The 140,778-nt window shown below is 43.2% G+C and overlaps 12 protein-coding genes across 15 annotated transcripts in view; 4 read left to right on the top strand and 8 right to left on the bottom strand.

The window, feature by feature from the left end:
• The window catches only part of col27a1a (collagen, type XXVII, alpha 1a), a gene marked incomplete at its 5' end in the record, with an annotated part of 61,891 nt that extends 27,144 nt beyond the window's left edge, over positions 1-34,747 (bottom strand). Inside the window, 12 exons of the mRNA XM_080018203.1 lie at positions 3,862-3,906; positions 4,613-4,666; positions 5,690-5,734; positions 6,418-6,471; positions 8,249-8,293; positions 13,638-13,691; positions 13,837-13,890; positions 16,833-16,886; positions 22,725-22,778; positions 26,760-28,270; positions 31,138-31,208; positions 34,695-34,747. Coding sequence (XP_079874329.1) covers positions 3,862-3,906; positions 4,613-4,666; positions 5,690-5,734; positions 6,418-6,471; positions 8,249-8,293; positions 13,638-13,691; positions 13,837-13,890; positions 16,833-16,886; positions 22,725-22,778; positions 26,760-28,270; positions 31,138-31,208; positions 34,695-34,747 — 2,094 coding nt within the window. The remainder of the gene's footprint in view (positions 1-3,861; positions 3,907-4,612; positions 4,667-5,689; positions 5,735-6,417; positions 6,472-8,248; positions 8,294-13,637; positions 13,692-13,836; positions 13,891-16,832; positions 16,887-22,724; positions 22,779-26,759; positions 28,271-31,137; positions 31,209-34,694) is intronic.
• An 8,791-nt stretch (positions 34,748-43,538) lies between these two features.
• LOC307242916 (zinc finger and SCAN domain-containing protein 32-like) lies at positions 43,539-45,360 on the top strand. Its single transcript, XM_080017542.1, has 3 exons — positions 43,539-44,034; positions 44,820-45,156; positions 45,267-45,360. Coding segments are annotated over exons 1-3 (723 nt in total). The 5' UTR covers positions 43,539-43,650; the 3' UTR covers positions 45,269-45,360.
• Positions 45,361-64,230: 18,870 nt separating this feature from the next.
• Positions 64,231-65,566, bottom strand: b3galt9 (beta-1,3-galactosyltransferase 9; the record flags this gene model as incomplete). Its single annotated transcript, XM_080017604.1, has 2 exons — positions 64,231-65,343; positions 65,561-65,566. The coding sequence occupies 2 exons, from the start codon at positions 65,564-65,566 to the stop codon at positions 64,231-64,233; spliced, it is 1,119 nt and encodes a 372-aa protein (XP_079873730.1).
• An 8,982-nt stretch (positions 65,567-74,548) lies between these two features.
• On the bottom strand, positions 74,549-78,388 carry dolpp1 (dolichyldiphosphatase 1). Its single transcript, XM_080017987.1, has 8 exons — positions 78,307-78,388; positions 77,487-77,587; positions 77,208-77,292; positions 76,972-77,071; positions 76,373-76,471; positions 75,554-75,682; positions 75,330-75,419; positions 74,549-75,067 (listed from the first exon to the last, which is right to left on the bottom strand). Exons 1-8 carry the CDS (start codon positions 78,380-78,382, stop codon positions 75,031-75,033), a joined length of 717 nt encoding a protein of 238 aa, XP_079874113.1. The 5' UTR covers positions 78,383-78,388; the 3' UTR covers positions 74,549-75,030.
• Positions 78,389-83,321: 4,933 nt separating this feature from the next.
• On the bottom strand, positions 83,322-93,803 carry miga2 (mitoguardin 2). Its single transcript, XM_080018378.1, has 15 exons — positions 93,668-93,803; positions 92,827-93,037; positions 91,940-92,052; positions 91,713-91,833; positions 90,483-90,613; positions 87,714-87,831; positions 86,680-86,786; positions 86,457-86,569; positions 86,273-86,345; positions 85,192-85,278; positions 84,995-85,093; positions 84,306-84,440; positions 84,146-84,199; positions 83,915-84,031; positions 83,322-83,663 (listed from the first exon to the last, which is right to left on the bottom strand). The coding sequence occupies exons 1-15, from the start codon at positions 93,761-93,763 to the stop codon at positions 83,469-83,471; spliced, it is 1,770 nt and encodes a 589-aa protein (XP_079874504.1). The 5' UTR covers positions 93,764-93,803; the 3' UTR covers positions 83,322-83,468.
• A 3,728-nt stretch (positions 93,804-97,531) lies between these two features.
• On the top strand, positions 97,532-100,274 carry st6galnac4 (ST6 (alpha-N-acetyl-neuraminyl-2,3-beta-galactosyl-1,3)-N-acetylgalactosaminide alpha-2,6-sialyltransferase 4). 2 transcript variants are annotated; one of them, XM_080018501.1, is made up of 5 exons: positions 97,532-97,771; positions 97,956-98,026; positions 98,285-98,697; positions 98,853-98,960; positions 99,062-100,274. In XM_080018501.1, exons 2-5 carry the CDS (start codon positions 97,970-97,972, stop codon positions 99,246-99,248), a joined length of 765 nt encoding a protein of 254 aa, XP_079874627.1. In that variant the 5' UTR covers positions 97,532-97,771; positions 97,956-97,969; the 3' UTR covers positions 99,249-100,274. The 2 variants fall into 2 exon arrangements, with proteins under 2 accessions (XP_079874627.1, XP_079874626.1); XM_080018500.1 differs by having other exon boundaries at positions 97,883-98,026.
• Positions 100,275-100,772: 498 nt separating this feature from the next.
• Positions 100,773-105,234, top strand: st6galnac6 (ST6 (alpha-N-acetyl-neuraminyl-2,3-beta-galactosyl-1,3)-N-acetylgalactosaminide alpha-2,6-sialyltransferase 6). 2 transcript variants are annotated; one of them, XM_080018423.1, is made up of 6 exons: positions 100,773-100,810; positions 101,290-101,359; positions 101,472-101,672; positions 102,266-102,678; positions 102,801-102,908; positions 103,185-105,234. In XM_080018423.1, the coding sequence occupies exons 2-6, from the start codon at positions 101,336-101,338 to the stop codon at positions 103,369-103,371; spliced, it is 933 nt and encodes a 310-aa protein (XP_079874549.1). In that variant the 5' UTR covers positions 100,773-100,810; positions 101,290-101,335; the 3' UTR covers positions 103,372-105,234. The 2 variants fall into 2 exon arrangements, with proteins under 2 accessions (XP_079874549.1, XP_079874550.1); XM_080018424.1 differs by having other exon boundaries at positions 100,782-100,810; positions 101,475-101,672.
• A 6,106-nt stretch (positions 105,235-111,340) lies between these two features.
• On the bottom strand, positions 111,341-115,408 carry spout1 (SPOUT domain containing methyltransferase 1). Its single transcript, XM_080017795.1, has 12 exons — positions 115,348-115,408; positions 115,204-115,243; positions 114,487-114,606; positions 114,222-114,381; positions 114,013-114,102; positions 113,855-113,904; positions 113,579-113,709; positions 113,417-113,489; positions 113,217-113,315; positions 112,981-113,083; positions 112,741-112,888; positions 111,341-112,076 (listed from the first exon to the last, which is right to left on the bottom strand). The coding sequence occupies exons 1-12, from the start codon at positions 115,393-115,395 to the stop codon at positions 111,987-111,989; spliced, it is 1,152 nt and encodes a 383-aa protein (XP_079873921.1). The 5' UTR covers positions 115,396-115,408; the 3' UTR covers positions 111,341-111,986.
• A 695-nt stretch (positions 115,409-116,103) lies between these two features.
• On the bottom strand, positions 116,104-122,302 carry kyat1 (kynurenine aminotransferase 1). Its single transcript, XM_080017794.1, has 13 exons — positions 121,988-122,302; positions 121,825-121,883; positions 120,625-120,772; positions 120,306-120,455; positions 119,179-119,265; positions 118,950-119,075; positions 118,653-118,773; positions 118,497-118,573; positions 118,315-118,404; positions 117,278-117,464; positions 117,092-117,168; positions 116,829-116,915; positions 116,104-116,702 (listed from the first exon to the last, which is right to left on the bottom strand). Exons 1-13 carry the CDS (start codon positions 122,066-122,068, stop codon positions 116,643-116,645), a joined length of 1,350 nt encoding a protein of 449 aa, XP_079873920.1. The 5' UTR covers positions 122,069-122,302; the 3' UTR covers positions 116,104-116,642.
• Positions 122,303-125,023: 2,721 nt separating this feature from the next.
• Positions 125,024-129,844, bottom strand: surf6 (surfeit 6). Of its 2 annotated transcripts, none has more exons than XM_080018504.1 (4): positions 129,705-129,844; positions 128,594-128,812; positions 128,349-128,431; positions 125,024-126,498 (listed from the first exon to the last, which is right to left on the bottom strand). In XM_080018504.1, the coding sequence occupies exons 1-4, from the start codon at positions 129,796-129,798 to the stop codon at positions 125,803-125,805; spliced, it is 1,092 nt and encodes a 363-aa protein (XP_079874630.1). In that variant the 5' UTR covers positions 129,799-129,844; the 3' UTR covers positions 125,024-125,802. The 2 variants fall into 2 exon arrangements, with proteins under 2 accessions (XP_079874630.1, XP_079874631.1); XM_080018505.1 differs by having other exon boundaries at positions 128,349-128,428.
• Positions 129,845-129,921: 77 nt separating this feature from the next.
• surf1 (SURF1 cytochrome c oxidase assembly factor) lies at positions 129,922-132,791 on the top strand. Its single transcript, XM_080018025.1, has 9 exons — positions 129,922-130,031; positions 130,234-130,285; positions 130,415-130,542; positions 130,857-130,939; positions 131,027-131,218; positions 131,364-131,436; positions 131,789-131,951; positions 132,093-132,174; positions 132,279-132,791. The coding sequence occupies exons 1-9, from the start codon at positions 129,954-129,956 to the stop codon at positions 132,343-132,345; spliced, it is 918 nt and encodes a 305-aa protein (XP_079874151.1). The 5' UTR covers positions 129,922-129,953; the 3' UTR covers positions 132,346-132,791.
• Positions 132,792-133,972: 1,181 nt separating this feature from the next.
• Positions 133,973-138,691, bottom strand: rpl7a (ribosomal protein L7a). Its single transcript, XM_080017787.1, has 8 exons — positions 138,661-138,691; positions 137,675-137,795; positions 137,326-137,475; positions 136,900-137,040; positions 136,627-136,706; positions 136,280-136,410; positions 134,782-134,851; positions 133,973-134,139 (listed from the first exon to the last, which is right to left on the bottom strand). The coding sequence occupies exons 1-8, from the start codon at positions 138,661-138,663 to the stop codon at positions 134,035-134,037; spliced, it is 801 nt and encodes a 266-aa protein (XP_079873913.1). The 5' UTR covers positions 138,664-138,691; the 3' UTR covers positions 133,973-134,034.
• Between the last annotated feature and the right edge of the window lie 2,087 nt (positions 138,692-140,778).

Raw genomic sequence — 140,778 nt, 5'->3', positions numbered from 1 at the left:
TGCACATGGGCCCCGTGGCCGCTAGGGGCCCATCCCATTGGCGCGCCAGCGATGGGGCTTCCTCAATCGCCACGCCAGCGATGGGATGCCCGTGAATTGCGCTCCTCTGTGCGTCCTTTTGTCCCGTTCCTCCAAATAACACAGCAGTGTGTTTTAATTTGTTTTTAGACGTAGTCTATTTTATTTTACTCAATTCCTTATTCTTTATGAATGAAACAAAGGAAGCGCCATGCGCAATGGACCGTGCGTAGCGGACCCCACCCCTCGATAGATTTCAGGGCCGTGTGTGCTCAGGGAAGGGTAAGTATTGTGGCTAACTTTGGAAAATGCAGTTGTTTAAGATTGTGTGTATTTATTCCAAGTTTTATTTTCCTTCTGTTAGAGCGGGATGAAATCATTTTACTTTTCACATCTCACATTACACATTCTACGTTTCATTCTTAACTGGCAGTTTAGGATCGCTCACAAGGATTTACACAATCTACAAGCGACGCAAGCCATTCTGTTTGGTTAAATACCCCCTTATGTCAATGATATAACATTGGAAACCTACAGATTTAAAAAAAAAAATAAAATTCAACAAATATGGGAAAATAAAGTAAACTTCAAAAAAGACCTTTATTACTCATAAGTATGTCTCAGTAAGTCTATTTCTCCGGGAGTCATTTGATGATTTTCATAAATGATTTAATGATTTTTTATTTGCGGCATGCGACCTGCTGAGTCTGCACTCTTGGAATGGAAAACTGGGGAATTACACAGGGTCTTATTTCTGAAAGCTAATGAGGGTTTGGTAAACCCATAAACTCAGCAAAACAATAAGGGTTTGTTGTGGGTCCACTATTTTAATTTACTCAAATTATTTATATTTGTATGGGGATAGAGACAGGAGGAACCTGGAAGTGGTCAACGCTATTCCTAGCTGTGTACCCTTTACCACTTCCCTTTTCTAACTTCAATACATAAAGCAAATACTAAAGTTCCCAAATTATGATATTTAGTAAAACTCATGCATAAAATTGTGTATATTTTTCTGAATAATTCTATATCAGTACTTAAGGAGTCGCTAACACACCATCATCGGTTGGAATAAAAACCTGCATATTCTAGTCTCACATGGGAAAGGGCATTTGTTTCTGTCTTTATATTGGTTTTGGCAAAGTTTAATTTTGGAAACACACAACTGATGCCAGACAGAGAACGACACTGCTCCCGCTGACCGGCCAACTCTGCCCCGTACGGAAAACCGACAGTATATTCCAGCTTCATATTTCCGCATTCGCAGGGAAGGCTGCAGTGCAACAATGACAGGCTTTTTTTTTTTATGATTCAGAAGCATTTGTTATTCATTTCAAAGTCTTATTTGGCTGTTTCCTCATAGGGCACTTGGCCTCAGGCACACTCACCAACTTAAAAAAAAAAAAAAAAAAAAAAAGAATACACTTTCATTCACTTTGTTGTGATTTATTTTATCCCCTACTTTGAGCTGATGATTTTTACTCAGCATGCGTTTATGCCTAGGTACTGTTGCTTAAAAGAAGACTTTTTCTTATGTGCTTTAAAAAGTCTCTGGCCGGGGTTCATGTGTTTTTTCTTAGCTTTGTTGACTTCTAACACTCTTCTCGGCCATAGAAGAGGGGGAGGGCATTTTACTAAATCTCAATGTCATCCAGTCACCCTGGCTTGAAATGATTATAACGTTGTACTGTATGTTAGCAGCCAGTAAAGGCATTCATCAGTGATTAGTGATTGTGGTCAATGCCAAGACATGACTTATGCCAAGAATGTAGACTGGGAATAAGAAGGGGGGCACATAGAAAGGAGCTGTTCTGATGCTCCAGAAAACATGAGAAAATGTAGAAATATGTACCTGCCTGTGTAAGCTACTGTGTAAAAGAATGTCCTGACTGAATCATCGCTATAATTATAAAACACGCACACTGTGAAGACATCAGCTTACATGTGTTCAGCTGTTGTGGTCTATAAACGTCTTATTTACTGAAAATCCAACATACACCAGCTGCAGAATGATCTCAGATCTAGGGTTTGCGTAGTCTTTGTCACACTGTCTATTCAGGACATGCAACAGAACCTGTGGCAGCCTCCGAATGTTTTGGCTCAACAGTGGCATTCTCACAGTGTTCAAACAGCAGATACCCCTCCTGTTAGTAATGGAAATATTAAGGAGACAGCGACACTGATGCAATTCAAGACCATTTAAATTTGGTATGTAAATGCTTGTGTCTTTGCAATAACATCTCTCTCTCTCTCTCTCTTGCTCTCTCTCTCGCGCTCTCTCTCTCTTGCTCTCTCTCTTGCTCTCGCGCTCTCTCTCACTCTCTCTCTCTGTATGTATATATATATATATATATATATATACATATATATATATATATATATATATATATATATATATACATACATATATATATATATATATATATATATATATATACATATATATATAAGCGTCTGCGAAATGTAATATATATATATATACATACATATATATATATGTATACCAACTGCGATTAGCCACAACATTAAAACCACCTGCCTAATATTGTGTAGCTCCCCCTCGTGCCGCCAAAAGAGCTCTGACCCGCCTAGGCATGGACTCCACAAGACCTCTGAAGGTGTCCTGTGGTATCTGGCACCAAGACGTCAGCAGCAGATCCTTTAAGTCCTGGAAGTTGCGAGGCGGGGGCCCGTGGATCGGGCATGTTGTTCTAGCACATCCAGGAATTTGGAGGCCAATTCAACACCTTGAACTCTTTATCATGTTCCTCAAACCATTCCAGAACATTTTTTGCAGTGTGGCAGAGCTCATTATCCTGCTGAACGAGGCCACTGCCATCAGGGAATAGAGTTGCCATGAAGGGGTGTACTTGGTCTGGAACCATGTTTATGTAGGTGGTACGTATCAAAGTAACATCTACATGAATGCCAGGACTCAAGGTTTCCCAGCAGAAACATTGCCCAGAGCATCACACTGCCTCCGCCGGCTTCTTCCCATAGTGCAGTCTGGTGCCATCGCTTCCCCTGGTAAATGATGCATACGCACCCAGCCATCCACATGATGTAAAATCATCAGACCAGGCCACCTTCTTCCATTGCTCCAAGGTCCAGCTCTGCACTCACGTGCCTATTGTAGGTGCTTCAGGAGGTGGACAGGGGTCAGCATGGACACTCTGACCGGTCTGTAGCTGCACATACGTAGCAAGCTGTGATGCACTGTGTGTTCTGACACCTTTCTATCATAGCAGCATGAACTTTTTCAGCAATTTTTGCAACAGTAGCTCTTCTGTGGGATCGAACCAGACGGACGAGCCCTCACTCCCCCGTGCATCAATGAGTCTTGGGCGCCCATGACCCTGTCACTGGTTCACCGGTTGGCCTTCCTGTGACCACTTTTAGTAGGTACTAACCATTGCATACCGGAACACCCCATAAGACCTGCCGTTTTGGAGATGCTCTGACCCAGTTGTCTAGCCATCACTATTTGGCCCCTGCCAAAATCACTCAGATCCTTAAACTTGACCATTTTTCCTGCTTCCAACACATCAACATCAAGAACTGAATGTTCACTTGCTGCCTAATATATCCCGCCCCTTGACAGGTGCCATTGGAACGGGTGATCAATGTTACAGTATTCACTTCACCTGTCAGTGGTTTTAATGTTGTGGCTGATCAGTGTATATATATATATATATATACACATATATATATATATATATATATATATATATATACACATATATATATATAGAGCCATTACTAACAGACAATGAATTTATGTACAAATAATTCAACATCCTGTCGCAATTAGGAAGTATTGAGTATGTTGAGACAAAACTTTACCGGCCTACCCATCTCGCCCCTCTTCCCTGGTTCACCAGGAGCGCCCTGAAAAACAGAAAAAGGGGGAGAAAAGAGAAGACAAAAAATGATTACAAAACCAGGGGAAAGAAGGAGAAGGAGCACATGGTGCTGTCATGTAAAAAAACCCAAAACCCTACTAAAACAAAAACACTCAAACATCACTGAGTGGGTTCCAAAAATCACAAATATAAAGTCGTAGCTTTAAACCTCGGTCGGATCAAGCTGCAGAAGATGCGAGAGACAGCTGACCGCAGCCTCTTAAACATTCTCTCTAACTCATTATGTAGTATCAATCTCTTTTTCCTCATATATGCGTTCAATAAACAACCACTTCTCCCAGAGGAGGATGGGGCAGATACCGCCTGTTGTGTGACCCTCATAGCCTCCTTGCTGACTGGCTTTGGATAGGGTCCCGGCAACAGCCCGTCTGGAGCTGACGCAACCCCCTGGAGTATGTCATAAGTAGGCTAATCGCTGCAAGTTTCGGCGCATGGAGTTCAGCCAGTTCAAAGGCACTAAGTAGGTGCTTTCATTGGATGAGTCACCCACGCACAGCCCACACAGCCTTAAACAGCAGCATCACAGACAGCTGGAGTGTGTTCCCACGTTCAAACAAGACAACTGAGTGAAACAACAGAGGCAGCACCGATGGTGTCCGATGGAGCCAACGGGTGAGTTGTAGCCTAGAGTGCTTGAGGCCGGTGTGAGAATACAGGGGGAAAGTACTCACTCTTTCACCGTCAGGCCCGGGAAGGCCAAAAAGCCCTGGGATTCCAATGAAACCCTGGAGACAGCGGGAGGAGAGGGAGGATTATAGGACGTGAAGTATTCGAGCAACCGGGCACAGTGGCGGCTTGACGGCATTAGGTGTCCGGCGTGGACAAGGGGTGGTCCTCCGTGAAGAACCAAGCCATGAGGCAAGTGTATATGCCCATGGACTGCATGGTGCTGGCTTCCACGATGTAGTCCAAGGGCACATACCCTCACGCCAGGGATCTCTGAAGATAACCAGGGGCATCACACTGGGCTGCTGGGCGATTGGAAAACAAGAAGAAACAAGAACAAGCACGGCAAAAACGGAGCAGGCCAAAGGTGGCGGTACACTTGACAAGGACATTTTTGCTTAACAAGCGACGGTGACAGCACGCGCACTGTTTTCATAACACACACTAAAGCCGAGACACAAAAGAGAGACACACAGAGGGAGCGAGAGACAGAAAGACTCCTTAAGACAGCGGGGCTTCATACGCAGCTTAAACAGGAAATTCCAGCCAGTGGGGGCAGGGAGGCTCGGAGCAGTCAAGAGAGCTGATAAAGACCCGTTAGCACAACCCAATGTAAAAATGTATCTGTGAGTATTATGGTGTGTGCCGCAAATGTCTTTATCTGATATTGTGTCGCAATGCATCTGAAGACCACAATTTTCAAGTGTTTAGTTTGGCATTCTAAAGAAGACGCACATGTTGAAAGCATCTGTTTATGTGTGTTTGTCTGTGTATGTGTATGACAAATTCAAGTTGGACAGAAGGAATTATCTATGTAAATGCATTGTAATTTGAGAGATATGTGTGTGTGTGTGTGTGTGTGTGTGTGTGTGTGTGTGTGTGTGTGTGTGTGTGTGTGTGTGTGTGAGTTTGTTTGTCTGTTTCTAAGTGGTCTGCATTACATCATGAGCATGGATGTCTTTTGAACGCAACACAAAAAAACAGGTGGACGGCATGTATTAACCAACAATTTCGGGATCTTTGGCTGAGCAATTTCAGAATTGTTTACGAAGATTCCTAATATTCAATGTGAGTCAACCTACCCGAGTGCCTTTGGGCCCCATCGGTCCTACAGGTCCTGGTAAACCCTGGGAAACAAATTGAGGAACTGTCATTCAGGGGTCCGAGTACCTTGTTGGTCTAGCTCATGAACAACATAAAACGGGGTTTGGTCTCTAGGTCTGCATTGGTTGCTTTGGTATATACTATATATAGAGAGATATATATAAATAAATATATAAATATAAATAAATAAATATATATATATATATATATATACTGTATATGTACAGTGTATAAATATACACACACTCATATATATATACAGGTACTCCTCACTTAACAACCGAGTTCCATTCCTAGGACCAGGTCGCTAAGCGAATTGGTCGATAAGCGAGGACCCGTGCTATTTCATGGTAAGGGGGGCGTGGCCATTGCGAACGCTAGTGTAGTGAATACTGACAAACTGCGGGAACGAGACTGAGACTGAGAACAGTGATGCGCGATGAGATGCCGCGTACAGTACAGACTGGTCAGAGAGCTGTTCACAAATCCGACCGGTCGTTAAACAGGTAGGTTGTTAAGTGAGGAATACCTGAGGATATATATATATATATATATATATATATATATATATATATGTGTGTGTGTGTGTGTGTGTGTGTGTGTGTGTGTTTCCCACTGAGCTATTTAGGCCCAATCCCACTTAGCCTCCTCTACTATGGCCCTGTCTCTGCCTTCAGTACCAGTCACAGCAGAGGATTTACTGCACCTGCCTGCCAGGATAACCTTTGGCACCTGGGCTTCCATCTGGACCTTGCTGTCCCTGTGCAGAAGAAAGAGGGAGACGGAGAAGGGATGCAGAGGGGCGGGGGTCACCATTACTGTGACACAGACAAGGCATTGTGTGTAGAGCCACAGGTAGTTTTAGGCGGAGGACGAACAGAGTTACACTATAATAAGCAAAATACTGTGGTGAAGAGGCAGGTAAAGTTAGATGGTACACTGCTGCTCTCATACCAACGATTTCCCTTCAGTGTCTGTGCGTGCGTGCATGTGTGCGTGCGTGTGTGTGTCTTGGTCATAAACGTTCAAATAGTTTTTAAAATAGCTCGGTGTATAAAAGTGAACATTTAAAGAAAATAATCAGATGTTGTGGACGGAGGAGTGTGTGTTTGTGTGTGTGTGTGTGTGTGTGCGCACGCGGGGGCGCGTGTGCGCGTGCGTGTGTGGTGTTTTGTTACAGACGTAATGAAACGTTTAAAACCAGAGTTCTGCGAGTGCTAATGTTTACAAATGAACTCCACTTGACACACTCCAACAGTTTGGCCATCCCAGTCATTCCCGGTCCCCGGTGAATAGATTAAAAAACTGCAGGCTTTTCAAACAAGGGAGTCCGAGGGCGACAGCAGTTTCCCATCGCACGGTTGATCCATGAATCTAATCCTCACTCTACGCATACCAGTTGCCCTTTGCTCTGGACCGCGCTGGATAATTCCCATCGCCAAACAGTTGTGGATGTTACTCAATCACCCGGCGCTGTGAGAGAAGGGGGGGGGGGGGGACCTCGGCAGCAGCCGCGGCGGCGTTTCCGTGGGAAAGAATGGGGTGTTCTTCAGGGCGGACAGTGCAGGGGAACATCTGAGGAGTATCTGCTTCTGTTCCGCAGCGGCGAGGCGAGGGGAAATCCCTGCGTGCGCGTGACGTCACCCTGGGAACAGGGGCCTCGCAGTGAGGAGAACTTTCCGCCCTGCTCCTTCTGACTAAGGCCTTTCCCCGGGACGCAGCGTAGTATGACCCAGCACGACCCAAAATAGCTCGGACACGGGGCTGGATGCTCCAGAGCCCGAAATAGTCCAGTTTGTTCTGGGCCAAGAGGCGAGCGTCGGGTCTCCTCCTACTTGTTCCAGAGAGGAAAGCGCTTCGCTTGAAAACCGTGTTCCTCCGGTTTAATCGATCGACAAGGTGCATTGAGACCGAGACCGGGGGAGAGAGAGAGAGAGCGAGAGAGAGAGAGAATGAGATATTTCAGGGAAAAAGAGTGTCATTTATCTCAACGCATCAAATTGAAGATAGCCCGGGGATTGATGGAACTCGGGTGGGAAGAGGATTGGATCACACCGGTCATGTTATAAAAGTCACGCCATACAGACCCAACAACAGAAAAGAGCAAATCAAGTGAATCGACACCAAAGCGGCGGCGTGGTGAATGTCAGTGTGTCCATAAAGGCCCTTTGGCTGCGTCCTAATCTGCCTCCTCCCTCTCTGCTTCCTCCTTCTCTCTTTCCCTCTCTCTCTCTCCCTCTCTCTCTCTCTCTCTCTCTCTCCTGGAGAGCATCTCTGCATCACACTGCTCTGGCCGGATTTCTCTCTTCACCGCTGCTCCATAATAGGAGCCGGTATACCCATACCGACGACATGCACACACCCTTGCATATATCTACGCAGTTCTACATTTATACACAACCAAGGGAAAAGTATTTCAGGACTACAGAAAAAAAAAAAAAAGTTCTGAAGTTCTGAAGACTTTTTTTTTCTCGGTTGTATCTTATCATACCACATCGAAATAGCATGTGATAGAAAGGACAGTGGTGGTTACTTACAGGCTCTCCAGGGAGTCCAGGGGGACCAGGGTGACCTTTCTGTCCCTGTGAAAACAAACACAACACACACACACACACACACACGACAGATGAGAAATAGCACGACGTGTACGTGAATACAGGTAAAGACACATGGATATGGGAGTAGCAATGCCGGGAAGTCACGGGAATCTCATGGCTGTCATGTTAAGAGAGTTCCCGTTTAAGGGGTTATTTAAGATGATCTGATTCTTGTTTGCGTTCAGTCGCAGGTTCCTCACAAAAAAAAAAAACAACCAGACTAGACCGGACAAAACAACCTCGATTGTTCTCGCCTGAACATCCTGCTGACCCCAGCCTGTGCCTGCCTGTGTGGCTTCCAACAAAGCAGAAGAACACTAAATCAAAGGCTCTCCATGTCCCGCGCAAGAGTGCACATGAGAGGGTGGGAAGCGAAAGAAGGAAAAAAATAAAATAAACAGGGCTAAAAAAGGAAGGAGTCTTGTTGTCCTGTTTTCCTAAACCGCAGAACCAGCGTCGCGAGCCAAGACTCCTCCAGTTCCTGTAAACGGTGTTTCAGGCCTGTCATCTGACTACGGCAGGGGAGGAGGACACAGCATCACTATGTTGCGATAACTATACACACTGGTGGACATATTATTCAGCAATCCAAGCCGTCGCCCCATCGGCAGCATTATGCCTTCACGATACATTGTTATATGTTTTAATATGCATATTCACGGATGCATTTGCTGCACTTCACGTTTTAGCACTGCAGATCTTGATCCTGAATCTCGGCGGCTGCGTCCTGCAACTTTTACAGCCTTCCTCATACGTTGTAAGGAAACTCTACCCGAAGAGACCACTAGGGGGAGACTGTCGGAGCCTCCGAGGGATCATAATGTATAATATGTTCAGGTTCAAGTTCAAGAGATAATTTGTCACATACATATACATACGGTCATACATATATGCAGTGAAAGGTCACGACACCCGGTGATTACGCACAATAAGCTCGATAAGCTCTAAAAATACAAAAAAATACCAAAATGTGCGTAATCGACACAAGGTGCTCGCGCAGGCAGCCGCAAGAGGCGGCGCCACAAATATGTACGTATATATGTGGGAGTATGGTTGTGATGAAAATGCAATCCTTTTTGGGTTTCCATCATCTCAATGACCTTAAACCTCTATTGTGGCGGGGTTATGACCTCTTGTCATTATGTGGCCTTCTACCGTGCGGACACATACGTGCACGCATGCACACACACACATACACGCGCACACACCCACACACACACGCAATGCAGACGCACATCGGAACCGTATACATTGTTTGTGCAGGACCCTATGCTCCTTGACGCTGATTTAGGATGTCTGTAATTCAGACAGTGCACAAAAGACACAGACGTGCACACACACACACACACACACACACACACACACACACACACACACACACACACACAGACTCACACACAAGGGCAGGTCATAACGCATCCTGAGTATTAACCGTGGCCCCAGAGCCCCGGCCAGACCATCTCAGATCCTTATCTTCCTCATTATGAGCTTGCTAATGAGAGCGGCCTTTCCCAGTGGCACGCCTGTGTTTACAATGCCACTCGCTTAACAAGCATGTGTGTTCCATCAGATAAAGCCACCAGAATGCCCCGCCGTTCACAACGGCTCTCCCGGTAGCACCCTGTAAGCACTTTTTTCGCCCTGTTGTAACCCCCCCCCCAAGCCGAGGGCCGCTCTGAGGCACACTAAGCCCTTTCGTCAAAAAAATGAAATGAAAGACACATTGTGTCCGCCAACAACACACGCTCCCTCCGGGGAAGCGGCGATGGGAGCCAGCTTCGGTGAACCGTTACCGCAGGCAGGATGTTTTTCTACATGTAACCATTATTATGTTACCATGTTAAACGGCCAAACACAAGGAACACCAAGTGCCACTTTTATGATGCCCAATCTGTAAAGGGAACAATTTTACGAGATCAAACAATAATGAAAGCGCACAACAGTCTAGACGAAGCGGCGAACCTATAAAACTAATTAGGAGATATCCTCTGAGGCATAATGTCAGAGAAAAGATCCGATTATTTTCAGCCGCTTCGCACTCGTTAGCAGCACAGGTCGTCTGCTCTAGAGATGCGTCACGCGAGTTGCGACTGCCATGGACACTCACGGCAACAATTTGCGAAAAAATTCTGAATGTTACGCCGTCTTTTCACAACAAAAGTCTGTACCTCTCCCTGCTTTCATTTTCCCACCTCTCATCCCCGAATTTTTCGACCGGGCGTGGGGCGCCGCGTTGAGGGATGAGGCTGAGGATGTTTTTCGTACGATGTCGGGCCAGCGCCGAGCACCGTACAGTCCGGCAGGCCGGTGCAATCAATTTCTTTCAGGGCCTCGGGACTCAACAGTTCCGCCAACGCGAAACGCCGTCCCGGCGGCGTTTGGACGCGGGGCGGCATTGTGATGGAGCTGTGCGGGACGTATGAAATCATCGGGCGTAGCAGAAGATTGGGCTGCTTGCTGTATAGTTATCTTCCTTTTACTATGTGGAACACTCGCCTGAAACGGATCCACGGACATCGAGCACCGCCAGACAGATGACTGTGAGGCGTAAGGTGTAAGGATCGACTGAGACGGGGGGTGAGGGGGTGGGGGCTGCATCAGAGGCCGAGACAGAGGAAGGAAACAAAATGAGGTAAGACGAAGCATGTAATGTGGCCCAGAGTTCCGAATTTCAGCCCGGTCTGGATCCCCCCCCCCCCCCCCTTTTTTTTTAACTTTTTTTATTTTTTTTAATTTTTTTTTATTTTTTTTCAAAACGGCCAGACCGAAAAGCCATTGGAACCCGGCTGGGCAGAGAACATCTCGTACAGGATGGAACAGGCTTGGCTTGTCGGACACGGTAAAATCACACTCTCTAATCACGCTCTCAAAACCGCTGCTGTTCTCCCCGTTATAGTTTTCCATGGAAAAACGGCAGCCAAATTCCAGAATTCCCAGCTGGAGTGTCAGACCGGGTCTGATTTAGAGGACACATGGCTACGAACATGCGTGTGTGCGCGTGTGTGTGTGTGTGTGTGTGCGTGCGTGCATGCGTGTGTGCGTGCGTGCGTGTGTGTGCATGTGAATGTGTGTGTGTGTGTGTGTGTGTGTGTGTGTGTGTGTGTGTGTGTGTGTTTCCGTGTGCGTGTGCGTGTGCGTGTGCGTGTGCATGCGATTGTTTATGTTTGTATTTGTGCCTATGTGTGTATGTTACCGACCAATAAAAAGAGCGAAAGAGAGAGATGATGATGAGACAGAATAAAAACAAGGGGGGAAGAGAAAGGAAAAGCTCCCGGTGTCCCATTTTCCGAAACCTCGGCTCCTCAGCTCCGCAATGGCAAGCCAAGAAAGTAAGATGAAGAGAGAGAGAGAGAGAGAGAGAGAGAGAGAGAGAAAGAGCGTTTGGGTGCTGAGGTTTGTTTGGCCCCTGTGAAACAACTGAATTAAAAAGTCAGCAGTTTTTTTTTTGCAAGACATGGGTCAAAATACTGGGTGGGTGTCTCAGTACAGGCTGGCTCATTTGCTTTCTCTCTCTCTCTCTCTCTCTCTCTCTCTCTCTCTCCCTCTGTCTCTCTCTCCCTCTCTTCCTCCCTCTCTCATTGTCATTTGAGCAACATCAAGCATATCAAGACTAAAGCATTCCGGCCAAACAGTCTGCTCTGCGGAAGTTTGGCCTCAGGATCTATCACGCTGTCAGCGGTGCGAGGTGTTAAGTCAAACGAAATCAAGTCAAACGAACGTCAGAGTCGTGGAGACTCGGGGAAAAAGGGAGAAATCAAACTGGAAATGAAGGCTTTACACACGCTGCAACGACGCAATATCAAAACAAATTCTCATGTGTGCGATACAAGCTGCAAAAGGGTTAATTGGCGCCTACGCATGAGTCTATGGAAAAACAAGCTGACTTTTTGCGGTTTAAAGTTTTACAAGTTTCCTTTAGAGTCATCACGTCTGTGGTCTGTTGACCAATACCTGCGGCATGCTCTGATGACGTCACCGCTTGTCTGTTGGGGAGGTCGCCATGGCGACCACCCATCTAGAGCAGAAGTGGTAGGGTGTCACTCTGATAGACTTCTTGGGACCAGTTCATGTGTTGTTGAAAGAATGCGGTAGATGATGTGATGCAACATAATAAACATTGACGGTCCACTGTAGGGAAAATATATATTTGAAGTCTGCACATGAATTTTGCTGAGCTTGCAAAGGGATTTTTACTTTATCGTTGGTTAGATCTGTGGATCATCCACCTGGATCACTAACAGACATGTCACGTTAGAACTCCCTCAGCACTGCCAGGACTCATTTAGACCGTGAATACTTTTTCCACCAGCTTTACAATTTCCACTGTATGTGTGTGTGTGTGTGTGTGTGTGTGTGTGTGTGTGTGTGTGTGTGTGTGTGTGTGTGTGTGTGTGGGATGGGGAAGACAAGTGAGGGAGAGATAGAGAGAGAGAGAGAGAGAAAGAGAGAGAGAGATGCTTAACAGAAGCCACATGTTTGGCTCAGAGGCGGCTCTCCAGCTTGGGACACAGAGCACTATGGAGGAACATGCAGAAGCACTTTACACCACATCCTACCTACACATGTTACATTCACACACCGAGCCAATTTCGTCAACATGGTCTTCCCGGTGTTGTGATCTCCACTGTGCATGACTGTTTTCCCTGATGTGATGATGAGAACGGGTGAATTGCAGCATAATGTTTAGGTGATCTGACTCAAGGAGAGAGTGGGCTGTGGTGTCGTCCGTGTATAAGAGCCTTTCAGGTAGAGCAAAGCTTAAATGATCATGCAAGGTTTCCCTCTCTTCATTCAAGGCAAAACCGATCACTCCCCCCAAAATAATTCTTCTAAAGCTTTTAAGACAGGTCTAAGAGATGTTCATAACTGTGTAATGTTGTACTTCCTCACTCACCCTTCTTCCCCTAAACCCCTTCCTGTTCTCTATCACCTGATCCCCGTCTTTCTCCTCCACAACTTCTCCAACCATCCTAAACGTACCCCAAATATGGGAGCCCTTCTACTTGTTCCCCGCCGACATAGATGAGAGGAGATGATGAGCAACATACAAAAACCAGGGGATAAAGGAAGCGGGGACAAAAAGAGAGAGAGAGAGAGAGAGAGAGAGAGAGAGAGAGAGAGAGAGAGAGAGAGATAAATAAAGAAGAGAGTGAAGAGTGTAAGAACGATTGCTTCATTACATAGAGAAGCCCACACCCAAAAACTCACATAGATTCAGAAAAATGCATAAGGCGTTAGAAATACTGCACACATTGTTCCCAATCAATTAAAAAAAAAATCTTGGGAGTGGTTGGGATGGTCAAACACATCTTGCCTTGTTTATTCTTACCTTTCGACCTGTTGGGCCAAGTAATCCAACCGGGCCAATGACCCCCGAGTCCCCCTGAAATTGAATTCAGCAAAGTCACTTGCGGTTGGACAAACGCAGAACTAACACAACCACCACGATGCAAAATTCTTGGACTGTGTCAAAACGTAAAATGCGCTGGTTCTTGCCAAAGTGTAAGAGCGGCGGGTAAACTTTGTACCTTTTTTCCTTTAGGTGCCGGTCCAGGCGACATGGCCGGGTCTCCTTTCCTCCCCTGACGGAAGCACAAAGGAAATGGGATTTTGAAAAAAGGCCTAAATAGACTTATACACATTGCAGAGCGACTTTTTGTCCAACTTCCCTGGTGTAAGCTGTGGTTGCGTTTGGGGGACTCCAAATCAAACTTGATATACACTGGGTTCTCGGCAATGGCATTTTGAGATACACTGAAGACACTGCCGGAGAGGAGTCGTGTTGAGAGCTCGGACAGGTCGTTTTTGTCCGGTAAACTGTTACAAAGTCGGTAGGAGGAACATTTTATTATCCCAGGAGGGAAACATCTGACCCTCGCCGATTATCTGAGTAATGTTTAATGAAGGATCATGAGAATGAAGTCACTGAATCAAGTAATGAAATTCGGTTTATTTGTTTGTTTTTTTCCGACATGTTGCAACGTTCATAAATGGTGAAAACGTCCATAAATATTATATCATCATGACACCATCCAGATGGTCCAGGTGTGATGGTCCAGGTGGTCCCAGAGCTGCAGCAAATGTCTATAACATCTGATAAGATTGAACAATTGCTTTTTGGTAAATAGATATGATACTGTATAGGTATATAGATATAATAATATAGGTATTTGATATAATCAGTCATACAGATATTTCTGATTGTATCAAGATATTCCTGTTGCCAACAACATGATGAATTGTAATGTTTTTATGTTTTAATGGGGCCTTGGTCAAAAAACAAAAATGGCAAGACTTTAAGAACATTATAGTTAAACAGAAACTCATGGTTAACTATATCAAATGACTAAAGAAATCTAAAATATATCATCATTTAACATGATAGATATAGAAATAAAATTAAAATATAAGCTGAGTGACTTTTGCGGTGGTTATATAAGATGTTGTGTATAAGTGTTATATAAGTGTATATAAGTCATGTTTCCATCATTTCGGAAAAGAAAACAAGGTAGTCCAGAAATGACACTCCCTTTGTGGAAAATAACCTGCTTTATATTGCTTTAAATATTTTCCCACCTTATTGATAAAAAATGAATTCACAGAAAATAGCACAAAAATAATTTTGTTAATTTGAATGAAATAGTGCGGGTGACTTTCTTTGCCTTAAAGTAGCCGATTAATGAAGGGGATTTGGATTTATGCAAACTGGGGGAAATTCAATTCCAATGGCCAACATCTTGAGAATGAAGAAGGTTAAAAAAAAACCCAAAAAAAACCTATAGCGTGTCTCTCGTCCTATAATGGGATAAAGCTTCAGATGTTTCTCATTGGCAGAGTGTGGCATGTGGTGAAGGTGGTCCTCCAGCCCTGCCCTCCAAGGCTCAATGTCAGGGGGGGGAAACAAATAATTAGGCTTTGGCACTTCAAAGCTGTGGGTCAGAAATTTAACTCAGCATGCCGACTCCGTCTCCCAATAAAAACCGAGCGCTTTGCAATTTTTCTTTAGTCATCCAAAAAAATGAGCAAACAGGAATGGAGGAGCACGCCCCCGACTTCAAACACTTCTCTCTGCACACCTGCCCCTCAAAGGGAGCTGGCTCCGCTCCCTGCTTCGCCGCTCCAATTTAATGTCATTACAAGCCGCACATGTGACTGCTTATGTTTTTATTCGGATAAATAATCTGCGTGGGAAATCCATTTCTTCATGTTAAACATGATCATCACATCATATTATGATGGGGCCCTGGCTGGGCCACATTATTACTTCACTTCCAATGGAGATGCATTATGTTGTTAATAATTGAAAGCTTATATTTTTAAGAAGATATATTGACAAAATCAGGTAAGTCCCAGTTGAAGAGTGACTGCGAACTGATAGGTATCTATTGATGCCTTGAAGGCAATGCTATGCTTCTTTGCATTTTATTATGTATTATATGTTATATAATGCACTATAAATTTCACTTGTGCATGAAATGTACTATACAAATTTACTTGTATTGCCTTGCCTCGGGGTCTTTTGGACGCACTATTTGCTTGTGGATCCTGCTCCATCAAGTCTATAAGAGGCAGAAAAAAAAAAGGATCCTTCCACTATCACAAATCTCTGCAGCATTTGGAAGCCCAAATGGAGATGGAACGCCTCAAAATCACAGCGGCAGTGCTGTCTTATTGGATGAGCGTCGGGGAGAGACATCCGAATTCTGTCTCGCTGAATTCAACGGAGTGGGACTCGCGAACCAGAGGTCTAAGAGGGTACGGCCAAGGAGAGGTTAAAAAGAGCTCAAAAACATATGCGAAATCCGAACGATAAACGGAACACAAAAGACGAGTGCGACGCCTTTCTTCAGTGATCTGGAAAGAATGCAGCACGGGTGAGATGGAAAACACAGGAATGAGCAGCAATGGCAGCAGAAGTAAAGATAAGCACGGCAGACGTCCTTAATGCAGCTTAAATAGAGCCCAGGCGGTTCAATTAGAGCCGTCCGTGAGAAGACAGAGCTGTATTGTATGAAAAGGTCGGATTTGGTGTTTGCGAAGCCACACGGCCCCTGCCCCCCGTACCAGACTGGCACATCAGAGGAACGGAGGGTCTGTCTGGAGCAGGGTCATTCCCTGTTCACACAGTAAAACACGACAGTTTTATTTGGGATCCTCACTTTGCGCCCCCTGATGTCTTTCCCTGGAGCTCTGACAAATCGCCCGGGAGACTCTCCTGGGGATGTGCAGCCACTCTCTCTCTCTCTCTCTCTCTCTCTCTCTCTCTCTCTCTCTCTCTCTCTCTCTCTCTCTCTCTCTGTTTCCACCTCCCCATGGTGGAGGTGGAAACAGTGCACTGAACCTCCAGTATTACATTCGATGACGATGATGAAGACCCACTATTTGGCTGAGGCGTGCGCGACAAAGTGATTCTCTCCAGGATTTCCAGGTGAGAACGGTCTGTTATGAATTTAGATAAAGCTGATTCTACAACTATAAAACTCTATTACCCACCCGTCAGACTGTGCGTGTGTGTGGAGCATACCTTGAGCCCGGGAGGACCGGATCGGCCGGGGTTCCCATGGGGGCCAGGCGGACCCTGTGGAAAGGCGAGACAGGAGGGAAAACATAACCAAAGGGTGACAAAAATCGTAATCAATCTCGATATTGGCGTTGGCCGAGTGGGCTGCTGCTGGTGAGATCTGGGGGTTTGGGGGTGGGGGCTTTCTGGAAACCTCAGCCTTCATGCTGAGGCTCCAAACGCATTTTGCCAAACATCAGCAATGGTGTAGGTTAGGAGTGTGGGAAGGTATGCGAGCTGGTGTTGTAGGGGGTAAACCCTGATGGAAAATGAGGCTCTGTGCAGGAGGAGAAGAGCTCAACCATATGGATGTGGTTTCCCTGCATGCACATACACACACACACACACACACACACACACACACACACACACACACACACACACACACACACACACACACACACACACACACACACACACACACACACACACACACACCCCCCACACACACACAACCACAGAGGCACACACTCACTCACACACACGCGCACACACACAAGCTATTTGCTGAACATCGTAATGAGTATGCAGATCATCTCATAGCATAACATTCTGAATTCCTCAACCGGTGTGTGTTTCATCCACACAGCCAAAGGCAGAGGAAATTAACACAGGTGTGTGTGTGTTAGCGTGTGTGCATGTGTGTGTGTGTGTGTGTGTGTGTGTGTGTGTGTGTGTGTGTGTGTGTGTGTGTGTGTGTGTGTGTGTGTGTGTGTGTGTGTGTGTGTGTGTGTGTGTGAAAGCAAACACGCCTAAGCTACAGTAGCAGCATATTGGTAATGTGAGACCATGGAATTGGTCAGCAGAAACCCTTGAGGGGAAACAGGGGACATTATAAGGCTAAATTAACCTACACCACCAATTCCACTGGAGTATCTATCTATCTATCTATCTATCTATCTATCTATCTATCTATCTATCTATCCATCTTACAGTTTGTTATCTTCATAGTAGGCTCAACCTCAAACCCGCCTGCTACATGGAGTGACACCGCCCTCGCTGTTCACCTTCCCCCTCACCGGGTCACGGGGTCGGGAAACTCCGAGAGTGTCAGTTAAAAAGGTTCAGAGTGGTTCTGGAAGTCGTGGGCTTTTTACTGAGACATTTGTTCCACGGCATCAAAAAAAAACACAGACTACATCATTCCATACGCTCACCCCAACACTCTCAAATCCAGGCTCTGGAAGGTTGGAGTCCGGCCATGTGTGTAGGTCTGTTGTAATCGTCACTCGAACCTGTTTTCGCTTTGATTTTAGTCTTTAATCTGTATTTAGACTTTTATTTTCATGCTTTTATGCTTCTTTGCATTTATATTATGTATTATATGTTATATAATGCACTATAAATTTTACTTGTGCATGAAATGTACTATACAAATTTACTTGTATTGCCTTGCCTCGGGGTAAACAACAAATTAAAAACGCAATCCACAATCTAAAAACAGCATTTCTTGTCCAAATCAGAAATATCAGTGTGCATGCATTATTTCCTGCCAGTCCATTAACTGTTTCGATCACAGCCACGACTGATTCATATGGTGGTACTCCGCCATACTCCGCTTTTGCTGTTCCTAACGTTTCATAACATAACGTTTCATGCAAGAGCATATGTTGAGTTTCTTCACTGGCTTTCTAATAGTAATTACCCAGGCACCTGAAAAAATGTTACATTTAAAAAAAAGTTCACATCTATATTGCATTGTTATTGTATTTATGATTATACATTATTATAGTATATATAGATATTTCCATTCTCTCTGGTTTCCACTTATTTCGATTTTTAATATCCCGCCGCTCCCTCTGAGCCTTTCATTCGGAGACTGACATCAATCCGCCATTCCCTGGAGATTTAGTGTGTCCAGACGGTGTTTGAGGGAGTTTCTCTGCTGTAAATAAAGTTTAACAAACTAGACCCTTTTTGAATTACATGCTTCCAAATTAAACCCGTGGTTTACCGCGCTTGCGGCAGTACGCTGCGAGGCCACGGTGGTACCGTCATTTGGTACTGTACTCTGGGTGGCAGTGGCCAGTGTGTCATGGTCGACGGTCACATCCCCTTCTCACACAACAGGTGTCTAATTGGGGAATCCCAGGGCGGGGCGCACGCTCGCAGACGTCGTAAGGAGGAAAATTAAAGCGAAAGCCACCAACCTCTCAGCAGCGGTGCAGGGCGTTACCGCGGCTACTGTGGTAATAAGGCATCGTACCAAATATAAATTTAGACCAAATAGTCTAAATGTACAGAATCCCTGTATACTAAAGCTTCATGCTGTGGCTCTTGGAACACGCCGAGGTTTATAAATGTCTGTTATGGGATCTGCTGGACTCGCACACCAATACCATATGTTCAACATAAACTCTAAAACAAAACTATATATATACTGCAATGTTATTTATATACTGTATATATACACAAACACACACATGGTTAGTCTGGTCCTTGAAATGTGCTTATGGCATCACTCCCATACTTAGATTCCCACAAAGAGTATCTCATTTAATGGCCAATGTTGTAAACATGCCTTAACTGTAAGCGCCGACTCATAAAAGAGTCTGAACCTATTGAAAGGCCTCATAACTGATGTCAAATGAGGGACCAAGGGCCGATGACTGATTACTTAACAGTGCATCAAGTGAGCATGGGAAGTTCCCAGATATTTTCCTTAATCAAAGGCAGCGGAGGAACCCTGAAAGAAAAATAATCAATAGGGAATAACATCTTAGTGAATACGAGCTTTGTCGCTCGAACAAATTGCGACAGCTGCCCAGAAAAACAGACCTATCCGAAACGATTGCGAGGCCTGCCACGTGAAATAAAAAAGCCCAAATACCTGGAGGAAACTCGGTCAAAAGTGAAGTTAATTCACTTAAATTAAACACCCAAAGTAGAAGCTTGCTATGATAAGTACAACATACTTAATATGCAGACCCATGGAAAATAGATAGGTATTTTTCACATATATTACTTTCATATAGTATTATACAATTAATATAATATTGATATAATATGAATTATATATTCATATATAATAGAAATTATGATAATGGCAGGTATCACTCTTTTGGAAACCGTTGTTCTAATGTGACTCTAGTTTCAGAAATTATATCATGGAGGGCTGCAAGACCAGTGCCTTTAGAGTGGAGTCCATGTTTTTTTAATGTCCTGGAACATATTACTCGTGTGTTCCTCACAGGAGTGATCCCTACGCACCACTTGGATTGGGGATTACCGAAACCCTAATAAAGCTGACGTGACTCTGACCTCCGTACAATGGAGTGGAACCAGTGCCTTTTACTTTACATGTACGCCCTCAATCTGGCGTTTCCAAGCGACAATTTCCCCCCCGGTGAACCGTTGACTAATGTTTAAAGTATGAGCTATTAATAGCGGCCATCTGATTTGAATTAGTCGCAAGGCTAGGTGATGTGGAGTGGAGTGGGGCTGGTGGTGGTGATGGTGGGGGGGGGGGGAGGAGCGGTGAGGTGGGAAGCACGAAGAGTGATGGATGACAGCCCTCTCAACCCAGACAAAGGCTCTATTGACCCAACCGGCTTAAGACACACACACATCCAGTCAGAGAGGGGGGCGGGGGGAGGTCTAGCCAGGCCCCTCAGATAGGTAGCGCCCACGTCAAAACTCCCTTCCGCCCCGACGGCAGCATCCATATGCGCAAGGAAGGAGGACTCCAAACGGACCCAGACAACCTCAAAGCAGCCACGGACGCCGGCCCCAGCCGACCTACGCGCAGGCCGCCGTTGCTCCGGCGACGGTGTCTCACACTCACGTGTGTGGGATCAGAGGTCGGAGTTCGCGGGTGGGGCTCGGGGAGTTCAATGGTGCTCTGTGTGTCATCATACAGCCTTCCAGCCTTCCGGGGGGGTCACGGGAGACACGGATCACAGGCTGAAATGCAACTGCCGCTGCTCTCTGAGTCAGGCCAACAGCTGGGATTGGATCCTTATATATCATACGGCGCAAAGCCAATGCTGATAATCAACCCAACAATGACTAACTAAGCTAAATGTCTTCAGAAGTTGATAAGTCACCGCTGTTCGGAGTTTGCCGTTTGAGGCAAACTTCTGCCCGTGAATGTGGACGTCGTTGCAAGTTTGAACCTATGTCTCAGCGTTTTCTCACATAGGCAACAGTGATAGCAGCTGGTAAATGCCTTTGTTTACAGGAATGCTCCATATCTGTTCCCCTCTTTATGTACACAGGTCATAAACAGAGCCACGAATGTCTGCTCCATGGTGAGGGAGTGGTGCTATAGGATGTGTGTGTGTGTGTGTGTGTGTGTGTGTGTATGTGTGTGTGTGTGTGTGTGTGTGTGTGTGTGTGTGTGTGTGTGTGTGTGTGTGTGTGTGTGTGTGCACGTGTTTGTCTTCTGCGTGTCGCCAAAATGGCTGTGAGGTCAAAGTCAAACACTGGTATGTTTAAGGAGGGCCTCTCTAAATCAGAACTACAACATCTTGGACATTATCGCCTTTTCCAAGTGTTTTTATCCTTTTTATTTGGGGAGTTCTGTTTGATTGTTGTCCCTTTGCAAACCTGCCTCTTCCAGCGACAATGCCGCAAGCCGCTCGCCCTGCCTGTTTGACGCGGCTCACAAAGGGGCGTGGATGTAAATCAGCGGGGTTGGTCGATCCATGCTGCCAGTGAATGGGGTTAGAGGTCTGGTTTTACAGCGTGGAGCAAGCATCCACGCATATAAACATACACACGTAAACACACACGCACACACCAACAAAACTCAACCCCGGAATGACACTGAGGCTTATCTCACCCTGATGAAGTTGGTATCTATTTGTTTATGAACCTATTTCCCAGCCATTTCAAAGTAGTGCAGAAATGAGCTCAGGCTGGATCAATTAGGATGAGCAGCATTGGCTTGGATTCTTTCAGTCCGATCAAAGCTTCATGTGGCCCATTAAAAATGCATCTGAGAGGAGTTGACGTGCTTGAACGGCTATTAGGGACCAAAGTTTATCTACGGCTTAAAACAGACTTATTTATTGTTCTGCGGTGAAGTCGTTCAGTTTCTCTGGGATCTCTTCAGCTTCGGCAGACAGATGCGTGCACAAGGAATGCAACAAAAAGTAAAGAGTAAAAAAAAAAACGGATATTTGCACATCCGCACTATTTGACAGTTATTTACAGGTGAAGAATTCATCTTGTCCTCTTGTCCAGTAGGTATGGAATATGCAAGCAGGTAGAGGGTGTACCTCACAGTCTTCTGCACTATGGTGGACATGATTGTTCTCTGGTTGAGCTGAACATCTGACTATATAACTGTTACTACAGCTTCTCTCCTCTTCTTCTTGAATATCATGAAAGAATACGAAAGAGTTACTATAGAGAGAAACATACTGTACCATGTCTGTTTAAACTGCCATTGAGAAAAATACTTTTCATAATTCCAGAATGTGAGTCCACGAGGCGTGCAGCCTGCTGCACCAACTCAGCGAGATGAAGCATGAGCTCTCCGTCTGTTTACAGCACTTTATTAGGCAGCCTTTTCAAAGGCCCCGTTTAAAGGAGCTTTCCTGTTTATGATTATAGGTGGGAGGTCAGCACTTGCAGCTCTGAGCCGAAATGCGGTCAATCCGACTGCGTTGTATGTTGGTCAGTGTGTCAGCGTGCCACAGACTGCGACGGCGTGAAACGCCACTGACTAACACAAACCAATACGCAAGTATCTGCAGAGCAAACATTTGACAGACTCATCGGGAGTTATGGTGAAGTACCTAGATGTTAGAGAGCGGAGTGTGGTAGAAGGCTTCCAGGTGCTTAGCACTGAACAGCTCAGGAGAAAGGTCAATCAAATAACCCCCTAGGGAGATAGGCACACAAACTTACCCGCGGACCCCTTTTGCCCAGTTGGCCTGGCTTCCCTGGAGGTCCTGGAGGTCCCTGTAAAGAGGAACACAGTGAGCCATAGAGACACACCCAGTAAAAGGGAAACACAGTGAGATGACAGAAGGGCCAGGACCTGCAGTCTTTGAATGCTTCATCTTGAATGCAATTAGCTATAAATATAAACTGAGGAATAACAATGTACCATACTGAAACACAAGATCTAAGACTATCATAGTCTATGAAAACTATGAGGTCAAGGTCTTGAGGTCAAGACCTCAAGAACTCTTGTCCAGATTCTTTGTGGCATTTCTATCACCAAACTACTAAAGGCTCCATGGAAGTAAGGTAAAAGTGTAACATTCTTTCATAACACATTTCCGTCCCCAGGTGACAAGGTGTCAGCCTACCAATCCAGAGGTTGTGAGCCTGTGGCAGGAAACCACGGTAACACTAGAACAAACAGGTTGTTTCCTGCCCCCACTCAAAGTCCCTGTATGGTTAATCAGGCTTCTGCTTATTCATTTTCCTTTCATCAAAAAAAAAAGGGGGAAAGCGACAAGTGAGGAAAAACAGTGAGGCTGTGGCTACTGCGGGCACCTCGGTCCGGCCAAGAATATCCGAAATCTGCTCCGATCGCTAGACCCTGCGGTGAATGTGGCGCAAAACCCCAGTCCATAATAGTGCAATGATGTCCCACACAGAAAAGCTGTTCACTTCACTGCTGGCTTTGTTGACAATACATTCATGAGAGTGACAGCGTGTTTTTTCGTTGCTCAAACAAAAATCTCACGCATTTACAACACGACTCTGATCTGTTTGTGATCCCCCTCCATCTGACACAGATCGGATGTATTTGCTCAGAATCTGAACAGCAAAGGAACGCAAGGTATCAAATGTTATAGTTCCCCATTAAAAACATAAATTCCAATCGTCAAAATACAGCCTGAATTCAAATGCTCAGGTAGGATGTTGGCCCACGCATGTGACAATGTAAAGGTAAACGCCGCGCCGAAAATGTGTTTTCTGTCGGCTAAGACAATGGGAAAGAGGAGGACAAAGGAGGTCACAATGCCGTCCCACCTCTCTTGACTCCTGCTACGCCTCCAAACCTCATTTTGACGAAGGGGGGTGGAAAAAGTATGCAAATATCAAAGCGCAGAACCTGAAAGCCGTTCTCCGTCTCAATTAGCAAACCTGTCAGATGGGAGCCCTGCCTTTGAAGTACAGGATATTGATCAAGAAATGGTTTTGCTTTTTCTATTTTGGCAACTGCCATTGGCCTGCACTGCCATGTCAACCTCCCAGACCACAAGTTGCATGATTGTGTAAACACACACACACATGCACACACCACATCCAGCTTATGCCATGTAAACACAGCGGACAAAAACTCATCCAAATTCAACAAAAAAAAATCGAGTAATGCGTCATGTACTGAAGTGTAATTATAGGAATTGAGACATGAGCAGCTCATTGGCCTCTAACATCTGATTGGGGTCTGGTTTATGTCTCACATGAGATTACCCCCCTTTGTTGGGGACCACCTCAATGCTGGCCCCTATTGTTACAGGTGGTGTGCTCTGTGGTGGCCCAAGGAACTGTCAATATCAAAACAGTCCTGTCTATTACTACACCTCCAGCCTTCCATTCCTCACTGTGTTCATTAACACCATCTAGTTGATTTTTTTTTTTCCTCCCTTTGCGTGCGTCTTTATTGTGTTTCCTCTTTTATTCTTCATTTTCGTAATTGATATGCTTGACTCCAACGTAGAATTCTTGCACTGGTAAACATTTTGTTTCCAGGAGGCCTGCATTTCAAATTGTGTGTACAGGCACAGAAAGGTTGTTTAAAGTCTGCCATTCTTGGCTTCAGGGTCTCTGCACTGCCATGTGTCTCGGTGAGGGAGTGGTGCAGAGAGTGTATTTTTATTAGCAGCATTAAGGAGTCAAATGTGTTGGATACAATGTGGCCGTTCCACCTCAGAGCCTGTGTTAAACCCTTCCAAGACAGAGAAAGTGTAGCGCTTTCATGTTAGAAATAAGCCAGGATATAAGGCCAGAAGGGTTTGAAATCATTATTTCACTGTGGAACTCAACGAACAAATTACTTCCAGCAACAGGTGGACTAATGGCAAGTTGGACCGGAATAAAACGTATTATTTTTTATCTACAAATTGCTCTAACGCATATCAAAATGTGTATGTATGTCTGACTTATACTGACAAAAAGATGACACATTTTGATTGTGATATCTTCTGAATTACATAAACTCTGTTAGAACGCACATGCACGCACGCACGCAAGCACGCGCGCACACACCAATGTTGCTGTGTTTAGTTCCACACACAAGTTCCACATCTATAGTCTTGTCACTAAAGATAATTCTTATTACTACAGATTTACAGACCACTGTAAGATTGTAAGACTGTAAGACTACTACTACTACAGACTACGGGCTTTGCAGATTATGCTTTCTGTCTATAGTTTCCTTCGGTAAGCAAAGCATTCAAGAGGCATCTTAAAGGTGAGGATGAGTGTTGGATGGATAAAATTTGCATCTAGATATCGTCTGGTCTCGATATGTATGCAGATAGTTACTCTCAATGTAACTCAGTTCATAGCACCACTTTTGTTTTGTCTTGTGGCTTTTATGGCAGTAGGATGTATTATAAAAACAATAATGGTACTTAACAACAGACAGACGGACAGACATACAGACAGACAGACAGACAGCAGACAGACAGACAGAACTACCATAAAAACTGACTGTTATAGTTTGCGGTCCTTAGCCTATGAGTTTGAGTAAAATCCAGATCTGAATGATCTATGAAACTGGTGACTATCCTCTCGCCTGCCTCCATAGCTGTTCCCTCCGCCACTGGAATACCACTTGCCACTTGGCACTTGCCTATGGCTGCAGCTATGGCTGCAGTGGGAAGCTGAACGCTAGTGTTTACTGCTCTGACCCTTGAGCCTGCTTTGAAAGTGGGCTGTGCGACCCCCACTTGCCCTCTGTGCGACAGAGGAATCTGGTGCAGAGACGGCAAGGCGTCAGACCTGACACGTCAGGTCCAGCCTGGAGGGTTTGGTTAGAGAGGAAGGACAGGAGGGAGAAGTGTATGGGTAGAAATATGTGTCACTCGATTGCTCGTCCTCACCTACCCAGGGTGTGTGAGGCACACTGAACTGAAACTGAATTTCAAGAACTGAATATGAATCGTGGGAACTGAAGGATTTTTCAGTGAGGATCAAATTACAGTTTCAGAGCAAATTAATTCAATTTCATAATATTGCATTCAAGTTCATTGGAATTCAGTTCCAAACTCATAAATTAATTTCAAATGATGATGTTCAGATTCTGTTTTACAATGCAATTATTCAAGTTAAACGATGCAATTTCAAATTAAGTGATTCAAATTCAGTTTTCCTTAACGCAATTATTCACAGTGAGCAATTCAAATTGATATAAATGATTCAAATTGAGTTTCTAGTGACACATATTTCTACCCATAGAAGTGACACATGAGCCTAAATTGCTTTACTTTGTCTGGTTCTCCGGAATAAAACCCTAACCTCTTTGTTTGTAACAGGAGCCATGATGCAACATGTCGCCCGAAGTACATTATGTTAGCACTACGACAGTGTCCTGGTTGTTCCCAGTTAATAGCGGATGTGAAGAGGAGGGCAAGGAATCAGAGATGGAAAGAAATGCAATCAGACTGGAGTCTGGGATTTGTTTGAGATTCCACAAGAGAATTAGGAAAAGAACAGTGATGACAGCAATAGTGGTGGGAAAAGGGGCTTGGGTGGGGTGAGAAGTATTCAATTTCAGTTACACAATTGGACAAAAAATGTGCATCCAAAACAAATGCATACAAACGCACACAAAGACACGCACAAACACACACACACACACACACACACACACACACACACACCCACACGTAAAACACATCCACAAAGCATATTAACCAACACTAACTAAACATATCTGACACAACCCTACGAAACCAAACAAATAGTAGAGTGTCTTACCGATGCTCCAGGTTCTCCCTTCAGCCCTGGAGATCCAGCTAGTAAGGAGAACTGGGTGGGTGCCACCTCCCAGCTCTGGAAGCCATCGGTAGCGGGCATGGTCACTGAGTTGTAGGTAGGTCTGGTGGGCCGCTTGGTGACAGGAGCAATGTTGGTCTTGGTCTGTTTTGGTGGTTTGGTGATTTGCTTGGAGATAGGCTTGACGGGTTTAGAAGGAATAGTTTTTGAAATGGTCGGCTTTGTCAGATTTAATTTGATGATGGTTGGTTTAGAAGGAGCAACTTTGGACACATTTACTTTTGACATTGCAGGTTTGGATGGGTTGGCTTTGGAAGTGGTAACTTTAGGCTTGGGGGGAGGCTTTTTGGTGGTGATTGTATGGGGCTTCTTTGGGTGTGAGCCTTGGTCTGACAGAGCAGTGCCAGGCTTCCTTTTAGGAGGTTTGGTGCTAGGAGTGACTGAAACAGTAGGCCTATTTTTGCTGTCCCGCGCCACCATTGTTTTTGTAGAATTGCTGTGACGGGTGGGCTTTGGTGGTGTGGGTTTAGAGAGTTTCGGAGAAGAGGCCTTGGGGTTGGAAGGTTTGGTTGGGAGTACTCTAGTCCTGAGTGGTGCTGTGACAGTTTCAGTCTGAATATTAGGTGGTGGGGTGGCTAGTCTTGCCCCGGCTGTGGCTGGTTGGATGGTTCCACGTATGGTTGTAAAAACTGTTGTTGGGTTGGGCTTAATTGAAAGAGTGGTGGCCACATATCTGACGGCAGAAGCAGCAGCTGCTGCACTCCGGGCCAGACTCAACCCCGTGGGCTTCCTGGCCAGAGCCACACGCCCAAGTCCAGGGGCAGTAGGGGTGCTTGTTATGTTGCGATCTCGGGGAAGGATGGGCAGAAGGGGTAGAAGGTTGGGCCTGTAGGTGTCAGCCTCCCTGCATTGTTTCTTAATGTACTTGCAGTAGTTGTGAGCTGCCTGTGCAGAGGGAATCAGGTCAAATTGGCAGATGGCTCCTTCAAACTGTGCTGACGCCTGTTGATGGTTCATCTTCCCCAGCAGGAAGGAGCCTTGGAGTTCCTGAGCCAGCCCCTCCTCACTTTCCCATCTAAAGTCTGCATGAACACTCTGCTCTCCGCAGGAGGCATATAGAGTCACCCTATCTTCGCTTACTCCCACTGCCAGTTGATGCCACTGGCCATCATGAGGATCATAGGGCAGCGCCACTGAGGTGTTTGGCCCTGTGTGAAGGACCAGCTGGCCAGGGGCGAGCTGAAGGCCAAGGAGAAGCTTTTTGCGACCTGAGAGCAGTGTGAAGACAAAGGCACTGTTGACACGGTGTGAGCGTAGGCTCAGGACCAGCACCAGGTTAGGCCAGATGGTCGCTGGGAAGATTGAGCGCAATGGAGCCTCCACACGCGCCCGTTGGTTGAGGATGATCCCTGATCTGAACGGAATGACTCCTGCTGGAACCGAGCGCGACGTCTTCTCTCCATTGAGCCCCAACTTTTGAAGGATGTCCACATCTACGCAAGAAGAGGAAGGAAGTTAGAGCCCAAGATGAACACAATTGAGAGAGTTCATGGAATAACCATCATAGTAATTAGGTCTTTTAGTTGTTTAATCAAAGATGTAACATAGAAATTATGCTACTGTTTACCAGCCAAATACCTAGTCTACACCACAATGGAAAACACGTATAGTCCTCCACAAGCCTGTACACCTGGTATCAGCAATGACATGTATTTACAAATGCAAAAAACAGTTCCAATATATAAATAATATTTAACTTAAATGACAAACAGACCACTGTGCTGCTTCGGAGCAGAACACTTCTTCAACTGAATAATAGAGTAAGACAGACACAGAAAGGGCAAAGTACTTATCACTGTGTCTGTCCACAGAGTGAACACATGCACTCATACAGCTGAGTACACTTCACCTAAATCACCTAAATCACCTCTGTATGAAAAGCAAAAAAGTGTACATGCATAAAAGCAAATTAAGTGCAAACAGTTTTAAGCATACACATGCACAGCGGCCTTGATACTCCGCAGCATTAAAAACTACTGTATAAGTTCTGTTAGAGTTCTGTAAGAACTGTGCCCAGATACTGTCAAACTGAGGAGGACTGCTTAATATCTTCAAGATTTAATTGGGCATGCTGGACTTGTTTTCTGTAGATTCCACTTTTTTTTTGAATGAATAGAGGCAAGGAGGAGACTTTTTAGCCTTCGCCTCAGAAAACATTGACTGCTCAAATGTACGAGCCAACTTTCCTATAAGTTCCCATTTATAATGCGCAAAATGTTTCACATGGAAGAAGTAATTTGACTTGACAAGAAGGTGTTTCGTATTGAAAACTTTGTGCTTGCAAGTTGTTTATATAGGGCCCCACAGCTGACAAAAGCAGCTGACCAGAGGACAACAAGATACCCCCATACCCAATCTACCCCCCTTTGCAGATGTTAGGGTGTGCGGCATCAGAGCAAGACCAGTGACTCATTTCAGAAGAACAGTAAGAAAACCGGTGGATAACTCAACTCCAGAGAACACAAAATAACAGATTAGGGCCGGACAAAGAAAATGGTGAGAAATAAAATAGTGACCGCGTCCTTATCTCTGGGATGCTTCGGGGTCTGTATAGCAAAAGCTCCATTGACTGTATTCTTATTCACGTGATATGGCAAAGCATGGACTCTTATAGCTATTTATAGGCGTAGGGTAAAATAAAGCCCGGTTTCGCCCACTGTCCAAATGGCAAAGAGAAGAATACCAAAAATATATCTAAACTTCCATTAATGACTAATTACTAATTTCGTATACGAAAAATAATTAGCCAGTTTGCACACATTATGGGAAATGAACTGCGCTCGTGCAATCGTCACGTAGCAAACACTTTATCAGCAGACTCTTTACCATAACTCCGCACCACATTTTGCCCTCATCCCCATGATCATGTGAGGCTTTGAATTAAGTCTAGGTCACGTAGCAGTTAGTTCAGTCTGCACGGAGACGGAGGGGTCTGAGATGGGTGGAGTATATTTTACAGAGGTCAGATGACGCAGTCAGTCTCGGTGAACTAATTTTTCAGCCGGCGACCAGTGGGAAGCAGAAGCAGGATGGGGTGTTGCAGAAAACGAACAATTTTTGTTCACATCTGATTAAATGCTGTTGGCACTGGACACATTTATTGTGAAAATTTGAAGGCAGTAAATCCATGACCGGTGCACAGGCACACCAGAAAATTGCAGGAGATATTTAAGTTGAAGTTTGACAGCGTAAGAAATTCACCCCGAGGCATATTTACCTCATCAGAAAACTATCCATCTCATCAAAGTTGATTACATTTTTGACTTCCGGAAACAGGAACATGAGAAACCACAAAGGAGCACATTATCCATTTGACTGTGACCGGCGCCCAGCCATCAGCTCTCTATTTATCCTCTACTGGGAGTGAGGGTCTGATTCCCGGGATGTTTTTCGGGGGGAAGAATTGCTCATCCTCTAGTCTAGGAGGAGATTTGTAGCTGAGGAAGACAACATGAGGGAAGTGATTATCCTGGTTCCCCAAGCAACACCCTCCGTATGTCTGGGCCAACTTTTTACCTTTCATCAGGAGGTCTTGTCTGGCAAGACCACCGGTCGTTAGCGTTCGTTAAATCACCGTGATGTTTATTTTACCAATACCTAATCTTAAATTTCCCAGCAGTGGTAAGTAAAACAGTGGGAAGGGAATGGCAAGGTGAAAAAAATAACCCCCCCCCCCCCGTTTCAAAAGTTTTTGTTTTTTTTCATTTTGTCATACAGGCAGTTATTTATGGTCTCAGCATTTAATGTCCACGATTGTAAGACTTTCCACTTTCCGAAAACATTTGGGATTTATAAAATACGTTAATGGAGGAAACCAAAGCTTCTTGACATATAGAACTAGACCTCATTTATACGCTGCTTTTGCCTTGCTTTTTTTTTTTTTATAGTAAACGGCATCACAAATTGGCAGTGACTCAGATGGCTTAATACATTTATATGTTCAGTACCTACAGCCTCAGCTTCATTATGGGGCACAAACAGACCATCCAGCTTGAGAGATGTTATGGTCAGATTCACCTCAAGGTTTTTTCGAGCCGGTTTGTTGTTTTGCGTCCACGGCCGTAAATCCTCTGACTCGACTCGCTCCTTTGCTCAACCTATTATCTGACTCACCATCAGTCGCGGAAAAGGCAGGTGATGCAGATCCCGTAACACCGTTTTAACATGCCTGTGCTATGACCAACAGGCACATTTAACCCCAAAGAGGCCCCCAACGACATCCCCATCTTTTACAACGGCGGAGCCTTAGTGGTGAAGTGGGTGAAGAGATGGTGGAAAGGCAGAATGACTTGTGTCTTACCTCCATTATGTACTTGTGCAAGTCCTAGGAAGCAAGTACAATATAAAACGGTACAGAGCAATAGGGCTCTCCTGTGGGGAAAAGAAAAGAGGAAAAGAATTAGTCAAAAGAAGTAGTCTGCAAATGCTATCAAGCCCAAAATGAGGACAGATTGAATTTAACTGACATCAGACGTTGGTTTCAATGTTCTCAATATGCGGAAATGAAAGGGGAGATATTTCGGATAATGATTGGGCGAATTGGTTTCGGATTCATTTCCCTAATGTTGAAAACATATATCAGCTCGGCGCAGTCACACACGCAAGTACCCTTTCCTCACGCACGCACGCACGCGCGCACGCACAAACACACACACACACACACACACACACACACACACACACACACACACAAACAAAAATACACAGCCTCCAGCTTATGGCTTGTAAGAATTAATTATGATTACTACTTTGTCTCAACCCCACTCCCACCACGAAAGAACATCTGTGCCCGCAAAGATACACACACCCCCACCCACACACAGACACACACAAACACACACACTCCACACTCAAATGGCCTCTCTCACTAGTCTCACTGCTGCCAGGTGTGAGAAAGAGCCAACCACTTGATTGGCAACTGAACCTGAGCTCAGTGGGGGACCTAGATGTGGTGACAGGCGGGTGTGCCATGGTGTATCATTGGACATCATCCAGACACACACATACTGTATATAGTGCACACTGGGGGAGGAAATGTATTTAACAGCTGTGAGTGGAGGAAACACAGGCAGACAGGTGGGGGTGGGAAATATATTGCCAAATTCTACACATACAATCACACATGGACGGGCACAAACACACACAGAATACACATTCCCAAGCTAAAACAGACTATAAATATATTTTTCTCGACAATTCTGTCGGAGCAGGACATATTTGAGATATTTTTATGTGTGTATGTGTTTCTGTTTGTGTGTGTGTGTGTGTGTGTGTCAGCCAGCTGCTCTGTATCTTATCAGTTGGGCAGAGTTCCACTGTCATGAAAGCAGAGAATTTTTGTGTTGGAGAGCAACCAGTCTGTCACTCTGTCTGTTTGCCTTCTGTGTGAATTCTTTGCAAATTCGACCGAGACTGGGAGACGAGCATGTTTTTCTTGGCACGTCACGCTTTTGAAAAGCGCTCCGTCGCCGTTTTACGCGTTTTCCAGGTACCTCGGAAGGTATTTGTGACAGGTTATGGTTCTGATCTCAGATGCGGTCGGAGGGATGTGTGTGAAGTACAGACGAGGTGGCCGGGAGCCAGTGTCTGCTGCGGAGAGCGGTACTGACACAGACACAGCGTCCCTGTCTGTTGTGGGTTTTCACATTAAAACACCAGACGGTGACACGACTCCCCAGCTGAGCTGAGTGGACAAAAACACAGGCCCCAGGAAACCCCCTCATAACTCATCAATTAAGAGTAATGTGACGGGAACTACATTGTGTTCTGTGTTTACATGAGGCATCTCAGTCCTGCATAGGCTGCGGTGATGCACTCGTGTTTTAAGTCACATCTCTACCTCCATCCTTTCTAAATGAATTCCTGCATGGACGCAGATGGTCGCTGACAACACCTCAGAGAAGATTGGACTCTTACACATTATACAAATGAAAAATGTTTTGGGGTTTTTTTGTTTGTTTTTTTTGTTTCTCTTGTTAGGTACTCTCCTGAACTAACGTGCCATCTGCCTCAATTTGCAATGGTGTCAATCAAACTTTATTTAGTCTGGAACTCCTTCCCACTCTATACTGTCAATGAGGTATTTTCCTGTATTGTTTTACTATGATTATTGTATTGGAATTTCTTGATTCGAAAATAGTTGGAGGTCTGTCTCTGAGCGCTAGTGTGCAAACAATTAGGGGCACAGGCATTAAACACAGGAATTGAGAACTATGATTAATAGCCTGTACTGTATATATGATTTTCTTTTTTTATTAACTGACTAGGCCAAATGATGTTATCCAAAACTATTTCCCAAAACGCAATGACGTTTGAATACGCACGCACACGCAAGCACACTCACAGACACACGCATGCACGCGCGCACACAAATATTAATTCGAATGATCATGGAAACATATAGTATGGAAACATATAGAGAACGAATGAAGCCAAAATGAGAGAGTAGAGTAGGGGCTGCGTGATGTTGACAAAAATATAATATCACAAAATTGGGTTGTTTTTTTTACGAATTAATTTGGGGATGGCTGTAATGTGGATATGATGACCAAGCATCGATTCGCACGGATAGAACAGTCTACAAACGCGAGAAAAACGACATCATTGTACTATAACGCAGCCTTAAAGACAGGCGAAATCACAAATCGGGTCTCATATCACGACACTGATATCGTATCGATAATCGGCCAGCCCCCAGGGTGCGCGCGTGATCAGCAGATTTTTGAGAGACATGGTGGGCGACACCGTGTGGTTTTAAAGTGAAGCATGGTTTATTCCATGGTGCATCTACATAATATCACCAGTGTTGTGCTTTCTTGGGCACCTCATGTGTTTTGTAAGAGTGTAGGCCACACACGGTGTTGTTAAACTCAGGTGTTCGTGTAATGATTGCAGCCCGAACACTTTCCATAACTGTATATTTAAAAAAAAACCAACCCGTACATAACAAACATAAGGACTGGGCAAAGTAAATAATCGGTGCTCTTGAGGTCACACTGTATCTCCGGAAATTCTTTGGACTTCTTCCTTTTTTTTTCTTTTTCTCTCCCCTCCTCCTCCTCCTTGACTGGTCCATTCATTCATTGAGACGTTGGCTAAACACGGGGAACAGAAGCCCACTGAGGCGTGTAGTGAGCGCGTAGTAATCCTAATAGAATATCATCTGGGGGTGAGAATAGGCTTGCACACGCCCCGACTCAAACTTAATTCCTGTTATTGTAGAGTGGATTTAATTTCTTTCTTTTTTTAATCTGGTAGAAACTAAAAAAGGTCTAAAGCGCGCACGGGAGCCCGTGTAGCCCTGCGGTCGCTGTAAATCTCTACAACAAAGAGATTAGTTGTCGAGATTTGACTTGTGAAAAGGTGCATTGTTAACGTATTAAAGCTATTTCAAGTCGTTGATAAGATCATTTACACAACAACAAAGCTGTCACATGCAGTGGGCTCCAGTGCGCACAGATGGGTACGTTGCGACTCTCACGGAGCAGCAGATCCATCGCCATGCATTAAAACCAAACAAGGCATGGCAATCCTCGGACATGGATATACTGTATGTATTTATGCACAGCTTTATTATTTTAAAATGTCCAATATTTGCAGTGTTGCTGGGCTGCCGAACCATCGCAGCCACTCTAACCGCTTGCGCTCCGTGCGTAATGGCAAATCGGTGGCGCACAGGTGAGCGCACGGGGGGCTAAGACCAACACAAAGGGTAATAACAATAACAACGAGGCTCCTACAACTGTTTTTTTTTACCTCCACTGAATGATAAAATGTGTCAAGCTCATCCTTAATGTCGGTGACCTGGCCATCCGACAGAAAGCACCAAAGCGGAGGAGAGCAGCCTGGCGGACTTACTTTGTGTCGAGACGAGAGGTTCTGCAATCTCTCCTTCGGGTCGCTAAATTCATTTGTATTCATTTGTCCTGGCAGTCAAAAACCTGGTCCGTTAATCACAGCGTGACTCCTTGGAAAGAGGGGAAGCGGGGGGGGAGAGAGAGAGAAGGCGCCGTCCGCCGCCTTTACACACCCGAGGAGCTGGAGATGGACTTCCAATGGAATCTCATATTGATCTGCCTATCGATCCCGTCGTCAACCCCCGGGTCGCTCCGCAGGACGGCTTGACAGAACGTTTTTCCCGAGTGGCTGTCTTGTGATATTCCCCTGCGTTCCATTCATTGATGCCGATCCGGAGTGAGGGACGTTGCAGTCGGGAAGGGGAGGGAAAAGTCGGGTTTCTTTTACGGAGTCAGGGGCGCGCAACTCATCCCTTTCCTTTTTAAATAGCCTTTTCTGCGGGTAAGCGACGGCAGACGCGCCGCAGAGCCAGGTGTCGGGTTACAGACCCAGCGGTTACGCCGAGCAACTGCACGCCTCCTCCGGGGGGGTGAGGCCACACGGAGCCGCTGACCACAGCACCGGCCCACACTGGGAATGGCATGGCATATGGTGGGCATCTTCTGCACAGCGATTGTCTGACAAGGGATGCGTTTCGACTACAGGCTTTTCATCGTGGGGTTCCTCTGGAGGATGCCTTTGCTGGGATCCCCAGGGGGGCCCATCAAGAGGTTCCAGGGGGGTCCCCAGCGAAATGGTTGAAAGTTGAACGTCACCGTGATTTCATTTGCAAGACATGAGAGAGTGTACAATCAACTTGATCACAGGTTCACAGGTCTCTGTGACTACAGCGTGGACAGGCGTGGAGGTTTGGACAAAATCATATCAAGCGATAAAAAAATATATATATCTCAGATCGGAGCTCCCAGAGAGACTTCATCTTATCAAAATATCAAAAGGTCTGTGGTCCAATGTGTATCAAATTGAGGACTCTTGACATGGAAAATGTTGGGAAATCACTGGGAGAGTGGAAGTAATGAAAAACACTTGCAGCCATTTGTTTGAGGGGACGTCCTAGAGGTCTGAACTGCATGGCGTTACCGTAAAGGTTGTCGGGTGTTTCAAGGAGTTTGGTGTGAATACAGTAAGAGATCCGAGTGCAGTCTTTATGGAGACCAGCCCATCATACCCATACACATGTCATTTGTGGGATTTTCAGAGAGGGGCGCCAGATTATCTGGATATATGCATGTCCTCTCTTAAAACACATTGAAACACAGTAGTATTCCTAAACAGGGACCATAAAATGTATATATTGTAAAATGTTTGGATTATTTATGAGTCAAAGCTTCACATCAAAGATTTAAAGATACCTGTCTCTCTCACCCGCTCTCTCACTCTCTCCCACTTTCCTTCATGCAGATCAATTACATTCTCTAATGTGGACCATCAATGTCAACATTAGTATGAGCAATTTCCGTCAATAAGTGTTAATGGGGGCAGTCCCTCGTGTGCAGAGAGAGCCACACCTGGACCGAGGGCCGTTAACCTCAACAGGGGTCGCGGCTCTGTTGTGGACCGGCCCTACCAAAGGCCTCCACACGGACGCTGGTGCCAATAAGTTAAATCGGACATCTGTTTGAGCTTCCATTAATCGTGTACACTGGGCAGGTGATGGGTTTGAAGTTAGATTTTTCTTTAGAAACTCTTAGAAACTGGAGTTACCCGTACGCTTTAAAACTTTCTTTAAGTCATATACTACCATGCAAATTGAAATTGGTTCATGAATAAAGAATTGCATGGTTTCCTAATTTAGGCGACTAATAGTTTTGCAAGAGGGCAGGTATGAAAAACTTCTGTTTATACAGTGGTCTTTATTTAATTAAACATACAGGTACACAGTGATTGTTATTAATAAACTTTTTACTATAATTTAGGGAAATTACTATCCGACATCGCGACTTGAATCTTTACAACTAAATTACCTGCGATGAATGCACGACATTTAAAGTCAATGATAAAATAAACACCTAGTTCAGGCACAGGCTTTATAGCTGCCTCTATATTTACCAACGTGAAAATGCTGTAAGTGGACAAATGACTGGCTGAGATGTTTAGAGGATATAAAGAGAATGTTAATAACTTGGACTATTAGCCCACTTTTGGGAGGGACTGACCAGTGGCCTAGGGCTTCAGCACAGAGAGGAGGGTGGGGCATCCTGTGCCTGTGTGACCTCTCCACTCTGGGCCTAAGGCTGTTGGTCAGTCTGACCCTTAGGTGGGTGCTAATGGATCTAAGTCATTAACATCCTCTTTACAGTCTCTTTCACACACTCTGTCCCCTGTGTTTCAATGCTGGGTGCCACCCGACCCTCCCACGTACTTCCAATGAGCCGCAGTGTCTCTGCCCCTTGCTTCCAAATTACAAACCCTAAGCTTGCTAGCGCGCTCACTGCCACCCCTTAAAGCTGCTTAATTATGGTCATTGGCACCAGGACTGAAAGCTCCCTTTATCCCCTCCACGCTCCAGAAATAGGCCCCGCCAAGGCACAGAGGCAGCCCAGATCAAACGTTCCCCATAGGGAAGGGGTCATTACGGGTGCGCAGGGCGGACGCAGCCCAACGGGTGCCGGACCACGCCTCGAGCCCAAATTGCAGCCTGGGCCTAGTGAGGACACAAGACTGTTCTTTGATGCACGGCACTATAGTAACAGCAACACAAGTGGCTTAGCTATCAATGTTTACGGTAAGCTCGGTATGCTGTACCTACATAAATGCCACTAATAGAGGCAATTGCACTTGAATGGCAAATGTTCAAGCAAACAAATATACAAATAAACAAATCGCCAAACTAAATAATAAAATAAATGTTGGTATGGTTCACACGCACACACACACGCGCGCACACGCGCACACATATACACGCGCGCACACCCACACACACCCACACACACACACACGTATGCACACACCCACACACACACAGACACACAAACACACACAAACACACACACACACACACACACACACACACACACACACCGGAAAAAGGGACAGTGTGGCACACACACACACACACACACACACACACACACACACACCGGAAAAAGTGACCTTTTCAGCACGTTTTGAAATCAAGTAATCCAAAGTCATACAACAAATAAATAGCTTGTAAAACACAGACACGTCTGTGCTGGTGTGTTTCCATGTTGGGTGAAGGTTGAGGAGGTGGCTGCGCTGAAGCAGACAGTACTGTCTCTCAACTGGAAACAAGTGAACTCTTCATGCAAGGAGAGTTACTCCCTTACTAAGTGTGGGTATGTATTTGTGTGCATGTGTTTTTGTATTTGTGTGTGTGTGTGTGTGTGTGTGTGTGTGTGTGTGTGTGTGTGTGTGTGTGTGTGTGTGTGCGCGTTTGTGCGTGCGTGTGTGTGCACGTGCGTGCGTGTGCGCGTGCGTGGGCGTGGGCGCACGTTTTTTTTTTTCCTCTGCAGGTGCCTCAAAACCAGCTATTTACGTTCCTGTTTGCTGGTTCTGTCTTTTTCCTGTTGGGGTCTGGTTTGGTGATGCACCAGGATGCAACAGCGTTCTCAAACAAGATCCTGTTTTCCATCTCCATCCTACTTTCGGTGTCACTCTCCAGTCCTCATATTGAATGTGTCTTTCTGTCTCTTGTGTATTCACGCGTTCTCCAGCGGAACTCTCTTCTCTCCATATTTAGTTCTGTTCTTAACTGCCTTATGCTGCTCACCTTTGTCGTTATAATCCTCTCCGTCTGTCAGCACCCCTCTTTTTCCTTATCATCCCCTAACTCTCCCTTTTCTCTCACTCTCTGTCATTCCTCGACCACAAGTATGTTTAGTACTGCCATACTAGAGCAGACAGCCACTATAAATCCAGTGCCATGACCATAATTACCATGTTGTGTTTTTATAATAACACCAGAATAACTAGTTGGAGGAGGCATGCTCTTTTAGTACAGACCGTCTGAGCTGACTATTGTAGATTACATTTGTCAACAACCAACAGCATAGCAGTCGTTATGTGTGAAATGTATGCCTTGTTTAGCATTTATATTGAGTTTATGACATATAAATATATGTTTAGATTTTTACTGCGACAGCATTTTTTCCCCCGTTGAACGGGTGGATTTGATCACGTCCTCAATTTGAAGATTGAGATCAAATGTTGGTGAAACAGAACAGGGATATGCTATCGAACTTGATTCGCAATCTCTATAAAATACACAACGTCTAAAAAAAATGCACACAGTCACGTGTGCGAAGGATTATGTTGACATATGCATCTTGGAGGAATGCCATTCTTTCCACAGATTGCTCGATTAGCCAGCATGAAAAAGGAAAATATCTGACCGTGGCAAAGGGGGTGTAAAAGTGGAGCACAGTGGCCCTGGGTGAAATATTTCTCCACTGTACATTTCCCCCCTTTTTATTTTCTCCACGGGTTTTGCCAGCCAGGGGCAGCATTGACACAGACTGAACTTGGCACCACAAGAGATAGCCGACAAAGTGAAGTGAGTTGACACCTGTATGAGAATAGACGTAGAGGACGTACTGTATATATCTCAGTGTGTAGGCATGCAGCACATACTGTAGGTGAGTGTGTGTGTGTGTGTGTGTGTGTGTGTGTGTGTGTGTGTGTGTGTGTGTGTGTTTCTAAGAGAGTGAAAGACAGATTGAGGAGGAGAGAGAGAGAGAGAGAGAGAGAGAGAGAGAGAGAGAGAGAGAGAGAGAGAGAGGGAGAGAGAGAGAGGACTAGCTGGGGTATTTGCTGAGAATTTGTGCCAAGCAAGCCCTGCCCTCTATAAACATGGGGCTGGAGATATATATTCTGTAATACAGAAGCCTCCAAAAAAAATCGAAACCAATTAAAATGAACAATTTAAATGGCGGCATGATTCACTTTTATCTTAGTGTGATTCATCGCTTGAATTAAAACCTAATTTAATTTCTAAGGCGCTGTCACCTGCTAAACAAAGCCATAATTCATTTTCATCTGGGACACAAGAATGTGTATTGAATTTGGATGAGGCCACCAGAGACCATGTTAGCCTAAGTGGAAGCAGCAGGGCCCAGAGAAACCTGCCTTCTCTCTGGCATAAAATGACTGTCCAGATTCCCATGATGCCTTTTATAAAAGGAATTCATTATGCTCCCAGAATATGGACTACACAAATATTTGGCTTGGTCATTATAATGTTGTATCCACTCCCCCCATGGAACCGGCTCCTACACCAGGGTTTTGAACACCAGGGGATCCTACACCAGGAGTTCCAACACCAGTTTCCTACACCAGGAGCTACTGCACCAGAGGTTCCATCACCAGGAGCTCCTAAACCAAAGGTTCCGTCACCAGAGGTTCCTACACCAGGAGCTCATGCAGCAGAGGTTCCTACACCAGAGGTTCCTACATCAGGAGTTCGAACACAAGTTTCCTACACTAGGAGCTCCTGCACAAGAGGTTCCTACACCAGGAGCTCCTTGCACAAGAGGTTCCTACACCAGAGGTTCCTACACCAGAGGTTCCTACACCAGGAGCTCCTGCACAAGAGGTTCCTACACCAGAGGTTCCTACACCAGAGGTTCCCACACCAGGAGCTCATGCACTATAGGATCCTACACGAGGACTACAACAGCAGGGAATACTAACACCAGGAGTTCCAGCACCAGAAGTTCCAACACCAGGAGCTCCTACACCAGGGCTACAACACAAGGGGCTTCTAGGCCAGGAGTTACAACACCGTGAGTTCCAATACCAGGGGCTTCTACATGATGAGTTCCAACACCAGGGGTTCCAACACAAGAGACTCTCACACCAGAGGTTCCTACATCAGGAGTTCAACACCAGATGTTCCTACACCAGAGGGTCCTACACCAGGGCTCCAACACCAGGGGCTTCTAGGTCAGGAGTTCCAACACCAGGAATTCCAACAGCAGAGGCTTCTTGGCCAGGTGTTCCAATATTGGGCTCCAACCCCAGCGGCTCCCACACCAGGGGCTTCTAGGCCAAGAGTTCCAACACCAGGGGCTCCAACATAAGGAGTTCCAACCTGGGGGGGCTCCCACACCAGGGGACCCTACACCAGGAATTCCACCTCACCACCAATGGCCATGAAACAAGGCAAATTGAACGAAAATACAAACATTTTTTTAACAAAAAGGAAATGTTACCCTCCTCTATCATAAACAAAGTGATGAAATTACACGAGACACATAGCATTAATGTTTGGAGGGGTTTATGGCCATGTCATTTTTGTCTCGGATGTCAGCAGTGGTGTGGGCGATAGGTGGCTCAGTGCTTGGCAGGGACATAGAAAGGCAACGGAAAGATCATTTTTACACATTTAAGCCGTCAGAGTTCCACAGGAGTTACACCACACCCCTTCAAACCGACGCTCACACATACCTTTTCACTAATGGTTACTGATTTACTCCTCTGACCTCACTTCTACTTCACATTTACTTCATGCAACACAACTACACACACGTACCTCTCCACATACTGCCCCCACCTCCCACATACATACAAACTCCACTGCACCCGCTTCAGGCCGTGCTCACATGGGATCATCATTTCTCTTCTCCACCTGGGCTGTTTTTGAGCCTTTGAAGGTGTCTTTAAGTACGACAGGTGCAAGAGGATCAACATTAGCGGCATAGGGAACCCGGAGTTAACTCTATATTATATTACTGTATGTCATTTCTGCGTATAGGGTCGTGGAAATTGCTGGGTTTTACTTACTTTGCTTACTTAATTGGCGTACGCAGTGAGGATTTACGCACATGGATACACATTGTACACAACAAAAGTCTGATGTGCTTGTCCCACTGTTTTGTAAACCAAAACCATTCCAAGCCGGTGGCTCTGCATGGGAATCAGCCTCAGCTGGTTCTGATAATGGGATATTATCCTACTGATTATGGCCATAGTGACTGCAGGAAATTGGAGGATTTTCCTACAGAAAGGAGCCATGAAGCCATATGACCCTGGGGTAGATCCACACCAATCAGATAACTTTTGCTACTGCCACCGCCACCGGTAGGGCCATACCTTTTTTTTTTTTCCTTGATAACATTATAATGGGAGTTTTAAATCAGGCTTAAAATCCATCTCATGGATGAGTCTGTTTAACTGCTTTTAAGCTCAAGTGGCAGCACTAATTTATGTCGAGACAGGAGGACTACAAGTCCTCTGATTCAAAAACCAAACCAACATTTGATTCCTTCTAAGCTGCATGAATGGGTGCGGCATTATATAAAAAAGTAGTTTCCAGTTTAGTCTAAAGTGCATACCTAAACTCTCTAAACCATCTCAATCTGCAACTTTATTTATGTCTTTCCTTATAAAAAAAAAACCGAGTGAACAGATTTTGTATCCATTAAATCTGAAGAAAAAATCCCAAAGGACAGGTTATGATAAGGCTTTTTATGTGCTGCACTCAGTGCTCCTGAGCTGCCCAAGGTCTGCGGAAGGTCTTAGTGAGGGCAGATGTACTTAAGGTAATCTCTGTCCTGTCCGGAGAAATGCATACACCAAAACCCACAAGATCGGCAGGGCTTTCTGAGTGTGCTGCCAAACTCCTGAACCCCCTCCGCTTCCCTGTCTCCCACCACCTTCATCACTCCTTCGCTGCTGCTGTGACCCTACCTGTGCCTCCTGCCTTCTCATACGGGGGGAAGTCAAATTCGGAGGGGAATGAGGAAAGACTTATCCTTTGCTTAAGTCCACCAGAACTCTCAATCAAAAGCCCCGAGGACTACATAATAAACATTTCATTTCCCCTGGCAAGCAACAGGAAGGCTTATATGATGTAAAAGAGCAAAATTAGGAACCGCAAATACTTGTCATTCTGTATATATGGCTGGACTGATTCCTGCAGTCAGATTGCTTCGTTTTGACGGCCATTGTGTTGTCTTAATGCTTATCTATTGATAAACCCTATCTTTAATTAAACAAATAAATGACAACTGTGTCAAAATGATTTGTTGAAAAGGATCACAAGTGCTTCCTAATGTAGTGACTATTTTGCTATTATTTACTTCCATTCAAATCAGGTGCTCATATGCTGGAAATCTTTGATCAATAAATCGATTGACATGATCAATTTCATCCAAAAATGAAGTTGGACAAGTAAAAGTTAACTTCAACGTATTTTTAGAATCAATAACAGTGTTCTAAATGCACACATCAAAATACAAATGAATTTATATACTTGCAAAAAAATAAATCCTACATTGAATACGATTTGAAAACACATTTGAACACAAAGAAATCATAAAATTCAATACGAATGTAAAAATGCATTGGAGTTTTAAACATTGAACATTACACTTTAAACATGACTGCGTATTAAACAGTTTGCTGGTGTATAATAATGCCTGGCTTATTTGTGAATAACACAATTTGGTAGTTGTGTGCCATATTTTGAAATAAAACATTTTTTTCATTATAACATTTCCTGCTTTGAACAAATCAAACGGCCAACGGTGTCATATGACGACCCCACCTGCACTGGAATTGCATACAGTCTGCACACACTACCTCCAGGAAGGAGACGCAAAAGCTAATGGAGTCGACGCACTACAAGCTCCCCGTCGTCCCCGTCTTTTATCCGCCACTTGGCCGCTTGGCGTTGGGATTCTACTCCACCGCCCACCGGGGGAATGCATCAAGCCAGAGGAATCGAACCCCGGGCACTGAAATGTGTCTTGGGTGGTGCGACCGCAAGCGGGCAGCGCTAAGTGCGGGTGCGAACGCACCCAGGACGCATTGAGATCCGATCGCCGACCACATTGCGGCGTCCACGCGAACCTGTCGCGGGCCACGTCGGAGGACCGCCCCCCCCCCTCTACTGACGTCACGGCGAGAGCGGAAGTGCGTGCTCATCGCGCGCCGACGGCGTCACATTGGGAGTAGGAAACAACAACAACAAGAAGAAGCCATAACAACGAGCGAAATGGATTCTCGTGGATGGAGTACACAGGAAACGCACTGTCTCATATCCATTTGGGCCGAAGAGTCGGTACAACGGAAACTGGAGGACTCGTACCGCAACCGGGCGATTTATGAGGAGATTTCAAAGCGGCTGGAGGGGACCGGGTACTGTCGGTCATGGCAGCAGTGCCAACGTAAAATAAAACACCTGAAAAACATTTTCAGAAAAGCCAAGGACTCGAACGGCAAGAACGGCAGGGACAAGATAAGCTTCCCCTTTTACGAGGAACTGGACAGGGTGCTCGGAGACCGGCCGTCGTTTTGTCCCGCCGAAGGGGACGTGTTGGACTCCGAGCCCGACTACAACCAAGAGGAGCCCTCCACGATGGACGCCATTGCGAATGATGTACGTGTATGTAGTGATATCCGAGTCACAAGCGGTTGCGAGCGACGCGTTCCAATGCCCAGTGCAAACAAACACAGATTGGTATAGATAGGCTTAAATGCAAGTAAATTACTCTTAAACTCACTCAATTAACTACTTTCTTCTGCATCAGAATGTGGCTACATACGCTTGTTATGGGTCAGATAAACGTATTATCTCAACCCGAGTCTTCAGATGGCGGATATGTCCAGTAACTACCAGCTCAATACAACCTTTGCTTTACTCAAACTCTCCTTATTACTTTATTAATGCCTTATTAATTATTATTGATTACTGGCATACAATGATACAGCAGGCGTTAGACATTTATTAGGTGACAAACACAAAAATATTTGGCCAAGTTCTCCATGACCATGATACACCAAAATACAGGAGGTTACTGCTGTATCTGTTGATGACTGACATATTTCCGTCAGTCATCATTAGTCCCGACTCTCTTCCACCTAAAGTTCGATACACACAAGACCTAACTCATAAACACATGTTTGTATCAAGTTTTGCACCATTTTATGGAAATGTAGTAAAAAAAAAAAGTGTTTTTTGTGATTTTCATTTGGAATCGGAATCGATTCCATCTGGAATCATCATGGAATCAGAGTAGGACTCAAAAAGAATCTGGAATCGACCACCCTTACGTACTTGTATCATGTGTTAAAACTGAAAGACTTGACGTTGATTCTGTTTGGTTCTGGAAAAAATCCTCGGCAAAGACTACCAACCACCTCCTGTCTCCTTGTCCTTCGCAGCTGTCCTCAGAGACGTGTCGCCAGATGAGGGGCACGGTGGACGGTCAACCGGGAGGACGCGGTGGATCACCACTGCGGCCGGCCCTTCGCCGCCTGGTTGAGGTGCAGGAGAGCCAGGCCGCCATCCACCAACAGCAGCTGCTGGCTATGCAGCAGCAGACCGAGGCCCTGGTGGAGCTGGTCAGCCAAGGCAGCCAAGTGGGCCCCGCTGCCTCACCTGATCCAGACTTGCTGTTCTTCCAAAGCCTGCTTCCAGCCCTCCAAAAGCTGGACGGACAGAAGAAGGCTCTAACGAAGCTTAAAATCCATCAGCTAATTTATGAGGCGGAGTTCAGCTGTAAGAATTGTCCGACTTTTGCTTTAATTGTTTTTCCTTACAGACCCCATGTACCTCAGCTTTTATCATCAAGGCTTTTAATATTTTTTAACCATCTCTGTTTCCCACAGAAAAAAACATCCGCGGAATTGGGTGCTTGCTTGTCTCCAATGACCACACACCGCCAGCCAGTTGTTGAAATAAATGTTTCTTTGATTATTGGAATTGTTGAAATTTGTGTGCTAATTTATTTTCACTGACCATGTGTAAATTCTGCTCCACACTCAGTGTAGAAATTTCTAAATGATTGGATTGTGTGGGTTTGTTCTATTTGCTCTCATTCTGTGAGGTGAATTTACTGCAATAATCACAGGTGCTTTCTAAAATTCACAAATATGATTTGTGAATGTTATACCGTGACTAAGTGAATACCATGTTAATTGCCTGCCCATTAATCAAATACTTTTAAATAATGGCAGTCAGCTGCAAATTTTAAGTCGTTGAAAACAATAAAATAATTCATTCATATCATTTGGACCAGCTTGGAGGGACACAATGTAAAGTAGGACTGCATTTAGTCCTCAGTTTATGCTCCATTTCAGTGCCACGCCAAAGGCTGAGCTGCCTCTTGGACGAGGGAAAGAAGGTTCAATGATGGATGTTTGGTGTGATTGGTCAGTCCAAAATACTGTAGGAAGGCATGGATGATACAAAAAGAAAATGTCTGTCAGATTATCAACCCACCTTATTAGGATGATCTTTATCTTCCCATTACCTGTCTAGAGATGAACAGATGTACTGTATGTAGATGTCATTGTCATCTATGTCCTTGCAAGGTCAAAACAATAAGGATCAGATCATGTCTCCGCTGGACAGAATATTAGATTACCTAACTAATTCTTATCTCTAGTAAATACAGTAGAGTGTAGGATTTAATAACAAAAAAATCAAAAGCAATTCATAAAATATCAATGGCACTAAGTCCAATCCTCTATTAAAAAAAAAGGGATGAAGGCTGATGTAATCCAATGTATCGTGTCATCTGCCAAATTATGTTGGCAGTATCAAATGCCTTAAATTGAGAAAATTGGCTGAAATGATGCCTTGATGGTTTTTTTTCGAGTGCTGGGCTCTAAAACTGAACTACATTATGTGAACACAGTGACAGGTATTTGGATGAGTAGTATGCTGATTTGCTGTGGTTTTGAGTCTCAGACAAGATTTTTCAAATCGTAAGCAGCGATGAAAAGGTGAAGCAGTGCACATTTAACAACTGACATTTTCTGGTTTTCTGTTTCTTTTGTTATACCTGACACATGACAACAGCTGTCTTTGAGGAGTCAGTAGACGAACAAAGTCTATTCTTTACTCTGCAATCCTGAAAATGTGACTTGGAGGATGTGAATGTTTTCTTTAGTTTATTGCTACTAATGGATCCCCTATGGAAATATACAATTTGAACTTGTATTTTGATCAGGACAACAGTTATACATCCGTGCTCCGACAGAAAAATAATATATTTTATTTACATTTTCATATTTACATCCTTGTGAATAATCCTCCCCAGGCTGGACTCAGCTGTTTGTAGGCAGCCTCCAAAAAGGCCTGAACATCCCCTTGTCCTCTCCTCCCAGCGCGAGGTATCCTGCTCCATCCCACTCATGCTTCCAGACCTGTTCTTTGCAGCCAGAACACCATAATAATTTCCTCAGCGCAGCCAAAATAAATACGAGGGATGATAATATTTAGAGTTCCTGTTTATACCTGTAGTGTGTTTGGCCTTGTAAGACATCTCGTCCTTGCTGCTGCTGCTGCTAAACCATTGTATGTGGGTTGGCAGCGGGATAAAGAGAACACATAAACATTTTCTGCACCGCCTGCTTATTTCCTGCTGGCAAATAAGCACCCTCTCTTTCTCTTCCCACACATATCTCTGTGTTGTGTAGTTCAGCCCATAGGTTTACTGCGCCTTTTCCTCAAGCTCCTATTCTTATCGCAGGATAGGGAGAGCGTCCTTTCTTGCGTCATTTCTTTCCCTTTTCAGTCATTTAAGTTCATCAATTAAGTTTCATTGTCTAAATTAACTCGGTTGTTGTTTTTCTTTAATCACAAAAATGCTTTTGGTGTTTTTCAGATTTGTTGTAAAAAGGCGGCAGGCTTTTCATGTTGCCAGTGAAATGCACAGCAGGCCGACTCTGTGAGCTCATATAAACTAATGATGCTGCAGAGCGACCTCGAAGACGTGCAGCCTCGACTGGGATGTAGAGGAGCACCACTGCTTTTAACTCCCACCTCCGCCCACCTCCTACATACATATAGAATGTCTTAACTGACTGCAAGAACGATAACTGTATGTACAAATATAACATTGTACTTGGGGCTTAAGAGTGCTTTTCAATACCACTTTTTTAGAAATGTTGATGTCTGTTTCAGACAGTAAATATCCTATATCCTTCATTCAACTATTATTATTATTATTATTATTATTATTATTATTATTATTATTATTATTATTATTATAACAATTCATTATGACTATGATTATGAATATTAACAACGGTTATTATAATTATTATTATGAATTATTATTTATGAATTGTTTTTTAGCATAAATAATAATTATAATAATAATTCCAATGAGTATTTATATGGTATCTTTCATCACACAGTTTCAGGGTGCCGAACAAGACAGAAGACTGGAATGGCACAGATATAGGGTTGTACTGTACAGTGCTGTACACATTTATGCAATACACTGAATGTAAATAGTGCATTATCATTGATATCATTGATAAGATAATAATTACAACACAGCATGAATAACCCTGTGTTTCAACATGTGTTTTTATCCACCTTTATATGAAATGACCGCGTTTTCTGAACCACAGTTGTCCCATCTCCTCCCCCATCGTCTTTATTCATTGAACTTAGTCGTCCAGTCAGCATAAGAAATTTGATGACTTCCTTACTGTTGATCAGAATGTCGACGCACTATGTCATTTTTTTTCATGTAACACTACCGCTCGATTTTATTTTCATGCCGGCAGCGTATATAATTCAAAACAGCAGTGCACGTACAGTATATTGGACTGGTGTCCTACTGTATCTGGCCTGAGCCCCTGGCAACACACGACCACTGACTAGCTTTATTGACAGCGCTCACATTAATGCCGCCTCTATGTGTTATTTCGGAGGGCGGGCAACACGCAGGCAGGGACAGGCCCGGTCCAGTCCAGGGCCATTCCCAGTGACAGTCAGGCTGATGTAGTCCTGGAGGAAACACTTGGGGCTCCCTCCGTGTTCAGGTCAACACTGAAAAACAAAAACAAACTCTCTTTTTTTTTTTTTGCTTCTGGGCCCCGCCAAGGGTCAATAGCCGTTACATCACAAAAGCCGAATTCATGGTCGGCTCCTCCGAGGTGTCGAGGAGGGGAGAGGGACGGCATTTCCTCTCTGGTGCTTTCTGTTTCCCCCCTCTAGAGGACTGTCGTCCACGGGTATCTCAAGCCCTCATTCTCTTTCGTCCTCCGTCGCTCCCTCTCTCTCATTTCCCTTTCCTCTCCTCCTTCTCGCGTTGCTCCTCTTCCGCCTTTTCTCGACGACCTTCGACTCATACCATTCATTCCTGCCGTTCCTCTCTTCCACGTGGGTCTTAGCACGGGGCGCAAATTTCTCCGTTTACGTTTATCTCTTGGCACAATGATAAATGAAGAGAGTTTTGGTGAATGAGTTAACCGGCCGTCCACAAAACCCCCAAAACCCTTGAAAAGAAAAGAAGATGGAACGAAAAGAAAAGGAAGGGAAGTCGCAATCGGAATCCTTTTTGAGGGATCCAAGTATCAGCGATGAAGTGCCAGGAGAAGACAAGATTGTGTGCTCATGTTTTTTGCGACAGATTTGCAGGAAGGTACAATTGTATCGCTGTTTGATCATATTAATCGCACAGCAGGGGGCTCTTGCTGGTATGATGGCTGTGGGCAACAGCTCTGAGCGGGAACAATGCAACCTCTGGTGGTGTTATTCTGACAATGCAGGCTGCGGTATTCAGGGTGACTGGGTCCGTGCACGTTCATCAGTGGAGGTTAAATGAGGATATTGTCACGCCTGTCATATAAGGATTCACTCGTATTGGGTAGAACGACCTGATGCAGAAAATCATTTTTTCGTTGAATCATGGGACTCTAGGTGGAGACGGATGACATTTGGACGACGACGAAACATCCATCTAACAATTTATTAATCCTCTTATTACACGGAGGGGGCTTGTTACTGAATGTCTGTTGGTCAAGAGACGGGGAAAATTAGTAGTTAGCAGGGGGCATGCTATATTTTTCTTTAAGCATATACAATAATTAAGTTTATATATATACGTTCCCCAACCTAATGCTTAGCCGTCCCCAGCTGTGTACTTTTGGTGCCAGCGAGCAGGCGGAGGCCACTGTCATTTCCCAACATGAATCCAGTCCCATGCTGCCTCGTCTCTGGGACGCAAGAAGCCTCCGGGCCCAAACCACCACACTTGTCCCAGTAAAACCCAAACCTTAATGACAGGCTTGCCTAAAGCCAGAGTCTGTAAAAATGCCGCGGGGCACTATGTTTAGTGTCTATTTCCTATTCGTACTGTTCTGAATGCATCTGTGTTGTTTCTTCTCTATTCATGGTCGTCGTTTCCGGTTACGGTAGAAAATCTTATTTCGACTATAAAAAAAAATAAAGTTGGCACCGGTGCCTTCGTCCCCGTTCCAATGTGTCTGGTCGCACATGAAATGAAAGATACGCGCTATAAAGTTTGATTTGATTCCTTCTCTTTAGGGCAGGGCAGAACGCAGGTCCGGCCGAATTCCGTCGGGCTCTGTTTCTGTTTCTGTTTCTCTCTCGCTCTCTCTCTCTCTCTCTCTCTCTCTCTCTCTCTCTCTCTCTCTCTCACTCGCTCTCGCTCTCTCTCTCTCCTTCCTCGGGCCCTATTTTGAATGGGCCCTTTCTACAAAACTCATTAATATCATAGTACAGTCACACCTATATTCGTTCGCTCAACTTCCTGCAGAAATCCAAACAGGTCGAGGGGGGAAAGAGACAGATGGACTTTTGAGAATTCCTGGTGTGTGCCTCCCGGTGGAACAGCGGGCCTGTGTGGGTCCCGGGCCCGGCCTTATGAAGGGCACGCACTAAGGCCCGACTGAGACTCGTTTCACCCAAAAACATCCATCAAAAGGCTTCATTTAACTAGAGATGAAAGGTGAGCCTTTTAACTCCTTCCTCTCCCCAAAGCCCGGGCTGTTGACTCTCTCATCTGTTTTCATTCCCGCGCATAAACATCAAAAGCGCTTCACGCGATCGCGGATTGCGTAAAATCTGCCCATTAAAAAAAAAAAAAAAAAAAAAAAACGATGGGAAAAGGTACACAGATACACGCCTTTACGCGGTATCGGGCTCTTCGTCGTCTTTTGTGACGCCTGACAAGAAAATACATAGACGCAGCGCTTAAAAATGTGTGTGTGTGTGTGTGTGTGTGTGTGTACATCAATGTTTTTATAATGAACAATGAAATAGTTGTTTTTGAATGTGTGTGTGTGTGTGTGTGTGTGTGTGTGTGTGAGAGAGAGAGGAAGATGGATGCATCATTAGGTGGTATAGATTTCACTCATCAACAGCATGCACATCAATGTCCAAAGGGACTTTAAAAACCTCTATCACGGGGGCAGACATGGTCACAGTAGAATTGCATGACAAGAATCATATCCAAGAGGAAACAGCTGAATGCTTTTCGTTATTCAAGTGAGATCCTGCAGCGTCGCCCGGCCGACCCGGCAGGTGCGTCTTGCCGTCTCTCTCTCTCTCTCTCTCTCTCTCTCTCTCTCTCTCTCTCTCTCTCTTGTAAAGTCCCGGACGGATTGTTTTCCGAGGCAGACGCGTGCGACGTCAAATTGAGGCTCTCCCGCCTAAATGACTACATCCCATATCCTACACTTTCATGAACGCGAGAAACTTTCTACTTTAACGGCGGTGGGTGGAGCTCTTTCTTTCGGTTAATTACTGTATTCAGACAGCCCGCAAGCTGGAAAAGGAATTTGCGTGTGGGCACGTCTGGCGCGTCGACGTTGGCCGCTCCGAACATCAACGGCAGATACATATTAACATCAAAGAGGCCAGACATCACACCCCTCGCTATAAGGTGACATAGCACTTACTATAATGCCGCTCACACACTGACGTCCAGCGGCAAACTGGCCGGGCTTGAGTTTGAAATTCCCTAAATACCGCCCGGACCGCAGGTATTTCTTACTTACTTTACATACTTTCTATACCTTTCTGAGGAGCTCGAGTGGGAGGCAGTGGGAAATCATGTTTGCGCCGGGAGTGGCAGTGACCGGGTTGGGCTTTCCACACTGAACTGAGCGTTATAAGGGCGTTTTCGCGGACACAGATTAGGCCTAATCTGAGACGGAATCACATCTTTAATCTGGACTAACTGAGATGGCCTTTCTCGGTCACGGTTTGAAATCGTCCCAGATTTGCCCTAGTCTTGGTTTAAAAAAATCGGATTTCCAGGATTAGAGCTTATCTAGGTCTAGGTGAAGGCTTAAATTAAACCTGTCCAGAGGAGGGTTTATCTTTGCATTAATGGGTGTGGCCTCCAGGTCGACCAGGTTGAGCTGGACTGACCAGCACCAAGACCAGACAGAAGGAGCTGACTAGTCCTTCATTACCTTGGTCTAGGACTTCCTGGTCCCAAACTGCAGCGAAAAAACCTCTTATAGTGATCAAATCTGTCCGGGTAAAATTGATCATTATAAGCAGGTGATTAATATAAGCAATTTATTTTTTTATTTTTTTATTTTGTCATGCAGATTACCATCTAATGGAGTCACTGGCTCTGAAACGGGACGCACAGGGCTTTTTTATTTTGTTCAATTAGGAAACGGTGGGAAAAAAAAAATACATCCAGAATAAAAACACTGTTTTTATTCGTGTTTTATGGAGAGACGGGAAATGGGCATGCGCCGCGGAGATCGCGCCCTCTCCTCCGCACATTCACCCCACTGCTCTGCGCCTGCCCGTTTTACGAATCATCCGTCTTAAATACATTTTAAACTTAAAATAACTGTCAGACAGCATATTAAGTGTTTAATGAAAATGTAAAATCCTGATATACAAAACTATCCTGGGAGTAAAGTAAAAAAAAATAGAATTACCTTACTTTACTTTTTTTTTGATTACTATAAGCAAATTATTTAAACATCATTTGTGTCGTAATGATTCTCTCCCAAGATTTTCGATCCATACAAGCGGTTTCCACTGCAATTCATCTTAATCTAAGCAACTTCTTCTTCCAATTCTGGACTCATTTAAGTAGGATTAATTTAGTCCTGATTTGGATTAAGCACCATCGGCGACAGCGCCCAATAGTGTGACACTCATCTTAAATTCAGAGCTTTCGTTCCTGTTTTCATTTTTCAAAAACACTAGTAAGCTGTGTCTGTAAGAAGTTAGTTCAAGGTTCTTCGTTGTCTTGGGCGTTCAATGAGTTTCCTGCTTATCAAAGATGTACATACTGAAACAAACACGTGTTACACACTAACAAACCATTATGAGGATTGAAATCACAACTACATTCAAATGACTTGATTGAACCTTGCAAATATTTATTGGAAATTAAAACCATAATTCGCCAATAATTTCATGAACAGATATACGATGTACCATCCAACAGCCGCACTGAGGTGTGACGTCATGAACCACGTGTAACCCAACGATCGTCTTCTTTTTCACAGCTTTCATTTCTGGGTACAGTAGGCCCGACTTGGCAACTTGGGAGGACCAGACGAATTAAACAGCGTCGTGGGATTTTCTATGGTGAAATGACACCAGATGATTGACTGCCACAGAAAAAGTGAAAACATGTTCCTCCATTTGTTTGTTTCTGTCTCGTGCACACAGACATACAAATAGAATCAGACGGCGGGATCTTTGAGGTGAAACTGCACTTCATCCTATCCCCATCACCGGTCCCTGAGGCGATTTGTCCGGTTTGGGGATGACACCACTCGCACCAAAAAGCTCTGAGCTCTGAAATTACCGTCGGGGTTTCAGCGGCTGCACAGGACACGCAAACAGGGAGATGCACGCAGATGCGAGGTGCAACCGTAGCGTGACGGTGTGGAACCTGAAAAAGTGCGCTGGGAAACACGGCTCCTTCCACGCCCCATGAGATCCAGAGCAAAAAGGGACGACCTGTGCCTCCTCCTGCCCCTCAGCGGTGGTGCCGCTTTTTAACCCAATACAATAATGTAAGAACATCAATGAGATCGTGTTACTTAAATTGGCTACAGCAGTGAACTTCTGATCCAAAGTTCAGATCTGCAGAAGAGAAAACAGGAGCCTGTGGTGTCTGATCAGAGGGTCAGAGCTCAATCTGACCTAAGTATACATCTTAAGGCAGGAAACGTTTGTGAAGCTCTGTCTGTTGTGTTTTCGACCCAGAGTCAGATAGACAGGAAGTGTTAATTGACCCTTCTCTCGGTTTAACGCCACAGCAGATCATGTTAAATGATGCATGACTGTACATAAACCAGTTTTAAAATACTTTTGGCTTCTTTCATGTTTTTAACTTCATATGCATAGGTCATCGTAGTGAATGTACTATTGTGATTACTTTTCACTGTGTGGCTATTTATAAATTAATTCACTATTATTCAGTTTTGTGACAACAATTATTACCATCATTAATCGCTGGGATTGGATGGATTTTTTATTTTTAATCTCCTTGGCGTCTTTTGGGCAAAAAGTATCTGGAACACGACAACCGCAGTACACACAGCCATGGTTGAGGTCCCATTCGAACTGGGACGTTTGAGACGTCTTGTCGTTCAAGTTTGATCAATAACGATGTACATTTGGAGCAGAAATTAGTGGAAAACCGTTTAATAATTTTTGTTTTAAGTAGAGGAATGTTGGCGCGATTTGATTAGTTTTAAGGAGCACGGCGCTTTGTGAGATCATCATCCCACGTTATATAAGTCCGAGCTTCGTCTCTTGGGAGTCATTCACATCCAGCCACTTGCACCCTGTAGTGTTTCCTGCACGTAGATAGACAACTTGCTGCGTTTAAAGGAAACTCGGAAAACTGTACATCATACCGCATTTTACAAAACCCCAAAAACTATAATCGGTCACAGAAGGCGTTTTCGCACTGCAGGAAGTTCTAAGAACCTTTGGATGAACCGTCCTGTACTTTTGAGGGACATTTAAACTAAACCATATGAGTGGAACATTCAGTGACGTAAGTCCACGGTGATTGGAGAAAACACATGTGAAAAATGTATTTATTTATTCATAATTTATTTCAAAAACAAAAAAAACAACGTCCCTCCTTCCCAACCTTGCAGTGGACACGGCATCGCTAGTCGGTAACAGGGAAGTGAAGTGGCAGGAAGTGGGCAGAACATCCATCCTGAGAGGTTAGTCACACGTGTTAAAGAAAAGACCAAACAAATCTCAGAAACTCTTGAGAAAAGCTAGAAAATGAGGGCAAAAAACTATGCAGCGTTCAATGTAAACTCTGAAAAGTGTAATTTGTGCTGCGTTTCACAGAACCCAGAAAACTGTAATATGTACCTAACATGACTAAATTGGAGTATATTGCTGCCTGGAGCTTTATTTATTATTATTATTATTATTATTATTATTATTATTATTGTTGTTATTATTTATTTTTTATTAGGGGTCCAGCCCAACCCTATTGTTATTGTTCGGATTTTTATTATTATTTTTCTGCTTCTCAGTTTTCATTTTGAGGTCTCGTTAGAACCGGGACGTCACAGACATCTCGTGGTTCAACTTTCATCCATATTTATCCACATTCAGAGCAGGAATTAGTGAAAAGCCGCTGAAATTTGACCGAAGTGGCATAACATGCCAAGGTTCTGAAACCTCCAGTCGGATGGTGAAGCAAGATGAGTTTGTGGAGCAAGACGCTTTGTGAAATCATCTTCCAATTTACTATATAAGTGCAGGTTGTGGCTATGAACACACATTCGCACCGTGCGAGCTGCGTGGTGAAGATTGCTATGTACTGGTTGCAAACTGTGTGTGTGTGTGTGTGTGTGTGTGTGTGTGTGTGTGTGTGTGTGTGTGTGTGTGTGTGTGTGTGTGTGTGTGTGTGTGTGTGTGTGTGTGCGTGTGTGTATCGTCTTACCTGCTTGACCTCGGCAGGGCTTTTCGTTTGATTTTCGATCTCTTTTAACCTTTTTGTAAATAAACGCATTGTGTTCGCATCTAAGCCGGTGCCATGTCCCTCCTTATTTTGGGCCATTTCAGACAGTCGTAACATACAAACTGTAGGAGTCCAAAACATATTCTGTGTTTGTATCCTCACACATGGAGTTTGCTTGCAGCTCCAGAGCCACGGGTCTGAATCGTGTCCGTTTTATTTTAGTCCCAAAAGTTTAAAACGTTGATGAAATGTCTCTGACAGACATACAGTGTTAAGTCCGTTCGAATAGAACCATGTTGTTGGGAACTTCCACATGGAGTGATTTCTTTCCAAAGAGACACAGGTCCACAGGTAGTGGACAGTCACCTTCAAACTTTTAGGATAAAGTAATAAAACGCAACAAGTGTTTCTGCTTGTAGTCGTAATTCTGTCACCAGGACTCTGAAAACTCGAGTCGCTGTGTCATTACGTCAGCCGATGTTGCATTCAGTGGAAACTCTGAAAATTGTAACTTGTTTTAGTTCTATAGTAATGCTGATGTAAAGAGGAGCAGCAGCACAAACTGATACTGTGTTCCATGGGAACTCAATTTTTTTTATTGTTGTTGCTGTTGTTTTTATTGTCGATACAGGACCCCGCGTATGTCCATCTGTAGCTATATTTATTATTTATTATTTTTATTTATTATTTATAATTTATTATTATTTTTTTTTATTTTATTTTTTTATTATTTTTTTTATTTTTATATATATATATTTTTTTAATTTTTATTACTGGCTTAAAAGTATTTCAGTTTCGTCAGTCAGTTTGTCTACAGAATACCTCAGAATGCTCCATCCACCCTGTTCCCGCCCTCCATGTTTCCTCGCTACCTTGTCTGTGTTGTGATGTGAGGGTCAGTCACGACTCCCAGCACAGTGAACCAGCGCACGGCAAATCCCCAGCGTGACCCACCAGCTCAGAGGGTCTTTCGGGATGGGATTTTCCAAACGAAAGTGGAAACAGATATGGGCGGTAGAGGGGAAACCCTCAGAAACCCCTAACCAGCACACACACACACACACACACACACACACACACACACACACACACACACACACACACACACACACACACACACACACAGGCTGGTGGGATTTTTAATGTGAGGTAGAAGGATCTGTAAACTGCATGTGGGTGGTGCAGCCTTCTAATGAATGCCTCCACTCATAGAGAGATGCTCCTCTCAAACCAGAGGAACACGGTTTTATTTAGATGCTGTTTGCACTGAGTGAAGGAGTCCGGGCCTCCACCTCCAGTGATTTGAGGGGAGGTTCAGCCTAAATCAATGGCTTGACTGATTAAAGCTCTGTTTGTTTGTCATTTAAATTTTCGTGAGGGATACACACACACACACACACACACACACAGACACATGCGCACACACGTGTGTGTGTGTGTGTGTGTGTGTGTGTGTGTGTGCGTGTGCGTGTGCATGTGCGTGTGCGTGTGCGTGTGCGTGTGCGTGTTTCACTCCAGAGTATCTCTTGTTTACGTGTGAGTGCACAATCCTCTGCGCGCTCCACAGTCAAACCTTGGTTTTCATGTGGTTCTCCGCCGCACTTTTACATACGCAGAGGCTCACCTCAAGGATAAAGCCCGCTTTTCTTTTGACGCCATCTGCGGTTTCCTCCTCCTTTCCCTCTTTACACACAACATTATCTGTCCCTGGCGGGTTCGGTCCCCATGGGAAACTTGTTTATAGTTGTGGAGGTGTAGTTTCTAGTTTGACATCATAACTCATGATCAAGCCTTCCCACATGTGTTCAAATTCCCCCTTCTATTTGCGTATTTACTGTACGTGCATTAATGGAGCATCGCGTCGGAAACTGGGTTGATCTGAGATGTTTGTGGCACCTTGATCTGCAGTACCGGGTCTGGGTCTTTCACCTGCGTAGAGTCACATTCAAATCGATCCAGGTCTCTCTGATACCTCAGGAGGTGGTCACCATTTACATGTGTGCAGGGTCGTCTGATAGGTGTGAACCAGGTTGCAGGCAACATGTCCTGGTGCGACCTTGGAATCCCATTGTTCAGTAAGTGACGTTGTGTTTATTAGAACAGGACTCTTGATGTATCTCAGACGGTACAAGAGACACGGTGATGTCCTGTACTCTCTCTCGCTGAGTACATGTTTCACTGAAATCGAATTCCACTTAAGCACAGCAGCGCCTCTTCGGCTTCTTCAGTGTATTTCGCTTCTAACAACTGATCAATTTGCAAGGCAGTGCATATTACTGTTTACTTTTTGTTTTTTACAAATATAAGGTAAAAAAAAAAGGGACAAAATCAACTAAATAAAGCATATTAACTTGTTTTGTCAAATTTTTTTGGCCTTATATTTAATGCTTATCATTGGGTTTATTGTACATTAACATTTTTTTCTTATTCTTATTCTTTCTTATTTTCTTTTTTCTTTACATTTTTCTTATCCAGAGGTTCACCTTTCTGGTTCACTATCTATATGACCATTTTTTCCGTTTTATCTTTTATGGATACATTTGTGGTTTATCATAAGGATTAATGTAGATTGCCATTTATTGTATACAGTTAACCATTTTATTGTATATTTTCTGATTTTTTTTCTATCTATCTATCTATCTATCTATCTATCTATCTATCTATCTATCTATCTATCTATCTATCTATCTATCTATCTATCTATCTATCTCTGGGGCTGTCTCTATTTTTCCATAACATAAACTCGGCCCTGCAACATCTACAAACAAAGACTTTTCTCAACTATTCACAAAGTTAGTTTACATATGCACTATAAAATGCATATGCCAGTATGTACCAATTCAGATCACTTCGGATCGATCACTGATCACGCTACGAATAACCTCACCTCTGGCCAAAGTGTCATCGATATATGAGCAACCTGTGTCTTTGTGTTCAATTATATCCCGATTCTAAGATAGATGTGCTGGCGAAATAATGCTAACCATATGCGTATGTCATTCTTTCTGTCTTCTGTTTTCTTCTTGCGTGGCTATTTCTCCCGGTAAAAGGTTTTGGACATGTCAAAGTTTATTCGCCATTCACCATTTCTTTTTTCACTCCTAGTTGTGCCTCCTAGAAGCGGGGGTCCCCACCCGTTGGTGCACCGAGCCGTTTCCTCTTCAAAGGGTTTATCACTCAGTGCTGTGAAGGGCATTGCTTGGTGGAGACTCGCTCTGTAATAGAGCATATGAGATCACATGTTATTAAAGGCTTGTATTCGCTGATGGGTTCTGCTACGGTTTCGTCCCCTCTACTTTGTCTTCTGTGTCTTATTCTCACCGCCTCATCAAGGAGACATCTGCACCGGCCGCACTCCCAGTGTCTTATTCCCTTGAGTCAGGGCTTTCTAAAGGGGCTTGCACTACATTATGGCCTTTTGTGGCTGTTTCTTCAACCAGAAATATAATTTAAGTTCATAAATAACACATTAATTAATGATTTTTACTTTTCAGTGTTTTCATTACACTGGTAGGAGTTGGAGTTACCCTTCCTTGATTGTGGCCATGCCATGGCCGAAGGGCTTGTGCGTTTCTGTGATCCCCCAGAGCCATGTCGTCAAGAGCTTCATGCTCCCGGTTGAGTCTCCCATGGCAAACAGGTTCGTGGTGAGAATCCAGACAAACATGATCCCAACACCCCTATGACACAGTGAACATGAAGACCAAGTTTACCCTGCCAGGGAGAGGGTCACCACTCATGAAGCAAGGCCTGGCCGGACGCAGCCCGAAAAGATTACCTGGGACCATTGTGTGGGCTCACCACCCGCAAGGTGAAGGGTAAGGGTTGGGGTGCAATGCCCGACGGGCAAAGGGAACCGGCGGAGCAGTTCCACACGTTCTGGACAGGCAACTGAAACTGGCTTTCGGTACATGGAATGTCACCTCTCTGGGGGGCAAAGAGCCTGAACTAGAGCGGTCGGTTGAATGATACCAGCTAGATATAGTTGAGCTACGCACAGTGTTGGCTCTGGAATCCAACTCCTTGAAAAGGGGTGAACTCTTGCCTAGTCAGGAGTTGTCCAGGGTGAGAGGCACCCGGCGGTTGTGGGAATACCCACAAGTCCCCAAGTGGCAGCCGCACAGTTGGGGTTTGTCCCTTCAACCAGAAGAAGGAGGCCTTTCAGGCTTGGTTAGCTCGAGGGACTCCTGACTCTGCAGAGAGATATCGGCAGGCGAAAAAGGCTGCAGCAACAGGAGTTGCAAAAGCAAAATCCAGGGTGTGGGAGAAGTTTGGAAAGGCAATGGAGAAGGACTCTCAGGCTGCCTCAAATAAGTTCTGGAACACCACTCGGTGACTCAGGAGGGGAAAGAGGCACATCACCCAGGTTGTTCTCAGCAAGGGTGGGGACACTGACTTTGACTGGGTATGTCGTCGAGAGGTGGAAGGAACACTTTGAGGAACTCCTGAACCCGATGTGCATGTCCTCTGAAGAGGCGGGGGTTGGAAGAGTCTGGGGCGTCAGAGTCTCTTTCATGGCAGAGGTTGTTGTTAGAAAGCTCCGCGGTGGAAAGTTGCCAGGAGTGGACGAGATCCATCCAGAAATGCTATTTGTCGTGTCCTGGTCGACACGGCTCTCCAATGTCCCATGGGCATCAGGAACAGCGCCTTTGGTCTTGCAGACTGGGCTGGTAGTCCCGATTTTAAAAAAATGGGACCGGAGGGTGGGTTCCAATTATCGGGGAATCCCATTACTCACCCTCCCGGGGAAAGTCTATGACAAGGTGCTGTAAAGGAGGCTCTGGCCAATTGTCGAACCCCATATTCAGGGGTGCCGTGAAAACAGCGGAGCATCTTTTCACCCTGTCGCAGATGATCGCGGGAGCATGGGAGTTTGTCCAACCTGCTACAACCTACCTAACCTACCCTCCATGTGTTTTTTGGATTTGGAGAAGGCTTACGAGCGTTGAGGTAGTCTGTGGGAGGTGCTGCTGGAGAATGGGGTGCCGGGGTCGCTTCTGCGAGCCCTTCAGTCCTAATATACTCAAAGCGGGAACTGTGTCCGTATTCTTGGCATGAAGTCAAGCTTGTTCAAGGTGAGCGTCGGACTCCGACAAGCTTGTGCCTTGTCTCCTCTCCTAATTGTATTGTTCATGGACAGGAGAGTGTCCAGTTTGGTGACATAAGGGTGGCATCGCTGATATTTGCAGATGATGTCATCCTTTGGGCACCATCGCACTGTGATCTTTGACTTCTTCAAGCGGTTTGCAGCCGAGTGTGATGCAGTGATGAGCATTAGCACCTCTAAATCTGAGGCCACTGTTCTCTAATGGAGGAAGATGGTTTGTCCCCTACAGATGAGGGGGAAGCAACTGCCCCAGGTGGAGAAGTTCAGATATTTCGGGGTCTTATTCACGAATGAAGGTAAAAGGGATCGGGAGATTGATCGCCGGTTAGGTGCAGCGGCTGCAGTAATGCGAGCACTGTACTGGACGGTGGTGGTGAAGGGGGAGCTGAGCCACAAGGTGAATCTCTCAATTTACTGGTTGATCTTTGTTCCCACCCTCATCTATGATCATGAGCTATGGGTAGTGACCGAAATAATGAGATTGCGGATACAAGCGGCTGAAATGGGGTTTCTCCTGTAGGGTGGTGGGACTCACTCTCCGTGATAGGGTGAGGAGCTCCGTGATCTGGGAGGACCTCAGAGTACAGCCGCTGCTCCTCCATACGGTGAGGAGTCCGTTGAGGTAGTTCGGTCATCTTGTAAGGTAGCCCCCTGGACACCTCCCTTTGGAGTTGTACCGGGCATGTCCAACTGGGGGGAGACCCAGGGGCAGACCCAGGACAATGTAAGTGTTTTCAGGATCTGTGTTATGAGAATTCTACAAGCCTCCCATAATTATATTCATGTTCAAAAATCACCATTAATGAAGAGATCAGCAACAGATGTTATATGCAACACGTAGTTGAATAAGTATTTTGCTAAAACTTACCACGTATACTACAATATTTACAATGTTTGAAAAATAGGTCACAGGGTGAAGTATTGAAATGTTCTTCAATGTATGTGTTTGTTACAGATGTACAGTGGTTCCAATGTTCAAACCCCTTCTTCCTGAAATTGAGGGAAAAGACTACAGCGAGGAACGCTGAATGTTTTAACCTCTTCCAAAATGTATTTCACCGCAAACATGCAAATTGTCACAATTGGGACAATTAAAGAAAAACAATAAAAAGTATATAAATTACAGAGTGCATTAGCCAAATAAAGAGCAGCAGTCGGGTCTAAAATTGACAGGGACTGAGCGTCCGATGGCTTTGAAAAGCAGACGTAACGAGCCCGTAATGACAGTTTTGACATTTTGATGATCGACAGCAGCACTTTCACGGCGCCACATCGTTGTGTCTGTTGGATGAGGTGCCAGTGAACTGCTTTTATCTTACTAAGCCTCTTATTTCGTTCCTATTTTCTCTCATGGTAATGCTGGACTATTCTCACACACATTGGCTAAGTGTCTTTTGTCATGCACAGTCTTTCACTTCCATAGACATATAATCAAGCTCACAGGCTTATATTGATGCCGGATAAAAAAGACGGAAATATGGATGCCGGCGCACGGAGGACGCTCGGCGACTGCGTGCGGCTCCAGGTGGGATGTGAGATGATGAGTCCCGGTACGCCTCTGGTTTGTCGGATCATATTTGAGGAATGTCGGGTGTGGACCTCCATTGTCTGGTCAACAGGCCCTAGCTGAATAACATCCGACCATTATCCATAATGACGCTGTTTTGGGATCAGCTCTGAAGCTTCCCACTCTGGTTAAATGCAGAGCAATGGGGCAGTGCTTTTTCTATAGTCTCGTCTGTATCATGTTCATAGCCTCATATTCTAAGCCGGCGTTGATTCAAGAGGTAGAGTGTGCTGTGAGGTGACAGGAGGGTTGCTGGACCGAAACCCTGGCTCCTCCTGGTAGCATGTTGAAGTGTCCTTGAGCAAGGCACCGCCCCCCTGCCCGCTACCAGGTTGCCACCTTGCATGGCTGCCTCTGTTATTGTAAATGTATGAATGTGTCCTGTGGACTAGAAAGGGCGCTATATCAAATGCAGTGTATTTGCCGCTGACCACCTTTAATTTAACCCCTGCAGGTCAACGGACAGAAACCAGGCCCTTCTTTGGACCCTGGTCTTTGAGATGTTGATATCCTCCCCTGGTGGCATTTTCTGGAAAGTGTGCAAGTCCATCGCTGTCTTAACAAGAGTCTGCAAAATATAGACTGAATCTCGGGAACGTGACATAATCCCCACTGAGTGATGTCCTGAGTGATGTCCTATACCAACTGTTTTGTTTTTGACTAGTCTGATATCTGAGGAACTGCACAGGCACTCAGTCCACTTGATCCTGATATACTCACCGAAATGTGTATTGTGCCCATTGTTTCGGATTAGAGACAAAGGCAAAGAGTGAAGCAAGAGGCCAAGGGTTATATACGTAGATTTGAGTCCACGGATGAAACGGATTGATCCTAATTTGACCAGAAGGTAGGTCAGGCATCCAGGTGCTGACACTCAGTGGTGGCATGTCGTGACAGCAATTGTTGTGATGACCAGTCGCAAACCAAAATGTACAGACGCGCCGCGGATTTGAGTAGAGAGGCAGGACAACTCCGCATCTGGGTGGAACCGGGGTGAAATATAATTTTACACTATGAATCACTGACAAAAAAACTGGACGCAATCTGCATTTCTGGAGTAACGCGAATCCTGAATCTCGTCACCATGGGATAACTGTCTGATAACTTTTTCTTTGTGAAAATGAGGGAGAAAATAAATTAATTTCGAAGTTGAAATTAATCTGATTATGAATTATTATCAATATTATTATTAATTGTAGAATCATTTTAATAATATGCAATAGTTTGGTTGAGTTTGGTTCATAGTTTTCATTTTCAACACTTGATGTAGACTTGCCCTCTATGGTTGTTGACGGTAGCGGCGCCCTTTGCTTTTAAACAAGCCAGGACGAAATGTAATAACTCACGAGCACCTTTTATAAAAAATGGTATAAAATATAACACTGCAAATCACGGAAATCTATGGGAAAAGGCGCACAATGCCCATATTCCTCTATCTCCTAACATTGATTTAGGCCAGATAGATATAAAATGATGTACTGCTATAACATCATGTGGCCACTAGATGTCCGCATTGAGCTGGTTTGTTAGTGTCATTGCTGGTTTATTTGGCCTTGGAGTCAATACATCATAATCCATACCATCCGTAATCCGACAATCCGGCGATCCTTAATCACATATTATGAGATTATGGATTGTCGCAGTAAATATGTGTTCTTTGCACAGTTATCCATTTCATTGGGTAAATAAACTTGGACTGTAATTTCACATGTTCAGTCCAATTCATCCTATTTCAATCATTCTTTTTGATTATAATCTATGATTACTTGATGGTGTTTATTCGACAACTTTGCAGCGTTCTCGTATTCGTCGCTTTGGAAGGTTTTGGTAAAAGGAAAGCATTGTCAGAGATATGAAATCAGAACTGGACCTCGTGGACATTGTTTTTTAATGCAGCGGCTAGGAAGATAGTCTGTGTGTAGGCAAGGTAGTCTGCAGAGAGAAACTGCTTTTTAAATTCCATTTAAATAAGAATAGTACTTATGAGTTTTTTACTATTGTTTTTTTTATTTTGATATTTTCTTTTGTTGTGTAGCTTGTTTAAATAGTATGGGATACATTTTTTACATAATGATCATACCACCTGTAGTGCTTCTTTTCACAGGACCAGACAAACCCAGGCATACACACACACACACACACACACACACACACACACAGACACACACAGACACACACACACACACACACACACACACACCATAGCTATTAACCACTTTTGACAGTGTGAGACTGACTCTGGGAATTGAAGAAGGACAGTTTGTCGAGGTAGGTGAGGGCCTTGCAGGCAACCAGCCCATAATAAGTCTCTATGAGTGAACATCCTCTGTCTGTGGGTCCCAGGTCGGCCCACACAGCACGTAGCTCCTCGCTCTCCATTTCCGCCGAGCTAAACAGATAGCGATAGCAGCAGGCGTTGTAGCGGATGTGCTTCTCCCCGGAAAACCTCCCACTGTGCGTTGGCACGACACCGGCCTTCTGAGCACAGAGGCCCACGAAAACGTCAGCCGGCATGGGGGCCCGAACTATTTCGGACGCCACGTACACCTTCCGGACCACGTCCTGCGACAGGACATAGGCCGCCCCGGCGCAGTAGTCTGGGAGGTATTTGTCCGGGTACAGAGCTTGGGGAAGGTAGCCAGGGCTGGTGGGGTCACGGTTGGGGGAGTCTCTCTGAATCACCCGCCCCAGGTAGAGGTCCTCGGGATGCCTGTGGAGGCCCAGCAGGTAGCCCCCCAAGGCGGGCAGGTTGGCGAACACAGAGTCCTCGGTCAGCAGGACGAACCGGGCGACGGGGCAGAAGGCGATGACCCAGCGCAGGGCCAGTACGGTCCTCTCCATCGGGCCGCGGAGGGACGAGTCGGCCGCGGCATGAGCCTGCACCAGGTCGCCGTGGCGACCGTACTCCCTCGCGAGGGCCTCCTGCGCTGCCGAGGTCTGGGTCGATCCCAGGAAGAATAGCGCGCGTACGGGGAAGCCCTGGACGTGCGTGCGGTTGGCCCACGAGCTCCTCACGGCGTCCCTCTGGGTGATGTTGCCCGGGGAGCTGAAGATCGCGGCGAGGAGGAAGAGGTCGGCGTGGAGGCAGGCGTCTGGGTTTGCGATGGGATAGGCCTGAGACACGTTCTCCCTGGCGCTGTTCAAGTCCAGTTTCCTGGCCTTCTCCCTGACGCCCAGCACCGTCCCGTCCGTGTAGACCCCTGGGGTCGGTTGCAGGAGGTACTCCTCAACAAAGTCGGCCCCGAACAGCAAGGCGTGGAAGAGTAAGACGTTGAAGAGCAGAAAACACCACTGATGGGTGCGCAGCCTGCACAGAGAGAACTGAGAGAGACAGCGACAGAGAAACAAACACGAAGAGGGAGAAATCAGTGTGAAAAAGAAACACTTCCATATACTTAGCTGCAATGCATAGTGCACCTGACCTAAATGAGAAGACAGCAAATAGGTATAAGCTGATATTTCCATGTGATCACAAATAGCCCAAATCTATTAAATCTAATTATAATCTTCAAAGTTTAGACCAAGTTGAACAATTTACCTGCATAATACCTGCCTTTTGGAAAAAAATCGTCTTGTAAATATCAACGGAGCTTTCACAGCTCTGCAGCAACAACAACTAACTGTGTTTCCAGTGCCAAGTAACTCGAGGAACAGGTAACACTGCACGCAAGCACGAGGTCCATTAGGGGAGCGTTGTCCATCAAACCTACATAATTAATGACGCCAACTCAAAAGACGAGGCCGGGGTAAAAAACGAGACATTCAAAACAACAACCGTTAGGACCGCAATTAAACCTGTCTCCCTAAATTGCTGAGACTTTTCATGATGATGTCGACTGTACTGTCTGTTATGGAATTTTCAGACATTTGTACGTTCCACTTTCTTGAAAAATCCTATGGTGTTTGGTCAAATTTGTTGATTTAAAAAACGGTCACAGTCCTCCAACGAATGCTGCAGCTGACAGCATGCCTGTTGGCGGCTCCTTGAGGTTTGGACATTTTTATTGATCGAGCCAAAGCCAAAAGGCGTCCATGGCATTTCCATCTGCAGCGTGGATGCGGCAACAGCCTCCTTAGCCCCAACTGCGACCCGTTTGTCTCTTTGTCATTTATCATGGACAGGTCGCCAGGCGCTAACCCTACACACCTGAGGTTCATAATGATGAACTTCAGGTCTCAAGTCTGCAGTTTTTATTCCCCGGCCTTCCATCCACTCATCGCCAGATCGTCAGCTTTTATAACTCAGTTAGTACAGCTCGTGGCTCCTCCTTAGTTCTGAGAATTTGTGCTTGCAATGCTTCCTGTGCGCCCGTCCGGAACCCTGGATTCCACGCCGTCCCTGTCCCGTCCGGTAGTCCCGCCTTCCCGGACCCGTCCACCCGATCCAGCCCGACCTCAATAAAACTCCGTTGTTAAACCCCGTCCGCCAGCGGTCTCTGTGTCGTGCGTTTGAGTCCCCCTAGCCAAAATCAAATCAAAATATCAGTGCTCGTTTCACCGTTTTGATGTCAGCACATTTTTCAGTTTCACATTTATTTTCCTTTAATTTACACTCTGCAATTATGCAGTACTCTTTAAGAGTGGTATAACTGATCCACAAATCAGCTGTAGATATGTATTTATCTATAAAGACTTCAACAATGATGGACTCAATGGAATTGCCCTATAAGTAGATCCTTTAAGAGGATGACAAAGTTAAGTTATTTTATTCAAAAGGTTGCCTCAGTTTCTGGAAGCGACTCCCCCCTCGTCTGGTTTCTTCCAGGTACTCCCCACATTTTTAGAGTTCACCCATCGAGAGAGATTGGGGGTGGGCGGGTGTTTTAGACAAACTTTTCCTAAAGCTGTACGACCCCAGTTATCTAGGGGACGAGACACTAGCAAACAGTGCAGCACGCCGCCGAGGACCCTCCTACTCTAACCGGACTACTCCGGGTCAGTGATCCAGGTGCAAAGCAGTGGCATCCCAGTCAAATTGCTGAGATGATTGCTGCTCGCAGGTGGACAGGAAACAGAACAACCCTCCAGACCCAGCGGAAAACGAGCCAGGCTGAAACGAAATCTAACACCGTGAATCGGGATCAGATGGGCAGGCTGCTGACGGGGCCAGATGCGCGTGTATTATTAAAGCCAATTTCACGTTCAGTTTTGGAATGTTTTCTTAAAAGGGGGGGATCCGAAAACGCGCATTCAGATAGAACACACGTTTTATATTGGGGAAAAAAGTGCAGATAAGTGAATTTGTCCCCTTCCCTTTCTGAATACATCCGCATAAAACAATGTATTGAAGATTTTATTTTTCTTCCCCCAAAAGATTACTTTTGTTTTCATACTTTGTGAATGCATAAAGATAGGGCCGTGTCACTCGCTTGGCACTTTCAGCTGTGAATGCTGTGAACGTTGAGGTCGCCCCACTAATGTTATTATTATTATTATTTTTTTGTGTTATTCTCTTATGCTTAATCATTTTTCTTTATGAAATTGAAATGTTTCATTGTAAGGCGTGGACCCTCCACAGAAATAATTGACGTGAAACAAATTTCACCTCATAAAACAAGTTTGGACACACATCATTTATGTTTGAAAGATAAAACGTTGGGGCTCAAGGTTTCAGTTTAATTACGCGAGACCACTCATAACATGCTATTGACTGACATTATTATTGAGCGTCTAATTTTCATTAAAGATTACACATTTTGGACCTGCATTAATACCTAACACTATACCCTGCACCATGCTTATGCTTTTGCTTCAAACAAACAGTTATTTTTCTTTTCTTTTTAGTAAACATAACACACACGCACACATAATAAACAGCACACACACAGAATATATATTTATATATATATATATATATATATATAAAATTTATTTTCTGAAAAAGGTTATGTGGCTTATCTAGATGTTATCAAGATGTAATGCAAAATATGTAATTCAAGAAAAAGGTTTGAAGCTTGTATTTTTTACATTATGTTTTTGCTCCTTTCAGATTCTCAGGACATAATTTCCCCCCCATGATTTATACTAGTGTATGACAATAATGACATTTAAAGTTTTTTAGTGAGTTTCCATGTTACTAAAGTTTATAGTCACCCCGATGTTTAAAACCTCTCAGGGGCCTTTTGCTTCTCTCCCAAACTCGAGGCCGCACGGTGAGGATCACGGTGTCGTTTGTTTCTCGTCATGGGCCACAGATGGCAGCATCCAGTCTCATTGCTCTGCCTTCAGTCAAATACATTTTCTCTGCTCCTGTTTGGACGAGTCGCTCATCTGGACGACGGCTACTGGCGGAAGAAAACACAAGGCTCCCCATTACTTTCACGTCTCTTTCTATTTAGAGTGTGATCTAATACCTGCTAAAGGGTTTGTTGTTGTTGTTGTTGTTGTTGTTGTTTTTGTTGTGAACCGTGTTTGTTTCAAAATCGACCTGTTTTTGTTGTTATTGTTGTTGCTGCTGTTTTTGTTCTTGTTTTGTTGTTGTTTTTGTTGCTGTTGCTTGTTGTTGTTTTGTTGTTATTGTTGTCATTGCTGTTTTATGTTCTTATTCTTGTTGTTTTTGTTGTTGCTGTTGTTTTGTTGTTGTTGTACTCAATTGTTTCTTCAAGTTAAATGCCACTGACTTCTAAACATCTTAGTTTGTGCATTGCCTTTATTGTACACTATCAATTATTCTATCAATCAGTAAAGTAGGTTTAAGGTGAACATACAATTACTCACTCAATCAGTTTCACATACATTAATTGTGTTGGGTGGAGTAGGACTGAACGCGGTGCAGCCTTTGGTTCCAAAGAGGTGAGCCTGTGCGAAGATGCATTCATGAGAATTAGCACGGGGTTCTTGTATTGTAACAGCAGATATAATAGCCAGGACTTGTACTCTGCGAGGTAAGTGCTGGAGGTGCGTAAGTTCCGGTAAGTTTCATTTCGGAGGATTTAAATGTATATTTAATACAACACAGTCAATCAATTCTATTATATAATCATAGAACCCAGAATCGCGATTGTGGCGCCTCCCCTTGCGGCTGCCTGCGCGAGCACCTTGTGTCGATTACGCACATTTTGGTATTTTTCATTTTTAGTCTTTTTAGAGCTTATAGAGCTTATTGTGCATAATTACCCGGGTGTCATGACATTTCACTGCATATATGTATGACGGTATGTATATGTATGTGACAAATAATCTCTTGAACTTGAACTTGAACTAGAGATGGAGTAAAAGTTAGAGGGCAGTGGGCACTGGAGGAGTGGATTGGGAAACACTGCCCTCTGGTGGAGGGTGGAGTGTCTTCCTCCTCCCCCCTGTTCTAACAGCAGCATCCTGGAGGTTTTCTTAATTATTTGTACTCTGATTCAAGTGTCTCTGTTAAAATGAATGATTATTTTTTCCATGTGCCCCGATGTTTTCCAACTCCTAGTTTTCTTCCATTCTCACCCTCGGTACTTCTTTCTCTTTGGATGGCCTTTTCATTGATCCTTTTCACTTCTCTCTGTACTGTTCTTTCATTACGATGGGGCCATTTGTGTGATGTTTGCTCTGATTCTGCTTTAGAGTGATTTCATGGGGATAAAAAAAAGAGCTGTGCATGCATGAAGACACTTCCTCTGTTCCTAAAAAGACACTGAGCGAGAACCTGGTATCCTGTCTTCAGTGCATACATTATTTATCCGTTGAAATGAGGCAAACGACCGGCTGCGGCGGCTTATGTCTCATGCAAACTTTTTACTACAGTTTGCTCCTCTCTCCTCTATTCAACCTGAATTTGTGCAGTGTAAATCCTGCCACAATACCATACTATAATACTATATCGCACACTGTGCTATCTGTGGTGCCTGTTGATAGTATCGAAAAGCTGAACGTAGGTGGCGACAAACGAATCTTCACGTTCATTATGACATAAAGAGAGACTTGTGCATTTATAATTAGAAATTGAGAAAGGCAAGGCGCTCCTTCTTCTCTGACATCGCCAAAAACAATAATAATGCACGTGCCTTGTTCACTACTGTCGACAGGCTAACAAACCCTCCTGTGTCAGCAGCCTCTAAACTTCTATCCACCAGGGCCTGCAATGAATTTGCTTCCTTCTTCACATCTAAATTAAGAAGATTAGACGTGCAGTCAGAACTGCCACATCAGGTACAGGATACGTGTTGTCCCTGTGTCCACTAAAAATCAATTCAAACATCAATACATCAATACAACATCCGAAATCCTCCTCCTGCTGCCTTGATATTCTGCCAACAGGCTTTTTCAGAAATGTTTCAAAATTGCATGGCCTCAGATTTCTACCAATTGTCAACACATCTCCTCCCCTTTTTAAGTAAAATCATCGAAAAAGCTGAACAATATCTTGGCACTACACAACTGTTTTGATGTCTTCCCGTCAGGATTTCGACCACACCACAGCACTGAGACGGCTCTTGTTAAGGTCTTCAGTGACATCCGTCTAAACAGAGATGGTGGCAGAATTTCAGTCTTAGTATTACTGGATCTCAGTGTTGCATTTGACACGGTTGACCGCAACGTATTATTAGACCGACTGGAAAACTGGGCGGGACTTTCTGGCACAGTACAAAACTGGTATAAATCCTACTTAAAGCGCAGGGACTACTTTGTGTCTATAGGTAATAACACATCTGAGCGGACAAAAATGACATGCAGAGTTCCCCAAGGCTCCATTCTGGGGCTCCTTCTGTTTAACATCTACATGCTCCCACTGGCTCGGATTATGGAAAACGACAAATTATGTTACCATAATTACGCAGACGACACAAATTAATATAACCATATCACCAGGGAACTATGGTCCAATGTAATCACTGAGCAAGTGCATTGAACAAATCAGAACAAGAGCAAATAAAAGTCAGCACTCAGCTTCAATCGGTAATGTTAAAAAGCACAAACCGAGCCAGAAATCTTGGTGTAGTCATAGTCTCGGACCTGAATTTCAACAAACACATTAAAACAATTACAAAGTCAGCCTACTATCACCTTGAGAACACATCAAGGATTAAAGGACTTATGTCTCAGCGGAATTTGGAAAAATGTGTCCATGCATTTATCTTTAGTAGACTAGACAACTGCAACGGTGTCTTTACAGGTCTTCCTAAAAGATGGATCAGACAGCCGCAGTTGATTCAGGACGCTGCTGCTCGAGTCTTTACTAAGACCAAGACTAAGATCATATCACTTCAGTTCTCAGATCTTTACACTGGCTTCCTGTCCGTCAAATAATTGATTTCAAAATACTACTGTTGGTTTATAAAGCACTGAATGGTTTAGGGCCAACGTACATTTCTCATCTTCTGCCACTTCATGAACCATCCACACCTCTCAGGTCGTCTGGGACACGCTTTCTGTCCCCAGAGTCAAAACTAAACATGGATACAGCGTTCATTCTTTTTGCACCACATATCTGCAACAAACTTCCAGAAAACTGCAGGTCTGCTGCAACTCTCACCTCTTTTAAATCAAGGCTGAAGGCTTTCTATTTGCCTTTTACTAAACCAAATATTAATTTCTTGCATTGCACTGTCACTTACTTGATTTGATGAATTCAATTTCTTAACTTTATAATATGTTCTTCCTTTTACAATGTGTTTCTTTTGCACTACGTATTCTATGTATCCTATTTTTTGACGTTATGCATTCTATGTGGTTTAATGACGTATTTCTTGGCACTTTTAACGCTTTCTATGTTTTATGTAAAGCACTTTGAATTGTCTTGTTGAAATGTGCTGTACAAATAAACTTGCCTCGCCTTGCCTTGTTGCATAGTAATATTTTTCAGGAAATACATGGTACATCTGTGGACCTCTCCCAGTTCCGCACAGCCATTTCCCCCTGGGGCCTCACTTTGGAGGCATAGTAGAGACAGAGAAACCGTCCAACCATACTTATTATATTATCATTAACAGACAGTCTTAGATAAAAAGGGATTTATAAATTTTAAGGTTTACATTTTTGCCAAATGTACCAGCATTGCATCATTGATTATGTCACTGATGCTGGTTCAAATACAATATCACTCAGATCAAATGTTGGGCTATGAATACACTAGTCTGGCCAACGTTCACTGGCTGCAGAATGAGTGGGGGCTTCTTGAAAGTGCACAGCGTGATCATCCGCTAGCTTTTTCAAGTGCTGGGACACAAATGGCTCTTCACCTATTAAGATGGACAGCACCAAAGAAGGTAGTGCCATAGGCAACACAGTTCTCCACACTGTGGGGTAAGAGCTCTCCCTGTTGCCTACTCATGCAGGACTGGTCTAGAGTTGCCTCCACAGGAGACCCAAAAACCCTCTCTGGGAAAAACTGGAGCTGCAAGGACCGCCACGCAGCCTGACACCTTTCACTGAGACAGGCAGAGCCGAGGCCATGCCAGGACAAAGGCTCCCATGGTCCTCCCCTTGACCTAAGCCTAGAATCAGCATGTCAACCTTGTGTGGACATTCCCTCTTTGCTCTCTTCTCTAAGAAACAACAAATCTATGAGGACCATTGTGCATCAAATTCAATGTCGTAGCGGGTTTTCAATCTTTATCAGAGATGGGTGTGATTCACTGACAAATCTGTCTTGCTTATCTACCCATCTTTGTAAAGTGCTGGATAAAATAACTTGTATGTACTTGGAGGGCAATAGCAAGGTAAGATATGCTCCGACAGACAGCTCATACTTTTAAATGATCTTTATTTTGCATTGTTTGAGGTTGGCATCTGGGCTCTACTGCTCACTCTTGAAGATGTGTACAGCAAACATAGGCATAGTCAGTGAGCTAGAAACATCGGAGTGATGAGCTTGAATCCCCGCCCCCTCCCCCCCATGGATAGAAGGGTAGAGCCCAACAGGTGGATGCAGGGGAGGTGGAGGGAGCAGAGCAACGCAGCAAGCAAGCGGCAAAGCAGGGTGGAGCAGGAGGGATTGGCTGCTAAAATAGACCGGCCCATAAGAGAGTGGAAGCGTGTGGCGCTGTTTTTTGTCGTCGAGCGAAACTAAATATTTATGTTGTGTTGATTTATGTTCTAAGGTTGATTCCGCTTTGTATAATTCTTAACAAACAATACACAACCATAAATAATTTTCAATTATATACAATCCATAATTGCACATAAATTACTGATATAGTTGATATAAAATACTGTATCTACAATGTATCCAGAACTGTACCTATAATGAATCACTCACATAGAAATTAATTTAACTTACTTTTAAAGATGGAAAATGACTAGACTTATCTTAAGAGCACTTATCTTAATTCTAAATTTGATTCAAACTATTTTAATCTTGGGTCAACTAAACAGACATCTGATATCATACGTCTTTCTTATAAGTTTAAGGAACGCGCCCCACTGATCTCCATTGTTTTTAACAATGGAGAACTAGAATAGAATTTGGTCACGGCCAAGGCAAGCATCAATGAAGGCAAACTATAGCAAATAGGCATACATGTGCACGATGCTGAAGGTTAGGAAAACTTTTCATTGATTACATCTTTGAAAGTGTAGTCATTTGACAATATCCTCAAGGCTAAACAGCATTCCTCTGTCTATGCACCTTCGAAGTCAGAATTGTTACTTGATGATTTTGTCCATTATTACCACAGTTGGACAGTTTCAACTAAGAGATGAACAACTTAATTTATACATAAACACATTTCTTTATTTAGCCTGATATGGGTTACATATGAAAAAAAAAAAAATCTAAGAGAACTACTTCCCTTTGTAGAGCTAATCGTATTCTGAATCAGCTTTAGATCCCCACTTGACAACCTTTAACGCTAGCTGCCACTGTTGCGAGGAACAAACCATAACATGCTACGACAGACCTGGGGGAAGGATTTGCCCCCGGCAGTCGAATGTTTTGTCACTAAATGATATGGAATGTTATTTTGGAAACGCATGTAAAATAAAAACAATTCTCTGCAGCTGCAGAAAACAAGGTACATAAAAGAATTTTAAAAAAACAACAAAAAAAAAAACCTGATACCCAGAAATCTCTTCCCGGGCTGCTACGGTATGTGAGGCATTAAGAGAACAGCATCTCAGTCCACGGTGTGTACAACAAAGAAAATGTCAACTGAGACGGAGTTGAAATTCATGATCTCATAAACCCTAAACATAGAGGAATAGAACAAAAAGGACCTTAATACACAACAGTAATGAAGGTACAATAAATTCACACTGTATACAAATCAGCTTTGGAATCTAATATAATAGGACTGACAATCATAGACACAGACAGAAGTTTGATTAAGGGAAAACGGAGCTCTTGACACTTAACTAGTGTTAGTTTACTTTGAAATTTTACAAAGTGCAAATTATCTTTTATATTACATTTTAGCGAATTTGGATTTTTTATTTTTTTTTCTAATATATAACAATGAAAAATGGTTAATATCACTCAACCCCATCCTAGCAATAACCAAACCCACTTTCTAATCAGACTAACATCGACCAACAACCCCCGCCCCCCCCCCCCCTCGATTAAAAAAACAAAAAAACAAAACAAAAAAAAAAGCGGGGAAGAAAAAAAAACAAAAAAAACAAACAAACAAACAGCTATCCATGATTACGTTTTTGTTTTTTGTTTAAATGAATCACTAATTACATGCTGTAATGACACCAATCAATTTGTTTGAAACTTGACCAACGCCTCCCGTTTTGGCTCTTTGAGTCTCTTACAGCATACGGTTACTGTCAGCGTGCGTTTACAGTCAAAATATATATTAATCTATCATTAAATAGAATGCCTCTTGACCAGTCTTGCATGCATGAGAGAGCATTTGGGCAAGCTGTACAAGGAGGAGAGGCATGTGGGAGGGCTTGCTCAGGCTGTAAGCCAGGGGGCATGTCCAGCTCTTCCACACCCAGAAACGCTCTGGCCCCGTGTTTCTTGCAACCACGTCAGTCCCAAAGATGGTTCTCCAGTGTTTCTCAAGTTAGCATTTGTTTCGTGTGCATATGTGAATGTGTGCGGTCTTAAACTCAAGTTTCACAAAAGACCTGGGGAGATCACTGAAGTTTTGTTCCAAGTTTTCGCTGTCTGTTCCTAGAAAATAAAAACAAAAAAGAAATCATGAAACACACACACACACACACACACACACACACACACACACACACACACACACACACACACACACACACACACACACACACACACACACACACACACACACACACACACACACACACATATATATATATATATATATATATATATATATATGCAAAATTATAGGTACTTTGTGGCATATTGTGACATAGAAGCATGCCTCAACAGCACCGAATTCCGCCCACAAATACCTTACCTTGCCTCTGATCGGGTCACTGTGTACTCAAACCACAAAATGTTAGGAATCAGGCTTGTGTCTCGCACGAGGAAATACTCCGATATCGGCCTAAACAAAAGTGTAAAAGAATGAAAGGGTGGGTTACAATTTTACAGTCAAGTCTGTAAAAATGATCAATATTTACAAACTAATTTACAAAAAAATAATAGTAAATGACACAATTTTCATTAGTCACTTCTTACCATGCTGCTATTTTAGGAAATAACGGTGTCAGCACCTCTTGTGTGAAAAAGAACCAGACTATGCCAATTGCACTACCAACGACCCCACCGTAGAAAACCTGGCTCCAGGTGTGATACAACAGGTAGACTCTGAGGAAAGAACACATGACAGGTTGCCCACAAATTAACCAACACTATGTATTCGCCTGTATGCCACTTGTCTTACATTTGAATTCATTAACAAGGTTTCTGCACTTCCTTCAACAAAGTGGACGGATATGGATGGCCCGTTTCAGGTATCGGGCGGATAGCAGGCTGAAGTAGTCCATTGTGTCAGAGAATACCCCATTTTAAAACTCTGATGCAAAGAGCCATTTTAAATATATCAAGTATGAAAGAAAACCATCTGCACCCTCTACTTTTTCTACCTGTACATGCATGTTCAATGAATGAAGACATTAACTATTGTCAAATCATGTTCTAATAAACCTGACGTAACGATCCGAATATATACTGTTTAGCAAAAGCAATGGATCTAGTCCGTATCCTGTAACAGAATTAAAAAAGCTTATTGTTAATACACTGGCCCCAGCGTAAAACAATATGCATTATCTGATGTTAAATCCTTGCACCGATAGGGAGTTACAACTTCACACAACAAAACAACAAATTAAAGACCACAGCTGTGGTGAGCTCCACAGCCGTGGTCTCAGTTTCAGAGTTACTGATGCAAACACACACTGATCTGTTGAGGCTGTTGGTGTCATTGTTTCTTGGGTAATTACAATGATTGTATTTCAAACAGTCAGTAAATATGTATTTTTTCCCATGTTGGCTTACCTGCTGTATGACACGGATATGGCCAAGCCCAACAACACAATGGACAATATGTGTCTCCACAGCAAGTCCACAAATCGGGCATTGTTCGTTTGATGCATTCTAGATGCAGAAGGGAAATTTAATTTAGTCAGTCACATTGGCTACACTCATTTTAGATATAAACTTAATATGTTCAATACTAACAAGATGTTCATTATTAAGCTTGTAAATATGCTGAAAAGGTAAATGTTTCCCCCACAAGGTTATCCACCGCCATACATTAGTTTACATTATCATTAAAACGATTCTTTTTAATAACAGATTACACCAATTTAAGAAAATGTTGATTTTCTCAACATTGATGGAACCAGCACCTAGATGAATCATGACTTATGTCTATGATGGTTTAATATCTCATTATGGACAAAGTATGTACGTTTTACATTCAGGTTTTGTCAAAAGTATAAAGCAAGCTACCACTAGACCATTGACTACCAATAGAACACGAATAATAAGACACATTTTAGATGTGAAACATATCACAAATGTTGGCTTCATAGGTCAGTTCTGAAGCTATAAATACTCAAAAGAACTAGGCTCAACTGAAAAATAAAACCTACCTTAAATAAAGGAAAAGAAAGAAATACACAACAAAGAACCAGATTAGCTGAGAATGACTGGAGGGCATCCCATATTCTGTGTTCAGTGTTGTATGTGCCCCTGTGAAAATACAGTTATCATTTATATTAGGTGTGCAAGAATTAAACTAAATGAAGTAGTTTCATTTAATACGATTATGTATTCAACTAACATAATAACAGATATTAGTAACAACGCAACAAGATGCTTTGGTCACCTGCACATGGGCGTGGTTCCCTAAGAACATGCTTCAGCAGCCAGTTCACCACTTCATTTAGAATGAGCCCACCAAAGAAGGAAATCTAGGGAAAAGAGAAGAGGATTCATTTTGACGAACGCTCACAAAGATGACCCGCTTTGTCTCACTCCCCGCACCCCAGAGAACAGGCCCGATTATAGAACGGACGATCATTTATAGACCAAACCGGAGCGTTACTAAATTTCACAGAGGGCCTCCCACGAAATTCCAGAGCGGCGGTGCGGGTTCCCAGCTCACCGTGTGCAGCTCCCGTTTGAACACGATGAGCGTGACGAAGCCGACCAGGACGGCTATGGGGAGGAGGCTGATGTAGGCCAGCACCTGTCCGCTCAGATCACCTGCAACACAATGAGTCTGCTAGTGCACGTTGTTATGGCAAGTCAAAACATGACCCAGAGGCATTTTCCAGGAGGCACCAGCAGCTGTAGCCTGTGTGTGAGTGCAGGGAGTTACAAATCACATCTAAAAGTTTGTATTTTGATGGCCGGGCGGTACAAGAAGCCAAGCCACTGTGTCAGCGAAAAGGCCACGTCATTTTATGTTTGTTATGTTATGTTTAAGGATGCACACGAAGCCATCCATGTACACAAATCAATGTCAGGGACGAGACTGACTCCAGTTAGCAGGAAGGCGCTTTAACCACAACAGCTAGTTTCGATACAAAGAGAAAGATATGCCAATGCACGGGCTGACTCGGTTGCCAAGCCTGTGCGCTATCCCAAACCTCTAAATAAACAATTTGAGAGTCAAACGTCCATATCTAAATGGACCTAGCTAGCTTGATAGCGATCATTGTGGATGTTTTAATCAAGTGCGCATGCGGCAACGTCTCACTATTTTGCAGCCCGCTTATTCGCTCGACTGTGGACAGTGTTTTCTAGCATCTCATTATTTGGCAAGGCACCAAACGACTGTGTCCATTCAGCAATATATCGAAAGCAAATCCGTCACCGCCATGAACAGAAAGCGCGTCGTTAAAGAAGTGTGTGGGGGGGGGGGGGGGGGGGGGGCGGATAAAACTAAAAAAATAAATTAAAAACTAGAGCGCGGTACATACCTTCGGGGAACTCTACGTGTGTTAGAGATATTGACCGCCATTGAGGTGGTGCCGAGCACTGCTCTTCCAACGCCATCTTACCCGGACACAGCCGGGCAATCACAGCGGCACGCCCAAGACCCGCGCGGACGAATCAGGCACGGGCGTCTGTTTTCAAACCCGCCGCGATTAACCAATCGGAGTCCAGGTAGGGAACCCACGCTGGAGGAAACGGCCAATAATCCACGAACAGAGCCGCACAAAAGTTATTGAAATAAAAATACGTCTGTAACGTCGATGGCGTCGCTAACATCTCTAGAACCTTTGGATCCACAGGTGGAAGTTGTCGTGTCGAGTCATTTAATCCAACTGCAGTGCTGTGACGGCCATGTTCAGTTTTATGTGAGTGGTGGATGCGTTCTTTTTCCCCCCCCCCGAAACCGGTGGCATAATAATAACAACAAAACGATAGTGAACTATACCGAAACATATAATGTAATATATATTTTATATATATTTTATAATACAGCACATAACAAAATAATCACGTATTACTATCGTCAGAAATCGTTTTAGACGTAATGCTGACGTCAAGAGGAGCGACGGCAGGAACTGATGCTGCGTTCGATGTAAACTGGAAAATTTGTAACTGCTATCGATAATGGACCCCGTGTAATGCTGCCTGCGGCTATATTATTATTATTATTATTATTATTATTATTATTATTATTATTATTGTTATCTATTTATTTGTTTGTTTCTTTTTGATATATTAGAAATATACATTTTCTTGGCAAAACTTAGATCTACGCAATATATGTAAGAGCATCAATAATTGTTTAATCATGGAACATATTGCAAAAAAATTACGAATGACATTGATCTTTAATGGTGAGGTGGCTGTTGTCCTTTGACGTCAACACCGTGTGTGACTGCATGCCGAAATTGCTGCGAGACCGCCGTTAAGGTGACGCAAATAACGACGGACCTTGAATATCCAACGACACATCTCCGTTACTACGTCAAACTACGTTTCCGTTGCACGAAGAGACAGTAAATGGGCGCCCCCTACAGGGGGTGGCGGTAACTACACATGTAAACACATTTGTGGACTCGGTTTAATACATAGGGAGTGTACTGTTAGTAAGTCAACAACAAAAAAAGAGAGAGAAATGTAAAAGAATCACTGTGGTTTAAACTGTTTGATGGCAGATGGTTTTGATCATGACTGTATTTAAAGGGTTGAATGTTGATATAAATACATGTTATACGCAAAATACCTAGTAATCAAATTACATATACTCAAGCAACAGCACAAATTTTTACTTATATAAATCAGATTACATACTTAATAAGGACCGCAAATAATATACTATACATTACTACCTTATTGGCAACTTGTGGGGTATATTGCAATGAGTTGCTTATACTGAAATGTTGAATATTACACCGTACAGTATTTCTAACTTGAGGTAGAGTATATGCATTTCAATGAGACCAAATAAGAACATAGATTACGAAGCTTCACCTTTTAATAGACTCAAAAACTAAGACAGGAAGCTAAGTAACCAGCAGATCTCCACGTCGCAGTAAATATCATATTGGCAGACAGACAAAATCCTTCAGAGTTGGTTCAGCCAAAACGGGTGTTAACATCTGCAATTTGTGGGCTTTCTAAACTATACAGATTGAAGTGTATATATCTTTGGCGTACCCATGGAGAGTCTTTATTTTAGTTGGATTAGCTTGAGTCATCCGGAATCACGTGCATGGGAATAACTGATGGGATCCACGTTACACACGGACGAATTTGGGGAACAGAATTCAATAATGTTCATTCAATGAAAAATACAATGACCGACAGATTTTCAACTCAAGATTATAAAAGATTTCTCAATTAAATTGTAGACATAATGACCCATCATTAATTGAAGTAGTAAAAATGCACATGTGTAATCAAAATCAATTTACAACTTGTACTGGCATCAGAATTTCATGAAGAAAAAGACACACGACATAAATAGGAATTATTTTTTCTTAATTTGGCCACCTGAAATTCTCGTAATTTGAAAGACCGAAGATAAGGTCAAGACAGATATGTTTTCATTTGCATCCTGATTTGATGGACAAGAAAAATAGTTTGAAATGAATGCAATTTAAAGAAAAACTTCAAAACGCAAAAATGCTTTTATGCAACTTATGTAACTTCTTTCCATCATGGATTTTTCTAGTATTATTAAATAGTATTTACTCTTTATTGGTATTATCTGATGTCTTATGAGATAATTAAAAAAATAAGTCAAATCACATTCACCAACTGATTTGAAGAACTATGACCAAGTCTTTTTTTTCCCCTGAATGACCCGTTAAAAATCTTTAAAGTGCATGCTGAGAATGAATATGGATTACCAAAGACTCTTCTGTCGTGCCATGAACAGGTACCATTCACAGGAGGAATATGAAAATGCATCTTACACTTTGCAACGACAGACGTTTTTCTACAGTAGACTGAAAATGATCGTGTTCACATTTCTGAGAATGGCTAGAGCGCGTATGGCTAAGGATGTGTCCTTTAATAAAGAAACAGGGACATTATTTTGGATTTTTTCCAAAAGCACAGTATTGTAGAACAAATGATGAAAATACTTGACTTTTCCTAATAAACAATAGGGCATTAACCGCCAGCCTGTACTAAAACAGTAAAGGACAATATACTTTCAGACTATAGAAACATCTTCCCCCTCACCGATCCAATATTCTTTTCATCTTGACCTATAGAATATCTATCTTATATATCAGCTTATATTCTTCTCATCTGATAAAATAAGTGTGTCATTTACACTTGAAGTTCATTTACTATTGATCAGTGTTGCATCCCATTCTACACTACTGAATTGCGTCTTTATCGATCCTTCATTGCATCTGTGCTCCAATATAATCCTTATTATTGGGTTGGTCAGATATCAGTGCACTTTTTTTGTTTTCTCTACATCTGCTGAAAAGTGATTATTTGTGCGAACGGTGTATAGTATTCCTGAAAGCAGTAATATCTCATATCGTTTAAATACAGCTCGAAACTGGTCATCCTCTATGTGGCGAATGTTAAGGCAGGGACTTTTCATTTCCTGTAATGCACACTTAAAAGCTGTGAAAAAAAACCCCAAAACAGTTCAACTTAAAAAAAACAAAATCAAAGCTTCAGATAATATTTCACCGGAAGAATTAGTTGTGTAATGCCATGTTTAACAGGCTAGCTCAGTGTGTGCCATGCCCACAGATAACTTATTCATTATAATAATCTGATGTAGATATGTTTGGAGTAAGCGATGGATGGATGTGATATAAATATCCAAATAAAATAAAACAAAAACTACTACAATACTTGCCATTGGGCAAAGCAAAAGTTCCTGGAACACGTCACTAAGTAAAATGTTACGAGGAGCACACCCATCACCGTCCAAAGTTCAAGATTACAAAATACATTATATAATCAGTGTCATGACCTTCCTGCAGAAATTAGCCAGATTGTGTCTTTATTGGCTTGAAACTTATCTTGTTCTCCGACACACAAATAAAAAAAAATATTTATTAAAAATATTGTTTACAATCTTTCCACACCATTCCTTCAAATACAGGAGAACACGGAGTCGCGACAAAGATGACTGTTCTGTGATCGTGTCTTCACCTCACTGCAGGCATGCACCAGCACACCTCAGACACAGTTTAAAGCTGCATTAAGCGATATTTCTGCTGATCACGCCGAAGCGGAAGACTCCCGGCACTGTCAGGGATCGCCAAGTCCTGCCGCCCATCCTGAGAACCACTTTCTCAGTCTACAGCTGGATGTGCGTCGCAGCTTGCATTTTTTCCTATTCTTTTTAACATTGTGTGTCAAAAGCACTCCCGGGAGAGATCCCTCCTCTTATAAAACGCGCAGATAAGCAGCTGAGAACCAGATGGGCCTCAAGTGGGAAATGGCGGCGGAGTCAGCCTGGTGGAGAGAGTCAAAACACTCAGCCGGCCAAAGAAAGAAACATCTTTTTTTTTTTTTTTTTTTTCCCCCTCGAGAATTTGGCAGACTGAACCGGGACTGGCGCCGAAAATTGGAAGAGGATTAAAAAATAAAAAATAAAAATGATGCTGATGATGCTCTGATTCTTCTGGATTAGTAAGTAAACATTGAGTGCCAACACATTAGCCTATGTTAGAATGGTCATTTGGGAAAGTTAACTTGAGATTTTTCTGTGTTATCAGAGAGGAATTTGGTACTACTGGTGTGACCGTGCGGATTTGGCTTTCTACTGGTAGCTCCTATTTGACTGGAAATTGTTGCTATAGAAACGCTATCATAAATGACTATATACACTTGTATATGTTTAGTACGTTAGTTTCCTCTTCATTTTACATTGGAGGGGGATCAAAACGCTAGTTCCAATAGCTACCTAACTATTGACTAGACAAAGAAGGTAAGTTTTGCATTCTGTCGCATGGCTCTGACGCATCACAAGGTTTGACCTGGCTTGGCCTCTATAAGTTCAGTGTTTGGGGAAACGGGGACGGAGGGGCGAGCGGATGTATGTATGTACAACTTAGTTTTGGAGTCCCCATTCTGTCCTCTCACGGGCGGAAACAGCAAAATGCAGCTTTAACACACGCACACGCACACGCACACGCACAGGCCCTGTTGATAAATGTCAGCCGGCGAGGTGGTGCGGGGTCATCACGCGGGTGAAATATGTAACGGGGAAGACACCGATTTGACAAAAGACGTTCCGGACTGAGCTCAAAGGCTCCATCGACTGATGCATCTGATGTTGTTAAACACCTTCTTGTTTTGTGTGTAAAGGTACGAGAATCGGAGTCAATGGAGTTTGTACATTTGTAGTGATTGTCTAACTTGTCTAAATTGTAGCGCTGATAGAGGGGGAAAGGGGGGGAACCATTCAGTAACTGCTTTTTCCAAAATGACACGATGCTCTCGTGAAAATGTATCCTCTTGTCTCTGATGAACATACTGCACATGGATCCGGGGACGTTCTTCAGTCGACTGCGTGATTTTGCTTAAAATCGAATACAGATTAAAAAAAAAATAATAATAATCTATGGTCCTTCTGCATTCGCCAGTCCAGCTGCTTATCCACGCGGCCTGTAACTTCCTGACCCCTCCCAGAGGCATGACGTCCTCACTTGGGCCTGGGGGCTTCTCCGCTTGGCAGGGCTCCGTTGAGCTCCAGGAGGCTGTCGATCCCAAGATAGCCCAGTAAAATCTCGCTACGCCGATGGGAGAGTTTCAGGATGTCCTCGGCCAAGCATTGTGCGGAGGTAAAGCGGACCTTGTCATGGTCAAACATATCCTTAAGGTACTGCACTATTTGTTGCTGCGGAGCAGAGCAGAGGGGAGAGAGATATAAACGGGGCTTGTCTAATACGACAGGCCGGCAAACAAGCTTTGGAGAATTCATAGCCTGGCTAGTTTCATAAAGCCCAGCTGTTATCACAGGCATTAGTAAAAAAACAAAAAAAAAGCCCACAGCCTTAGAGAAATAATCCTCAATGATAAAACAATGTATTTAATATCCCTGAGCAGTGTAGTGCTAAGCCTACATGTGACAAAGTAAAAACGCCTCACCTTGAAGATCGTACACACTTCACGGAGGTGTTGTCTCGGTCCCAAGAACCCAAACGCTAAGACGGGACTCACATGCTCCGATATGGCGTAAAAGTGGGAGATAAAGCCATCCGGCACCTGTGGAAAGAAAGAAAGAAAGACAAAGGGTCAGAATGGAAAAACAATTTAATATTATAACCAAAGGGTTTTGAGGAGCACAGGAGCAATTTTCGGGATCGGCCCTGGACTCACCATGAGGAGACGTCTTTTGGCCTTAAGTACGGACCAGCAGGCGGTAGCCAGGGCCTATGAATGGAAGCACACACACACACACACACACACATCAATAATAATAATAATAATGATAATAATGAATCTATGGCATGACAAAGTGTGTTGTGAATGTATTAACCGTGTCTTTAAAGCTGTCCGACAGCCAGCGGTTCCTCAACACGGCCACCACGGATGAAGGAGGGCTCTCCAGGTCTTCAAATGCGTCCATCAGGATGAAGTCCAAAACGATGTCGAAAAAGTTCAAACTAACCACCTGCAGATTTAATTGGCACCACAAATAAAACTTTTTTTTTTTTTTTCCCCCACTCCCATTTTGTAACTGACCTCTGGTGTATGACTGAGCTTAGGCAGCTGAGCTTGATGCAGTAAATGTTAAAAGGAAAATAACTTAAACAAAGTCAATTAGTTAAAGAATAAAAGAAAAGTAGTAGGAGACCATTTTTGAGGGTCATACTGGAGTACGTTTCTAATAGCCAAAAATAACTGTAATGCACAACTCTGGACTGGCGTGTAAAGGTCTGGGTGGTAACAAAGGGATTATCCTCCAGGGAATTTGTTTTCCAAGATTATTCTAGAAGCTTATTTATCAATGATGTAACAGCTGCAATTCCAGTTCCATGTCTGAACTTCTAACAACTCCACACAACCAATTTAGCCAAACCAACCATTATTCCCTTTATAAATCAAAAGCATTCAGATGAATACAATTTCTTTAAAAGAGAAATGTGTGAAAAAGTAAAAGTTTTTTCATACTTTTAACAATTAAAAAAAAAAAAAAGAACTTAAAAAGTCAGAATGTTTTCTTACCCCTCTGCCCTCTAGTTCCATTTTGGTGATGGGCCACATCTCCTCTCTCTGGGTATAGAGCAGCATGTCCTCATAGCTCTCTAGGAAGGCCTTGGGACTCTACCAGTACAAACATACAGTATACTGAAGAAGGCACAAAAACACAACCGATATTTCCACATGTCCGTAATTCATTATTTAAGTATGACTATATTTACCTTATTTGCTTTAACCATTAACCCTGCAATCATCTGCTTCCCGGTCTCCATGAAAAAAGTGCGGTGAGTTTCATCCAACAGTAGAACCTGTGTGAAACAAATACAAGTTTATTTACTTTATCCACCAATAAATAAATACCAAACAAGATCAAGTAATAGCATTTCCCGCCTGTGTGGGGTAGTTTTCTGTGTAATTCAGCTCAGGGTTGCAAACACAACTAATTATTATTAGTGACCCCTCAATATCCAACCTGGTTGGGAACTTGGGCTTGAACTGGGCTTCAGAATCTTTGTGTATAGTGTCTGATTTGAATTAATCAGGCATTATATTTATTTCCAGCAATTAGTTTAATAAAGTGGTGTTTGCAGTTTCAGTTAATGCATATTTCAGTTTGTCATTTTCATGTAATTCAATAAAATGTCAGGAAAATACAGGCACATGTGGAGCTGCTGGTCTCCCAATGCATTTCTAAACACATTGGTCTCATTAGCACTGTTAAACTTGCAATAAGGTATGAAACTTGACTCCGATCTTTCAGCTAAAATGGAAAGGTATGTACATACAAGCATATACAATACGTATACGAAAGGTGAAATGCAGAGAACGCTCCTGGATAAAAAAATGAATCATGTCCGATAGACATATAAGAGCAGATTCTAGCAAGGCCCACTTTATCTAAAGACAATCACACTGTTCAGGTTTTTAACTGTGTCCATTTCATTTTTTTTATTATTATTATTATTATTAATATCATTATTATTATTATTATTATTATTTTAATCAGTTTTTGGGTGTCTGCAAACCTTGCAATGCTCGTTCGTCACAGAAAAATATAGACTTACAATTAAGAAACAATAGTATTCTTGCAATATTAGACTTTCCAGTCAAAAAGAGCGGTTTGATTTACAGGGCTGTTGCACCCCGAAAATCAGTGAAAAAGAACATGCTCATTGGCAGGAGGGTTAGGTCAATGATGTCATTAGGTGGATCATCCACTGTCTTTAAAACTGCACCAACCTCCACGAAAGCGGTTGTGTTACGGTTGCAATGTAAAGATGAACTATAACATGAAAAACTAACCTGGAATGCTTGCCTCACACAATGAAGCTTGGCGAGGAAGTCTTGGTCACCATAACATTCAAGTAATTCCGTCCTGGTGGAGATACACGGGGGATAAATAATACATCAGGCTTTCATTTTCTCTTATCAGCTACAGCACATTGAGATGCGATAAAAGAAACTAAGTACGGTGTTTTGTCTCCACCTGAGGGAACGGTAGACCACTTTGTTTTCCCGGACAAGATTTAACGCCTCTTCATACAGAGCAGCTTGCTTCAGCGGCTGGTACACATCTTCCATAGACACGGCATCGAACAGCTGCACGGTGGAGAGAGGAACACACAACTCAGGGGATGATGACAGGACGCGCTGGGAAGAACCAAATAAGAGTTGAGATTCCAGCGCCGCGCAAAGAGGAGGGAGCCGACCTCTGCGGCTGAGAAGAAGGAGTCGTCGGAGGTGATGGTGGTGGCATCGTCCTCCTGCAGTCTCTGGGAGGGCTCCAGGTGCGGCAAGATGAGAGTTCCTTCACTTTCTGCCGGGAGGACATCGCAAAATTCACAGGTGAAAACCCTTCTGCCCTTGAGAAGTGACGACAACTAATAAGAATAGGAATACTTTTGATCGGAGGGACATTGTTTTAACCGTTTAGAAAATAGTTGGAAAAATGAGAAAAGTTTCATGTGTATGAAGTGTATTAATTAGGGACAGGAGTGTATAGGCTACTGAACACACAATAATATACAACTATATAAATATATATAATAATTTTAATATAATTATTAGACAGAGAAACCAACTTCCCATGGACTAAAACAGTTCGATCTATCCAACTGTTGGGAAAAAGATCTATTAGACATATATTATGGTTATACATAAATTCAACACTATATATTGGTGAAATGCAGTTCTTCTTTTTATACATAGTGAGTGCCCTCAGGGGTCTTTTCACATTGGACATTTATTTTTTTTATTTTGGAAGCACATAGTGAAGTTTATCCAACAAATTATATGTCAAAGACTCAAAATGCTTAATTTTCTACTGGCCTCTGCAGTGGAGTTCTGGTTTTTACACACAGGCATTCAGTTTGGTGACACTGATTTGAAAATAAATGTTTGGCAATACTTATTGGTCAAATATTTGAAATAAATTCCGAAAGCATAGAAAATTTACTTAGTTTGAGGAATAGTGAGTTGACTCAAATGCTGAACAATTGTTTTATTTTGATTTAACTGCTAACACATTTATTATATATTAAATTAAATATAACAATACTAGTTAGAGTGACCATACTGCATCCTGACCCACATTTCAGATTCTCACCTTTGGTCACCTCTCGGTAAGGCCACTAAACCTAGACTTTACAGATTAACCATTTCACACAATATAAACCCTGAATAAACCCCCTGTAATGGGCCACTTCTTCCTATAAAAGTTGTTTGTAAAAGAATGTTTTCCTACCAAAGTCAGCCAGAAGACTATCGGGTGGGATAGAGCTGCCAAAGTCCTCCTGGAGGTGGTACGCCCGGTGTAGTAGTGTCTCCAACTTCTCCGCAAACATTTTGTTATGGCATTCAGCCTAAGACAGATGTTAAAAAAATAAAATAATACTAATTGTAATAAGAATAAGAAGAAGAATTATAGCTGCAGGCAGCAGTCCAATTTAGTCCAAATTTCCCGTAAAACACGCCATCATTTCGTAGTGATACCAATTGCAAATTTTCGAGTTACAATGGAATGTAGCATCAGTTTGTGCTGTCGCTCATCCTTACATGAGCATTACTACTAAAACGAGTAACAATTTTCCAAGTTTCACAGCATTGGCTGACGTAAAGACGTAGTGACGCCTCTCTGTGACTAATTATAGTTTTCAGAGTCCTGGTGACACACAGAATAACTACTACAAGCCAATACTCTTGTTGCGTGTTATTATTTGATCCTAAAAGTTAGAAGGTGGATGTCTACTCCCTGTAGTCCACAGCGTCCTGCCTCACAGTGTCTCTATGGAAGGAAATCACTCCGTGTGGAAGTTCCCAATAACAAGGTTCCATTCAAACGGACTAAACACTGCATGTCCCTCAGAGACATTTCATCAACATTTGGGACTAAAATAAAACTGAGCACCGAGCAGCAACAGAGCCGCAGCGTCTAAAAATGAAAGATGATGTGTCACTGGGACACATAAATCCATAGTTTGGTGTTTTTTTGGATATTTAAGTGCCAACCCAAAGCAGACGGTAAATATTCATTGTGTCAAATAAGGATACGAAGACGGAGAACACCACAAATTTTATTATTATTTAGACTTACTCGCCATAGTTATTTTGTTCTCGCCCTCTGCAGCTGCATCGCGGTGAGACCTCAACACTGATAGCTGCATCTGGACTGTCTGTGGGAATTAACACTGTGTGCTGATATGTGATTACATAGATTTACAAGGATATGCCTTCTGAGGTTGTGTCCTTCATTATGTGTGTGCATAAATGTTTCTGTGATAACATAGGTTTAGATATATTGTTATACACAGAAGTTTATATGGTCATGGTTACACACATAGCAAAGTAATTAATTAAGTTCCCATAAATTTGATCAAAATGTTATTTTAGAGAAATGTTAAAGCGGCTGCACTTGTTATTTATTGTTCACGAACGGAAATGGTTTGATTTCAAGTAGTATTATTCGTTATTTTTATTTATTTATACTTAAAATGGCGTTAACTGATGGGACTTGTTTTATTTTGAATATTCAATAAATAATATTATACATCTACATGCCTTGATGATGTCATTCTCTATACACTGTAGCCTGCTTATCAATTGATTTTAAGCTCACAGATAATATTTGACCAGAATCTCTCCCATTTGTCCGGGAAATTGAAATCTTCCAGGACACATTGACCGGCACCAATTATATCTAGCATGCACACACGCACAGTAATTTCTAACCACTACAGGGCAACGGAGTCTACACCCACGCACAGTAATCTCTAACCACTACAGAGCAACAGAGTCTACACCACATACCGGACACGGTGCGAATGTACATTCTGAACCATAACCTGCACATTTGTAGTACATAGAATGATGATGTCACAAAGCGTCTCTAAATCATCTTTCGATTCGTTTTCGAACATTGGTGTGTCGGGGACCCACGGCCACCTGGATACTTGGGGTCAAATTTGGTTGGTTTTACACTCATCTCTGCTACCTATGTGGATCCATTTGGATGAAACTTGAACCACAAGATGTTTGCGACGTCCCGGTTCAAACAAGACGACAACCATGTTCGTACATTCTGCCGTTCTGCTGTTTCAGATAGTTTTAGCCCGAACATTTTTGAGAAAAATTGCCAAACAATAACAATAAAAATCGAAATTGAATCTAATCAAATAATGCAAGCAAATACAATAACCCATAATAATGATAATAATAATAATAATAATAAGCCCTTTATAGGGAGTGTCGTTTTTTCTTTTGCTGTGGGCAATTGTACATTCACCTGCTGATAAAATAAAGGAACCACGAAAAGGGCTAAAACTCCATAAGGCTGTCATGTGGTTGGTAGTTGATAAAGATGGGGCTTCATTGGCACCTGGGATGGAAAAACCCTGGGGATAAGAAACTTTTGTGTCTTGCTTAACTTGTTCTTTGGTTAAATAAAATTTGTCCAATTTTATTATTCATTTTTTCAGTTACGTATTGTTATTTATTTTCAGTTATTTACAAGTCTCCGTAGGCACTATTGAATTGAATATGTAACTATGTAACAGAAATGCAATGATTCCTGACATGTAACTAATCCACAATTATGAGTATACTTTCTGTATTTAATAATGTATTTGATGTCCCTCTCTCTATGTGAGAGGCTTTCTGATTGTACTGTCTCCTGAGTGAAAAGACTGTGTGCGTTCCCCTCTAGGCGCCTGGGCCGTGCAGACAGGGCCCTCCCCTCTCGCTGCAACATTAATGTTTGTGGCTGCGACTCGACTCGCTCACATCATTAACGTCAATTTGAGCCCTTGTCCTTGCGTGTGTCCCAGCATGGAGCTTGACCTGCCTGCGTATTGCTGAACCATTTGCTTCCTATGGACTTGTGTTGGCTGTGACAACACTGTAGGAGAATGACCTCTGCGTCACTCACTGGCCTTAAATCTTCCCTTCGTTTCATACAAATGTTATTCAATTATTTTTTAAACACAACATTAGAAAATTCTTTTAAAAGTACTGTTACCGTTGGAATGCTTCCACAAGCTGCCCCTTGGAGGACGAGGCTGTTGTTGGAGGAGGAGGAGGAATGGGCACGGTGGCGGATGTTCAGGGCTAGTTCCCACTTCTGCAGGGCCTCCTCAAACAATTCCATACCTGGTCATAAAAACAAACATGGAATATATTTCACATCTACTTAAAAACCAGTCTTACAAACACTGTAGTCTTATAATTATCTTTTATTTGATCCCTTGACTTAGTTTGTCTTTAAATTTACTTATACAACCCCTAAAAAACAAAAAACAAATGTGATAAAAAATACTCCTTAACACTCCATAAAAAGAGGCCCAAATCAGTACGGAAATCTTCACAAATCCCTCTGAATTTTAAAAGATGAAAGGCCTATCATATACCTACTGACACTAATGTAAAATAACCTCAATACTGTTTTTATATGTTGTTTGCATTCTTATTTGCATGCCAATGAGGTTCAGAACTGCAGTCATTAAGTTACCAGGTAGATGTATCACTACTGATATATCACCACAGGCATTGCAGTTGTCAGGATATATAAACTTGTTGTGAAATTCTGAAAATAAACATTGTTTTTACTGTATAACTAGACTAGTAATTGAATTCCATACGAATAAGTTTCCTTCAGCAATCTTTAAATGTTTAACACATCTAATTTACTTTTAGAAATTGGAATTAGGAATTAGAATGGAATTAGGATTAGTATACCGAACTCTTACTGTTCATAAAAAAAAAAAAAGAAAAACAAAACAAGGAACCATTGCATAAACCAGGTTTCATTCTGACATTACAAAATGAAATTCAAGGCCTTTCAAGTACTTTTTTTAAGCACTGTTTGTTCATTTTCGAGGACTTCACGCAAAACAAGTATAATAAATTTTCAATGTGACCTTTTTTAATTTAAATATAATGTTAATCTCATTATATATATATATATATATATATATATATATATATATATATATATATATATATATATATATATATATATATATATATATATATATAGTGTCTATTTCCAACCATGGATTAAATGTACATTTTCCTGTGGTGTCATCTAGGTCGTAAAAAGTCGATCCTGTTATTACAGTATGGTACAATTTCAGCACAAAGGGGGTATTATTATTATTTTTTTTCCCCAAAGGTATTCCAGGACTAATATTCCGGAGAAGGAAATTCAAAGATGTTAAGCACCTAGTTGAAACGACCCTGAGAAGCCTACCCATGATGTAGAGATTCTCTGCATTTGCATCCTCTGCCGCACCGGGCTCTTCTGCCACCGGCTCAGCTTCCCAAGGCATCGAGGGATTAGCTGACTCGTTTGGTGACAGCGGGACCCTCATCTGAAAAAGCAAGCATGGTTGTGAAACACACACGCACATGCACACACGCACGCTCTTCACAGGCATAAAAACAGGAAAGGAAATTTGGTAAAGTCTGAAAACATACAGATGTCAGGCTGTGTGAGGAACTTGAATGTTTACTGGGCGCCAGGGAAGAGATCCCACTCAGGGTGTCATTACTCCGCACACTCGGACTCATTTGCCGACCAGGTAATGGACCTACAAAAGAAAAACAAATAAATCACAAGTGAAATGACTGCCAGATAAAAATCTTAAGCAACAGAGATCAATTCAACAATTCCTTCTGGACTCTTAATTTTCCCCTAATGCCGAGTTCAGACTATGAGATTCTGGCTTTTTCCATTTTCCACTTGGCGATAGGTTGTTGGAGATGGCTGAGCAAAGCCCCAGATTGGAGGAAAATCACAGCGTGCTCCCATGAGCGCCGAGCATGTGGTACGAACTGCTCACAACGCGATCCGACTGCTCGCTGAGCGTTCGCCGATGGCTCGCAGACCGAGATATCAAGCAGGTTTAATATCTGGGAGTGTCGGGCTGGACTCAGTAGTGAGGGGGAGAGGAGAAGTCTAGAAGGAGAGACAGGAGTGCACAGAGCAGCAGCCAGAAACACACAACTTATCTATTTTATTTTCCTTATATAGGTTTTTAAATCTATTTCTTATTGAAATTCTGCTTTTATTCGTTTTTTTTACAGTGATCAAGAATATAATAAAAAATAAATAATCCTGTCCTGCGCTTGGTATCGTGTCATTTCCGGTGTCACTTTCATGACAAAAGGTAGTTTGGAGACGGACTCGTCAGGGATTCCTCCTGGTGAACGACAACCAATCAACCATGTAGTGTGCAAACCACAAGACTGAAAGACTCCCGATCACAAGACAGAAAGTTGTGTAGTGTGAACAGTACCGCGATCCGACGACTTTGAAAGTCGTGTAGTGTATAAAACACAATAAAACACAATAAAACACTCGCCTCTCTTAAGCGATGAGGATCTGCCCGTCTTTATGAGCACCTCGGGTATTCCCACGTTCTTCTGGCCATCTTTCCCCTGCGTCGTCTGCTTTCTTTTCCTTCCTCTCCTCTTCAGCTGGTGGGCAGTCAGAGCCAGTGCCACGCTTCCCAGTGCCGTTGCAAACAGCACCTTCTTTAGACTGGGCGTAAGCTTTAGCTGCGAGAATATGGACTGAAACACAGAGAGGCAGACAATAACAAAATATAAGCTGGAAATATGACCAAGCCACACTTTTATAAAGATCATCACAAACAGCTGAGGCTGCGTGACGATTTGATATGGATGTTTATCGTCTTTCACAAGCAAAATATTATTTTCAAATAAAGATATTGCAATATACAACTCTGCAGTCAAATGTATAACATTTTTCTCTTTTCGCACTAAATTACACCAGAATATGTAAGGTTCTGGTTTAATAAACTGCAGTTCCGATCTGATATAAAACTTTGCATTCACATATCGTTCAATGTGATGAATCTCAATGGGAATTTTAAAAAGGGGGATTTTGAATATATTGCAATATCACTATCATGTGAAATTCTTTATTATTATTACTTTAAAGTAAATTAATTATATGACAGTTCAAGCCACTATAAATATTTGGTTGGCTATTTGGAAAAAAAAAAAAAAAAGTGTATTAAGAAGTAATTTTACAATTGATGTTGTAAAATTAATTCATTAATATAAATTTGTTAAATGTATGTTGAATTTGACATAAAAATGTCAAAATGGGTGGTTTATCTGCATCTGGGAGGATGTAACAGTGTAGAACTTGTATGTTAACGTGCTTTTTGTGTTTACCTGTCCAAAGGTGGAATAAAGAAACACTGGTATCTCAGCGACTGTCATGGCCAGAGCCTGGGCCATAGACATCCCGTCTGCTCGTTGGACTGACATCTCAGTGGGAGAAAAGCCTGCAGGCTTCGACTCTGCGGCTTCCCTTCACATTAACCTTTAACAGGGCGTTCTTGCTTTTGCTCGGATCAGCCTGCGGAGGGCCCGCCGTCGAGCTTGCTGTTGTCATCCAACTCTGAAGCTATATGCAACGCTGAAGTGTGTGGGAAGCTCTTTCTTTGGATGATGATGCTCCACCACTGTAATGACAGGAACATGAGAAATTAGGCATCATGGCGGTGTGCAGCAGCATGACATAAAGACAATTAACTAATTTAACTGCATCACTGCTTCAGATGTGTTAGCTCTGTGACAACCCTCGAGAAACTCTCAATAAAATCTATAAATCACTGAAGACATGACGGTCTGTTTACTCAATAAGAGTATCATAGTCTACCCCAGGGCTAGATTGGACCTCTGGATGAGATGGAAGGCTAGAAATAAACAACAACAGAAAAACAACAACAAATCACAAATGGGACTAAATGTGATCTAACTTTCACTTTCTGTCAAACTACTACACATTTGTTGAAATAGTCTGTCATGTTGGGCATGTGTTATTTGGCGAGTAAACACAGGGAAGAGTCGGGGAGTGGGGGATATTGCCAAGTTATTTTATGTTGTTTTAAAAGTGTAGCCACAAATAGAGCCTGAGCTGGTAAAAAGTTCAAAATGTGGCCTCAGTGCGGTCTGCAGATAACCACACTGCCACTGCCACTGCCCACACCCACACCCACACCCACAGAGCGCCTGTGATTTTAATGTCCCTGGCTTCCCATAACGAAACCATTTTTAATAGTATAAGCAACGCATTTTATCCACGTCTCAAGAGTGTGTCGGTAAAGAAACACCTACCAGCCTCAGTGTGGTAGATGACCCCAACGTAGCCAAGTTGTGAATCAAGCTAATAAGCGATTAAAGGGTTAGCTCGTCGGACATGACATGTGATGTGATGTGATGTGATGTGATGTGATGTGATGGGGATGGGATGTGACGCCAGGAAAGCCGCTGCACTTTGTCCAACACGGCGAAAGTTCACCGCGTTGGTGAATATTTTATGCTTGATTCACTATCGCAGCCATTAGTGCTCCTCGCAGCCCGGCTGAAGCAGCTCTGAAAGTGGCTAGCTCCGTCTGACCCCGCCACCGGTTCAACACACACCCGGTCACTCTGGCAAGTACCAACTCCATTGAACCACCAACAATAAGTACTTAACTAGTTGGAACTGTGCAGGCTGACGTCCATTCTCCCGCGGCACACCGAACACCCGTACCTTCGCCTCCGGGCGGGTCGGAGAAGGGCACTCCGCTGTCACACGGCGGACACAACCGCTCACACTAGTTTTCTTTTCGCCAAACGGGCGGTCGTTCCGGGAGAAGGGGACGTGAGTGGCGGAACAATTGACGAATCGGGCAGCGAATACGCGGGGGTTGGTGATTTTCTGACCAATAGAATGTAAGGGGAGGCGGGGCGTGGGGGGGGGGGGCGAGTGACGTTCATCCAATCAGAGCAAAGATCACGCCGCGGAGCCGCGAGATCGGGGAATCAGCCAGGAAGCGAGCGGGCGGAGCCGTCCGCGCAAGAAGTTTCAATCCGTTGACGCTTGTTGACATTGTATAACGAAGTGTATAATGACTCCAGTTTAGAGGGTATTTGTTCATCCCAACGTCCCGCCTGTGCGATGCAATTCACCGCCAAAGCGTCAGCTAGTTCCGTTATCTAAGTTGTACAATGAAAATATAACCAGGCAGTCGAGAGGCGGAAACAAGACAGGTCGCCTTCAAAGTAAAAGTTACGCCTTGTGACGCGCGTTGGCTGCAGCGGTCAATTTGAGGAGAGTTGAACCGAATGACTGTGGCTGGTGCTGTCGGAGGTTATAGAGACTGTGAGCAGCCATAGGTTTGTTTTTTGGGGGTTGGTTTTGTTTCGTAAATTCATTTTTGATTTAAAAATGTTTAATGAAACCCTGAAGCTGACTGTGATCTGTTTAACTCCAATGTATTGTAAATTTTAAGTGACTATATAGCATGAAAGGTGCTGGGCTTTGTGACCCTTACTTTATCCTACTGCATTACAAAATACTGAACATGACGCCAAACCATGGAGAAACTACGTAAGCCACACGACAGAGAAATGAGGCTTTGCCAAATATTGTCACAGCTTGACATATTGCATCACATACCATTTATCAATAATAATGATAATTTATACTACTTAATTCATGACAAAAGGGTCTGAAACAAAGTTTTAGGAATAGGAATTATGATGATATAATTATGTTGATATTGTATTAAGATACTAGGGTGGGTAAATGCAGAAAAGGAATGCAACAATATATCAAAATGTATGTGATCACATAAACATATATGCACACACATAATGAAGAACACAACCTCATACAACACCAGTCACATATTATATTATTATTATTATTATATTTATTTTCAGCACACAGTGTTAATTCTCACACACACACATCCCAACCTTTGATTCCTGCCGCTGCTATCGTTGTTTTCGGCCTTGCCGCGATGCAGCTGCAGGAGCAGGAACAACACCCCATTGTCCTTTGCGCGTCACAGAGTTTGGCCTTATCTTGAACACGTACAAATCTGTGACGTCAAGCTGACCATATATTATTTCTGACTCCCCAAAACAAACTGTTAGTCTCAGGGAGCTGCCCTTGAGCACATCTCTGATCCGACCCTTGTACAAGTAAAAACCAACGTCTGTCTGCCTCTTTATTTAAAACCACCGACTGACAAACTGCAGATTAAAGCGACCCTCTAATTTCATAAACACTTATATCCCACAGAGGGATTCATAAAAGTATCCATTTCCATTTCCAAGTTTCCATTTTATTTCAATTTATTTTTATTGTATTTTATTCTATATATTTTTATCTTATTCTATAAGTATTCAACTTACTGTATTACGTTTTAGGAGTCAGTTAGTCGGTCTATTAGAAAGGAATTTTCTACTTTTATTTTTTTTTCCTAGGACATATTGTGTGCTATCACCGGGTGCGTTGCATTACATTTCACTGCATATATGTATGAAAGTATGTAAATGTATGTGACAAATAAAAATCTTGAATGTTGAATCTTGAATCTTGAAGTACACAAGCAAAAAATACATACCTGCGAAAGCAGAGGGTGCATGTGCTAAGTGGGCACGTCTGACTGTGCTGTATTGCTCTTTACTAACCATTGCATTCATTTTGTTTTATAATACAGGCCAGAGGATAATCCACTAAAAAATTTTTTTTTTTATTTATCCATTTGATTTGTTTTTTATTTATCTATGTATTTATTTATTTATTTGTTTGTTTGGGTTTTTTGCTTGGTTATTTATTTATTTATTTATTTATGTATTTATTTTTTGATCTATCTATTTATTTATCTATTTATTTATTCATTTATGTATCGATTTATTTTTGTTCTTTATTTATTTGTTTGTTTGTTTGCTTATTTTGTTCTTTATTTATTTGTTTGTTTGTTTGTTTCTTTGTTTATTCATGTTTAATTCATGTAGCCTAGTTAAGGGGGAGAACGGTAAATAAACTTGACTTTATAACAGTTATGAATTATGTTCATTATTTAAATGTGTTTATTTAGTTGAGCTCTCCTGCAATCGGCCGCCGCAGCCAACACTTCAAAACGCGCAACTTTTTACTTTGAGGGCGAGAACGCGCAACCCTTACTTCGAAGGCGAGCGCGCTCTGTTTCCGGCTCTCCACTTCCTGTTTTTATTTTTCACTGCTCAAGTGGGATCATGGAAAAAGCTGACCCCTTGCACAAGTAGGACCGTGAAACCCCCAAAATGGCATTTTTCATTACACAACGTGAACAACTTCAAATCAATTATACAACACGCACGGACCGTCGAGAGACAGCAGTTCCCACTGCACCTTAGCCGAAGTTGTCAATCCGCCGCCGCCACACGAGAGCAGGAACAACTCATTAGGAGCCTGATGACGCCCGGCAAACGGGCTTGACGGACATGAAACCGCTGGTAAGAAGTCGTTCATTGTGTGAGTTGTGTGTGATAATATATATGTTTTTTCAGAAACAAGTGGTGACGCGGGTGTACATCTTTAACGGACTTGCTAATTTCCCGCCGCAGAGGGTCTGCTGGGTTTGTCTGCTCAGCATCACCCTGACACTGTTGTTTTGGTTTGGACACGTGCTCACATCAGACGGCTCCTCCACCATGCCGGACGCTGGCCTCAGGGGATACATGAGGGTCACCCCCGGCAAGATCAAGCAGGTCGGTTCATTTGGGTGCTGTTTCTCATCTGTTACCGGTTTTGGGTCTAGTGCAAAGTGTCCTTTATTATAATTTTACCCCACATACTTTGGATGTCGGAGGAAAATACACTGCACTGTAATCCAACCGTGTCAGATGCGGTATTGCCAGGCTGGCCACAGTCCGTCAAATAGATGGGATACAACTGAAATATTGAGGAGCGTTGGTTTTTACGAATTACTTGATCCCAAAACTTGTCTTCGTGTCCTTTATCCCCAGCGTTTCCTGGACATGCACTGCAAGGAGTGTGCCTTGGTGTCCAGCTCTGGCCAGATTCTGGGAGCTGGGACCGGGGAGGAGATAGACAACACCGGATGCGTGATCCGGATGAACACTGCCCCCACGCAAGGATATGAGAAGGACGTAGGGAGTGTTACCAGCGTTCGGGTGGTGTCGCACACCAGCGTTCCCCTGCTGCTAAAAAACGAGCTCTACTACTTTGAGAACTCGACAGACATTACCTATGTGTTCTGGGGTCCCGAAAGGAACATGAGACAAGATGGGAAAGGACACATCTTCAATGCCCTCCTGAAAATTGCAAGGAAGTATCCAAACGTCAAAATCTATGTTGTAACCAGAGAGAAGATTGAGTACTGTGATGATGTGTTTCAGAATGAAACTGGCAAGAACAGGTACAGTATGATAATGTTATATCAGAAGATGGCAGTGATGATAATGTATAATGTAATAATAATGTAATGTGTGTGTGTGTGTGTGTGTGTGTGTATATATATATATATATATAACACATTTCTGTAGTGTGATCGCTTCGGGCTCTCTTCCTCAGAATGAAGACAGGGGCATTTCTTAGCACTGGTTTCTTCACCATGATCTTGGCCATTGATATGTGTGAAAGTATTCATGTCTATGGAATGATCGACGACAACTACTGCAGGTGACACTTTCTATACCTTTCACTTTTGTCTGCAATGATTAATACAATTGCTATCCATGGTAACCACTATTTACATGTTTTATTTTCTCACTCTCTGGTAGCCGTGCCAATCACAGTGTTGTTCCATACCATTACTATGAGCCAAACCGTGTGGATGAATGCAAGATGTACAAAGTCCATGAGTACATACGCCGTGGGGGGCATCGCTTCATCACTGAAAAGGCCATCTATGCCAAATGGGCACAGCGCCATGTGATAAAGTTTAAACATCCGTTTTGGAGCCGCTAGCACTGAAGCACGGAAGCCAAAGGCAGAAGTTTCCCCTTCCATGCAAATGATGTTGCTCTATAGCTCGTGTTTTTTTTTTTGTTTTTTTTTGTTTTGGTTTCCTGTTTGTCTTCTTAAGTGATTCTTGTCTCAGCGTTACCAGCCTAGGAGACTGATTTCCCACTTTGACTGCGTGACTAAAATGAACCCTAATTGGTTGTATAACTGACACTGTGAATAGGCATAATAGATACAAAGCCAGCAGACTTGGTATGGTCAGTGTAGTGTTTCCACTGTCCAATCCATTTAATTTTTATTCTTGATTACAACATGTTTTCCCAGTTGAATTATTTATTTTGAAAACAAAACACATTATTGGAGTTTTGTGAGTTTTGTGACAATTACAGTGAATTGATTTCTTACTTGATTCAATTATATAGTATCACTATAGGATTATCTGTCCATTAGTGTATGGCTGAAGGACAGGAACAAACTACTGAATTTGCATCTTGAAGTACCAAGCCAACAATTAATTACATATTTTAGCAGCTAATTTCTCATATGTTCATTTATTTTTAATTTTACATTGTCACTGCAACTGCTTCTTAATATGTGCTTTTTTTCTCCTCAGAATTTGTGAGGGTTGCATTCTGTTTAATTACTAGTTAATTGCTGGTTACCAAATGTGTGTACGCGTGTGTGCGTGTGTGTGTGAATTTAACTACTGCCTAAATACATGTTTTAAAATGTGTTTTATGTTTTAGGAACAATCCCTTGCTGCCTACTATTTGCCTTAATGACTGCCATTATACTGTATATTGCTTTGATAGTCAGATTCCAAAGACCTAAATATTGTGTGCAATGCAGAATTTAAAGTAAACTATTTAGCTGTATATTACTTAAAAACATGTTTTTATACATGTAGTTAATGTCATTCTCTCAATCAATAACAAACACTGGAAATCCTCTTGACTGGAAATGTATTACTGTATTTGAAGATGCAATTTCATGGGCCATGCTACAAAATAAAATGTGACTTTCGCTCCCTGTGACCTTTTCAAAGATATACAGTATATCATAGCTTTTAATTACACATAAACAAATGTGATTTAAAGAAGTCATTAATAATTTGTTAATACAATATGTGTTGATAGTTTACGTTCATATATTATTTAACATTATTAAATGAAGAAAATTCACGGGACTGTTATATATTGGCGCGCACTTTTTTTTTGTTGAAAGATTACGTTTTGAATTTAGTTGAAAAACGTCCATTACAGGTATCAGAAATATAAGAACGGTTGAAGAATGTTTAACGACGCGAAAGGAACAACAACAAGGCGAACATCGAAATTAGACGCAGATTTAAAAAAACGCAGAAATTAAAAAAAAAAAAGAAAAATATACAAATAAGATATCAAAATGATATAATCGAACGAACACCCGCAGGTATTTCTTTCACCCGCTCTGTAGCGGCGCTCACACTGCAGGGGCTGAAGATGGCTATGACGTCAGCAGCACCGCCCCTCCCACAGAGCTGAAAATGGGGGACGAGACCCTCGCAGAGCACCGACACTGAAATGGTAAGGCACGTTTACGCACCCGGGTGTGATCTCCTATTTGTGGATACGGATCGATAGATAGTAATAGTGATCCACTCGTCGTCATGTGGGTATAGCACTGTGTTACGCTGACGTCAGAGCCACGTTCGGATCATTTCACATCATGTTTACTTGCCTGGATGTTGTCAGTAGCTGTACATTAAATGCGAACAATTGCAATCACCATTTTCCGTAGTTCCGGAGTCTCATTTTAACCTGCGTGAAATATATATATGTATTTTTTTGTCTCATACAAAATGTGCGATATTTGATGAGAACGAAGCGAACGATTAAACAAAAATGTGGTGTTTTTTTTTTTTCATGAATTAACATCATCGTATTCAACGACACCAATTCCAAGACCCAAACCTAAGCAAAAAAATAAATAAAATAATAATAATAATAATAATAATAATAATAATAAAAAAAGATGTTGATCAGCATCTCATCCCGTCCCCTAGGTATGATGACAAACAATCAAAACAAATGCCCTGCTGATCAGAAAGGATGGGGTTCCGGCTTATCGACAAGGTAGGAGGCGGACCCCGGGTGTGGCAACCACCCCCCTACACATAACGTAACCCGCGTCCACCGCCTCGTTACTGTTACTCCATCCCAACCCATGGCCCCTGTGCTCCGCCAGCAGGGACAGCAGAGCCAGAGGATGGTCATCTTCGGCGCTGTCTTCCTCCTGACCACCCTCCTCATCCTCTACGGCTCCAACAGCGGCAGTGACGTCGTACGTGGACAATTCCAAGTGGTCGCCAACCACCACGCCCTCAAGGCCACGGATCTTAAGAAATGGGCTGGGAAGGAAGGCTACGTGTCCGTCTCTGGGAACAAGGTGATGTTGTGTTTTTTTAATACGCACATAACCGTATTGTTTATCATCGACTTCATATTAGGATGATGAGCTGACGGTGAGATGCTTCATTGTCAGTTGCCGTTTCAGGTGAAGCGGTTCTTCCGAGTCGAGAGCGTCTACTTCAGTTGTCTTTGGGGCGGTTTCGCGGACACGGAGCGGGCCTGATCTTTGACACCACTTTTAATCTGCACTGACATGGCCTTTTTCGATCATGGTAAAAAACAACAAAAAAAACCAACTGATTTCTAGGAGGAATCGAGGTCAATCTAGGTCTCAGTGAAGGCTTAAAGGCAGGTTAATCTTTGTATTAATGGATGTCGGACCAGGTCGACCAAGTTGATCTGGGCTAGGACCAGAACTAAGACCAGGCAGAGGGCGCTGACTAGACCACCATCACCTCAGTCTAGGACTTCCTAGTCTTCGACTATGTCATCTTAGCGTCTCAGAAGATTACATCCTGGATTCAAGCGAGGATTTCCTGAGTCCTGGTTTGATATGAATCCCCGCCCCTTTATGTTTTGGTGTAGATCAACTCATGTTTTGTTTTTCTTTGTATTGCGTTCCCTCCGCAGACTATGACCTTAAATTGCAACCACTGCGCACTGGTGACGAGCTCCAGCCACGTCCTGGGCACCGGCGCGGGGGAGGAGATCGACGGCACGGAGTGCGTCATCCGCATGAACGACGCCCCCACGCTGGGCTACGAGGCCGACGTGGGGAACCGGACGACCCTGCGGGTGGTGGCCCACTCCAGCGTGTTCCGAGTGGCCCGGAAGCCGGCGGAGTTTTTGAACCGCACGGGCGGCAACCCCGTGATCGTCTTCTGGGGCCCGCCGACGAAGATCGGGAAGGACGCCAAGGGGACGCTGTTCAGGCTGATCCAGAGGGTGAGCAGGGTGTACGCCAGCCTGTCCTTCTTCACCATCTCGCCCGGCAAGATGCGCAAATTCGATCATCTGTTTCAGAGGGAGACAGGCCGGGATCGGTGGGTATTTCAAAGAGCAAAAACAGAAGATAGTGAGGTATATGCTCTGTGCTACAGAAGCGTGGAATGGTACTTTTATCTTTATTTTTATAAACTTTCCACTTGATTTTTTTTCCCTTAAGACAAAAGTCTCAATCCTGGTTGAGCACAGGCTGGTTCACCATGGTCCTCGCCATTGAAATGTGTGATAATGTCCAGGTCTACGGAATGGTTCCACCTAGTCATTGTGGGTGAGTAATACTCATTCATTCATAATTTTCACAACATCAATTATTTTACAAATGTAATTGGTATGTAATAGCCACAATACCACTTTAGATTTAAATGTGATATCTCTGGGTTTAAACTCATGTTTATGTAATATACTGTAGGTCTTGAGCTTTGTATTTTAACAAATCTCCACTGGGGAAAATAAACAATTTGTTTACACAGATTTTACATCATGAATTTAAACTTGAAAGACATTTTGAATTGATACAACCGTTTCTTTTCTTTTTTTCTTTTAGAAGAAAACAAGGGCCCAAAAAGATGCCCTATCACTACTACAAGCCGAGGGGGCCCGATGAGTGTGTGACATACCTACAGAACGAAAGGGGCCGAAGAGGCAACCACCATCGTTTTATCACCGAGAAGCAGGTCTTTGCACGCTGGGCCAAGCAGTACAATCTCACTTTCGCTCATCCCACATGGTGAGTCGGTCTTCCCTTCACAAGCCTTGTGGACTGCATCGCATCATTCGTTCTTTGTTGATTGTTCGTGAAGCCAGATGCACACAAAGGGATGTTCAGAACCTTTCGTATACAAGGGGTATAAGACAAGACATATGCACAAAAAAGCCCACCAACGCCCGCTAACATCTGGTTTTTGTCTTTAGTGGGAAAGGTTACAATCGGCATTCATTCCCGGGACAAATGACGTGCAAATTTTAGCCCCTTTTCTGGCGCGATGCTGTGATGTGCATTGAAGTTCCGGACGCTGACACATAAATAGACAGGAGTTTCCGTGTATCAATCGATGATTTCATATAACCGATTTAGAATCCAAAATCAGACATTTTTTCCGCATGCGGAACCACGACATGTTTTGAGTGTGGGGACTGCTCCGTGGGGACCGCTGGGTCAGGGCGTGCTCCATGCACACCCTGACCCCCACGCGCTCCCGGACCCCCACGCTCCCCCCCGGGCTCCGAGCCACTCCAGCACCGTCCCATGCCGGCCTACGAACCAGAGGAGCGTGTCCGCTCCCCGCCTCCGGAGGCCCATGGTGCACCAGAAAAAAAAAAAAAGGCATACTCGTCTACTGGCAGTGGAAACTGAGTCAAACCCCTGTTTTTGGCGAGTCTACCGGCATTTAAAAAACCTGCATATATGCTCTAATTTTGGTGTAAAACAGTTTAAGTACAGTATGTCCTTCTTTAAAGGATGCCGATTTTTGGTAATTATCATATGAATAAGAAAAAAAAACATTTTAACAACAATCACTATTGGGAAATAAATAGAAAGGACATCCTAGTGTTTTTGTCACTAAGCTGTAATAAGAAATATGAACCTAATTTTTGTGAGGTTTCTGAAATGCTACTGTTTTCAGTCATGCTGTGAGTTTAAGATGGGGTTTTTTCATCTGAATGTTTTTTTTGTTGGTTTAAAATGTTCTCTAATTGCACTTATTTTTCCGATATTGGTGATTCTCTGTGATTCAGCAAAATTCCGAAAATCCACCAAACCATCATCTGTAGTAGAAGTCTTTTCTCAAAATGCTAACTCAATTTAAAGAAACCATCACCCCCCTCAAAAGAACATTTGTGGAGTGTTTGCACTGGATGGTTATCCTTTGTATTTGGATGTACAATTTGTCATTTAAGTAAACTTTGTAAAGTTTTTACATTTAGGACATTTCCATCCATGTAAAATGATCTCTCGTGCTGTCCATTGCTTTGGGTCGGAATTTTATAAATGCTTAAAACATGACATTCAATATTTTTAAGATGTATACAATGTGAGCAAGCGTTATGGTCAGGATGTCTAATATAAATAATTTTAAAGACTATTTGAAGATACAGGTAGACTATTCACTGTCCTAGATGTCCTCTTTTTGCATATGACAACTTGTGAACTTAAACCTTTTTACCTCTGGCATTCGGGAGTATGTATGTGGGTCTATGAACAATTCATAATATTGTGCCAAGTGAATGCTTTATTAATGTGTTGCCATTTAAAACTGCATGGTTACTGAGAGAGCTTACATATAGTCGTGGCCGAAAATATTGGCACCCTTGCATTTCTTTCAGATAACACAACATTTCTTCCAGAGAATTGTGAAATTAAAACATCTTTTGGTATCCACATATGTATTATTTTGGTTTGTAGAGGAAACTTTTTTTTTTTTTTTTTTCGAAATAAATAAATACTAAATCCTAGCTTATTCCACACAGAAATCCAAAAATGACCTGGACAATATTATTAGCACCTTTTTAGAAGTTGCAAGAATTAATTGGATTTCAAGCAAGTGATTCACCTTGAACTCACCTGTGGTGAGTCAAAGGGTCCTGCAATCTAATAATCACTCATTAAACCAGTTTAAATGGAGCAAAGTACTCATTCTGCTGTTTTATTGTCACTGAGTGCATCACACTGAGCACAGAGAAAATTTAAAAAAAAAACAGTTGTCTGAGGAGGTCACACAGTAGATCATAGCCAAATATGGACAATCTCAAAGCTACAAGTCCATCTCCAGAGACCTTGATGGTCCCGTGTCCACCAATGTTATCAAGAAGTTTAAGACCCATGGTACCGTAGCCAACCACCCTGGAAAAGGACGCAAGAGAGAAGTTGACCAAAGATTGCAGTGAAGGATTGTTTGAATGGTGAATAAAGGACCTTGGACAACTGCAAAACAGATTCAAGCTGACCTTCAGAAAGGTACAACCATTTCAACTCGCACCATCCGTCGTCAACTCAATGAAAGGGGGTTCTATGGTAGGATACCCAGGAGGACCCCACTGCAGTGGCAGAGGCAGAAAGCCCTGCTGGAGTTTGCCAAAACACACCTGAACAAGCCAAAATCTTTCTGGGAGGATGGAGCCCAACTTAGAGCTTTTTTTTAAATCGCATTAACTATGTATATAGAAAAAAAATGAAGCCTTCAACGAAAAGAACACTGTCCCAACAGTCAAACATGGAGGAGGTTCACTGATGAATGAAGCCTTCAACGAAAAGAACACTGTCCCAACAGTCAAACATGGAGGAGGTTCACTGATGAATGAAGCCTTCAACGAAAAGAACACTGTCCCAACAGTCAAACATGGAGGAGGTTCACTGATGTTTTGGGGTGGCTTTGCTGCCTCTGGTACTGGGTGCCTTGAATCTGTGCATGGCATCATGAAATTGGGAGATTACCAACGTTCCCCCCAGCGTCACAAAGCTGCGTTATGGGTCCTCCAGCAGCAAAATGACCCAAAACTCATCAAAAAGCATCCAAGAATGGTTCAAAACAAAAACGCTGGACTGATCTAAAGTGCCCAGCAATGAATCCAGATCTGAATTCCATTGAACAGCTGTGGAGAGATCTGAAACAGCAGCTGGAAGAAGGCACCCTTCAAATCTGAGAGAACTGGAGCGGTTTACAAAAGAGGTGGCCAAACTGCCAGTGGAGAGGTGTAGGAATCTCATTGAAGTCTATCGGAAGCGCTTGACAACAGTTATTTTCTCCAAAGGCTGTGCTACCAAATATTAAATCTAGGGTTTCAATAATTTTGTCGGTGCCATTTTCTGTTTATTTTATGATTTAGAAGGATATTGTCGTGGAAATTCTAGCCACTCAGGTGGTGGTCGATGCGTGGGGTGAGATAGTTCAGGTTAAACAGAAAAATACAACGTCACTTAGTCTATAAGTTTATTGTATAGAAGACTGCAATGAACTTTACAGGTCACACAGAATAGAAAAAGAGGATCTCCCTCGAACCAACTTGCTTGATGGTTTATATCAACTATGTCACATGGACCGTTACTGTGAGGGGGTCACAAAGGCAGTTGCTGAGGGTGTAGTCATATGCAAAGGTCACAAAGGCAGTTGCAATTGTTTCAGCAGTTTCAACATCTTCAACATCTCGGCTTAACAACTTGTAATTGTGACCTGCCCGACAACAGGGCCAACAGTACAAAATGTTCCTTTTGTTAGCAAAGCAGATATGTGGTTACAAGTGGGCATAGGGTTAGTTCAGTATTTTTTCATTACATTGCCCCCTTTTGAGTAATCTTTAAATCAACACATATAAATGAAAAACATTCACACTGTTAGTCAACACATATCATTGGAAAATAACGTTCACACAGCTGGCACAACTCCTTCCGGCATAGGCCCGTCGTTGTCCAAGGTGTTGGCGGCATAGGGAGGGACCCATTCGAGTGGTATGGCAGTGAATTGGCCTTGGCGGACCATTTGATTCTCCATAGTCTGGCTGATGAGGTTACGTAACACAGGAATAATACAACAAAACATTAACCCGAAAACTGTTCTAATGGCTACAAATATCATAGCGTATCTAGCTAACATCGCTCCGTAACTACCAAGCAGATTCTCCAACCACCAAGTCCATTAAAACTGCCGGTGTCCTGCATCTCAATGGCCAGGGCTTACAGCTTGTTGAGGGCTTTGGCCAACTTCCCATCCGGAGACGTGTTGTTGAAGTTCATGGTGCAGTGACTCTCCGAATGAGGCAAACGCCACATTCAGAGACTCGGAAATGCCACATTTAACTTCCCAGACAGTTAGACAGATTCCAGTAAAGTTCCCCATGTTATTTGTTCCCTCTGCCTTATAGAAACATTCATACGTGCCGTTAATGGCAAAGAACTGGGGCTGTGGCAGTGTCAGGTAGGTTCTGGGCCGAATGTCAATGCTGAAATTACCACAGCTCTGTCTTGCCTGTGTGTAATTGAATCGGGAGTTGGCCGCATAGGACATGCATGCAGCTCCACAGCCAGTTGCTGATGCGGCACTACAGGATGTGCAGTTCAGTGGGGCGCGACCATAGTTGGTGGGCAAGCTGTCATGCAAAGCACGCAGCTTTCCCTGGTGTGTACTTGGGTTGTGCTGCGCACACAGTCATACCATTTGTTTTCCCCTTATAAAGATTGTTCTTCTGATTCGGCAGTCGGTGGTGCGTCCATCCCTCCCGGAAATGGGTCAGATGTTGGGGGTCGGCCTGCAGCACGGTGGTTCGATGTCGTCTCAGTAATGGACAGGCAGGAGCCATTGGTGTTGCAGGGGTAGGCAGCTTTGCACCTGCGGTGGTGGGGCCTGTTGTTGGGGCCATCTCTAAAGTTGTGCAGCACTAAATTGTCCAACCGGGCTGCCACAATTGTCAGGACTGTGAGCATTGGCCTCCTGCTCGGCATAGTGGATTCCGCGGCTGCATTGTATAAGGCCGGTTTGCTAAGGGCTTCTGCTGACTGCAGGCGACGAGAGTCACTATTGGATATGTCCCTGCCTCTCTATTGGACTTCCCCCTTCTGCCTGAGCCTTCCTTATACCTCTGTCTAGTCAGGCGCTGCAGCCTACGGCTGGCTCTTCTCCCCCTCCTCCGGGGGTTCCGGTGCTTACCTCGGCATGGGTTGAGGGTAACAAAGTCCATCATTAGGTGCATCCCGGAAAGGTGTCGTGGACGGCGCTGTTCGTTGGCTGTGATCAATGTTGTTAGTGGTACAAATTAAAAATAATTTTTAAAAATTTGGAGAGTAATTTGTAAATCCCCCTCTTATTATGTCCCAATGCTTCTGGATTTCACTCATCATTCTCCCCTTTGACACATGGTCTTTCCCATGTGTCAATTTTGCATAATAAGGATACAAACATTTTGGGAGGAAGGGCTTACCATTTTCCCCCATCCATATCCCGTTAACCATGTGCCATTTTTTTTCCATGTGGCCCGCTCATGTTTCACTGGGTTTTGTTGGAATTCTTTGAGGTTTTCCCACAAGGGGGTAGTTTTTACGGTGGGCGCCTCTAGTGTGTGTGGTTGCTTTTTCCCTGCGGCATGTTTTGCTGCAGGGAAAACGGCCTGGTCATTCCCTTGGGCAATTGGATCAGTTGTCCTGGTGTGCGCCGTGCATTTGCAAATGGCCAGTCTGGTCCGAAAAGCGATGGCTTCCAGGAGAGCTTTGACCTGTTCCTTGTTTAGTATTGGGTTACCGTCTGATTTTAAAAAGCCCCTTAACTTCCACAGGGCACCGAAGGCATATCGGCTGTCGGTGTAGACAGTAAGACAGTGTCCTGCCGCCATGGTGCAGGCCTGAGTTAGGGCGTACAGTTTTGCCTGTTGGGTGGAGTAGTCATAGTGTATGTTTGGTCTGGGCTGTGTCACTCTTGCATAGTCAGTTATCCAGCTCCTGTAGTAGCCAGTGCACCCTAAAAATTACATTAACTGTTTCTCAGTGTGGGGGCGAGGTATTTTTAGAATTGCCTCTACCCTCTCTGGGCCTAGGACGTGGCCTAAATAGGTCACTTCTGAACAGGCTATTTGTAATTTTGACTTGCTTACTTTGTGGCCGTTTTTTGCAAGATATTTTAGCAATAATACTGTGTCTGCCTTGTTGATTAGGGGAGCATATTAATAGATTTTTGACATATTGAATTACCATGCTGCCGTGCTTGAAAGTGAAACCATCAAGGTTTTTGCCTAATGCCGCACTGAATGCTGCAGGGGACTCCACAGACCCCTGGGGCATGCAGGTTCAGGTGTAACGTTTACCTTTAAATGTCAACGCAAAACACTGCTGAGACGTCTCTTCCACCGGTATATTAAAGAATATGTTTGCCAAATCAATCACAGTAAACACCTTCGCGCTGCCAAGTACTTGGGCCAGTGCGGTAGTGGGATTAGGGACCACCGGGGCGTAGCAATGAACAGCCTCATTTACCCCCCTTAGGTCTTGTACAAATCTCCAATTCACCCCATCAGCCTTGCGGACTGGGAGTATGAGTGTGTTACATTGGGAAGCGGGGCATGGTATCACAATTCCTCTTTCTAACAGTAAGTCAAAAAGATGTGCAATGCCGATCTCAGCCTTCCTTTTCAAAGGCTACTGCGGTTTTCATGACCTGTATGAAGATTTTAGATGTACCTGTAGTGGGGTTGCTCCAGCCATCAGGCCTCCTGGCCACCTCTTGAGCTTTGTCAACACGCACTCTATGGGCCCCGTGGCGAAGCCATAATCCCGTTTACTTGGCACCAGGTGTACGTCTCAACGGGCGAGGACCACCCAGTTCATAGGTTCTCTGTAGGCCCAGCCCCTGGGTGACCTGTTTTCCCAATCCCCCAGTCCGTCCAGCCGATCCGTCCACCTCCCCAGATCCTGCCAATTCTGGGCAGGGTCTTTTCGTAATGACACGTGGGGCATGCTTCCTGGTACATCGAAAAACTTGAACTCTTCCTCATCCAATCCAACACTTGCCGTTTCCCGTGTCTCATCCCAATAGAGATATTCAGCCCTAGCCTGCCCTGGAACCTAAAAGTTTTAACCTTGTTCCATTACCAAGAGTGTAATTACGGCAGCTCGGTGGCTGCAGTTATCATAGGAAAAATACACACGAGGCATTATCTTTTTCATTTTCATTTTCATTTTGTGGGGTCTGTGTGGTGCTGGTAGTGTGGTTGGTGTATCTCTACCTGGATGGTCTGCTGAGTGGTCATGCCCGTCGTCCCGTCACCATTCTTCCTTGCTGCTGTGTTCTCCGTCCCAGCCCGCCATCGCCTCCGTCACGCTTCTTTGGTTTCTTGCAGTCCGGGGCAAAATGCCCAGGCTTTCCATAGCAGTTGTAACATAGCAGGTGTCATTTCTCACTCTATCCCCGTCCTTGGCCCCTAATGGGTCCTCGGTCCCGCTTGTCCCTTGGGTTTCCGTCCATGTCTCGTCCTCTGCCTTTCCCCTGAGTGTATTGTAGCTGGGCCATTTGGAGCCTTTCCAATCGGTCCCGTTGGGCTGTTCACCGCTTCCCATCAGTTCTGTGCTTCTCACTCAGTTGTTCTTCGGTGTGTACGGCATGCACACACACACACCATAGGGGGAGGGGGGGTTTAGCCATTTGGCTGATATGGGGTTACAAGCAGGCATAGGGTTACTTCAGTATTTTCCGCAGAGACCAAATACTTTTGTCAATTGCAACTTATTTTAGAGACAATTGTGAGTTTGTCAATTGTGAGGGTGCCAATATTTTCAGCCATGACTGTATGCGCACCCGTCTACATGCCATCAGAAAACACTAGACATTAAGTAACCAGTTAAATTTCATACTCCTTGGTATATTCACTTTCATTCTTCTTTCGCATTTCAGAGAAAGAAATGTATAATACCCCGGATCACATTGAGAGCACAAATAGGGTTTAATACATAGCGTAGAAGTTGGTGTTGAATGATATTTTACAAAAATAAACCCAGTCACCCTGTTCAAAAATATGTAATAAGGATAATGCAAACCAAGGGTTCATGGTCGTTGTACTTGAAAAGCAGTCTCATTTATAGAAAAACAATCATTGAGACTGTGGCAGTTTCTCCGACCCTGCGCCACCCACGTAGCGTGTTCAGGGACCTCCGGCACAGAGACACAGAAAACGGAGTTGTAGACACCAGTTTATTGTAGAGAGCAGGCCAGATGGAATGGCCCAGAAGCAGATAAACGTGTTATGACACGGCTCCTCTCTTGAGTGTGTGTGGGGATGGGGGTTTTTACCTGCTGCTCTTTAGACCAACCAACATGCAACAGGTATGCAGCCACTCTGATCCTAGATCCACCAATTATCTAGATCCAGGACCGGTGTGGCTACTCAAACTACACTATCCCCACACCACAGAGACATTTACAATTCTAATGTTTATAATATGGCAATTCAAGCTGGAAGTGCAGTTTCAAGACATATTTTTTGTTTTACATTGTGCAGGCACAGTTGCTGTCATTTGGAATTTCGGAATTGCAATGTCTGTCTGGACACATGCAATAGTTACACACCATTAAAAACATTATTACGTGGAATGGAAAGTATTCTGTACTGTAAGAAAATCTGTATCAACACCTTCACACAACACAAACCTATTGTGTTGTTGTGACCATTAGGATAATTTGTTTTGCACGATTAACAAAATAACAGTGGTGACACAATTAGGGATATCAGAATTTTATCATTAATACAAAAATGTTATCTCCAATTTGCAATGATACACATCTGAATTTCCCACCCTATATGTTGAAGAAAGTGTTATCTTATCAATATATCAAAAGTGAGTCATGTCAAGTTAAGTCATGTTTGCCCTCCGTCATGAATTCTGCGTGGTAGCAGCGGAAACATCCGCAAAAGCTGCAGCGATCTTTGGTCTCAGCCCCGCCATGGAAATTAAGATTGCTTCCTGTCGACAAGAAAAAAAAAAAATCATACCCTGAAACAAACAACGACAAAGACGAACGACAAAGACATCCCCAGTCCCAGAAAAACATACAAAAAAATGAAAGAGTTGGTTGACAGTTGCACCAATAAAGCAGCATTTTAAAATAGTAATAATAATAATAATAATAATAATAATAATAATAAATATAGTTTGCAGGCAGCAATGCACGGGGTCCAGGTTGGTCGCAGCAATTGCACCAATGTAAAAACAAGCCAAAAAATGTAAATAAACAATAACTAACATACTATGTATGTACTACACAACATAAACTGGAAACCTCACCAAGGTTTTTTTTTTAACTAACTGCTCCTACAGAAATAGTCCGACGTGGATCAAACTTGGACCACAGCAGTGTGTGTATTTCCCCAATACAAATGTTATTCATTCATTTCCGTGGGTTTGACAGTTTCTGAGCGGCAGGCACTTTGACCTGTGATAATGGCTAGGAGAATAAAAATCCCAACAAAAGCAATAAGTGTCCCGCCCTTAGGACTGGACCCCTAATAGTGTTTTTTAATGTAATCTATTTCTGCCGTCATCAAAATCTATAAAAACACTCCAATGATTATCAACAGCCCAGCTTCAAATACCCTGCGGATTATTTCCGTATACCAGTGGCACTCACCTCCGTGCGGATGGTTCTACTGCCTTGTGAGGGACACGTGTTGAGGTAAAGATCAAATAAAAGGCTGGGGTCCGTCACATCCAGGTTCTGATCGGTGTCGACGCTCGCCTCCAATCCCTGTAGACCTCCAAAAACTACCAAGAGGTGCCTAAAAAGGAGGGGGAATCATTTATAGGAGTGTGAAAGTGCAATGTGACAATGCATTAATATTCACAAACTGACAAATGCCTCTACACTTACTTGAATGATGGTAGCGTTGTTTCGTCAATGGTGCGGCCCCTTTCTGATGTGCCAATTGTGAGATCGTATCCTTCTTTATACGGACCGTGGGTAAACACATCACCTGCATCAACACAAATAAATACTGAATGCCTGAGAAACTTGCAAGACAAGAATGCTTATTTTGTCTAAGGAACAGCTATGATAGTCTGTAGCTGCCACTGGTCCTCTTGTGTATTACCATGTGGGTGACTTACTCAGACAAGCTGCTAGGCGAACACTGTAGCCCCAATAGAGGCCTCCTTCAGTCCTGGGCACATGAGGAGCCACAACTACACCTTTAAGTAGACGGCTCTCTGAGGACAGACGCAAAAAATAACAAACAAATGCAAAGAAATGAAGTGCAGGTCTACTCAAAGTCAAAGCATTTTTCATTTTTTCCGAAAGTCAACGATACCTGTACTCTGTGTCTTATCAAGGCGTACTGTGACTCTCAGTCCGGTCTGCAGCTTTTTATCAATCTGAACCTCCTGGATAGATGAATGGAATGGATATGGTTAAGGTTCGTACTTTAATGCGTCAATGCAGTAGATACCTCTGATGGCACTAACACACTCACCTTCCACATTCCACAATTGACGAGTGAACCTTTCCCTGGTTTGGTGGGCCGGTCAAGAATTATGCCCTCCCGGTAATCCGACTCCTCGCTGATCCTCATGTGATGAGGACTGTCCAAAGGATTAAGGAGTCCTAGTGGGGAAAAGAACAAAACTTACTAAGATAAAAGTATTCAAAGCGATAACAACAGTCATGTTGCGTACATATGGTTTTAAAAGTAATTAACCCGTTTTTTTCCCGTAATAACCAAACAGACATTTTTAATACTTATAATTACCAGCATATTGTAAATCTTGATGCTTTGGAAAGAAACACTTGCGCAGATACCTGAAAAAAAGGGCATAGCTTTATTTATAACCTTCTATTATAAATATTCTAAATGCTATATTGTAAATGTCAATGTGTTAAATATAAATATGACAAGTCCCAACTTACTGTGGACATTCCAGGTACTGTAGGATCCTTGCAAGCTGAATACAAGCCTGTCCCTTCTTTCCAACTCCAGTGAAATCTCCCTCTACGCTCCTGTTGGAAAATGGCAAATCATAGTTGAAGCGATAGTTACTCTCTTAAATTATGTTACTCTCTGCAAAAATATCCACGGGGTGTGTCGGACAATAAATTATTCTCCAAGGGGGACATACTTGATATCCTCCCCTTCTTCGTCAAATATGACGATCTCATCAGCGCAGAACACGGCACAGGCCCTGGCGATCTGTCCGGCCAGGTAGGTGCGGAGTTCAGTCGACTGAGCGTTGTCCAGGACAGAGCCAGGAAGGGCAAGACTCACTGTGTACGCCCGACCTAGGAGATGGTCAACGGCAATCGTAAATATACATGATATCACAAAAACAACAACAACAACACACATATCAGACAATGACGCAATGACAGCATCGGTTAAGTTACCGTGGCGGCTCCGGCTCTGTTGAAGCACCACCTCTTTGTCAGTCGCTTCTTCTTGCTGCTTCTGCTTCTCTAACTTTTTAACCAACTTGGCCGCTTTCCTTTGCTTCTTAGCTTCGCTTACTGTCAGTTGGAAACAAAACCGTGGATTAGGAAACGAGATACAGAGAGCGGCGTTGATCAATATTTGGTACACTTATGATGATTGTGCTTGGATTAAATTTCCATCAGAACATTTTGAAATGCTTCGATCAAATCTCCATGACAACATTTAGAAAAATACAGGAAAGTTGAGAAGGACATTATAAGGCGAGAGTACGAGGGTGCCACAGGGTGGAGCTGCTTCTCCAAAACGGTGAACAAACTCCACCACCAGCGCTGCTACAATGTTCTTTTATCGTCGTCGTGAATACGGGAAGTGCGTCCTGAATCCCCCCCTGGAGACTGATCAAGCGCAATCTTATGTCCTGTATACGTTTCATTTCAAATGCAGGATCTAAGAGGAGGGAAAGGTTGTTGTTAATGTCTCGACAAGGCAAGCGGAAAGATGGTGGCGGCATCCGCTCGTATCGTGCGGATCCAACCACGGATCTCTTCTCTTCTCTTTTCTTCTCTTCTCTTCCCTCGGGCTCGTTTGGACAACAACCAAACAGCGGATATTACACCAAACGCAGCGTCAATAAACGCACGAAGTGTTTTCCTGAACGAATAGTGACTCACGTTCCGCTTTCTTTTTCTTCCAGTCCACCTTGTCATTATTCTGGAGAAAACAAAACCCAAAACAATATTACTGGACTCGTTGCTGATAAAAAGAAATAATAATTAAAATACAGCAAACACCACGATACAAACGTGTTACAATACCTGAGAGAATCCCAATTTGAGCTTTTTAACCGGGCTGGCGTCAGACATGTTTACATCTATCCACACGTGGTCTGTTTTACTTCCGGGTCGGGACCTTCGCTTCAAAGTAAAAGCACGAGAAGAGCATCTTTCTATGCTTTTATTGCACAATTCAGATTACACTGCACGCGTGTAGGTAATAAATAAATATAATCAACGTGTATTATTTTTTGAATTATAACAAATGATTAGAATAAAAAAAACATAATATGATATAATATAATTATTTAAGATCTCCCCAAGTCACCCCCCTTCCCCCAAAAAGCTTAGGTCCTTGAAGTCCTCATCTCCAAAACATGGGGCCTCGTGATTGATTTGATATACTATCACAAATATGAAATACTACTACGAAGTATTGTGGTAGGTAACCCTGGTTCTATGAATGATAGTGAAGCCACCACAACAGCATGCCAAAAAGAGGGTGATTGTGTGGGTATGCGGCAGTGCTCCACTGATGCGACATCATCCTCATGCCTCATTCATTTGATATAAACGCTCCCACATCTGCTGACCTGAGGCCAGATGACCAAGTATTGTCGTATAGAGCCAGGGTTACATACGTTGCCCTACGTTTTCTAAACTCTTTTTTCATTAAACCCCGACAGATTCAATAATGCATTTTTCTCTCCCAGAAGAAATATGTTGCAGACGGTTTTTCTGCCTCTCAAGGGCCAAATTTGCCAGCACCAACGGAGAAACAATTGGAATGACAAGAGAAACATAAGCAATCTGGCTTTATTTTCATCAAAAACCACCACATTGACATTTTCTCGCTTACCAGTGACAACTGTCAATAAGCTGTTACCTTTTCAGATTTCTTGTCAAAATCATTGATTTCATTCAAAAGATCATATAAAGGATATGTGATGTAGAACAATCATATGCTTAATGAATACATTTCAATCTTACAATAGGACAAATGTTCATTTTTTTATGAAAACACGTGGGCCTGCGGGGAAAAGTATAATCATACAGGTTAACAAGACCACCCCTCTTCCATATGTGCCATCTTAATGACTTGATAATAACCCAAGCTCAAGATAACTAGGCTACATATTGCACTGCTCTCATTTATCATTTTAGCCTTAATACTTTAGTCTCTGTGTTGTACACACTACATAATCACTGCTGCATAATACCTAACATTTCAATGCACCCTCGTCACGTATAATTGTGTATCTAACAAATAAAACTGTGAACCTAAAAGTAAGAAAAAGGAGGCTGGACGGATGAGGATGGCCTGCTTTGCATCGCTTTCACTTTTCCTTGCCCCACTTTTTTAAGATTTCTTCTGCCGCGTCCAATGTCGAGTCCTCCTTTAACAGGAAGAAAATATGAAGGGGAGAGCGTCAAATAGTGAAAAGAAACACAACAGAGATCTACCAGTTGACATGAAAAATACCAATCAGTCACAATAAAGGACGTTATTTTGGAATGCGTACCTTGGTAAAACAGAATCGTACATAGTTTTCAAAGTCTTTGCTGTGCTCCAGGCTGTAGAACGCTGACACAGGGATAGTAGCTAGTCCCTGCAGAGGTCAAGAGGTTAAAATGAGGCACTATACTGTTTACCTTATATTACTTGACCAATCAAACAATATCAGGTTATCGATGTATTATTTCACAATTACAAAACCACTCTTTTTTTCCATTTCTGTAGAACAAATAAAAGGAAGTAGTGTACATTTGGAGTTTGGATCTTTACCTTTTCCTTAATCAGCCACTTAACAAATCTAAAGTCGTGGGGCTCGTCCTGAGAGCTTGTGTCATTGAAGTCAAATTCTGTTATAAATGAAGGAGAGTGTGAAAAATGAACTTTGTGGAGAGAAACACAGAACTGGATAAAGACAAAGGACAGAATTCTTGTGGTAATCAATATGGCGGCACTCACTGACAGCGGAGATGTCAGCTATCATGAAGTATCCCCCCTCTGGCTTGATGGGCTGCAGACCCACGCTCTCCAGACACAGCGCCAACTTGTCTCTTTTGATTTGGAGCCTCTTCGGCAGCTCCTTAAAGTAGCTCTCTGGGGATCCGAATCGATCGTATTCCACCTGGAACCCCTCGGCCACTGCCTCCTGTCGGATACGGCAACGGTTGCAGAGACCAAAAGAGATGAAAGACTTATCGCACCCGAACCTCCGGATGTGGGTTCTAAGTCAAGCTTGTCACTTTGCCAAAAGCAGAAACGGAGACGGATAACCGAACAAAAAATGTCAATAACGTGAAGGAGTTACAGTGGATCACACCTATAGATTATTTGTAGCTATAAATATATATACACATACAGATACATACAAATACACACACACACACACACACACACACACACACACACACACACACACACACACACACACACACACACACACACACACACACACACACACACACACACACACACACACACACACACACACACACACACACCATGGCATGTAACTCTAAGGATTATAACATTTTAAAGGAGAAGAAACTGAATAAATCAATTGAGACTTATCTGGCCCTTAGAGCACCAGTCTGTAAGATTCAGTGGCATCAAGCAGTGAGGTTGCAGATTGCAACCAACTGAATACCCTTCCCTTCACCCTCCCCCCTCCACAGCGTTTACGTAGGAGAACCTACGGTGCCTGCGAAACTCGAAAAAGTCCCTCTGTAGAGCCAGCGTTTGGTTTGTCCACTCTGGGCTACTGTAGAAACGTGGCGGCGCAACATGGCAGGCTCCCTATGTCGATTAAAAAGGGCTCATTTGAAGGTAACGAAAACAAGATTCTAATTTTCATGGGATCGGAATTACAACATACTTGTGAATATTTAATTCCGTTTCTGCCAAGTCCTTTCCGCTAGATGCCACAAAATCTCACACACTCAAAAAGAAAGTCCTGAAAAATGTTGTAACACTGGAAAACGAAGTAAGTATTTATTGACCTGAGCGGCCGTCGCACAGTGGTAAACGGAGTTCTGGTGCACGGTTTTCAGATGTTTCATGATATCTTTGGAGCCTATAGCCCAGCCAACCTATAAACAAAAACACAACGAATCAGGAACAGAATAGTGTGAACCGTCAAGGTTTTAGAAATGCACCTAAAAAAGAAAAACCCTTCCATCACCTTCCACCCAGTGGCACTGAAGGTCTTCCCAGCGCTGCCAATAGTGATGGTCCGCTCCCACATGCCTGGGAGGCTGGCTGCGTATGAAAACATATTGAATAATCCAAAATAATGCGTAAATGAAGGATGTGTCCGTTGCGTGCGTATCGATCGGACCTATCTTCACGTGCTCGCGTCCGTCGTAGGTCAGCCACTCGTACACCTCGTCGCTGATGCAAACCACGTCGTGCTCGACGCACAGGTCTGCGATCATTTGGAGCTCCTCTGCCTTGTACACCTGTGTGTAGCGAATGGATTACGGCGAGCGATTCAGAGACGTGCTCACGTTCCGAGACGTCGGATGGAGGTGGACTCACACAGCCGTTCATGAACATGGAACATTCTTGGGAACAAACCAAATTCTTTGACATCAACCACCGTTGTTCTTTAACCATTGACCGTGACGTGTCTCACCTTGCCGGTCGGATTGTTGGGGGTGTTAATGACGACAGCTTTTGTTTTCGGGCTGAATTTGCTGGCCAGCTCCTCGGCAGACAGCACCCAGTCCCCGCTGGACAACGCCTTGCTACTGCCGCCACTCTGGCATTATGAAAAGCGAAAGACACGATCAAAAAGATTGTTTTGGGCCGCAGAGAAGCAGTGATGTTTTTGTTTACATGTAGGGAAGGTGGCGACTCCTTACTGGCCTCAAAGGCACAAAGACTGCCTTTCCCCCAGCCATCTTCACCATCGGCTGGTAGCAGTCAAAGGACGGCTCAATAATTATAACCTGAAAGACAACATGACATTTTTGTTTAATCCAACTACAGTAAATAAACATATTAATAATTTCATGTATTTATATTGTTTCATTAATACTATAAACTGTTCAATGGAGCGATAAACCAAATATTGAACTATATTGAAGATTGGCAAAATACCGGAATCATACTGTTCACAGTGTGTATAAATACTGTTTGACAAGGGTTTATCTTGTTAAATACAGGGTTCATTCTGGTATTACAAAATGAAATTCAAGGACTTTCACACAAAACAAATATAATCCACTTTGAGTTTATGATATTTACTATTTGATTCAAGAGGTTTATTTGTCACATACATATACCTACGTTCATACATATATGCAGTGAAATGTCTTTGCAACGCACCCGGATATTATGCACAATAGTAAGTAAACCGAACATAATAGCTAACCTAATTCCTACCTAGATAACTAACCGAAACTAAGTGATTCCAGACATAATGCAGTTAGTGAACAGAATAATATACATAAAATAAAATAAAATAAAATAAAATAAGACTCCAAAAGGTAATAAAGAGTACAAAATAGTAGTGAAGGGAATAGAGTTATGTATATGGGATAGGCTGTAGGATAGAATAGGATATTTGTATATACAGATTTTTTTATTATTATATCACACACACACACACACACACACACACACACACACACACACACACACACACACACACACACACACACACACACACACACACACACACACACACACACACACACACACACACACACACACACACACCTTACATTTTTTTAATTTGAATAACAAAACCAGGGGGGATATCACTGGTTTTCAATTATCATTCTTTTGTGCATTTTTTCCCCCAAGCACTTTTCAAGCAGTACTTACATTTCTGAGGATGAAATTCAAGCACCTCAAGAGACCTTGTAAGAACCTTGTAAATATACGCACGCACGCACGCACGCACGCACGCACGCACGCACGCACGCACGCACGCACGCACGCACGCACACACGCACACACCCTGACTTTATGTTTGATGTCTTACCTCATCTCCTTCGTCAACTAGAGCTTGAAAAGTACAAAACAGAGCCTGGTAGGCTCCAACTGTGACAAGGACATCTTCCATAGGATGAATCTCATGTCCCACAATTCTACTGAAGAATTTTGCCAGAATTGCGACAAGGGAGGGGTGGCCCTGAAGGACAATAATAACATGATAACACATACACATATACACAAACCCACACTGCTAATACTAATGCTATGGAGTGAGTCATGTATGTAATGTGCGGTACTATTAACAAAGATCATTGTATCACCTATTGTTTTATAATATGAATTTAAATAGCTGTATTGAAACTTACAAAAGCACGGGTGTACTGGTGCATTGGGCACCCCCCGCTCACTGCTTTACAGAACGCATCCTGTATGAACTTGGGAGGCAAGAAGTCAGGAAAGCCCTGACCGAGGTTTACCACTTTGTAGTCCGCCGCCAACTGGGTGAATTCAACCCTATGAAGCAAAAACATTCAATAAGATGATTGCCGGAATTTTTATTGTAAGTTGTCTTTGATTGGATTTACCTTGGGACAGCGCATCCAGATTCATAAACAGTGTTTTGTAGGGAGTTTTGCTTGTGAATGGCTGGTTCCACAGCAACATTTTACTACCACATAACTGCATCCTGGGACTCGCTGACCATGACATCGACACGACGAGCAGCTTTTTGCAACAGCAATCACATTCATTCTAGTTCGAAAGGGGCTTCCTGATACAAAATTCCTCTTTGACAATATGGACATGGTAATGATCTTCTAAACTCAATGTAAATATCAGGAATTCATTTGCAATTGCACTTGAGTACATTGTTTTAAACCAATATTTGTGGTAAAGATTAGTCTCTTTATGGTCAGAAAAAAATGGCTGTATCATGGCTCTGTGTACTATTTTAGTATTCAAACCCTATTTGAGTCAACAATTGTCTACGTTTTTTTCTGTCACTTTTCTTATTTTCTAAGCAGCTTTAAGATGAAACGATTCTTTTTCTAATGTCTCTGCGAAAAGGACCATTATTTCTATAGTCAGCCAATCTCTCTTGGCCGTCCAATAACCATTTATTTTGTAGGAGCCGTAGCTTTGCTCCCAAACTTCTGCGGGTGAGAAACAGCAGAGAGTGATTGGTTGATCAGAGGGGGAATTGTGTATATGTTAATACTATGTAATATATGTAATATCATAGTGTCATTTAAAGCTCGTCTTTTAATTGCTCGTTTTAGTTGATCAAAACAGACGTTATTTTTTGTTGTTTTAATCCAATTGTATGCTTATTATTATTATTATTATTATTATTATTATTATTATCATTATTATAAGTAAAGCCTCATAACACTATGCATGCATGGGGTGTTTAAGGATATTAAAGACCGGCACGCCTTGCGCCGGACAGACAACACGCACTTTTAATGACGCCTCAGTCAGGAGGGCGGAGCACTGATCACAGATTGTTTATTTATTCCACTGGGTCGCTGTTGAAAAGGCAAAGACAACACGTTTATCTCGCTCACCATATGTTCTTTTCGACACCGTCCAATCTGCGCGAATGAATCCGCCGCGCCATCATTATCTGAAAGGAAAACAAGGAGACCAGCTTGGCACGAACACACACACACACACACACACACACAACACTTTCATACCTGGGTGGTTGGCAGAAAGCCTCACACTCACCTTATTAATGAGTGTTTTATGAATGAGTCTTTCACTTGCGCCTCGGTAAATCAACGCCACTCTTGTCGAGACCATTAGCATTTCGATCGGTCATCTCAGCTCAACGTTCACTCCAAGTTCCGCTTATTTTCCACTCTCCGCGAGTAAGCGTTCTCTCTGATTTATTCGATATTGTTGTGATTATCACTATTATTGTCTTTTTTACGAGAGGAAAAAAAAAAAAAAAAAAAGATCATTCAGCCGAGACGAGCCGGCCGCCGGACAAGGGCCTTGAGGCCACGCTGCTTCTTTATAAGCCTGTTTACTTCTCCGACCCTTGGACCTCCTTGTGTTTACATTGCACTTCCGGTGTGGGCGGGGCTAACGGAATGGGGGCTCGAGAAGTGGGTAGTTCAAAACCAAAAGTAAAAACATGAAACAAAACGTTCATTGGGACCACTTTTGAAATCCGTTCGGATCAGATAATCGTATCCGGGGAGGAGAAGGGCGGATTCGGCGTGGATAGCTGCACAATGTGCAAGAGACATCTCAATATAAATAAGACGGTGAAGATTGCAAATTGGAAAGAAAACACGTAGCCTCAATGGTTGCCATATTTGGATGTATTTCTTTCTGTCACTTTTACAGTGATAAACACAGAGCTGTTCCCTACCTCGCGGAATAGTGCATTAAAACCAAATAATAAGTCTGTCATTACAAAATGAATAATAGATAATAATATTAAAAAAAAACCATTAGAACATGGACCACTTATTAATCAAACATGGTCATGGTTGAGCAGATGGTGATGGCGAGCCAGCATCTCCCACAAACCGAACATTGATGCTGGGCCTCCCTGACCTGTTGACAAGCTCCCGCTCCCACTGATGTGGAGCTTGCACGTGCAGATGGGCGTAGTCCATCACCACCATAGTGTTGGGCATGTTTCCCAAGACGAAAAAAAGAATTGCGCTTGATCCGGGCAACTTGGCCATCAAAGAAATCGAGCGTTCACCGATTTTACCACTTCACTGACAATCGTTATGTGGACGCCAAAACTGTCAGCTATAACTTGATAGAATGGGCTTCGGATGCGTCGAACGCAGAGCAATGAGGACCCTTTCTTCCACAGTCGGTGCATGACTTCGTAGGGCTCTGTGTTGCAGTTGTGGCCTGACAAGATCTACGATATAGTTCATATCAGCAGTCCAAAACTAAAATGTGCATGAAGCTCATATTTTGTATAATGTCGAAGACGGATGGGACTCTCAATATAGACCCTTTGGCGGTAACATCTCCTCTCAGTTTCTAAATAACTGGTCATGTAATTGGGAATACACAACTGTAACGTTAGGGCAGGCGTTAATCAAATAGATTTGTCAGGGGTTGTGGTCTATTATTACTATGTGGTCAATGAGGACCAGTAATACCAATACCTATATAAAAAAAACGATTCTAAATAAATCCAGTGAAGTGGAACCATGGATGGAAAGTGGCCTAATTTTATACCAACTAAGACCCATTCACTGCTGGGGAGTGTAAGGTCACATTCTAGCTCCATAGTAAGTGCTTTTCAGACAGAGGGTGGAGCAGCGACATCGAAAGTGAGGATTGAAATATGAATGGAGATAACCGCCAATGTTCATGCCACAGGGTCTGGACAGAAGAGGGCAGTGGAGCAAGTACAGTTGATGTGGAAAAATCTGAAGCAGAAGGCGACCAGAGACCACAGCCAAGCTTAAAAAACCCACAGATCAACAGGCCCTATGAACGGGAAGAATACACAGATGTGGCTCTGGGCATCATTGGTGGCCGGAATTCCCAACCACTGCATTAGATACCAGATACCAAATGTCCCACAGGGAGGTGAGTCCCAGCTGGTGGGTGCATCAAGAAGCCTCACTAGTCCTGACCCTTGTGGAACCAGGAGCTGGACCCTCAGCTACCAGGACACCACAGCCACCTCCAAGGAAGCCTGACATCCAGATCAGAGGGAATGAGGATGCCTGTGAAACACTTTTAAAGCCTGGGACGGAGATGACAGAGGTGCGAATAGAGCTGACCCTGCTTCAGCAAACGGAAGCCGGGCTTTGGGTCCAACTCCTCAAACCACACATTCAAATGAAGTGGAGCCTTGAACTTATATTTTTGTTCTTGCCGTATTCGATTTAGTTTTCATTTTAATCAGGTTGACCAAAACATGATTATTAGTATAAATATATATATTAATTAAACTCTGCATGAAGGGCTCTCAATGTCTATAATGCCAGTCTTATTCTTGTTCTTTCCATCCAGGAGGAGCTATGTAGGCTTCACGCACTGATAATCAGGATCTTGAAAAGTCTGAATCTGGACCAGGGTGATCCTATCCTGCATTTCTTTTTGGGGTTGTCTGATCCGGTATGGCAGAATATTGGATTTCAAAATCTGATCGGCTCTGATTGAGAGTTAAAAGTTTTGTACGGTCCGTGACGCACGCATCTTAAGAGAGAGCAGACTATTCTCTGAGTTCCAAACCAGTAAACCGGATGGAATAATATTGGGTGACGGTGCCTACCCACTCCTACCGAGGTTTAGGACACCTTTTCTGTTGTAATCTGGAAGTGAAAGGGAAATGCCACGGCTGTCTAGCTACAGTCAAAAGATGGGGAGCCAGAACCTTGTTTGTTTGTTGCGTTTTATATGTCTTTATAAACACAACCAACTACTGTTATTTCTATCAATAATCTTATATTTGTGAGTTTTATTTTGAATATTGTAAACTTCTGGAGGAAATGGGCTCATTCACATAATTGTGATTTTATTGGTATTATGTGATCGTTCTGAAAAGACAATAGCCGCACGTATTCATTTTTCTCTTTTTGTTCCTGGATTTTCCTCTAAATGAGACTCGGTGGACGTGCAGTTAGAGATGCTATTGTAAGTAACCTTTGAAAAGTTGAAGGATGATTACGGAACAGTGCCTTTTTAGCTGTAGACAATTGTTCAACCATGATTCATTGATTACTGATCAATATTCAATTTATTTATTATTTATCAGTTTTGTGGAGACACTTATTTGGTTTAATGGGAAGGCTTTGATGGTAATAGGTTGTAGGGCTAAAGCATTTCTCAAAACACTCTTTATCACAGCAAATGTGAAAATAATTACAAATACACTATTCATTTTTAACTCCATTCTTTTTTGAAATTTACAATCGTTAACATCTTATTTATATGGAGATGTCTTTTATAATTAATGGTATCGTACATTTTGTTCCGGTTATCCACTCGAAATCCACCATCGACATTTTTTCGTGTTACTTGTAACAAGTAAACAACTCTTACCTTGTAAATAGGAACAGGGTGCAAGATTCGGATGTAAATATTGGAGCAGTTACATGCCCAGGACCACCTGCTTCTAGAGCGTTAGGACTATTACTACTACTACTAGTGACTCACTTACTTTGAAAACCTTAATTTTTACAGAGGAGAACAGAAACAAAGCATTTTAATACCTGTTGTAAATATAATACAAGAACCTTGTTACCTCGAAGCTGTCACAGTCCTGATCACAGGGAGAACATCTGGACACGTTATTATGAACTGGATCTTTGAGTTATACAAAATTAACATTTTCAAATTGATTCAAGACAACGGCTGCATGAATCACAGGCACAGAAATCAAAATAACGTTCCAAAGAAAACAAAAGATAGAGTAAATGTTTTCACTGACATACATAGACCAGATTTTTCTGGGGCTCCTCAATTAAAATAGCAAGAAAACACCCCCCCCTCCCGCAATAATATCTATAATTTCCAGTAATTAAAGATACATTGACTTATTTCTTCCAAACCTACACAGAAAACTTTTCCAGGTCCCCACGGAGCACCCGACCCTTCTTCCTCGCCCGCTCCTTCTTCTTCTCGCTCTTGGCCTTGTTGCGTCTCTGGATGTTCTTGCGCCGCTTGTCCTGGCGGTGCTGCATCTTCTGCACCACCACCTCGCTCCTCTTCTCCCAGCCCTTCTTCTTCCGGTCGTGCTGCTTCTCCTTCTTCTTCAGCGAGACCCGCAGCATGGCCTCGTTGTCCTTGATCTTGAGGCCCTCGGCCTTGTACAGCACGTTGGTCCACTTCATCTTCTCCTCCATCTCCTTGGCCTTGCCCTCGTCTTTGCCCCTCAGCTCCTCCAGCTTGGCCTTGCGCAGCTCCACGCGGCTCAGCAGCTGCTTGTAGTTCTTGCCCGTCAGGGGCGTCAAGTTGCCTTTCACCGTGCGCCGCTTGTTCTTCTTTTTCAGGATTTTGTCCACGTAGCCCTGCTCTACAGTTTCCACCGTGTTGAAGATGATGGCGCTCTCGTCTCGCTTGCTCGCGGGCGGCGCCGGGACGGGTTTCTCTTCCTGCTTGATCTGCCGCTGCTGGTCTGTTCCAGCTTTCTCCGCGAGCCTTTTCATCCGGAATTCCTTCTTCTTCCTTTTCCTGCGCTCCCTCTCCAGCTTCCGCCTTGCTCGTTTGGCCTGTGCTGCTTCTGAAGGCGCGTCCTGCGGTGCTGCCTGAAAGGGAGAGGACAAAGATAAAACTAACGTGTAGTTTGGAATACAGTCGGTATACAACACCCTGTTCTTTGTATGCTTTCGCCCACTCGGCATCCACTGCAGCCCGGTTATTTTGGATGGGGAATTCCTCCTTCCGTGGCTCCGCCCCCCCCCCCCAAAAGGGGCTTGTGAAGCCGTGTGAGACTGTGGTGTGATGAAGGGCTATATGAACGAACTTGACTATGCTGTAGGGCTGAACAATTTCGGAAAATAATCAAATGGCGATTTTCTTGACCAATAATGCGATTGTGATTGTGAGTTAGTATGCAATTTTCTTTTTTTAAGTTCTTTATCTCCTGTATTATTCACTAAACACAAGCAATAAGTCATTCTATCGCAGTGGTACTCAACCTTTCCCAGCTCGGGAGCCACATTAACAAGAAATATTTGTGCATTTCTCAAACATCCCTTTCCTCCATCAAACCATTATGCATTTTAAAATAAGACGCTAGTGATATGTTATTAAGGAATGAAAGGCATGATGTATGCAATAATTGAAATTTGTTGTTATTACAATTACCATGTTTTTTTTACCATTGTAACCACAAATGTATTATTATACACAAATGTTTACGGGTAGACGGCAAAACGGAAGTTACGTAGGGAAAGCGACGAGCGTTCTCTGGAATACCGCACTTAAATTAAGTTAAATGGCTTAAATAAAAACTGTGGATTGATAAAAAAGTTTTTTTTGTTTTTTTTTCCAATTTTCTCATCGAGACTGTTGTGGTGATTGTAGTGTGGAAACCGATGAAGGATTTGGACACGGTGGTCTCGTGTGGCACAGCTGGGAGTCTGGTGATAAGTTGCGGCTCCAGGTTATTACTTATATACAGTAATAATATAATTAAATACCAATAATTAATAATAAAATTGCCACTGGTGATCAGCCATTGATTGGAAAATTCAGTTTTGAATACTGCAGACAAGTCTCAGACAGAATCTATTTAAATCGGCTTTTAGAATTTTTTATTAAACTTTTCTATTTATTTATTTTTTTTAAATAACAAGAAGAGTTGCAACTAGCCATAAAAGAGACACGGGTTTAGTATCACTGGGTGAGATTGTGTTACATTAAACAAAAACTTCTTTCGTTTTTTTTTTTTTTTTTAAATCACAGCCTTTGCAATTTGAAAATTGTGTTCTATTACATTGCAATATCGGTTTAAATTTGATTTATCGTTCCCTACTATTCTCCTAACTAACCCAGGCTCATAGTATTTGCTTTATTTCATTTTATTGAAAATTGTTTTGTCCATTCCTCCATAAAAGGCTGAATGAGTAGGAAAAACTATTAACAACACAGCTGTAGCATTTTCCCCAAAACGCTGTAAGAGAAGTCTCTGAGCAACTGTACAGAGTGTGCCACAACACAGAGTATATGGATTCTTGAACGCAATTAACTTAAGTCTTTGATTACCAAAATAATCATAGGCATGTTAAATTATGTTTTACAGATGTCAACATTTGTTCTGGCTAGATAGGACTTAGTCACTTCACTACTTTCATCATTTAAATTATTTAACAATTCGCATCATTGCATTCAATTATGATCACTGTCAGCTGTGATATTGTGTTTTAGATGCCGTTTGTCTGAAAACTTGTGCAAGTCACTCGTTATTTAAAAAGATTGTTTTCATTTATTTATTTGTTCATCATTTCGTGTCACCATTGGCTCAAATGTTGTGACATGTTGCCCAGGCTTACTCTTAGTCTATTTTACCCAATAATTCTTCCTCAGAGTGAGTAAATTGAAAATAATGGTCTATTATCCACCAACTGTGATACCATTTAAAATCTTATCATACCTGTGTTTTAGACTCCTCAATCTTTTCATGTAGTCGCTTGCGAAGAACAAGGACTGGGGAGAAGCTGGAGACTGCAGTTCCTTCTAGGAAACAAATGAAACACATAATAAAAATGTAGTGATACCCGTTTCCAATAGGAAAACCACATTTGAAAATGCAAGTGATATAGTCACAGAGATGCAACACAGTGAGTAAAGGGGGAAAAAAAGCAAAAAAGTATTTCATCAAAAGAAAATCCATCTCACCTTTCAACACCGGCATCTTATCTGCTTTGGCTGCATTGGTAACAGCAGTATTGGTTCCATTCTGCTGAGCAGGAGCTGCTACAGAGCTTGAAGACTTCTTTTTGGACGGGGGAGATTGAGGAGTATGCTGCGTCTTCTCATTTGTTGCGTTTTCTTTAAGCTGTTTCTGTTTACGTTTGTTCTTCTTGGAAGGGCCAGTATTACCACCGCTATAAGGAACTACAGAGACAAATCCACACTTGAGAGGGCCGGAAGCAGTTTATTATAAATCCATTTTTTTTTATGTCCGGGACTACATTAACTGTTGTGGACAAAAGATAACTGTAACTGAATCAACTGTGATTTACATAAATGTTCATGTTCAAAAAGGTAACTATCACAGCTTTATTTAGTTCTTACATGATACAAACTCTTAGGAGTTGGGATTATAAACAGGGTTGAAATATTTTACATTTATATTAGAAGGCACTTCATAGGCAGTAATAAATATAGTAACGCAAAATGATTACTGTATAATACACATCCCGATCCATGTGACAATTAGATATATACTACAATTATATCCACTGATCCATAGAGCACTGACAACCTGAAATACAAGTGCCCGCAGCTCTCCAAGAGACCATTTTACGACCATTATAAGACATCTGTATACAAAATTTAAGGCAGTTTTTGTAGTATTGCAGTTAGTTATTGCTAAGTACTATAGCTTTGGTACATGGGCAAGGGAGATCGTGCCTCCCATAAGTCAAGGTAAGTGATTAAGAACTGGAATAAATAAATTTAAAAACACTTTCCCCCCCACAAAAGGGTAAATACAAGGGTTTCCCTCCACGCTGGTTTCATCGAGATCTGGAAGTGGAGCTTAGTTTCATCGCATCAGAGATGTTGACTGAGGCAGAAGAACTTGGCTCTTTTATTTTGATAAAAATAAAATAAAAAAAGGTGGTTAAATCTGACCAAAAGGTTCATTTGACCGCGTCCACGCCTACCACTTGCAGAACTGAATTCAAACCACTTTCATGACTCGCCTTTTGTTTTCCATTGAGACATGAAGACGCGAAAGCGTTAGCGACATTCTAATGAAAGTACCGAACGTAGGGGCATTTACCAAAGGCTCTCTTCCTGGGGTCCGGATCTTGCCGAGAACACACCTTACTGCACAGCTTCTGGATGTAAGAGTCCCTGGACGCCAGGTCGTTCATTTTAATCACTAAAACGAGTCGCGGTTGACGTCCAACTCCTTCCAGCACATCGTGGTAACACGTGGGTGAGGCGGGTTCCGACGGGGGGGGGTGAACTCTGATCCGGAAGAAGTAGCACAAAAACACTTCCCCCGCTTGTTTCCACCAAGCGGGTTATGCAGTCAGGTAGTATAAACACCTTGAAACATATAGTAGGATATCCCACCAAAATGCTCAGGATACTAAACACGAATGTAAGTAAAACGATTCCCATCGCGTGTGAAGATGCCATTTAACATGTTGACGCTTCGAGTTTCACGTAGTTTTGCTTCCAGCACTACCTTTCGGAAGACCAATCGAAAAATGAATACGCATGAACTTTCGGGGGGGGGGGGCGTCAGCCACGATCGCGTTTTCCCCGCGTCCCAAAAATGAACGCGCCTCTGCCCTCCTCAGGCACGTTGCATCCACGTCAGGAGCGGTCTTTCCCGGCTGCCTCAGTACAAAGGTGCGTGTGCCGAGCCCCTCCGCGCACAACATCAGTTGACCGCCTGACCCGCGCAGCTGTGCTGAGCTGAGCTGGTGTTTTTTATTTTATTTTAATTATCATCATTTTTTCTTGTTTCTGTCTTTCCAGGTAGAACCACAAACCCGGGACGCCGGTTATGTTCCGCCTCCGCGACGGCCGAGAAAGGAGAAGACTCTTTGCTCAGATGGATCCTGCTTCTGATCCCGACAACCACCTTCGGCCTGGGGACGTGGCAGGTAAGATTCCTTTTCTTGACGGACGTCACAAACTTAACGCCCTTCCCCCCCCCCCCGCTCCTCTCAGGGTCCCGGCGGACGCCAGGGGAGACGACGGCGAAACCGACCGGACGTTCTGATCGAGAGTTTTCTCAAAGTTTTCTCTTGACTTTTTTTTGGGGGGGGATCGAAGGTCCTTTGGTGTGTACGGGGCAGTGTTGTGTTGGTGTTATGAGTGCTATTCGGATTTCTTTAGTGTGACACGGAGAGGATACTAACACGAGTGACACCTCTGTTCGTGACAGTTGTGACCTTAACTGAATACCTCTGTCAAGGTGAAACGCCGGGAGTGGAAAATGCAGCTGATCGATGACTTGAGACGCCTCACCACCGCTGAACCCATTCCTCTCCCCACCGAGTAAGGTCCCACGACGCGCATAGGAATCCCCGCCAGGCCGTCACGTCGGGCACGTTGGATGAATAACGTCTCTCTCTTGCCTCCCAGCCCCATGGAGCTGAAGGGCCTGGAATACAGAAGAGTGAAGGTGCGCGGACACTTCGACCACTCCCAGGAGCTGTACGTTATGCCCCGCTCGCCGGTCGACCCGGAGAGAGAGGCCAGGGAGGCGGGAAGGCTCTCTTCGAGCGGAGAGACGGGAGCGAATGTCATCACGCCGTTCCGCTGCGCCGACCAGGGGTAAGGCTCGTGATGACGTTGAACTTCTCCCGAAGGGAACGTCGCTTTTAAATGCGTGAGCCAAACCCGTCGTTGGGTGTCACGGAGGTGAGAACCTTTCATTGACACAGTCGTGAGTCACCGAGACATGTTTGAAATGTTTCAGCATCACAATTCTGGTGAACAGAGGATATGTTCCCAAGCAGAAGGTCAGACCAGAGACGAGGACGAAGGGACAGGTAAGTGGCACATATTTTACAAGTACAGTACAGTACAATTTGATCAGCGTTTTAATCTGTACTTCATAGTACCCTGGGGAAAATGAGGGCATTTTTGCCCATCATTACTTTTTTCTTTTTGTAATTTGTTGACGGACACTTTATTTTTTTAACTATGTGTATTTGCATTGTTAAGTCTAATAGCATCTCTGGTTGTGGCCCATCAGCCTCAACATGTAATAGAACTGGTTGCACGACGTTTCCCCCTAAATTTATATGTTGCTTTGCTTTTACAGTGAATTGACTTGTTTCCTCAAAGAAAAGTGACATTTACAAATGGCACGAGTAACATAATACCCATACTGATCTGCAGGTGGAGGGTGAGTTGGAGGTGGTGGGGGTCGTCAGGCTGACGGAGACTCGCAAACCCTTTGTGCCGCACAATGATGTGGACAAAAACCGCTGGCACTACCGGGACCTGGAGGCTATGGCAGGTGTCACTGGAGCCGAGTCCATTTTCATTGATGCTGACTTTGGTAGGTCCTTGAAGAATTACACTTTACTCTTGAAGTTGCTAGACTTAAAATGTAACTGATTAATATAAGAATAGTGGATGTAGTATTGCATTAGATACATGACAGAACAGATTACTAAGAGGTCACCATTTTCTCCTGCAGCAAGCACCATTCCTGGTGGACCAATCGGTGGACAAACCAGAGTCACACTGAGGAATGAACACATGCAGTACATAATGACATGGTAAGGGGCAGGTTTTATTTTTGATTCAAGACATTAAAATTGCACACCATGTTAAACAAAATATAGAATTTTCCTATGTATTTAACAATTATTTTTTTTTGTAGGTATGGGCTGTGTGCAGCGACATCTTACATGTGGTATGCCAAGTTTATAAAAAAGATAAAACTTTGACAAGACTGAAGAGATGGACTGGAACACCTGTGGGTCCGTCCCGCGTTTTGCTAACAAGCTACGGTGGAAACAAGCTTTTCATGTCACTCATCACTTATGTATATAAATTTGATTTCTTTAAAATTAAATGTGCATAAAAATAAACCTTTCAAACTCACTTGTCAATTAGCCTATTCGATAGAGAAAAATTTAAACCAAATACAATAACTGAAACTCTACTGCCGAGTCTGTTCTTAACAATCATATTTGGGAGGTTGGAGTTTTGACTGGGTGTATTAAAATGGTCCTTATCATGTGTGAAGGTTGTCATTACAACACAAAGACTGATTACCATCTTACTTCTATCCAGTAGTAAGGACTACAGCTATAATGAACAAGTTGTCTGCCTCCATCATTGTCAAGTGTCACATGAGTGTCATGGTTTTTAGGTATACCTCACTATTGCCATCTGTAGGGGGCAATGTTTTTACAGATGTTGTAGTGGCCCTTTCATTGGCACCACAGTAAATTGTGGTTGTTTTTTGACCTCCAGTAAAGATTCCTCATGTTAGTGTTCATGGGTCTCCCTTTCCCAGAAATGCAAAGACTGGGCGTGAAATGTAGCTGCTATCCATAGATTAAGCAGGATTGCTAGCAGTCGCCAGTAAATTGGATAGATGAAGAGCAGCTCCCCCTGAAAAATCCCCCCACACGGCACGGTGGCGCAGTGCATTGCACTGCTGCCTCACAGCAAGAAGGTCCTGGGTTCGATTCCCGCCTGGGGCGCTGTTGGCACCGTGCTCCGGCGGGTTATCTCCCAAATAGGAGCCTTTCTGTGTGGAGTTTGCATGTTCTCCCCGTGTTCACATGGGGTTTCCTCCACCTCACGTCAGTAAGGACCCCCCTCAAAAACATGCACCCATCATCGTCTGACCAGCGATGGACACTGGTCCCCGGGCGCGTCCACGTACGCTGCCCACTGCTCCTGGCTGTGCCCCCGGAGGAAGGACAAGCCAGGATGGGTCAAAAGCAGAGGAGCCATTTCACCGGCCACCATCAAGCATGTGCATGTGTGTGTGTGTGCAAGCATGTGTTGTAGTGTGGTGTGTTGTGTGATGAATAAAGACTGTTTCTTCTTTCTTTAAAGTCACATTCCCATCCCCAAAGAAACACCAATAGATCCAAGGGAGATCCAAAGGCATGTTCAAGAGTTTGACAGAACTACCCTGAATGTCAGTGTAATCAGAGCATCGCTAACAGGTTGCAAGTGGGATGCCAATTTGACCTTTTATTAATGCTCAATTTGAGAAAGTCACAAGATTGACACTTAATATAAACATTGGACAAAATATGAAATGTGCAATGCAATCTGTATATTTAATCCTTGCAAAAAAGGAACCCACTCAAGATCCTGTTTCATTTAGCACTTTTTTTTTTCCAAAAGCAACTTACATTAAGTACACTTGTCACAGTAACAAACCTTTGTTTAGTTACCTTGCGTCCTTCACTTCTGGACTTCAGAAATACCACAGCTTTGAAGGCGCAAACCACCACCTTAACATTAACATGGATTGACAACTTCTATGTCAGCCTTAAATATGATACATCTTTTCCTATTGAATGTTTAAGCAGGACACAAAGACATGAATGAAGACTGGAAATTTATTTTGAACCAAAACAGTTGAACCAAAACTGTTTATCCAAAACAGTTTAACCAAGCTTAGTGGCCAGCTCCTTGGCCTTTGCCTTCTCCATCTTGGTGATGCGGGCTGTGGATTTGGGGCCCATGATGCCACCTCCCCAGTGACGACGGATCTGGAAAAGTAAAGTCTTTTAGCGCTCTGTACATTTCTGGTGAAACTAGACATTTTACAATCAGCTGTTATTACCATACATTGATTTATTGGTGACAGCCTGCTACGATATCAACATTGACAAAACAACCCCCCCCCCCTTCACCATTTAAAAATGGATAAAATCTTATTTCAATGTAGAGCTGCGCACAGCACAATGATTCCCTCACCCCCTCCGTGCCTCGCTCTAACACATTGACAATGGACCCATCTGTGAAAAGCCCTCCCTCTCTGTGCGCACTGAATGAATGAACACACAACTCCGAGCCTGCATTAAAGCCCTCAAAAATAATATCGATCAAAAATAACAAAAAAAAAAAAAAACGCCAAGTACTTTAGGGAGCGATTGGACGCAATTTGCGCCTGTCTCCCTCCCTATGCGTAATGAGACATTGGAGATGGAGTGGTCTAAATAAAAACATTTGCTTTTTATTCTATATGTATTTTACTAAATTTCGTTACTGAACAAAACAGAAAAAACACCGTATGTAACGGGGACACTGACAACCCCCCCCGCCCCCCGATCAGCTACCACCACAAATAGAATCTAATTGTGTGGGAAAAGCCGCAGCTCAATTTCTCAGTCACTATAACATGGTCTTACCTCCTCATATCGGTCGTTGTAGTTAGTCTTGATGGCCTCCACAAGCTTGGCAAGTGCACCTTTGTCCTCACTAGGAAAAAGGAAGAAACAAAATCAGAACCCATACTAGACATAGTTGACAAGTATTTAAGTAACTGCAATGTATCCATCAGTTTATATCAGTCTGCCAAGATCCAAGATTAAAGCATTTACAAAAGAACTCATGTTTCGACAGTGTATGCTTAGAGAAAGGTGACATTTTAACATAAATACCTAGAAACAGTTTCTCTAACTGAACGGAAGAGGGTGATGAGCATTTGAGGGACATTGCATGATTGTGGAAAGACTTTGCATAGCGATGGCCAGTCGCTATCAGGATAGTGTAATCTGGACTGGGGAAAAAAGGGAATCTGCACATCTAATACCCACTTTAAGGTACATACCGAGTTAAGTCTTACATGGAATTTCAGTAAAAATAACTATTTTGAGTTTTCCTCAAACAAAAAAAACCTTGACAAATCAAATAAGAAAAAACGTTTCAATGATAACGTGCTGCCACTGTTTTGTATTGGCCCATCCTTCAAAGTATATTAGAACAATATTTGGTTGAATATTGGTATCCTTATACTTAATTACATGTAACAACTAAAAATATGTTTGTCTGATGTAATTAGAACTCGATTAGAATTTTATTTTACAGCAGATTGTCCAATAGAAAGAATTAATTGATTCACTTTTACTCAGTGGGGGAAAAAAATATATAGCAATAAAGTTATTCTTTTATCGCCCAGCATTAATTCAAATTGTGTTTAGAAGGACCGGAGAGATTAATATGCCAGACAACATTTTCCTGGTCAAAAACTGGCAATTACCAGATAATGGAGACTGTTTTACACACACTTGGCCCATTAATTGACCCTCAAGGAAAGCCTTGCAATTTGTTCCCATTTTACTGCAAGATGAAATACAACATCAATACTTTAAAGATCAACTTAAGCCAGACCCTCGTTTACCATTTTCCCCTTGAAATATTTATGAACCTAAAAATTAGGTGGAGTTAGTAATTGATCGCAAAGTAGATAAACATTGACGCTAGATGACAAACTAGGGTCAATGAGCAAAAGATAAATGTGACCTGACCAGAATATGGATCCAATCACTTTAATTTTTTACAACTAAACGACATGCCAGCCTTGATTATTGTAGAACACTCATTGCAAGGTAACATTTTAACCACTCTTTTTCCAAGGATCCTTGTTTAGACAATCATATACTGTGCAAGTGTTGCTGGAAAAATGTTTTGGCCGTGACCAAATACGTCTACGGCCACACAGGAGTTTGACTTACCGATGAATGAAGGAACAAATTTTAACTTTAGAGAACCAGTATGAAAACATATGCGATCACTATTTAGCAGATAGAATTCTTCATCCATCACCGTTGGACAGCCTCTCAGTTGAATATCAAAGCAAATCCTACAACTTCACATGCCATGCACAACAATTTTGGCCACACTTACGGGTTTGTTTGTGTGAAGGCAATTGACGTGCAGGTCTTCCTGTGCACGAGTCTGCCCAGCCTAGCCTTTCCCTTGACAATGCAGTAGGGAACACCCATTTTGCGGCATAGAGCAGGCAGGAAGACAACCAGCTAGCAACATGGAGAAAAAACAAAGCTGAGAACCTCCCCAAAAAATAAATACATCTATAGTCCGATACAAATCATCCTTATTTAGGTCTCTTTGCTCAGGGTTAAAAAGCTCGAATGATTTGATCAACAAGTATGATTCAGTTCAGTATTAAGCATCATTGCAAAGGACTATCTGGTAAATGGATTGCCATTTGTACAATGTATGCATGGACTTACCTCAATGGGGTCTACATCATGGGCAATGATAACCAGCTGGGCCTTCTTGATCTCTACGAGGGTGGTTACTGTGTTGATACCTAAAAGCACAAAAACACATTAGATCATCTGCATAATTGACCCCCCCCCCACTACAAAACTAGTACTCAATGCTCAGGGTTAAAAAGCTCTTAAAACTTCATGATTGTCTCAGGTGAAGAAATTCAAAACATCATTGCATCGAGTCAAATTTCAACCAAATAAAACCAATCCTTTAACAATTTCAAGCCTCACCAGCACGGAGAACTGGGGGCCTCTTGGTAGGAGTGTCCCCCTTTCCTGCAGCCTTCTGTTCAGCACGGGCCAGCAGCCTCTGCTTCTTCTCCTGCTTTGTCTCTGGCCTGTACTTGTGGGCCAGCTTGAAAAGCTGTGTTGCTGAGAAAAAAGCGAAAGGTACAGTAAGAAGTCAAAACCAGTGCTGACTGAGAGGAATCTATGCTAAGTAAAGATGACAAATAAAATGATAGGATATCTAATGGCACAACACATTAAGTCATGGCCGTAATAGATAACTCTTAAACTGTCAGGCAATGCTCAGGGTTAAAAAGCTCATAAAACTTCATGAGATGTTTCAGGTGAAGAAATTCCATACATCATTGCATTGATAAGTCACATTTTGGCAACCAAATACAAACCGTGAACTAAGCCACCATGGCTTACCCGTCTGACGGTCCAGAGCTTGGGTGAACTGGTTGATTGCTGGGGGTACCTTCAGGCGCTTGTAGAGGATGGAGCGCTGCCTCTGAAGGCGGATGTAACGAGGCCACTTCACAAATCGTGTGAGATCACGTTTGGGCTGGATGTCCTGACCTGTGGGAAACATCCAGTGAGTTTAGCAGTGTACACAAGTGAGTACAGAGCAGTTTCCTAAGATGTATGTGCATCAGCGATCTTGGTGGAGTTGTCTACATTGTTGCTTAAGATAGCAAATATTATTGACATCATCTGCACTGTACTTAACTACTACCCCCCCCCCCCCCCAAAAAAAACCCATTCCATTCTGACTTACCAATGCCATAGTTTTTTGGTCTCTTTTCAAACAAGGGGTTGACCACTTTCTTGGCCTCATGCTTCTTGGCCACAGAAGGGGCAGGTGCCACCTTCTTTCCCTTAGCCTTCTTCCCCTTCGGCTGAAAGTAAAAGGCAGAAGGAACCTCATCAACATACAATTTCTTTCACCAATCTGGGATCTTTGGGTTTTTAAGAGGCTTTAAGCTCAGTGTTAAAAAGCTCATTTTGATTCCACACAAGTGATTCAGCTGAAAATTCAGACATCACAGCAAAAGCCAGTAAAATATCATGGTGATCCCCAAACAATATCCACATGCACAAAATGTAACGAGAAAGAATTCTTCACTTATGCCAATGCCAAGGGCCTGAGACTTCGGCATCTTACACATACATCAATATAGTCGTTAAAAGTACCAACTTAATAAGAAAACCGTACAACGTGCGACGCGAATGAAGCACTCGAGATGCTGACTTTTGGGAGTGATCTATCTATGTTGCCGGTTCGTCCCACAATTCAAGACTCCACACTATCTGTAACGTGGGAAACGCTAGTTAGCTTAGCATTTCAGACGTGAAACACGTCGCAATGCCAGGGCCCGCAGCCTTGGCGAAATCGTAAAAATGTCCGAAAACGTACTGGTGCTTCCTCGTCTCCATTGGTACGGTTAGGGAAGCAACCGTGACACAAAACAGGTCATTACTGCGCCCAAGCTCACTCTGTTACACATTCACTGTTACTCATTTCAATATAACCACTGTCCTTAAGGCGCTAGCGGCTCAAACACCGGCTAGCCCGGACTCAGCTCAGCGGATATTCTACGAAAAATATCAGAGGGCCGAGATGAAATGACACTCTGGTACGAGCGGGGAGACCTTTATGAACATATAACTTAAAACCGTCGGAGAAAAAATAAGCAAGCAAAGCAGGATGCCAACGGATGAAAAGCGTTGAGTATTCCCCAGTAGGAAGCTCCGCTCACTCACCATGTTGGTTCAGTCGGAAAGGAAGAGAAGGGGATTGTGGGTAATAATATAAGGGCCGCGATTCTCGCGCCACGGCCGCGTACAGCTCCAGAGTCAGATCTGGGACACGTTCTTCACTCCTCCGTGCGGTTCGGGGAAATCATCTCCCGACCTCAGATCTGTTCGACAAAAACGACAAACCGTTCGCCGACGTCATATTAAATGGACTGCGCGAGTAGGCTTGTATGTTGTGCTTTGCGTTTTGCCTCCAGCTAAACGCGTTCGGCACGTGATGTGGCGTTAGTGAGTCTTGTTGGTCATTTAATTTGATCACGTTTATGAAATCTCACTTGAAGGTCAAAAGTAGTTGCAGTTGGGACCTTAATGCGTCGTTTCTGCAATGAAAACAGCAAATAACTACAGAGTAGTCGTGGTCTATTGGCTTTCAAGTGTCAGGACGGAGTTGGGCTTGTTACAGTTCCCCATTTTCACCCCGGTTTATTGTTACGTATTTGTGTTCACTTGTTCTCTATGAAAGATAAAAAATAAAAGGTTTTACAGTATTCCAACATCAACCCAGCCTTCTGTAAATTACACATGCAATCACATAGAAAATCATATCCGTTGCATTTCTGTCTCGTTATTGTAGTTATGCCTTGATGTTATTTTCTATTTATGTATAAGTTTATTATGGTGGTGTGGTGTGGTTTAAGCGGCCACACCTGTCTTGGGTCTAGGCAACTGGGCCCGGGATCAGAGGTGGCTGTACGCCTGTTGCTCGTCAGGGCAATCAAGGGGCAACAGGTAAATCACCAATCCCCACACACACAGGGAGCGCCTCTGTCATGGCAGTGTTCCATCTGCTCTCGGATTGTTCCATCTTTGCAACTCTCTACAATAAACTGGTGTGTTTGCAACATCTCTGCCCGTGTCTCTTAGAACACCAATCGGGTGACGTTTGGCAGGTGGAACTCCCACAGATAGATCCTTGTCTCTTTATCGGTCATCTCGGTCATTTTGTTTTCCGCTTTTGAATGATAGTCTTGGTGAAAGTACCAATCCCCTTTCTAGGGTTTATTATGAGTAGGTTAGTTGGTCTTCCATAGTCACGAAAATCTTGTGGTGGAAAGTTGCCTGGCTTTGTTCTTTCCACCCTTCTGCACATGGGTTTAGGTAGCTGAATTAGTTTGAATAATGATAAGGTTTATTATTATATTTATTGCACTAGTCATAGTAAATAAAAATCTTGGACTCATATAACTGCTGTATAACTTTTTGGATTCTGGAAATATCAATTAGAAACAGTGTTAGTGTTAGTTTGTATGGTGCCTTATTGATAGTGAGGATTGTCACTAAATAATAACAGTAGCTACAAGATTGTTACCTTAAACAATGTTAAGCAATTCAAGTAATAAACTCTATTTTAATATTAACTATAATCTCAACGTATTATTTGCGTTGGTGTCTACGCTGTGCGCAGGAGAGCCATTTTAAGCAGCATATCACAGGACGTCACTTCCGTAAGCACAGCTTGGCGGCCAGCTCTTCCACTCCACAGATAAAGAAACGTAGATACCCCATCGGCCCAAAGGTGTATTGAGAGTTGCAGGCTTCTCTCCGAAATCGACTGGAACTCGCTTTATTCCGAACCGATTTTCATGAAATGGTGGGTTGGTATAAACGTGAGACGTATGAATAGGCAACACCAAGTGTAAATTATTTACAATTCCAGCTTTTGTGAGTTTCTCCAAAATATCGATTACTAAATCTATTGAAGCCGCCTGGTTGTCTGTTATTGTATTAATAATGACATCGATTCATTAATAAAATAAGGCTATTCTTATACTATTCTATTCCGCAGAGATGTCAGAGGAAGTCGTGGCTATTCAGAAGTTTAATGTTGTGGCATAGAGCTGATTATACCCGCCCCCTCAGTAACTGCATTTAACTCCAATAAGGAACCAGTATCATGTTCAATTTCTTCCGTTTATTACAAAGAAAATGTCACTAAAATCGGTTCAGAATTATGCGAGTTACTGTCCATTTTGTAGAGAAGTCTGCATCTCTCAATAGACATTGTATTTGTTTACTAGTGGACCAATCTCTGTCCCTCTGCTGATACAAACATATTTATATATT

This window comes from Zeus faber (assembly GCF_960531495.2).
Source record: "Zeus faber genome assembly, chromosome: 17".
Taxonomy (NCBI): Eukaryota; Metazoa; Chordata; class Actinopteri; order Zeiformes; family Zeidae; genus Zeus; species Zeus faber.
This window is presented reverse-complemented; position numbering and strand designations above follow the sequence as displayed.

What these genes read in the sequence shown, in the direction of transcription:
- miga2 (XM_080018378.1), bottom strand. Translation starts at nt 93,763, where the DNA reads ATGTCAGTCCAACGAGCAGACGGGATGTCTATGGCCCAGGCTCTGGCC. An exon ending in TAGTCTTCTGGCTGACTTTG is followed by an intron (nt 86,787 to 87,713) that starts GTAGGAAAACAT and finishes TCCTCCCGGCAG; the next exon opens with AAAGTGAAGGAACTCTCATC. An exon ending in TGGAACTAGAGGGCAGAGGG is followed by an intron (nt 84,441 to 84,994) that starts GTAAGAAAACAT and finishes TTAAATCTGCAG; the next exon opens with GTGGTTAGTTTGAACTTTTT.
- spout1 (XM_080017795.1), bottom strand. Translation starts at nt 115,395, where the DNA reads ATGTCTGACGCCAGCCCGGTTAAAAAGCTCAAATTGGGATTCTCTCAG. An exon ending in GAAGAAAAAGAAAGCGGAAC is followed by an intron (nt 114,607 to 115,203) that starts GTGAGTCACTAT and finishes TCCAACTGACAG; the next exon opens with TAAGCGAAGCTAAGAAGCAA. An exon ending in ACAGAGCCGGAGCCGCCACG is followed by an intron (nt 114,382 to 114,486) that starts GTAACTTAACCG and finishes ACCATCTCCTAG; the next exon opens with GTCGGGCGTACACAGTGAGT.
- LOC307242916 (XM_080017542.1), top strand. Translation starts at nt 43,651, where the DNA reads ATGGATTCTCGTGGATGGAGTACACAGGAAACGCACTGTCTCATATCC. An exon ending in TGGACGCCATTGCGAATGAT is followed by an intron (nt 44,035 to 44,819) that starts GTACGTGTATGT and finishes TGTCCTTCGCAG; the next exon opens with CTGTCCTCAGAGACGTGTCG.
- st6galnac4 (XM_080018500.1), top strand. An exon ending in AATGAAACTGGCAAGAACAG is followed by an intron (nt 98,698 to 98,852) that starts GTACAGTATGAT and finishes TCTCTTCCTCAG; the next exon opens with AATGAAGACAGGGGCATTTC. An exon ending in ATCGACGACAACTACTGCAG is followed by an intron (nt 98,961 to 99,061) that starts GTGACACTTTCT and finishes ACTCTCTGGTAG; the next exon opens with CCGTGCCAATCACAGTGTTG.
- kyat1 (XM_080017794.1), bottom strand. Translation starts at nt 122,068, where the DNA reads ATGCTAATGGTCTCGACAAGAGTGGCGTTGATTTACCGAGGCGCAAGT. An exon ending in TCTTTGTGCCTTTGAGGCCA is followed by an intron (nt 119,076 to 119,178) that starts GTAAGGAGTCGC and finishes TCATAATGCCAG; the next exon opens with AGTGGCGGCAGTAGCAAGGC. An exon ending in AGCTGACATCTCCGCTGTCA is followed by an intron (nt 117,169 to 117,277) that starts GTGAGTGCCGCC and finishes CATTTATAACAG; the next exon opens with AATTTGACTTCAATGACACA.
- surf6 (XM_080018504.1), bottom strand. Translation starts at nt 129,798, where the DNA reads ATGAACGACCTGGCGTCCAGGGACTCTTACATCCAGAAGCTGTGCAGT. An exon ending in CCCCAGGAAGAGAGCCTTTG is followed by an intron (nt 128,813 to 129,704) that starts GTAAATGCCCCT and finishes TTGTCTCTGTAG; the next exon opens with TTCCTTATAGCGGTGGTAAT. An exon ending in TTGAGGAGTCTAAAACACAG is followed by an intron (nt 126,499 to 128,348) that starts GTATGATAAGAT and finishes TCTCCCTTTCAG; the next exon opens with GCAGCACCGCAGGACGCGCC.
- st6galnac6 (XM_080018423.1), top strand. Translation starts at nt 101,336, where the DNA reads ATGGGGTTCCGGCTTATCGACAAG. An exon ending in AGGGAGACAGGCCGGGATCG is followed by an intron (nt 102,679 to 102,800) that starts GTGGGTATTTCA and finishes TTTTCCCTTAAG; the next exon opens with ACAAAAGTCTCAATCCTGGT. An exon ending in GTTCCACCTAGTCATTGTGG is followed by an intron (nt 102,909 to 103,184) that starts GTGAGTAATACT and finishes TTTTTCTTTTAG; the next exon opens with AAGAAAACAAGGGCCCAAAA.
- dolpp1 (XM_080017987.1), bottom strand. Translation starts at nt 78,382, where the DNA reads ATGGCGTTGGAAGAGCAGTGCTCGGCACCACCTCAATGGCGGTCAATA. An exon ending in ACACGTAGAGTTCCCCGAAG is followed by an intron (nt 77,588 to 78,306) that starts GTATGTACCGCG and finishes ATTGTGTTGCAG; the next exon opens with GTGATCTGAGCGGACAGGTG. An exon ending in ATATCCGTGTCATACAGCAG is followed by an intron (nt 75,683 to 76,372) that starts GTAAGCCAACAT and finishes TTCTTTCCTCAG; the next exon opens with AGTCTACCTGTTGTATCACA.
- rpl7a (XM_080017787.1), bottom strand. An exon ending in ACCAAAAAACTATGGCATTG is followed by an intron (nt 137,476 to 137,674) that starts GTAAGTCAGAAT and finishes TGTTTCCCACAG; the next exon opens with GTCAGGACATCCAGCCCAAA. An exon ending in AGCTCTGGACCGTCAGACGG is followed by an intron (nt 137,041 to 137,325) that starts GTAAGCCATGGT and finishes CTTTTTTCTCAG; the next exon opens with CAACACAGCTTTTCAAGCTG.
- surf1 (XM_080018025.1), top strand. Translation starts at nt 129,954, where the DNA reads ATGCAGTCAGGTAGTATAAACACCTTGAAACATATAGTAGGATATCCC. An exon ending in CCGGCTGCCTCAGTACAAAG is followed by an intron (nt 130,286 to 130,414) that starts GTGCGTGTGCCG and finishes CTGTCTTTCCAG; the next exon opens with GTAGAACCACAAACCCGGGA. An exon ending in CCCATTCCTCTCCCCACCGA is followed by an intron (nt 130,940 to 131,026) that starts GTAAGGTCCCAC and finishes CTTGCCTCCCAG; the next exon opens with CCCCATGGAGCTGAAGGGCC.